Below are 144179 nucleotides of genomic sequence, written 5' to 3' on the forward strand. Positions count from 1 at the left end.
GACCAGAAATCAGCTGGGCATTTCTGCACACCAGCCAATTTTTTTTTTTGATGTGTGAGGAAAAAACACCAGGAAATGTTGCACACTTTTATTAATGGGCAGTTCTACTGAACAACTTGCACAGACATTCTCAGGACCTTTTCAAATGTTCAAAATCACCTGGTCTAATCATGCATCCTTGTTTCATATTTCCAACTATAGTTTGGAGCCAAGGGAAATCCAGGAGACTATTTGCCAGGAGAAAGATTTCACCCCATCAGGGACAACACTATGTTGCAGTAAGTTGTTCATTTGTATTTTATTTTATTTAACCTTTGTTTAACTAGGCAAGTCAGTTAAGAACAAATTCTTATTTACAATGACGGCCTAGGAGCAGTGGGTTAACTGCCTTGTTCAGGGGCAGAACAACAGATTTTTACCTTGTCAGCTCGGGGATTCAATCCAGCAACTTTTTGGATACTGTCCCAACGCTCTAACCACTAGGCTACCTGCTGACCCTAAATCTCTACCCCCTTTAAAACTATAGCAGGAACAATGTACTAAATCATGGTTAGAGGTTGTGAGGACAAACTGTGTGGCTCAGTTGGTATAGCATAGCACTTGCAATGCCAGGGTTATGGGTTTGATTTCCATGGGGGACCAGTATGAAAATGTATGCACTCCCTACTGTAAATTTCTCTAGGTAAGTCTCTGGTAACTGTCAAGGACCAGAACTTTTTAAGTAGAATAATTACTGTAGGAAGAAATTAACCGGAAATTGATCAATCTCAAATGTAATTGTCTGGATATAAACATGAACTACTTCCCTTAGTCATTAACTAACTTTGCAAATCATCTATGGGAATTTTTCCTTATGAGAGTCAGTCGAGAGGCTACTGTGATAGTTGAAATCGTAATAGTGATTTAGCTGTAACTATAATTGGGTAAATTATAGTATTGTAAGGCTGACGGTAAAAATATGGATCCATCGACACTGCGACTTAGACTCAAGGTTTAATCAATGTGTTATAACATCTTTCAGGGGACAAATAAAATAAAAGGTAAAATCATATGAGCAGAGAGCGAGGCACAAGAGGCGTGGCTTCAAATCCCACTGCTGGCACCAAATGTAAGGCAGACTAAAGAATAGATCCATGGACACTGTCACTTCAATATTACACTCATGGGGACAAATAAAATGAAAGAGCGAAACACCTTGCACGAACTCTAAACTGAACAACTCCCAGCAAACCCTGTTCTTTATACTAGAGCCAGAGCATTCACTATCAAAAATCAAAGTCTGACAATACAGACCCCCCAGTAATAATGCCTTGCGATTCAGTATGTATATTATATTTTCTCAATTACTGATATGGGGTGTTCAAACATATTTTTCCCTGTGGGTGATGTTTTAGAAACACAAGCCTGAGCCTGCAGCTCCTGCCCGGCGGTGTGGTCGTCTGATGGAAAGCTGTCTCTATCATACCCCCTGCTGTGACCCCTGCGCCTTTTGCCGCTGTCGCCTCTTCAACACCGTCTGCCACTGCTTGAGACTGGGCCATCACTGTCCCAAAAAGACCTAGACACACACACACAACCATTCACCACATACACACACATACCACTGAACTGTCCCCAAGAAGACCCCCTACAGGCAAACACACATACTACACCCACTCGCACAAACACATACACTGAGTGTACAAACATTAGGAACACCTGCTCCTGCTCTTTCCATGACGTAGACTGACCATGTGAATCCAGGTGAAAGGTATGATCCATTGTTGATGTAGTTTGTTAAATCCACTTCAATCAGTGTAGATGAACGGGGGGAGACGGGTTAAAGAAGGATTTTTAAGCCTTGAGACTGTTGAGACATGGATTGTGTATGCGTGCCATTCAGAGGATGAATGGGCAAGACAAAAGATTTGTGCCTTTGAACAGGGTATGGTAGTAGGACTCAGGCGCACCAGTTTGTGTCAAGAACTGCAACGCTGCTGGGTTTTTTCACTTTCAACAGTTTCCCGTGTGTATCAAGAATGGTCCACCACGCAAAGGACATCCAGCCAACTAGACACAACTGTGGGAAGCATTGGGTTAACATGGGCCAGCATCCCTGTGGGACGCTTGCTACATCTTGTAGAGTCCATGCTCCGACTAATTGAGGCTGTTCTGAGGGCAAAAGGGATGCAACTCAATATTAGGAAGGTGTTCCTAATGTTTTGTACACTCAGTGTATATCTCTCATAGAGACTACTAGAGATCACACAGAGTGACTTACTTCACAGATATTCATGCAAAATACATTTCGACCTCATGAATGACAGATTAAATATTGTAAGGCCCACAATAATTTCCGTGTGTGTATAGACGTTGTATGAATTCATTGTGGACGTGAAACAGTATATGTTTCATGTCCTTTCTTACATAACTATATTAATTCTGTTTTTGTATAACTGTGCACCTCTGCTAGATTCTGGGTCATGTTGATCCAATGCTAACCACAAAAAAAGAAAACATAAACTTGTGACAAACATCCTCTCCATATTTTTTCTGTCGACTATTTGTTAGCCTCACTCATCCTCTTTTCATTGCTATGCTCACCAGTTATCCCTGCTGGCAAGAAATATTTCTCTATGCTCAATAATAGCTTTTGCCGCTGTGGTCACATACATTTTCAAATGGCTAGCAAACTACCCGGTGGATTAAGGTGGATAAGAGGTAGTGAGAGCTCGGGGTGAGGAAAATAACAGTTAAGAATGCAGACAATGAGTAGTAATAAAGGATAACAACCCACAGAAATGTGTTCCAAGTGAACATAACAACAACCACAAACACACCTCAAAAGCACCCTGGAATGGTTCAAGAAGAAATGCTGGACTGTTCTGGAGTGGCCAGCAAAGACACCAAATCTGATTCACATCCATAACATATGGCGAGAGCTGACAACAGCAGTTGGTGAAGGGCACCCTGTAGCAACTGATAATGTAATAACTGCCAATAATGTAATAGTTGCTAATAATGTAATACATTTTGCATTTATAATGTAATAAATGCTAATTATGTAATACATTGCCAATAATGAAATAAGTATGCTGAAAGTATTACGTGATGAAGTTTCTGCACATAACGTAATAATCCAATTATTATGACATTATGCGTTGATTATTACATTGTAAAGTGGTTTTAAAAAAAACTACAATAGTGTAATAACTTAAATAACTTAAACTAAAATCACTCTTTCTTTAATGGCATGCCTATTAAGTGTCACACACTTGAGGAACACTTCGTTTTTAATTTTTTTATTTCCACCAAAGAAAACAAGTGATAGACAACAATACAGATAAAAACAAATTCAAACGGAAAGAAACTGCAGGTGTGGTTGGAAGCCCACGGGCTTATATGAAAGCCACACTTCAGGTTGTTTGCATTTGCATCTAGACTTGCAAGGGGGGGATACTATTGCACTTAAGTATTCACACCCCTGAGTCAATACATGTTAGAATCACCACATTTCTTCCATTAAACTCTGTAACTGTTTTAAAGTCACCATTGGCCTCATGGTGAAACCCATGAGCGGTTTCCTTCCTCTGAGTTTAGAAGGATGCCTGTATCTTTGTAGTGACTGGGTGTCACGTCCTGACCAGTAAAGGGGTCAGAGTGTCCGACGACAGTGCCCCGTCCAGAGTGTCCGACGACAGTGCCCCGTCCAGAGTGTCCGACGACAGTGCCCCGTCCAGAGTGTCCGACGACAGTGCCCCGTCCAGAGTGTCCGGCGGCAGTGCCCCGTCCAGAGTGTCCGGCGGCAGTGCCCCGTCCAGAGCTTCCGGCGACAGTGCCCCGTAGAGAGACGGCCCACAGTCCGGAGCCGAGAGAGACGGCCCACAGTCCGGAGCCGAGAGAGACGGCCCACAGTCCGGAGCAGAGAGAGACGGCCCACAGTCCGGAGCCGAGAGAGACGGCCCACAGTCCGGAGCCGAGAGAGACGGCCCACAGTCCGGAGCCGGCGCAGCGAGAGTCGCCCTACAGTCCAGAGCCGGCGCAGCGAGAGTCGCCCTACAGTCCGGAATCGGCGCAGCGAGAGTCGCCCTACAGTCCGGAATCGGCGCAGTGAGAGTCGCCCTACAGTCCGGAATCGGAGCAGCGAGAGTCACCCTACAGTCCGGAATCGGCGCAACCAGAGTCACCTACAGTCCAGAATCGGCGCAGCCAGAGTCGCCCTTCAGCCCGAGGTCTTCAGCGATGCGCCATAGCCCAGAGACTTCGGGAAGGGTAACATTTAATAAGTATTTAGCGGGGGTGGACAGGTTAGGTTGGGGAGTCAGGCCGGAGCCTAAGCCACCTCCATAGTAGGTGGGTTGGGGAGGGGGGGTGTAGCACAAGAACCGTCGGTGACGGTGGCCACCCTCCCTTCCCTCCCGTTAGTTTGGGATTATTTTTGTTTTGGGGTTATTTTTGTGTTTTTTTGTGTGAGGTGCATCCCGGGTCTGCACCTTTGGGGGGGGGGGGGGGGTACTGTCACATCCTGACCAGTAAAGGGGTTATTTGTTATTGTAGTTTGGTCAGGACGTGGCAGGGAGTGTTTGTTTTATGTGGTTCGGGGTTTGTTTGGATATGTACTTATGTAAGAGGGGTGTTTGCTTTATGTGTTCCGGGGTTTTTTGGTATTGTTCTATGTTTTGTATTTCTATGGTTTTTCTATGTTGTGTATTTCTTTGTTGGCCTGGTATGGCTCTCAATCAGGAACAGCTGTACATCGTTGTTGCTGATTGGGAGTCATACTTAGGTAGCCCTTTTTTCACCTGTCTTTTGTGGGAAGTTGTTTTTGCACTGCTGTGTTTAGCCTGCAAGACTGTTTGTTGTTCGTTTGTTTTCTTGTTTTGTTATTAAGTGTCTCAATAAAAGTAAATATGAGCACTCAACCCGCTGCGCCTTGGTCTACTCCATAAGACGATCATTACACTGGGTGTATTGATACACCATCCAAGTTGTAATTAATAACTTAATTACAACTATGTACTCAAAGGAATATTCAATATCTACTTTTTTTATTTTTACAATCTACCAATAGGTGCCCTTCTTTGCGAGGCAATGGAAAACCTCCCTGGTCTTTGTGGTTGAATCTGTGTTTGAAATTCACTGCTCGACTGAGAGACCTTACAGATAATTGTATGTGTGGGGTACAGAGATGAGTCCATACAACTTATTATGTGACTTCTTAAGTACAGTACTTATACGCAGAACGAGACAGAGCTCAGTTTGTTGTTTTGGAAAGTTAGTCGTTTTGAATGTCTATTGAAAACATTTGGTTACTAGCTACTTTTTGAGTTTGGATCCTGCAACATCGTTGGCATCAGTTGCTGGGACCACTACTATCTGTCCAGGTCTGAGGAGCTGTTTGGCATAGCAGCTAGCCTCTCTGTCACAGGATTGTCATTATTGATTGTCAACAATATTTTTCTCCACATCTCCCACACTAACTTAACAAAATTCAAACTTGTAATGCTTTTCTTTCATTATTTGTTTTTTTTATGCATGAGTACAATGGCTCACTGTTTGGTGTTGGCACTTCCTGCCTAAGTTTACCCACTTTGCGAATGAAGTAATCATTAAAATATTGGCAACATCAAATGTTTTTTTCATGAATAAGCCATCTGAGTTGATGAAAGATAGAGATTTCATTTAAAGTACTCCCTTTTTTTCTATAATTCTTTATATCATATGGATCTTGGCTTCATAATACAGTTTATTCTTATTTTTGTTTCTCATTTCTCAATTTGCAGTAAGTCAGCCAGTAAGATTTGCAGCCAGACTTATTAGTCACTCCTTTTGCCCCATCTCTTTCAACCATCTCGTTTTTCAATTCCTTATCAATCAATCCTTAACAGTTATAACAGTCCGTTTCTTAACAGGTGCATGTTTATCAATATTTGAAAGAAGCAATTTCATAAATGTATAACGTGCAGCGTCTGGATGCTCCTCATTAATCACAACAGACCAACAAATATTTTTAACATCGTCCACATAAGAGTCACCAGCAAAATCTTTTGTATGATCTCTTATACACGATTTTAGGCCCAGCTTTTGGAACTTTGGCTTTCCTGGATATATTGTGATCACTGCATCCAATGGATACGGATACAGCTTTAGAACAAAGTTCTACAGAATTAGTAAAAATGTGATCAATACATGTGGATGATCTTGTCCCTGTATTGTTTGTAAACACCCTGATAAATTGATTAATAACCTGAACCAGATTACAGGCACTGGTTACAGTAAGAAGCTTCTTCTTGAGTGGACAGCTTGATGAAAACCAGTCAATATTCAGGTCCCCAAAAAAGTAGACCTCTCTGTTTACTTCACGTTAGAGGTCGACCGATTAATCGGAATGGCCGATTAATTAGGGCCGATTTCAAGTTTTCATAACAATCGATAATCGGTATTTTTGGCCACCGATTTGCATTTTTTTTTATTACACCTTTATTTAACTACGCAAGTCAGATTAAGAACATATTCTTATTTTCAATGACGTCCTAGGAACGGGGGTTAACTGCCTTGTTCAGGAGCGATTCAGGGATTCGTTTTTGCAACCTTCCGGTTACTAGTCCAACGCTCTAACCACCTGCCTTACATTGCACTCCACGAGGAGCCTGCATGGCAGGCTGACTACCTGTTACACGAGGGCAGCAAGAAGCCAAGGTAAGTTGCTAGCTAGCATTAAACTTATCTTATAAAAAACGTTCAATCTTAACATAATCACTAGTTAACTACACATGGTTGATGATATTACTAGTTTATCTAACGTGTCCTGCGTTGCATATAATCGATGCGGTGCCTGTTAATTTCTCATCAAATTACAGCCTTCTTCGACAAACGGGTGATGATATAACAAGCGCATTTGTGAAAAAAGCACTGTCTTTGCACCAATGTACCTAACCATAAACATCAATGCCATTCTTTAAAATCAATACACAAGTATATATTTTTAAACCTGCATATTTAGTTAATATTGCCTGCTAACATGAAATTCTGTCACATCTCTAGCGTTCATTGCACGCAGAGTCAGGGTATTGTCACGATTCCGTAAGGCAGGAGGAAAAGGCAGAGTCAAACGCAGGAGACGTAGTCCAGTTGTGCCGTAGAACGGTATATTTATTTCACCGAAAAAACCACTCGGCGTAACAAAAGGGCATAGGGTGTGCCCAGAGACCACACGGGAACACAGTTAACCCCGAGAAAACAAAGACACGCACGGAGCGCAGCCCGGCAAATACAACATTCCTCTAGCGAGAATCCGCTGGGAAAAAATGTGCAAAAAACACAAAACGTTCACAGACCTGCCCGCTGATGAATAAACAATCCCGCACAAAACACAAACCACAAGGAACAAACTAAATACCCCCCCTACTAATTACAGAAACGGAAACAGGTGCGGACTTAAACAGACACAACACAACGAACACAGAACATAGATCGGTGGCAGCTAGTAGACCGGCGACGACGACCGCCGAGCGCCGCCCGGCCGAGGAGGGGCACCATTTTCTGTGGATACTGTGACAGGTATATGCAACACTTTGGGCCGCCTGGCTCGTTGAGAACTAATTTGCCAGAATTTTACGTAATTATGACATAACATTGAAGGTTGTGTAATGTAACAGGAATATTTAGACTTAGGGATGTCACCCGTTAGATAACCTATCTGGGCAAGGGGGCAGTATTTTCACAGCCGGATGAAAAACGTACCCAATTTAAAACAGGTTACTACTCTGGCCCAGAAACTAGAATATGCATATTATTAGTAGATTTGGATAGAAAACACTCTGAAGTTTCTAAAACTGTTTGAATGGTGTCTGTGAGTATAACAGAACTCATATGGCAGGCAAAAACCTGAGAAAAAATTCAAGCAGGAAGTGGAAAGTCTGAGAATTGTAGTTCTTCTTTTGATTCTCTATCGAAGCTACAGTGTCTGTGGGGTGACGTTGCACTTCCTAAGGCTTCCATTGGCTGTCTAAAGCCTTCAGAAAGTGGTTTGAGCATTCTCCTGTCACTGGGCAGAGTATAGGAGCTCATTCACTGAGTGGTCTGCCTGGCAACAAAGGGATTGGATATCCGCGGTCATGCGAGCACGCCGTTCCTTCTTTTTCATCTTGAATGAATATGCTTTTGTCTGGTTGGAATATTATCGCAATTTTACGTTAAAAATACCATAAAGATAGATTTTAAACAGCGTTTGACATGCTTCTAAATACGGTAATGGAACATTCTGACTTTTCGTCTCTCGTTCCGCCCTCGCACGTTATGCCTTTGGATAAGTGATCTGTACGCATTAACAAAACAGAGGTATTTGTACATAAATATGGATTATTTGGAACAAAAACAACATTTCTTGTGGAAGTAGCAGTCCTGGGAGTGCATTCTGACGAAGATCAGCAAAGGTAAGAGAATATTTCTAATAATAATTCTGAGTTTAGGTTGCCCCGAACTTGGCGGGTGTCTGAATAGCTCACCGTGATGGCTGAGCTATGTACTCCGAATATTGAAAAATGTGGTTTCTCCGTAAAGCTATTTTAAAATTTGACACAGCGGTTGCATCCAGGAGTAGTCCATCTATAATACTTTAAATAATTGTTATATATTTTGTCAACGTTTATGATGAGTATTTTTGTAAATTGATGTGCACATTCACCGGACGTTTTGGTGGGAATACATTTTCTGAACATCACGCGCCAATGTAAAATGCTGTTTTTGGATATAAATCTGAACTTTATCGAACAAAACATACATGTATTGTGTAACATAATGTCCTAGGAGTGTCATCTGATGAAGATCGTCAAAGGTTAGTGCTTCATTTAGCTGTGTTTTGGGTTTTATTGACACATGTCCTTGCTTGGAAAATGGCTGTGTGATTATTTTTGTCTATGTACTCTCCTAACATAATCTAATGTTTTGCTTTCGCTGTAAAGCCTTTTTGAAATCGGACAATGTGGTTACATCAAGGAGAAGTGTATGTTTGAGAATGTTGAAATATGAGATTTTGTTGTTTTTGAATTTGCCGCCCTGATATTTCACTGGCTGTGTCCCGCAGCCCATAGAAGATAAAATACGAAACGGTTCCGTATTTCACTGAAAGAAAAAAACGTTTCGTTTTCGAGATGATAGTTTCCGGATTCGACCATATTAATGACCTAAGGCTCGTATTTCTGTGTGTTTATTATATTATAATTAAGTCTATGATTTGATAGAGCAGACTGACTGAGCGGTGGTAGGCACCAGCAGACTCGTAAGCATTCATTCAAACAGCACTTTTGTGCGTTTTGCCAGCAGCTCGCTGTTTATGACTTGTTTATGACTCATGACTGTTTATCAACTCCCAAGATTAGGCTGGTGTAACCGATGTGAAATGGCTAGCTAGTTAGCGGGTGCGCGCTAATAGCGTTTCAAACGTCACTCGCTCTGAGACTTGGAGTAGTTGTTCCCCTTGCTCTGCATGGGTAACGCTGCTTCGAGGGTGGCTGTTGTCGATGTGTTCCTGGTTCGAGCCCAGGTAGGAGCGAGGAGAGGGACGGAAGCCATACTGTTATACTGGCAATACTAAAGTGCCTATAAGAACATCCAATAGTCAAAGGTATATGAAATACAAATCGTATAGAGAGAAATAGTCCTATAATTCCTATAATAACTACAACCTAAAACATCTTACCTGAGAATATTGAAGACTCATGTTAAAAGGAACCACCAGCTTTCATATGTTCCCATGTTCTGAGCAAGGCACTTAAACGTTAGCTTTCTTACATGGCACATATTGCACTTTTACTTTCTTCTCCAACACTTTGTTTTTGCATTATTTAAACCAAATTGAACATGTTTCATTATTTATTTGAGGCTAAATAGATTTTATTGATGTATTATATTAAGTTAAAATAAGTGTTCATTCAGTATTGTTGAAATTGTCATTATTACAAATAAATAAACAAACCGTCCGATTAATCGGTATCGGCTTTTTTTGGCCCCCCAATAATCGGTATGGGTATCGGCACTGAAAAATCATAATCAGTCGACCTCTACTTCACGTACACTATAAAAAATTAAAAAAAGCATTGCAAGTTTGATTAGTGTGGTAGAGGTGGATAAAAATATTGTTATCGATCAATAATGACGAACCTGGCATTGACAACTCAGATGGAATGCTACTGAGGATGGTAGCTGACTCTATAGCCACTCCTATCTGTCATATCTTTAATCTGAGCCTAGAGGAAAGGCTTTGTCCTCAGGCCTGGAGGGAAGCCAAAGTCTTTCCGCTACCCAAGAGTGGTAAAGCGGCCTTTACTGGTTCTAACAGCAGACCTATCAGCTTGCTGCCAGCTCTTAGCAAACTTTGGGAAAAATGTATTACAAATTAACAACAGACTTTCAGCATGCTTATAGAGAATGGCACTCAACATGTACTGCACTGACACAAATGACTAATGTGTCACGTCCTGACCATAGTAAGATGTGATTTTCTATGGTAGAGTAGGTCAGGGCGTGACAGGGGGTGTTTTGTGTTTTTCTATGTATTCTATTTCTATGTTCTTAGGTTCTAGTTTTTGTATTTCTAAGTTGGCTTGTTTGGGATGATCTCCAATTGGAGGCAGCTGGTCCTCGTTGTCTCTAATTGGAGATCATATTTAAGTAGTTTTTTTTTCCTGGGTTTTTGTGGGTGATTATATATTTTGAGTAGGGTTTGTTTCTCTCTACGTCACGGTTTGTTGCTTTTGTTTATTCAGTTATTTATGTTTTGCAAAGTTTCACGGATTTAATAAAATGTGGAACTACAACCACGCTGCACTTCGGTCCGCTCCTTTCGACAGCCGTGACACAATGATTGTATTGAAAGCAATTGATAATAAGAAGATTGGAGGAGCTGTACTGTTCATTTTCAGTGCAGCCTTTGATATTATTGACCATTACTTGTTGTTGAGAAAACAAATGTGTTATGGCTTTTCAATCTCTGCCATATCGTGGATTCAGAGCTATCTATCTAATAGAACTCAAAGGTTTTTTTTATGGAAGCTTCTCTAATGTCAAACATGTGAAGTGTGGTGTACTGCAAGGCAGCACTCTAGGCCCTCTTCTATTTTTTACCAATTAACTGCCACTGGCATTAAACAAAGCATGGTTGTCCATGTATGCGGTTGATTCGACCATATATGCATCAGCAACCACAGCTAAGTCACTGAAACCCTTAACAAAGAGTTGCAGTCTGTTTTGGAATGGGTGTCCAGTAACAAACTGGTACTGATCATCTCTAAAACTAAGAGCATTGTATTTGGTACAAATAATTCCCTATATTCTAGACCTCAGCTGAATCTGCTAATGAATGGTGTGGCTGAACAAGTTGAGGAGACTAAATTACTTGGTGTTACCCTAGATGGTTGTAAAGATGGAAAGAGGTCTGTCTGTAATAAAGAGATGCTCTGCTTTTTTGACACCACACTCCACAAGTCCTTCAGAACCGAGTGGCACATCTTGCTCTTCATTGTAATTAGAGGGCTGATATTAATACTATATATGTCAGTCTCTCTTGGCTAAGAGTTGAGGAAAGACTGACTGCGTCACTTCTTGTTTTTGTAAGAAGCATTAATGTGTTGGAAATTCCAAATTGTTTACATAGTCAACTTACTCACAGCACTGACACACACACTTACCCCACCAGACATGCCACCAGAGTTCTTTTCACAGTCTCCAGGACCAGAACAAATTCAAGGAAATGTACAGTATTATACAGAGCCATGAGTGCAGTGCATGGAGCTCCCTTCCATCTTATAAAGCACAAGTGAACAGCAGACCTGGTTTCAAAAAAACAAATAAAGCAACACCTCACGGCACAACGCCGTACTGACATGTATGTGTAACTGATAGATGCACACACGCACGCACACTACATGTTAATGTTTTTACATGTATGTAAATTGTGAAGTATTTTGTCTGTAATGTCTTTTTCCTTATGTGTTGGACTCCAGTAAGACTAGCCTTCAACATTGGCGTCGGCTAATGGGGATCCTAATAAATCAAATCAAATAACAAAGTGATTGAATACTTATTGACTCAAGACATTTCATCTTTACATTTTTTATTCATTTGTAAAAATGTTTAAAAAAATAAAACATAATTCCACTTTGACATTATGGGGTATTTTGTGTTGACCAGTGACAAAACATCTCTATGTATCCATTTTAAATTCAGGCTGTAACACAACAAAATGTGAAAGAAAATTCAAGCGGTGTGAATACCTTCTGAAGACATTGTAGAAAGGTACCATTATTATTAAGAGACAAGCTAACAGCAGAGCTACTGAGGCTAGAGTCCTTAGATAGACAAAGTAGAAGAGCATACTGAGTGGGTCCACTCACACGTAGTAGTTGAGAAGAAAGACGTCTCGCTCAGACTGTGTATGGATCCAAAAGAGCTAAAAAAGTATGTGAAAAGGGAACAGTTTCAGCTACCTACCAGGGGGAGATATTCAGGGACATAGCAGGGGCTAAATTCTTCTCAAGCTAAATTCTCCTCAGGGTTTTGGCAGATCAATCTAGACAAGGAGAGTACTTTGTACTTTCAACACTCCTTTTGGTAGGTACTCATTTAAAAGGCTCCCGTTTGGTCTCACTTCAGCACCAGAAGGCTTTCATAGGACAGTCCAACAGATAGTGTGAGTGTGCCATGCACAAATATGGGGTCAGACCCTTGAATACACAACACAAGGTTGAAAGCAGCATTTGATCTAGCCAGAGCTAATGGGCTAAAGCTAAATGCAGAAAAATGTGAATTCAGAAATAACCTTCTTGGGTGAAAACTAACATGTGAAGGTGTTCAGATAGACCCGAGCAAAGTGACAGCCATCAAGAACATACCACCGTCAACCGACAAAGAGGGTGTACAAAGGTTCTTAGGTATGGTTAACTATGTGGGAAAATGTGTACCTAATCAGGCAACTCACACACTGATGAGAAGACTACTGTGTAAAACTATCGAGCGGTGTTGGAACAGTAGTCACCAGAAAGAGCTCAAGGCATTAATCATGCAGGCTCCAATACTGAGGTTCTACAGTATGATGAAAAGCGCAAAACCAAAATCTCAGCAGATGCCTCTAAAGCAGGTTGAGGGGCAGTGTTGTTACAGAAGTATGACACTTGATGGCGCCCAGTCGCATATGCCTCAAGGGCTCTGCTCAGATTGAGAAAGAGGCATTGTGACTGACATTTGCATGTGAGAAATTCCATTTGTTTATCTATGGTAAGACAGTGTGGGCCGAAACAGATCATAAACCTTTGGTTACTATTGCAAAGAAGGGTCTAGCATACACACCACCAAGGGTACAGACACTGTTTCTGAAACTTCTGAAATATGACAGGCCACAAGCCAGGGAAGGAATTGTTAGTAGCAGACACATTGTCCAGAGCTTTTGACAGCTCAGAACCAACCCAGATATATGAACGGGACGAGACCATACATGTAAACCTTATCAGAAAGAGTTGCTCAGTCTCAGATGAAATGTGGACAGTTATTTCATGTGCTGCTGCAGAAGATGAGTGTTTGCAAAACGTGATTGAAGCCTAACATGCGGGTGGTCTCTACAATCTATACCACACCCTTGTGGTCAATACAGGAATGAGCTATCTGTACTTGATGGAATTCTGTTTAAGGGTCCAAAATTGTGATACCAAGTGTTAAAGAAAAACATGCTGATCAATATACACAAGGGCCATATAGGCATGGAAAAGTCAAAACGACGTGCAAAAAACGGTGTTATTCTGGCCCAAGGTGAATGCTGATATAGAGCAGACAATCGGAGCCTGTGAAACATGCCAGAAATACAGGTCAAAACAGAGCAAAGAGCCAATGTGAGTTGAGGAAAACAAAGTGTTGAAACCATGGGGCAAAGATCTATTTGCGCTTGACGGCAAGAACTGTATGAACTACTGATGGAGTATTACTCTCATTACCCAGAGAGCTTTGCTGAAGGACACTACTGCTAGTCAGGTGATAACTCACATCAGGTCATTCTTTGCTCGCCGTGGAGTCGTAGAGGTAGTCCGTACGGACAACGCCTCACAGTTCAGCTTTCAGTGATTTTGCTAAACTGTACGGGTTCAAGCATGTCACATCCAGCCCACTGTACCCACAGTGCAATGGGTTCGTCGAGAAAGGTGCCAAAACAGTAAAACTACTGCTTAAGAAAGCTCTCAACTGGAGGACAGATCCGAATCTAGCTTTGTTAAATTACAGGGCTACTCCACTAAAACATGGTCTGTCTCATGCCGAGCTGTTGTTCAAACAGGAAACTCAAAACTAGGTTGCCAGTACCCCTAGAAACAGAGAAGGATGACAAGGTCATTCTTAACGAACAGAGAGAAAAGAGTGAACGGAAAAGGTACTATGACAAAGGGTCCAAGGTGATCAGTGCACTCAGTTCAAATGATGGAGTAAAAATGCATGATGGTGAAACCTGAAGCGTTGAGGCTCGTGTGGTGAAAACCGTGACAACCATACAGGAGGAATAGGAGATGCCTGTGACATGTACCTGAGTGTGAGCAAGCAGACAGGCAAGAGAGTGGCATTACAAGTCAGACAATGTTAAGCCCAGACACTTCTGTGTCAGACCCACCAGGGCAGCCTGTTGAAGTGAGACGGACAGGGAGAGAAGTAAAAGCACCTTAGAGGCTGATTGAGGAAGAGTACATTTGTTATTGAAATGCAGTGTTCACTATGCAAAGACTTGTAACCGGGATTTATAGTGATTTGTTATTGTTTTATCTTATACGGAAAAAGCATATCTTGATAAGGGGGATGTGGCATATTGTATCGGAGGTAATACATCAGTTGAAGAGCGGGATATTCCAGCTCAATGCACTATACTGTATGGCTCCGGTTAGCTTGAATAAAGAATAACTTTTAAAGATAAATCGTTTTCTTTAGTATTTCTTAGACAACAAGTTAAAACAGTTGTGCCTTTAGATTGAGAAAATTAACAACTAAGGAAGAGTTTTTCAATTCTCTCATTTACTTATCAAACCCCAAACCCGGCCTGGTCTGGTTGGTTTGTTTCGCCAGCATTCCCGGATGTCTCGTGATGTTGAGCCTCTGGGTTTAGAAAATCTGTGGCTCTATTTTAGGCTGGCTTTAAGGCGGCACTGGTGTCAAACGCACGTTCGTTGCCAATTTTGACCCGTTAAAGCCAACGCTCTGCTATTTTCAAACTTTTGCACATTCGTAATTTACCCGTTTTATATCTGCTCACTTGCGCTCAGACGGGCGGGGTGGAAATATTTGAGTTGTGTCCTTAAAAACGTGACACAAAGTGCTAATTTCAGGCAGCACTGGTAGGCATATTTAAAACCAACCAGAAGCTGGTTGATGCGGTAACATGGTTGATTATGGAATTAATTTTGACAGCAGAAATGCAGCCTATCCAGCCATGACGCACACTGCCCAAAAGCACATGGAACAACAATAATGTGCTTTTGGTGCCTGAATACTTCACATTTAGGAACATAAAATAATGTTTTTCCCATTCCTTTTTATTTGATTAAAAACCAAGCATAGCCTCCCCTCTCAATGAAAACTGTTTTGTTTTTTTTCCTACTCAAGCTTAATCGCCGAAGCTCTATTAAAAGATCAAGTTTGATAGGAGTAAAACAGTGAGCTGACATTCCCTTTTTATCTACGTATTGTAGGCAGGCCTACAATTATTTTAGCCATGCAGCTTCCGTTTTGGACGTGCATAAAAACCCCTCCTTGACGTAAGCTACATGTATCCATGCCCATCGTGATAGGAGAGATGAGAACCTCTGTGAATACCAGTGAACCTCGTATTTATAAGTTATTTTCCTCTAAACAATTACTTGTTTTCCATTTCATATGTTCAAAACCCAAGCCCTCCGCATACAACAGCAATGCGTTCTTTTTTTTATCCTGACAATTTTATGATATCATTACATTTTACATGTATTTCTTTCTGTTGTTGTTTTTAAAAAAAACGGATTGGTTTTAATACAATTAAACGAAAAACCAGCAAACTTATTAGAATTATTCACCGTCCTGGTTTTATGGCGAGAACGTCCGTGGCGTGCCAACAATTCAACTTCTAGAAAAGTGTGAACACGATCTGTAAGATGGTTCCAATGTGTTTATAAAACGTTGTAATTGGCAGCAGTTTAACAGAGTGGACATTCCCCCTTTCCCTTTATATTGGATCTTTATCCAGCTCCTGTGAAACGTTAGGATGTGTGAACAACCCTCCATAGTCTACATGGCCTTGTCTGTATTATACGCCCACGGGGAGCAATTATAGTGCCTGGAGCCTAACTGTTTTGAGACATAGCCTATTTAAAACAATGTGCTGTTTCGTTTTTATTAGAATTTGATTGGAATTATACATCTTTTTAGGCCTCGTCAATAGCCTAGTGAATTTAATCTTGCTTATTGACTACGTTTGGCATGTCCATGTCCAGACTGCAATTACAGCAGGCCCCTATATCAGTGTGAATGCTATAGCCTATGTTTAACAATGTCTTTCTTTCCATACTTAAGCAATGCAACTAGAACAATGTGGACTGCAAAAATGTTCAACATATTTTGCAAATATGGGGCAGGCTATTTAAGGTCGATGTCCACGCCCCTGCAAAATCTAATTAGCACAATAATAATATCCCCACCAAAATCCGTCAGTTTAAGATAGAGATATCTGTTTATTTGCATTGGATGCATCTCAGTCCAGTGCATCCGGCCTATGTCGCACTTCCACATCTGCGGTGAAAGGTGATAGCGCTAGAGCGCTGTTTTGTCAGACCATGCGACATCCCGAAAAAACGGTCTTCTCACAAAGTCGTCTGTAGAGTCCGAACGGTTTGAACTATAAACTATTATGACCCCTCTATGGAAAGATGCGACTCTCACCAACGCATGTTCTCCGTTTTGCTCTACGACCTCCAAAAGCGTCTTGGGACTCATCTGAAGTCGGTACAGCCGATCTGCCAACCTCTGTCTGTAGTGTCCGAACGGTTTGGGCTGGACACTAATTTGACCCCTCTGTGCAAAGGTGAGACTCTCACGAACACGTACATCTTTTTCTCTAGTACGCCCACAGACCTCACAAGACTCATCTGAAGGTCCCCCAGTACCAGTTGAAAAAATGTATGGAAGTATATAAGGACTGTAAGGAATGCCAAAAATAAGATTTAAAAAAAAAAAAAAAAAAATCCTGATCTTTCTTATATCTATAAGTTAAAGGACAGATACTTCAGAACAAACTACCTCTAGATCATTTATTTGGGGACTGTTGTTACATATAGTGAATCTGTTATTCAATGCGTTTGTATGGGCTAACAGCAGTAATGCCAAATCAAATGTTTCATCAAATAATGTTTTTATATATTTTATACTTCAAGGGGTCTTAAAATGCAATATCAAATAGCTAAATGATCCTTGGTATGACCTTCTTAAAACAACACCCCCCCCCACACACACACACACTTAGACAGGGCTTAGACTCTGTTAACGACCTAAGCTGTAACAGACTAACATTCGAATTGGAGTTGATGACAACTCATTGAATACAATACATGAAAGACCTTAAATACACAACTTGAAGCAACCACATATTTAGCCCTGGAGCAGGTTCTGATTGGCCAATGAGAGGCTAAGCCGCGACACACCCACAACTTGTTTATTCATCAAAACTCAGCCCTTTCCGGCCAGCAACTGAGCCCATAATTATGGTTGTGAAAATAGCAACAATATTTCTGACACACCCCTAACCTATAGAGCTACTGCCAGCACTTAGATTTACCATTTGCTTTACGTTTGTTAAAATACAGCCCCAAGTTTAACAAAAGTAAACCTTGAATTTGGAGGTTTTAAATATCACCCTGGTAGCCAAGTTGATCTATTTTAAGAAATGCCATTGGTTGGTGGATATAAAGTCTAAGATCTTTGATAGGCTGATGTAAAATATGTTACAGGAAATTAACACTGCCCCCTTGTCAGGTTAGCATAGAGCTAAATATGCCAGGTTATGTAATGGGAACAGCTAACATGTAGCGTATTGTCACGTGCAACAATGTTGACAATTTTAATTGGCTGATGTGCATTTTGAGATGGAGAAAAACTTTTTCTAACGTTCGCAAGTATAGACCCAAGATGTTCCCCTACTGTTAATGGAATTTCCATCAGACCTTCACACACACACACACACACACACACACACACACACACACACACACACACACACACACACACACACACACACACACACACACACACACACACACACACACACACACACACACACACACACACACACACACACCTTACTTCTGTGGAAAATAAGCAAAGTGTTGTCTGATAGGCATGAGACACACAGTTACACACAGTCACACATGATTAAGTCCCTCAGTTGAGCACCTGATTCCCCTTTTTATTCAAGCTGGTCTGACGTACATTTTGGGTACGCTTTCATTCTATTAGTCACACATCCCTCTCCGAGGCTTCATTCACACTGTGATATATACATTCACAAAGGGGACAGAGACCACAGACTCCACACCATAACTCTAATTTCCCCCATTTATGTTAACGTAAAGATTTATTTACTCAAGATTTGTGGTGTCATCTGCTCCCTCAGGACGAATGCTAACTAGAGAACCCTATGGATCTGTGTGTGTGGTTGGCATTTTGGCACAAAAAAAAATCCCATTGACAATGAAGTCCATGCATGTTTTATGGGACAGGTTTATGAATCTAGAGAAGATGAATAATGTTCTTGTTTCTCCTTTCTGCTGTTGTTTAGCTTTGCGGTCAGAGGCCATTGTATGAGTGCTAATCGGCTGTCTGGTGGTGAAAACAGTGTTTTCCCCTTGATCGACCCCAGAGTTCACACGGGCCATTGGATTTATTTTTTTACTTCAGCACTGTGGATGTTTTTTGTTGTTCAGTTTTCTGGTATTGCAAACCACACGCATCCTTAGTTTTAGGCAAACAATATATTATTATGGGGAGGTGTGTCCCTTTCTGTCCAATGAGGTAATTTATGCGCAAGATTTCTGTCCCTTTTGGGCAACAATTCTCCCAAGCAACATTTCTGTAAAGCATCTTTAAAAACGTCACTCTAACCTTGCTCACATTTTTCTGCAGTTAAAATTAACCTGCATGAACATTTGCAAATAAACAACTTTATTTTTTACAATAGAAAAACAGATTCTCCGGATTACAATTAGTCCAATGATTTGAGTCAGGGAGAATACCCAGATGTTGGATATAGGACAAATAGTCAAAAGCCCCTAGACACAAAAGCCCCTAGACAAATAGTCAAAAGCCATGGAAATTCTTACAAGTGTCAAATAGGAAGGGAAGGATTGTATGAGCATTAGTCATTGATAGAAAAGAGGGAAGTTGGAAGAGAGACAAAGCCAAAGCTGCGGGTAGATCAAGAAGAGAGGGCCTACTAACTAACTTGTCGTTTTGGAGAATGTGGCTGTATCCTGAGCTTAGCTTCAATGTGGACCATGGGTACTTGGAGGGGCTGGTACGAGGACTGAAGGCCGGGATACTGACTCGGTCCGACTATCACAACCTGGCCCAATGTGACACACTAGAGGGTAAGCCGAGGTCTTTGTATCGTGGACAGTTTTGATTACCAATTATAACCCACTGTGGCAGTTGCAGTATTTGGCTTTACGTATAGTTTGCAATTACACAGATATCCATATATTGAGTAAGTCAAGTGCAATGCGATGTTGCACATTGCGGTTTGTTTGAATTCCGGCCTAAACTGTGGCAGAAATGTGTGCGCGCGTGGGTGCGTGTGTACATGGAAGCAAGTGTGTGTGTGTCTCCTCGTTAGTCATCCTCCTCCCCAAACAATGGAAGCGAGTTATGGGCAGTTTGACAGGGGTCAGTAATAGTCTTAAAAATAGAGTGATAATGACCCATAACCTTTAAAGGTTAACTTCCAGTCAACAACTGGAATTGACTGGAATTACAGATTTGGACAAACAAAGTCAATGTGACTTATGAAAGACATAAAACGTCATTTCACAGTTTTACAGACAAATAGAAATGCATACATTTTTTTATGTGTCTCGAAATATTTAGAATTCCGTCTTTGTCGTTGACGAAACGCGTTATCATTCTGCAATATTCACTTTTGGGTTTGTTATCATTCACCAACATTCACTATTGAATTGGCTCTAGAATAGTGAACTGGACCAAAATAGTATTTAACGCTTACGGGGGGGTGCTATAATTAATATTGCTACACCTAGGGGTACTCAGATTGTTATTGGAGTTGCCAGCACCAAAAGGCACCCTCATGGAATCAATAGTTCAATCTCCTGTCCACATATGACCTGTGTCTTTTAACAATATCTCAATGTAGACATGAAGCTGCACCTGCAGAGTACAGACTACGGCAGCCTCCTGACCGCTGGGAACGAGGACCTGACCGTGTCTCTCATTGACCACAGACTGAAGGAGAACATTCTGACTGAGTTCCGCTGCCTACGCGCTCACTCCCTACCGCCCCTCTCCACCTTCCTCGACTACATCACGTAGGAGTGTTCTAATATATCACTTCTGTCTGGCCATCTATCTGTCTATCTCTGTAGGCCTGCCTGTCTGTCTGTCTGCCGGAATCTATACACCTTCCTTGACTGAATACCTTCCTTGTATGCCAGTAATCTTACAGCCCCAAATGTATTACACATTTTTACAAATCTGAAATATGCGAAACAACATAGCATTTGTACGTCTCACATGAAGTATTACTAGGGGTCAAATGTTTTACTTGTTCTATACTTCATCTCACCAAGTTCATTTCCCCCATTTTCCTCTTCTCCTTCCTCTTCCTGCAATCTATTTGGCCGTCACTGAATATTTTCTAGCGATACATTGAAAAACGGAACAAAAATATAAGGTGTTGTTCCAGTGTTTCATGAGCTGAAATAATCGATCCCAGGAATTTTCCATGTGCACAAAAAGCTTATTTCTCTCATATTTCCTGCACAAATTTGTTAACATCCCTGTTGGTGAGCATTTCTCCTTTGCCAAGATAATCCATCCAACTGACTGGTGTGGCATATCAAGAAGCTGATTAAACAGCATGGTCATTACACCACTACAGCTTGTGCTGGGGACAATAAAAGGCCATTCTAAAATGTGCATTTTTGTCATACAACACAATGCCACAGATGTATCAAGTTTTGAGGGAGCGTGCAATTGGCATGTTGACTGCAGAAATGTCCACCAGAGCCGTTGCCAGAGAATTCAATGCTAACTTCTCTACCATAAGCCGCCTCCAACGCGTTTTAGAGACGCAGGCCTCACACCAGACTACAACCGCAGATCACGTGTATGGCTTTGTGTGGGTGAGCAGGTTGCTGATGTCAACGTTGTGAACAGAGTGCTCCATGGTCAATGTGGGTTTATGGTATGGGCAGATATAAGCTACAGACAGAGAACACAATTGCATTTTATTGACGGTAATTTGAATGATCCCGAGGCCCATTGTCATGCCATTCTTCCGCCGGGCAGATTTTATTGGTCACATCCACATGGTTAGCAGATGTTATTTTGAGTGTAGCGAAATGCTTGTTCTTCTAGTTCTGACAGTGCAGCAATATCTAACATGTAATATCTAACAATTCCACAACAAATACCTAATACACACAAATCTAAATAAATAGTCATAAGACGATATAAATATAAATATATGGATGAGCAATGACAGAGCGGCATAGGCTAAGATGTAATAAATAGTATTGAATACATTATATACTGTACATATGAGATGAGTAATGCAAGATATGTAAACATTATTAAAGCAGCAGCATTAAAATGACTAGTGATCCATTTATTAAATTGGCCAATGATTTCAAGTCTGTATGTAGGCAGCAACCTCTCTGTTAGTAGTTTGCCCCTGAAAATGCGTTGTGCAGACCGCGCCACCCTCTGAAGAGCCCTGCGGTTGTGGGCAGTGCAGTTGCCATAACAGGCGGTGATACAGCCCGACAGGATGCTCTCAATTGTGCATCTGTAAAAGTTTGTGAGGATTTTAGGTGACAAGCCAAATTTCTTCAGCCTCCTGAAGTTGAAGAGGCGCTGTTTCGCCTTCTTCACCACACTGTCTGTGTGGGTGGACCATTTCAGTTTGTCAGTGATGTGTACGCCGATGAACTTAAAACTTTCCACCTTCTGCACTGCTGTCCCGTCGATGTAGATAGGGGGTCCCTCCTTCTGCTGATCATCTTCTTTGTTTTGTTGAAGTTGAGTGAGCAGTTATTTTCCTGACACCACACTCCAACAGCCTCACCTCCTCCCTGTAGGCTGTATCGTCATGTTGGTAATCAAGCCTACTACTGTTGTGTCGTCTGCAAACTAGACGATTGAGTTGGAGGCGTGCATGGCCACGCAGTCATGGTTGAACAGGGAGTACAGGAGGGGGCTGAGCACACACCCTTGTGTGGCCCCAGGGTTGAGGATCAGCGAAGTGGAGGTATTGTTTCCTACCTTCACCACCTGGGGGCGGCCCATCGGGAAGTCCAGAACCCAATTGCACAGGGCAAGGTTAGACCCAGGGCCTCAAGCTTGATGATGAGCTTGGAGGGTACTATGGTGTTGAGTGCTGAACAGCATTTTTACATAGTATTCCTCTTGTCCAGATGGGATAGGGCAGTGTGCGGTGTGATGGCAATTGCGTCGTCTGTGGACCTATTGGGGCGGTAAGCAAATTGAAGTGGGTATAGGGTGACAGGTAAGGTGGAGGTGATATGATCCTTGACTAGTCTCTCAAAGCATGTCATTTAGTTCAGTTACCTTTGCATTCTTGGGTACAGGAGCAATGGTGGCCATCTTGAAGCATGTGGGGACAGCAGACTGGGATAGGGAGAGATTGAATATGTCAGTAAACACGCCAGCCAGCTGGTCTGTGCATGCTCTGAGGATGCGGCTAGGGATGCCGTCTGGGCCGGAATGCCTTGCGCGGGTTAACGCGTATAAATGTCTTACTCACATTGGCCACGGAGGAGGAGAGCCCACAGTCCTTGGTAGCGGGCCATGCCTGTGGCACTCTATTATCCTGAAAGTGGGCAAAGAAGGTGTTTAGTTTGTCTGGAAACAAGACGTTGGTGTCCGTGACATTGCTGATTTTCCTTTTGTGATTGTCTGTAGACCCTGCCACATACGTCTCGTGTCTGTAGACCCTGCCACATAAGTCTCGTGTCTGAGTCGTTGAGTTGCGACTCCTCTTTGTCTCTATACTGACATTTTGCTTGTTTGATTGCCTTGCGGAGGGAATAACTACACTGTTTGTATTCGGCCATATTCCCAGTCACGTTTCCATGGTTAAATGCAATGATTCGTGCTTTCAGTCTTGCGCGAATGCCACCAGCCATCCACGGTTTCTGGTTAGGGTAGGTTTTAATAGTCACAGTGGGCACAACATCTCCTATACACTTCCTTATAAACTCACTCACCGAATCAGCTTACACGTCGATATTATTCTCTGAGGCTACCCAGAACATATCCCAGTCCGCGTAATCAAAACAATCTTGAAGCGTGGATTCTGATTGGTCAGACCAGTGTTGAATAGTCCTTAGCACGGGTACTTCCTGTTTGAGTTTCTGCCTATAAAGTCTTTTGGTCCATGAGATGGAATGGGCTGTTCGCAGTATGAATGTACTGCCAATCTGCAGCAACTGCGTGATGCCATCGTGTCAGCATGGACCAACATCCCTGTGGAACGTTTCTGACACCTTGTAGAATGCCACAAAGAATTCATGCTGGTCTTGAGGCAAAGGGGAAGAGACTGCCTTAAATTTCGGCTTATTTTGGCAGGGTGGAGTTTTAGCCTGCTTGGTGACATCACCTGGCGGTAAATTTGTTAACAGACCAATAAGAAAGAGAGTTCCAAACCATTCTAGCAATAACAGCTAGTTTCAGTTTTCTCCTCCCCACTCCCAGACAATCCTAGCAAAATTCTTGCTTGATAAATTGCTCTTTGCTAAGAAGCTATTTTTGTGAATTGTTTACCATTTTAATTGAAAACAATCCTAGTAAGGTACTTAGTTGTTACCCAGAAATGTAATATTTAATATTGAGATAAAAACGGCTGCATTGGACCTTTAAGTAAATCAGGTGATACATAAGGTGAAAAGTGGACTGGAGTGCGAATTTAAAGCTCAGTAGTCATGGGGATATTCGAATAGTACAGTAGCAATGTTTGAATGTTTCTCAAATGTATCCTTACCTTCTCCCTTCATTGAGGTCATCACTGATCTGTATTTGATTGGATAAGTGGAGGTAAATGTCCATCATAACACGTCCACCCATCAAAACTTAGCAGGTTAAAATCAGGGAATTACGAAAGGTTGGATGGAATTACGAAAGGAGGAAAATTAATCATTTGAAAAGAAGTGGAACGAGGTCCACATTCTCTCCCCTGTCTGTCCTTATCTCCTCCATGTTGCAGCTACAGTTACATGATTGACAACGTGGTGATGTTGATCACCGGTGCCCTGAAGCAGAGGGACGTGGCAGAGCTTCTGCCACGGTGCCACCCACTGGGAATGTTTGACCAGATGGCAGCGGTTGGCATTGCCCGCACACCTGCTGAGCTCTACTGTGCCATCCTGGTGGACACACCTCTGGGTAATCACTACAGTGGGCATATTCTGTGGGCATCATTGGGCATCTGTGCCAGTGGGACTGACTAATAAATATCAGATTGACTATCTATAATGTAAATATCTATGAAAACCTACTTTGAATATCTAGTGTAATATGAATATGAAATCCAAAACATGTTTCATGAAAATTATGTTGGTAAAATACATCAAGCTTTTGCTTGTATTTGGATTCTTATCATTATGCTTCATTATTAATAAGCTATAAGTCATTTATTGACCAGAATGTCCATTCACCTAGTTTTCTAGATCTTACCGCAAGCAATGCATTAAAAGGCAACATGCTTGCATTATTTAGAAGTGAGTAGCCTTCCCCTGAAGAGAGTACGTAATAACTCAGAGGATGGCGTAACATTGCCTCCTGCTGCTCACTAGTATCAACTCTGTGGCTGTAACGTCTCCTATTGTTATGAAGGTTTATGGACGTGTCAGTGTTCTGGGGCTGGGTTTATTACCATTCCATCTATACACTCTCCGAAAAAAAGGGTTCTTTGGCTGTCCCCATAGGAGAACCCTTTTGGGTTCTATGTTGAACCCTCTGTGGAAAGGGTTCTACCCGGAAACAAAAGGGTTCTACCTAGTCACAAAAAGGGTTCTACAAAGGGTTCTCCTATGTGGACAGCCGGAGAACCATTTAAGGTTCTAGATGGCACCTTTTTTTCTAAGAGTGTATGTGTGCTACTTTGTCTTTTCAGCTCTGTTCTTCCAGGATGCTGTGTCTGAGGCCAACCTGGATGAGATGGGGGCCGAGATCATGAGAAACAAACTGTACAAGGTGATGTGGCATCAAATCAATTGAATGTAAAAACATCTCTACATTTCCTCACATTTTGAGCACTACCATACACAGGCATGGAATTAATCTGATCTCCAAAATGTCATGTAAATCAAATCAGATCAAATGTTATTTGTTACATGTGCCGAATACAACAATATCTTACAGTGAAATGCTTACTTAACCAACAATGCAGTTTTAAGAAAAACAAATAGAAATAACAAATAATTAAGGAGCAACAATAAAATAACAGAAGCGAGGCTATGTACAGTCGTGGCAAAAAGTTTTGAGAATGACACAAATATTAATTTTCACAAAGTTTGCTGCTTCAGTGTCTTTAGATATTTTTGTCAGATGTTACTATGGAATACTGAAGTATAATTACAAGCATTTCATAAGTGTCAAAGCTTTTATTGACAAGGACATGAAGTTGATAAAAAAAGTCAATATTTGCAGTGTTGACCCTTCTTTTTCAAGACCTCTGCAATCCGCCCTGGCATGCTGTCAATTAACTTCTGGGCCACATCCTGGCTGATGGCAGCCCATTCTTGCATAATCAATGCTTGGAGTTTGTCAGAATTTGTGGGTTTTTGTTTGTCCACCCGCCTCTTGAGGATTGACCACAAGTTCTCAATGGGATTAAGGTCTGGGGAGTTTCCTGGCCATGGACCCAAAATATCGATGTTTTGTTCCCCGAGCCACTTGGTTATCACTTTTGTCTTATGGCAAGGTGCTCCATCATGCTGGAAAAGGCATTGTTCATTTCCTAACTGTTCCTGGATGGTTGGGAGAAGTTGCTCTCGGAGGATGTGTTGGTACCATTCTTTATTCATGGCTGTGTTCTTAGGCAAAATTGTGAGTGAGCCCACTCTCTTGGCTGAGAAGCAACCCCACACATGAATGGTCTCAGGATGCTTTACTGTTGGCATGACACAGGACTGATGGTAGCGCTCACCGTGTCTTCTCCGTACAAGCTTTTTTCCGGATGCCCCAAACAATCGGAAAGGGGATTCATCAGAGAAAATTACTTTACCCCAGTCCTCAGCAGTCCAATCCCTGTACCATTTGCAGAATATCAGTCTGTCCCTGATGTCTTTCCTGGAGAGAAGTGGCTTCTTTGCTGCCCTTCTTGACACCAGGCCATCCTCCAAACGTCTTCGCCTCACTGTGCGTGCAGATGCACTCACACCTGCCTGCTGCCATTCCTGAGCAAGCTCTGTACTGGTGGTTCCCCGATCCAACAGATTAATCAACTTTAGGAGATGGTCCTGGCGCTTGCTGGACTTTCTTGGGCGCCCTGAAGCCTTCTTCACAACAATTGAACCGCTCTCCTTGAAGTTCTTGATGATCCGATAAATGGTTGATTTAGGTGCAATCTTACTGGCAGCAATATCCTTGCCTGTGAAGCCCTTTTTGTGCAAAGCAATGATGACGGCACGTGTTTCCTTGCAGGTAACCATGGTTGACAGAGGAAGAACAATGATTCCAAGCACCACCCTCCTTTTGAAGCTTCCAGTCTATTATTCAAACTCAATCAGCATGACAGAGTGATCTCCAGCCTTGTCCTCGTCAACACTCACACCTGTGTTAACGAGAGAATCACTGACATGATGTCAGCTAGTCCTTTTGTGGCAGGGCTGAAATGCAGTGGCTCTTCCTTGCTGAGCAGCCTTTCAGGTTGTCGATATAGGACTCATTTTACTGTGGATATAGATACTTTTGTACCTGTTTCCTCCAGCATCTTCACTAGGTCCTTTGCTGTTGTTCTGGGATTGATTTGCACTTTTCGCACCAAAGTACGTTCATCTTTAGGAGACCGAATGCGTCTCCTTCCTGAGCGGTATGACAGCTGTATGTTCCCATGGTGTTTATACTTACGTACTATTGTTTGTACAGATGAGCAGCTGTAAAACATTTTGAGGATCTGAGGACCCATGCCAAATCTTTTCAGTCTCCTGAGAGGGAATAGGCGTTGTCGTGCCCTCTTCACGACTGTCTTGGTGTGTTTAGACCATGATAGTTTGTTGGTGATTTGGACACCAAGAACTTGAAGCTCTCAACCTGCTCCACTACAGCTCCGCCGATGAGAATGGGGCGTGCTCGGTCCTCCTTTTTATGTTGTCCACAATCATCTCCTTTGTCTTGATTAGGTTGAGGGAGAGGTTGTTGTCCTGGCACCACACTGCCTACCACTGTTGTGTCGTTGGCGAACTTAATGATGGTGTTGGAGTTGTGCCATGGCCATGCAGTCATGGGTGAACAGGGAGTACAGGAGGGGACTGAGTACCGACCTCTGAGGGGCCCCTGTGTTGAGGATCAGCGTGGCAGATGTGTTGTTACCTACCCTTACCACCTGGGGGCGGCCTGTCAGGAAGTACAGGATCCAGTTGCAGAGGGAGATGTTTAGTCCCAAGGTCCTTAGCTTAGTGATGAGCTTTGAGGGCACTATGGTGTTGAACGCTGAGTTGTAGTCAATGAATAGCATTCTCATGTGGGTGTGCCTTTTGTCCAGGTGGGAAAGGGCAGTGTGGAGTGCAATAGAGATTGCATCATCTGTGGATCTGTTGGGGCAGTATGCAAATTGGAGTGGGTCTAGTGTTTCTGGGATAATGGTGTTGATGTAAGCCATGACCAGCCTTTCAAAGCACTTCATGGCTACAGAAGTGAGTGCTATGGGTCGGTAGTCATTTAGGCAGGTTACCTTGGTGTTCTTCAACTGCCATTGATAGAGAGTAGTGGATCAGTAGCCCCTGCAGTCTCCTAGCCAACCAGGCTTCATCATGGCCATGGTGGGAGGTGGTGGCACAGGCTAGCTCTGTAACGTAAATTAAAAACAATAAAACATTAGAAAATACCCACAACTGGGCGTGCAGTTAAGCTTAACATTAAATAAATGAAATGCCTCCTCCAAAGGTGCACGTTTGTCGACCCATCTGTTGAGAGCTTTCTCCCAGACAATCGGGAGGAGAGATCAATCGGAGTAAGGATCTAATCATCAATAAGGGGATAAAAATGTTTGTGTAACGTAAAGAAGATTCGTCTTGTGTGTCTCTGTTGAATAGTAAGAAATTGTAAAAAACAATCTGATTTTGACAGAAATATGGCTGAGACTCAGAGAAAATTCAAGGAAAGAGGGTACAAAAACGGTCAGATTAATACTGCCATTGAGAAAATTCAAAACAAAACAAGGTCAGTCTCGCAAAAATAAGCGTTCTTGCGTTCTAACTACCCGCTATTCAAAGTGCTCTGAACAAATGAAGGGAATCGTTCACAGACATTGGCACATTCTAAGATCCGATGATAGTATCGGTAATGTGTTTTTCGGACCTGCCCTTGGTCGTATTCTCGCGGGGCAGAAACCTCAGAGATCAATTGGTAAACTCTGATTTACCACCCCAAGATATCCCTGCACAACGTGTATTTGCGTCCCTACTGGATGGAAACTACAAATGTAATGGCTGTGCTCAACGCAATGGCACTTATAAATGTAGATCCTTCAAACACCCCCAAACAGGGAAACAGATCCCAATTAAAGGTGTTATCACGTGCTCCACTAAGGCAGTTATTTATCTTATACCTTGTCCTTGTGGTAACAATTATGTGGGTAAAACAAAGCGCGAATTAAAAGTACGTATCACGGAGTATCGTAGCACCATTAGGTGCAAAAACTCGACTTACCCAGTTGCGGCCCACTTTTTGGAAGAAAACCACTCGATTTCGTCTCTACGTTATATTGGCATCGAACATGTCACCCTCCCTTGGAGAGGGAGCTGCTGCCTGGATCTTTAATTTAAAGACCCTTGCTCCCTTCGGTCTCAACGTAGACTTTGATCTGAAGCCATTCTTGTGATTATGCTATTGTAAATGTTTGTAGGCTTATGTAGCCAAATTGTATCTATGATCGTACGCTATCCATTTATGTTTTTTGTATGCTATTTTAATATATGAGAATTAACCAATGATATCAGGCCACACCCAGCCATGATTACAGACACCTGTGTGTGTCTTTTGACACTATATAAATGAGTCATCCTGCAGTGTTTGTCATTACACCCTGATGAAGACATTTACATTTAAGTCATTTAGCAGACGCTCTTATCCTTATGATATCCAGTGGAACAACCACTTTACAATAGTGCATCTAAATCTTTTAAGGGGGGGGGGGTTAGAAGGATTACTTTATCCTATCCTAGGTATTCCTTAAAGAGGTGGGGTTTCAGGTGTCTCCGGAAGGTGGTGATTGACTCCGCTGTCCTGGCGTCGTGAGGGAGCTTGTTCCACCATTGGGGTGCCAGAGCAGCGAACAGTTTTGACTGGGCTGAGCGGGAACTGTGCTTCCTCAGAGGTAGGGAGGCGAGCAGGCCAGAGGTGGATGAACAGCTTGTCTGTCAAAATGCTGGACATAAATATTTTTGCATCTGAGCTCCTAGAGTGTGCGGCTCTCATTTTTTAAGAAATGGTTCCTTACCTCCTTTTTCTGTTCAAAGACTTAAACTGATCCAGCCTTGAGACTGTTTGCTAGTCAGGGGTGTTGTGGTGGGAAGTCCTGCCACTGACCCACCTTTCCTCCGGCATGGAGAATGTTCCATGGGAAGAAGAGTTGGAGACGGACCCTAAACCAGCCCAGAGAAGGGCACAGCTATGGGGCTCAGAGGAGCCAGCAGGGAGGGGTCAGGCTTGATGGTGGTGGAACCAGCCATGACGTCCATATATCTACTCCTGACACCTGTAACAAAAGCAAACATTTTCAAGCCTTATATTGCTCAGAAATAAACTGACTGAATCATTGTAGCTGACAGAATAAGAAAAGCAGAATTCGCTCAACTCCAAGCACTTACGTTACTTGCTCCCACTTTTATTTAAAAGAATAAAACATGAATCAGCAGAACCACTTCCTCCAGGGGGATCAAAACATTTACATTTACATTTACATTTAAGTCATTTAGCAGACGCTCTTATCCAGAGCGACTTACAAATTGGTGCATTCACCTTATGATATCCAGTGGAACAACCACTTTACAATAGTGCATCTAAATCTTTTAAGGGGGGGGGTTAGAAGGATTACTTTATCCTATCCTAGCTATTCCTTAACGAGGTGGGGTTTCAGGTGTCTCCGGAAGGTGGTGATTGACTCCGCTGTCCTGGCGTCGTGAGGGAGCTTGTTCCACCATTGGGGTGCCAGAGCAGCGAACAGTTTTGACTGGGCTGAGCGGGAACTGTGCTTCCTCAGAGGTAGGGGGGCCAGCAGGCCAGAGGTGGATGAACGCAGTGCCCTTGTTTGGGTGTAGGGCCTGATCAGAGCCTGACGGTATGGAGGTGCCGTTCCCTTCACAGCTCCGTAGGCAATCACCATGGTCTTGTAGCGGATGCGAGCTTCAACTGGAAGCCAGTGGAGAGAGCGGAGGAGCGGGGTGACGTGAGAGAACTTGGGAAGGTTGAACACCAGACGGGCTGCGGCGTTCTGGATGAGTTGTAGGGGTTTAATGGCACAGGCAGGGAGCCCAGCCAACAGCGAGTTGCAGTAATCCAGACGGGAGATGACAAGTGCCTGGATTAGGACCTGCGCCGCTTCCTGTGTGAGGCAGGGTCGTACTCTGCGAATGTTGTAGAGCATGAACCTACAGGATCGGGTCACCGCCTTGATGTTAGTGGAGAACGACAGGGTGTTGTCCAGGATCACGCCAAGGTTCTTAGCACTCTGGGAGGAGGACACAAGGGAGTTGTCAACCGTGATGGCGAGATCATGGAACGGGCAGTCCTTCCCCGGGAGGAAGAGCAGCTCCGTCTTGCCGAGGTTCAGCTTGAGGTGGTGATCCGTCATCCACACTGATATGTCTGACAGACATGCAGAGATGCGATTCGCCGCCTGGTTATCAGAAGGGGGAAAGGAGAAGATTAATTGTGTGTCGTCTGCATAGCAATGATAGGAGAGACCATGTGAGGATATGACGGAGCCAAGTGACTTGGTGTATAGCGAGAATAGGAGAGGGCCTAGAACAGAGCCCTGGGGGACACCAGTGGTGAGAGCGCATGGTGCGGAGACAGATTCTCGCCACGCCACCTGGTAGGAGCGACCTGTCAGGTAGGACGCAATCCAAGCGTGGGCCGCGCCGGAGATGCCCAACTCAAAACAACAGGAACCTGTAGATGTTCTTGGTCCAGAGTCTAACTGGCTGGTCTGGAGTCTGAGTCTTGTTTCCCTGTGGAGATGATTGGTCCAGAGTCCGCTTTTTCTCTACCAGGGTAGACGATTGCTGGCTGTCTTAGCCAGGCTGTCCTAGCTAACTGTAATGAGAGAGCTCAGTATTCCAATTCATTTAAAAAAAAAAAAGGAAACAAAAGAATAGAATAGAAAAACTTTGTTGGAGTGGATCAAAAATAAACAAATGTTGCCAAAGACACAATACTCACACTAATACAGAAATGTTTCACAGAATCTTAACCTTTATATAGGGCTAGGAATGAGTCTGTTCGCTCTAAAAACATGTTGCCAAACAAACTATTTAATAAGGTCCTGTTTTCACATCATAACATTTTCAATCCAAAAACCTACAGTAACCTAGTAGAGAAATCTGTGTGTGTGTACAAAGTCAAAGTTGAAGCAAAGCAAATTTTTTAAGCATACACTCAACTAACAGACGTCACCAACTAGCTTCCACAGTAGATCAAGGATAGTTTAAATCACAGTGTTAAAAATAATTGAGTTAAATTGACTCTACTGGGAGTTATCTTAACCCTCAAGAGAGTGATACGCACCCTGGAGTTAATGTTGATAACTGGAGTTCATTGAGGCGGAATACTTTTTAACCAGAGACAGGGAGTTAAATCTATGGAGTTGTCCACAGATGTGGGAGGGGCCTCAGTGTTTATATTTCCCAGCATGCTTTGTTGCAGGTTGATTTTTAGAATTGTTTCTTTCAATATCTGTGTTTTCGCATTGATTGTTTTTTAGCTTATGCGGCACAAAAATGAAAAACATACATTTTTCTAAACTAATCCAATCTGTAAGTGGTTGGATTTATAACAACCGTTAGTGGGATAGTTGTTTCAGTTAATATTGTATAGGTCAATAATCGCCAACCTTTTCTATGTCAAGATCACTTTTGCAGTCAAAAAGCAAGCTGAGATCTACTGTTCAGATTTTTTTTACCTCACACAAGCAGTTTTATAGGAATGAGGTTTGGTCAGTATGCCTAATACATTATCACAGCATATTGGCTATATGATTGGCCTGACAATATTGTTAATCAGACCATATTATATTTAAAAACTCCAGCTTTGATAACAAAATAGATCAGTTGGTTTAGCACTTGTGAGGCACTGTGGAGCATGAATTGAAGTAATTTGCCTTTTTATTTTACTGGATTGATGGTACCTGCATCTGATGGTCAATGAGGTAAAATCACCACGTTAGTGATCGCTCTGTCATTTCTTGTTTGCAAAAATTATACACTGTTCGCTCAATTTCAGTTTATGTGAGAAAACAAGCACTGAATAGTGTAGGGAATCATTTTACCATCTAAATCGATGTGAAATACTGTATAACAATAATAACAAAATGTACAGCTATTTGATGCTGGTGGGCCAAAAGTAAAAGGCTAGTCTTTGCTATGTTACGGGGAAGTGTTTGCTGTTGCAATTCACCTAGCTTCCACATAGGGGAGAAATTCTAGGTGTAGTACCTTAAACTCATTACCAGAGTAAACACAAAATGGGGGTGGGACCATATAAACCCCAAAATAGTGTTACATTTGAATTAAATTAACTCTTGCGATTTTACTGTGTAGATCCTAAACTTTGATTTGATTTATAGTCAAGCACTGCTAAAATGGTGATTGCTCTTAAGCTTAGTTTCATGACTGTGATCATGTTTATCGTTTACATCATCATTGAGAAAAGTGAATAAAAGGAACAAACTTTTGTTTCTATGGTTTAGATCTGAAAGTGCCTTTTAATTTTAAACAGGCTTATTTGGAGGCATTCTATAAATTCTGTGATGAGAGTGGAGGAGCCACAAAGAACATCATGTGTCCTATCCTGGAGGTATTGTAAACCATTCTTTCCTCTTACCTGAGATATTACCAGTTACAATTCAGTCGTTTTATTGTGTGTGTCTGTGTGTGTTTTGAGAGTGTATATGTACTGTAAACTTATACTGCATGTGTTACCCTCTCTATTTGTCTGTGGTCTATTTGTTTTACCTTTATATGTGACCCTTTATATACTGCTCAAAAGAATAAAGGGAACACTTAAACAACACATCCTAGATCTGAATGAAAGAAATAATCTTATTAAATACTTTTTTCTTTACATAGTTGAATGTGCTGACAACAAAATCACACAAAAATAATCAATGGAAATCCAATTTATCAACCCATGGAGGTCTGGATTTGGAGTCACACTCAAAATTAAAGTGGAAAACCACACAACAGGCTGATCCAACTTTGATGTAATGTCCTTAAAACAAGTCAAAAGGAGGCTCAGTGTGTGTGGCCTCCACGTGCCTGTATGACCTCCCTACAATGCCTGGGCATGCTCCTGATGAGGTGGCGGATGGTCTCCTGAGGGATCTCCTCCCAGACCTGGACTAAAGCATCTGCCAACTCCTGGACAGTCTGTGGTGCAACGTGGCGTTGGTGGATGGAGCGAGACATGATGTCCCAGATGTGCTCAATTGGATTCAGGTCTGGGGAACGGGCGGGCCAGTCCATAGCATCAATGCCTTCCTCTTGCAGGAACTGCTGACACACTCCAGCCACATGAGGTCTAGCATTGTCTTGCATTAGGAGGAACCCAGGGCCAACCGCACCAGCATATGGTCTCACAAGGGGTCTGAGGATCTCATCTCGGTACCTAATGGCAGTCAGGCTACCTCTGGCGAGCACATGGCGAGCGCTGTGCGGCCCCCCAAAGAAATGCCAGCCCACACCATGACTGACCCACCGCCAAACCGGTCATGCTGGAGGATGTTGCAGGCAGCAGAACGTTCTCCACGGCGTCTCCAGACTCTGTCACGTCTGTCATGTGCTCAGTGTGAACCTGCTTTCATCTGTGAAGAGCACAGGGCGCCAGTGGTGAATTTGCCAATCTTGGTGTTCTCTGGCAAATGCCAAACGTCCTGCACGATGTTGGGCTGTAAGCACAACTCCCACCTGTGGACGTCGGGCCCTCATACCACCCTCATGGAGTCTGTTTCTGACCGTTTGAGCAGACACATGCACATTTGTGGTCTGCTGGAGGTCATTTTGCAGGGCTCTGGCAGTGCTTCTCCTGCTCCTCCTTGCTCAAAGGTGGAGGTAGCGGTCCTGCTGCTGGGTTGTTGCCCTCCTACGGCCTCCTCCAGGTCTCCTGATGTACTGGCCTGTCTCCTGGTAGCGCCTCCATGCTCTGGACACAACGCTGACAGACACAGCAAACCTTCTTGCCACAGCTCGCATTGATGTGCCATCCTGGATGAGCTGCACTACCTGAGCCACTTGTGTGGGTTGTAGACTCCGTCTCATGCTATCACTAGAGTGAAAGCACCGCCAGCATTCAAAAGTGACCAAAACATCAGCCAAGAAGCATAGGAACTGAGAAGTGGTCTGTGGTCACCACCTGCAGAACCACTCCTTTATTGGGGGTGTCTTGCTAATTGCCTATAATTTCCACCTGTTGTCGATTCCATTTGCACAACAGCATTTGACATTTATTGTCAATCAGTGTTGCTTCCTAAGTGGACAGTTTGATTTCACAGAAGTGTGATTGACTTGGAGTTACATTGTGTTGTTTAAGTGTTCCCTTTATTTTTTTGAGCAGTGTATTTTCTCTCTCTCTGTCTGTGTTTTATACCTGTGTATGTGTGTGTGTTTGCCAGTGAGCTTCTGTGTTTACCCCTCTGTGGGTATTTGTGGTTTACTTCCTGTGTGTATGTTGCAGTTTGAGGCCGACCGGCGTGCGTTCATCATCACAGTGAACTCGTTCGGGACAGACCTGAGTGGGGGGGGGAGGAGCGCCCTGTACCCCTCCTGTGGGAGACTGTACCCCGAGGGGCTCCGTCTCTTGGCCAGGGCAGAGGACTACGAGCAGGTCAAAGCTGTGGCTGACTACTACCCTGTGAGTTTCAAAGCAATGGAAAAATGTCAATAAAATTACAATGGAAACCCAAACTAGGCATTACATATAGGACAACTCTAGGCAGTCCCTCCCTGTTTCAGGGTTCTTCTGTTCGGTGCCTAATGAACACAACCCTCATCAGTTGGACTACTACTGTACAATTAAAGTCAGATTTATAATGCAGGGTTCAACTTGACTCGAGAATTAGACCGTTTCTGCTTTCATGGACTTATTATAATATTTGTTTTATTTCTATACTCTCTGTGCTACTGCGTTTTGTATGACTACACCCTGTTTATGCAGTGAATCAGACTACTACAGCATGGTTTAATCTGACTACAGTCTGATACTATGTTGTATTAGATATATCATGTCTTATTATAGTTATGTCTTATTAGTTGATATGATTTTGATATCCTCCAGGACTATAAACTCATATTTGATGAACCTGAGGCAGGATCCTCCAGAACCCTGGAGGACAGATTCTTTGAGCGGGAGGTAAGATTAATCTCATTAAGTATTGTATGCAATACATTCAGACTGAGGATGTGGTCTATATGCACATTCTACACTACCGTTCAAAAGTCTGGGGTCACTGAGAAATGTCCTTGTTTTTGTAAGAAAAGCATATTGTCCATTAAAATAACATCAAATTGATCAGAAATACAGTGTAGACATTGTTAATGTTGTAAATGACTATTGTAGCTGGAAACAGCTGATTTTTTATGGAATATCTACATAGTTATACAGAGGCCCATTATCAGGAAGCATCAGTCCTGTGTTCCAATGGCACGTTGTGTTAGCTAATTCAAGTTTATCCTTTTAAAAGGCTAATTGATCATTAGATAACCCTTTTGCCTTCATGTTAGCACAGCTGAAAACTGTAGTCCTGATTAAAGAAGCAATAAAGCAACTAGTCTAAAACTTCTTCAGACTAGTTGAATATCTGGAACATCAGCATTTGTGGGTTCGATTACATGCTCAAAATGGCCAGAAACAAAGACCTTTCTTCTGAAACTCGTCCGTCTATTCTTGTTCTGAGAAATGAAGGCTGTTCCTGCGAGAAATTGCCAAGAAACTGAAGATCTCGTACAACGGGGTGTACTACTCCCTTCACAGAACAGCGCAAACTGGCTCTAACCAAAATAGAAAGAGGAGTGGGAGGCCCCGGTGCACAATTGAGCAAGAGGACAAGTACATTAGAGTGTCTAGTTTGAGAAACAGATGCCTCACAAGTCCTCAACTGGCAGCTTCATTAAATGGTATCCGCAAAACACCAGTCTCACCGTCAACAGTGAAGAGGCGACTCCGGGATGCTGGCCTTCTAGACAGAGTTGCAAAGAAAAAGTAATATCTCAGACTGGTCAATAAAAATAAAAGATTAAGATGGGCAAAATAACACAGACACACAGAGGAAGATTGTAAAAAAGTGTTATGGACAGATGAATCTAAGTTTGAGGTGTTCGGATCTCAAAGAAGAACATCCGTGAGATGCAGAAAAAATGAAAAGATGCTGGAGGAATGCTTGACGCCATCTGTCAAGCATGGTGGAGGCAATGTGATGGTCTGGGGTGCTTTGGTGGTGGTAACGTGGGAGATTTGTACAGGGTAAAAGGGATCTTGAAGAAGGAAGGCTATCGCTCCATTTTGCAACGCCATGCCATACCCTGTGGACGGCGCTTAATTGGAGCCAATTTCCTCCTACAACAGGATAATGACCCAAAGCACAGCTCCAAACTATGCAAGAACTATTTAAGGAAGAAGCAGTCAGCTGGTATTCTGTCTATAATGGAGTGGCCAGCACAGTCACAGGATCTCAACCCTATTGATATGTTGTGGGAGCAGCTTGACCGTATGGTACGTAAGAAGTGCCCATCAAGCCAATCCAACTTGTGGGAGGTGCTTTAGGAAGCATGGGGTGAAAGCTCTCCATATTACCTCAACAAATTGACAACTAGAATGCCAAAGGTCTGTAGGGCTGTAATTGCTGCAAATGGAGGATTCTTTGACGAAAGCAAAGTTTGAAGGACACATTATTATTTCAATTAAAAATCATTATTTATAACCTCGTCAACGTCTTGACTATATTTCCTATTCATTTTGCAACTAATTTCATGTATGTTTTCACGGAAAACAAGGACATTTCTAAGTGACCCCAAACTTTTGAAAGGTTCTAGATTGTTCTCTCTCTCTCTCTCTCTCTCTCTTTCAGGTGCAGCTGAACACGCTGGCCTTCCTGGAGCAGTTCCATTTGGGCGTGTTCTATTCCTACATCAAGCTGAAGGAGCAGGAGGCTCGCAACATCGTCTGGATCGCAGAGTGTGTCACACAGAGACAGAAGTCTAAGATCAACAACTACATCCCCATCTTCTGAAGGACGAACACGCTGTCTGTAGTAGCAGTTACACACCTGTTTGTATTAGTAGTAATATTAGCAACGGTTGTCAAAATTGATAAAAAGTAAAAAAATACAGTTCTGATAAATGTAACAGCTGCATAGATACTCAACTCTTTTTTTTTATAAACAAAAGGCTTCAAATATTGACTCTATTATAGCACATGAACAATTGTATAATGAGAGACAGAACAATCTATGGAATCCAGACATTTTGGTGGGACTTCAGGTATACAATTGAATGTCAAATATATAAAAATAAAACAATTGCAAATCAAATCAAATTGTATTCGTCACGTACACAGTCCTAACTCCCTCAACAATGCAGCACATTAGTCAATATCAATAATAACAAAATGAGTCAAAAGTAACAAGTGATAGAAGTAATAGGAGAGGACTGTATTACACTGTATTTACAAATATAAAGTCTGTAGAATATATAGTATATAATAGAACTGCAGCGTTGACTGTTTATGTGTGTGTGTGTGTAAGGGTTGGATGTGTGGGTAGTCAGTGCCAATAATATTTAGGTGTAGATAGTCTCTAAGGTGTAGGTCTGTCCAGGGAGACAGCTAGGGTTAGCTCGGCAGTCTGATGGCCTGGTGGTAGTAGCTGTCTTGGAGCCTGTTGGTCCGAGACCTGATAATCCGATACCGCTTGCCAGATGGTAACAAAGTGAACAGTCTCGGCTAGCTCGGGTGACTGGAGTCCTTGACGATCTTTCAGGCCTTCCTCAGATACCGTGTAGATGTTAGATGTCTTGGAGGGCAAGGAGCTCACCCCTAGTAATGTATTGGGCTGTCTGCACCATCTTCTGTAGAGCCTTTCGTTTAAAGACAATGCAGGTGCAGTACCAGGCGGTAATGCAGCCGGTCAAGATGATTTCGATTGCGGAGCTGTAGCACTTCTTGAGGACCCCTCGGGTCCATGCCTAATTTCTTCAGTCGCCTGAGGTTGAAAAGGTGCAGTTGCGCCTTATTCACCACGGTGGTGTGATTGGACCATGTCAGGTCATCTGTGATGTGCACGCCAAGGAACTTGAAGTGTTTGACCCGGATGCAGTTGCAGAGGGAGGTGTTCATGTCGAGGGTCTTGAGCTTAGTGTTTTTTTAAATGACATATGCAGTGGTGGAAAAAGAACCCAATTGTCATACTTGAGTAAAAGTACAGATACCTTAATAGAAAGTTACTTAAGTAAAAGTGAAAGTCACCCAGTAAAATACTACTTGAGCAAAAGTCTAAAAGTATTTGCTTGTAAATATACTTAAGTATCAAAAGTAAATGGAATTGGTAAAATATACTTAAGTACCAAAAGTAAAAGTATAAAACATTTCAAATTCCTTATATTAAGCAAAGCAGATGGCACAATTCTTGTTTTTAAAATGTACGGATAGCCAGGGGTACACTCCAATGCTCAGACATCATTTACAAACGATGCATTTGTATTTAGTGAGTCTGCCAGATCAAAGGCAGTAGGGATGACCATGTGTTCTCTTGATAAGTGCGTGAATTGGAACATTTTCCTGTCCTGTTAAGCACTCAATGAGTACTTTTGGGTGTCAGGGGAAATGTATGGTGTAAAAAGTAAAAAAAAATTAGGAATGTGGTGAAGTAAAAGTCAAAGTCAAAAACATAAATAGTAAAGTACAGATGCCCAACAAAACTACTTAAGTAGTACTTTATTTGTATTTATTTTATTTAACCTTTATTTAACCAGGTAGGCAAGTTGAGAACAAGTTCTCATTTACAATTGCGACCTGGCCAAGATAAAGCAAAGTAGTTCGACAACATACAACAACAGTTACACATGGAATAAAACAAACATACAGTCAATAATACAGTAGAAAAATAAGTATATGTACGATGTGAGAAAATGAGGTGAGATAAGGGAGTTAAAGGCAAAAAAGGCCACGGTGGCAAAGTAAATACAATATAGCAAGTAAAACACTGGAATGGTAGATTTGTAGTAGAAGAAAGTGCAAAGTAGAAATAGAGATAATGGGGTGCAAAGGAGCAAAATAAAATGAATAAAATAAATAAATACAGTAGGGGAAGTAGTAGTTGTTTGGGCTAAATTATAGATGGGCTATGTACAGGTGCAGTGATCTGTGAGCTGCTCTGACAGTTGGGGCTTAAAGCTAGTGAGGGAGATAAGTGTTTCCAGTTTCAGAGATTTTTGTAATTCGTTCCAGTCATTGGCAGCAGAGAACTGGAAAGAGAGACGGCCAAAGGAGGAATTGGCTTTGGGGGTGACCAGAGAGATATACCTGCTGGAGCGCTTGCTACAGGTGGGTGCTGCTATGGTGACCAGTGAGCGGAGATAAGGGGGGACTTTACCTAGCAGGGTCTTGTAGATGACCTGGAGCCAGTGGGTTTGGCGACGATTATGAAGCGAAGGCCAGCCAACAAGAGCGTACAGGTTGCAGTGGTGGGTAGTATATGGGGCTTTGGTGACAAAACGGATGGCACTGTGATAGACTGCATCCAGTTTGTTGAGTAGGGTATTGGAGGCTATTTTGTAAATGACATCGCCGAAGTCGAGGATCGGTAGGATGGTCAGTTTTACTAGGGTATATTTGGCAGCACGAGTGAAGGATGCTTTGTTGCGAAATAGGAAGCCAATTCTTGATTTAACTTTGGATTGGAGATGTTTGATGTGAGTCTGGAAGGAGAGTTTACAGTCTAACCAGACACCTAGGTATTTGTAGTTGTCCACATATTCTAAGTCAGAACCGTCCAGAGTAGTGATGCAGGACAGGCGGGCAGGTGCAGGTAGCGATCGGTTGAAGAGCATGTATTTAGTTTTACCTGTATTTAGGAGCAGTTGGAGGCCACGGAAGGAGAGTTGTATGGCATTGAAGCTCGTCTGGAGGGTTAACACAGTGTCCAAAGAAGGGCCAGAAGTATACAGAATGGTGTCGTCTGCGTAGAGGTGGATCAGAGACTCACCAGCAGCAAGAGCGACATCATTGATGTATACAGAGAAAAGAGTTGGCCTAAGAATTGAACCCTGTGGCACCCCCATAGAGACTGCCAGAGGTCCGGACAACAGGCCCTCCGATTTGACACACTGAACTCTATCAGAGAAGTAGTTGGTGAACCAGGCGATGCAATCATTAGAGAAACCAAGGCTATTGAGTCTGCTGATGAGGATGTGGTGATTGACAGAGTCTAAAGCTTTGGCCAGGTCAATGAAAACGGCAGCACAGTATTGTTTCTTATCGATGGCAGTTACGATATCGTTTAGGACCTTGAGCGTGGTTGAGGTGCACCCATGACCAGCTCTGAAACCAGATTGCGTAGCGGAGAAGGTGCGGTGGGATTCGAAATGGTCGGTAATCTGTTTGTTGACTTGGCTTTCGAAGACCTTAGAAAGGCAGGGTAGGATGGATATAGGTCTATAACAATTTGGGTCAAGAGTGTCCCCTCCTTTGAAGAGGGGGATGACAGCAGCTGCTTTCCAATCTATGGGAATCTCAGACGACACGAAAGAGAGGTTGAACAGGCTAGTAATAGGGGTTGCAATAATTTCGGCAGATAATTTTAGAAAGAAAGGGTCCAGATTGTCTAGCCCGGCTGATTTGTAGGGGTCCAGATTTTGCAGCTCTTTCAGAACATCAGCTGAATGGATTTGGGAAGGAGAAATGGGGAAGTCTTGGGCGAGTAGCTGTTGGGGGTGCAGTGCTGTTGACTGCAGTACGGGTAGCCAGGTGGAAAGCATGGCCAGCCGTAGAAAAATGCTTATTGAAATTCTCAATTATAGTGGGTTTATTGGTGGTGACAGAGTTTCCTATCCTCAGTGCAGTGGGCAGTTGGGAGGAGGTGTTCTTATTCTCCATGGACTTTACAATGTCCCAGAACGTTTTTGAATTTGTGTTGCAGGAAGCAAATTTCTGCTTGAAAAAGCTAGCCTTAGCTTTTCTAACTGCCTGTGTATATTGGTTTCTAACTTCCCTGAAAAGTTGCATATCACGGGGGCTGTTTGATGCTAATGCAGAACGCCATAGGATGTTTTTGTGTTGGTCAAGGGCAGTCAGGTCTGGGGAGAACCAAGGGCTATATCTGTTCCTGGTTCTACATTTTTTGAATGGGGCATGCTTATTTAAGATGGTGAGGAAGGCATTTAAAAAAATAAATAACCATAAAGTATTTTTACCTAAGTACTTTACACCACTGCAGATATGGCCCTTTTACATGTTTTGTTTTTATATTGATAGAATAATAACAACTCATTTTCATATACATGTGGGCATAATTTAATAAATCAGTATAAAATTACTCTATCCAACTAGCTCTGAAGTTTATCTCTCCTTCACTTTGAGCAATGAGAGATTTACATGCATATTATTAATGTTACCTCTCCGTGTACATTTGTACATTTAAGGGCCAGCTGTGCTGCTCTGTTCTGAGCTAATTGTAATTTTCAGAGGTCCCTCTTTGTGACCACACGACTGAACAGTAGTCCAGCTGCGACAAAACTAGGGCCTGTAGGACCTGCCTTGTTGATGGTGTTGTTAAGAACGGAGAGCAGTGCTTTATTATGGACCTAATTATTATCATTTGCTATTCCTTTTTCCTCATCCCTCTCAACCATGCAATTTTTCAGTTCCTCGTCAATCCACAGGGATTTAACAGTTTTTACAGTCATTTTCTTAATGGGTGCATGCTTATTAGTAACTGGAATAAGTAAACTTTCCACCTTCTCCACTGCTGTCCCTTCGATGTTGATAGAGGGGTGCTGCCTCTGCTGTTTCCTGAAGTCCATGATCATCTCCTTTGTTTTGCTGATATTGAGTGAGATGTTGTTTTCCTGACACCACACTCCGAGGGCCCTCACCTCCTCCCTGTAGGCTGTCTTGTCGTTGTTGGTAATCAAGCCCACTACTGTTGTGTCGTCTGCAAACTTGATGATTGAGTTGGAGGCTTGCATGGCCACTCAGTCATGGGTGAACAGGGAGTACAGGTGGGGGCTGGGGCACACACCCTTGTGGGGCCCCAGTGTTGAGGGTCAGCGAAGTAGAGATGTTGTTTCCTACCTTCACCACCTGGGCACCGCCCGTCAGAAAGTCCAGGACCCAATTGCACAGGGTGGGGTTGAGACCCAGGGCCTCTAGCTTGATGATGAGTTTGGAGGGTACTATGGTGTTGAGTGCTGAGCTGTAGTCAACGAACAGCATTCTTACATAGGTATTCCTATTGTCCAGATGGGATAGGGCAGTGTGCAGTGTGATGGGGATTGCGTCGTCTGTGGACCTGTTGGGACGGAATGCAAACTGAAATGGGTCAAGGGTGGCCGGTAAGGTGGAGGTGGTATGATCCTTGACCGGTCTCTCAAAGTACTTCATGATGACAGAAGTGAGTGCTACGGGGCGGTAGTCATTTAAATCAGTTATCTTTGCCTTCTTGGGTACAGGAACAATGGTAGCCATCTTGAAGCATGTGGGGACAACAGACTGGGATAGGGACTGATTGAATATGTCCGTAAACACACCAGCCAGCTGGTCTGCACATGCTCTGAGTACACAGCTAGGGATGCCGTCTGGGACGTTTAAATGTTTTACTCACGTCAGCCACGGAGAAGGAGAGGGGGGGTGCAGTTCTTGGTAGTTATCCTCAAAGCGGGCAGTCCGTGATTTCCTGTAGACCCTGCCACATAAGTCTCGTGTCTGAGCCGTTGAATTGCGACTCCACCTTCCCTGTACTGGCATTTCGCTTGTTTGATTGCCTTGCAGAGGGAATAACTACACTGTTTACATTCAGTCATATTCCCAGACCTCTTTCCATGGTTTAATGCGGTAGATCGCGCTTTCAGTTTTGCGCGAATGCCACCATCCATCCATGGTTTCTGGTTAGGGTAGGTTTTAATAGTCACAGTGGGTACAACATCTCCAATGCACTTCTTTATAAAAACGTACTCACCGAGTCAGCGTATAGGTCGTTGTTGTTCTCTGAGGCTGACTGGAAACATATTCCAGTCTGCGTGATCAAAACAGTCTTGAAGCATGGATTCCGATTGGTCGGACCAGCTTTGAATGGTTCTCGTCACTGGTACATCCTGTTTGAGTTTCTGCCTATAAGACGGTAGGAGCGAGATTGTGTCATGGTCGGACTTGCCGAAGGGAGGGCAGGGGAGGGCTTTGTATGCATCGCAAAAATTAGAGTAGCAGTGGTAGAGGTTTATAGCCCATGCGTGTAGCGCAATCAATATGCTGGTAGAATTTAGGTAGCCTTGTTCTCAAATTTGCTTTGTTAAAATCCCCAGCTACAATAAATGCAGACTCAGGATATATGGTTTCCAGTTCACATAAAGTCCAGTGAAGTTCCTTGATGGCCGTCTTGGTGTCTGCTTGAGGGGGAATGTACACAGCTGTGACTATAACTGACGATAATTGTTTTGGTAGGTAAAATGGGCATTTGATTGTAAGCAATTCTAGGTCGGGTGAGCAGAAGGACTTGAGCTCCTGTATGTTGTTATGATTACACCATGAGTCGCTAATCATGAAGCATACACCCCCGCCCTTCCTTTTCCAAGAGGTGTTCATCTCTGTCGGCGCGATGCATGGAGAAGCCCAGTGGCTGAACCGATTCCGACAACATATCCCAAGAGAGCCATGAAACAGGGAATGTTACAATCTCTGATGTCTCACTGGAAGGCAACCCTTGCTCGAATTTCGTCTACCTTGTTGTCAAGAGACTGGACATTGGCTAGTAGTATACTCGGGAGCGGTGTGCGATGTGCACGTCTACAGAGCCTGACCAGGTGGCCGCTTCGTCTGCCCCTTCTGCGATGCCGTAGTTTTGGGTCAACTACTGGAATTAGATCCATTGTCCTGGGTGGTGGTCCGAACAGAGGATCCGCTTCGGGATCGGCTTGTTAAACGTCCCACAAAAAAATATTCTGCCCTCCGCTTTATGAATGCTATTCTACACATTTTTCCCTTGGTAGCAGTTTGTGATTCCGTTGCCGACCTATATTAATTATCTTAATACAATATACTGGAGGATATGTGTGCCGTTTCTGTGTTCTGAAGGGAACAGCTGTAGAGAAAGGTCAATGGCACTCGTGTGTATTCCTACGAGTCAGGTTTTGAACCCAGAACTGAAAGTCAGACAAAGAACTCCTGTAATGGGTGTTAAGGGGCTGTCTGTTTTGTCACTTTTGACATCCTTTGATTTGGTTCAAGCAAGAGTGCCCGATTACATACACTGTTTTTCTTGGGTGGCAAGAACTATGATGTCGTTGTGGGTTAATAGTAAGTACCACAAAATGACTTGGTACATAGAGAATGTGTCATTCAATATCCTTCTCTGCCTTCATCTGGCCCAGAATGTGAGGAACTGAGGCTTATTGGGGATGCCCATGAAAACGTGTAAATCATTTTGGTTGGAGAAGGCACTACCACTTTACAGGAAATAAATGATGGAAAATGTGATGTTTGAATGTAAAGACACCTTTGAGGCTCTGGCGAAACCCAAACGCACTGTAAAACATGTTGCAAGATCTGAGGGTGTGAGTCCTTTAGGAAGACCACTCATCAAAACAGTAGAGGAAGCCGATTTCCTAGCATTGTGTAATGTGACTCTAAAGAGACTAAAAGAGTGCTTTTTTTTTTAATAATGCTTTCGCTGTAAATAGGTTAATTGTAACAGATGTAGGAACTGGTTCCAGTTTAGTTTTTAAAGCACACTTACTTCTCAGCAGTCCCAAACCCAGAATTTCTAACCTGTGGGGTGAAATCCTGGGACATGTTACAGCCATTCCCAGCTTCTGAAATAAAACAAAAGTGTTTTGTTTTTCTGTGCGAAAGTTGCATGTTGACTATATTGTTCGATTTCTCAACCACTGAGGTAATCACATGAATGAGATTTAGGACAAAACGTACAACAGCATATCCATGACGTATGACCCAAACAGCTTGATCAAATGTGAAGCAGAGCTCGAAATTAGACTTGGCTTTTTTTCCATCTCTCTCTACCATTCTTCCAGAATCTTCCCAAAGTAAATTTTCAGCCGTTCCAAACTGTGCATTCTTTTTCAACATGGCTCTAGTACCTAGGTCATTCACAAAGCTTTACAAGTAGGCTAAGTGTAGACCTACAGGCTGAGCTGTTAACTGAGACAGAAATGTACATTGTAATATTTTATGTAACTCATTGTGTGCATTGCGGCCTAATTAGCTCAGTTGATTGCTTCCTATGCTTTTTTGTTTTACTCCTCGTCTTTAGAAGGTCGGATCTCAGCCTCAGAATGTCATAGAGATGAACCAAAGACATCCCCATGTGCATAAGAATCACGTCTTTGTCGTCATGCTTTATATTATCAGGAACCAATTTTTCCTCTTCAAAATCTTAAACTACTAACAAGGGGTATGCTTTTTGCCCTTTTAAGGGGAATTGCATACCCTCCACAAACCCCATCCATTTGAGCCATGGTAGTAACACAATTTCTGAAGTAGCAACACACTTCCTGTAGTATTAGTAACACACTTTTTGTAGTAACTTAATACTTTTATGGTTTATATCTTTGGACATCAACTATTTGGTGCAAACCTTGAAGTGCAAATTTAGATGATGAAAACCTGTCACATTTAAGTGCAAATGACTTGTGTCTGCAACCAACTTTTAATAATTCACAGATGACTATACAACATTTTGGTTTAGAGATACATTCACCATAAAACATTTAATATCCAACAGATTAAGGTTAAAGGGGCAATCTGCGCTGCTATTTGTTGTCGTTATAAATTAATGATAAACCCATTGATTGTTGAAGAATATAACTTAAATGTCTCATGAGCTTAGTTCAACTGTCGTACACCATCAGAACCCAAAATATAAGCTCGTTTTACTCCAATGTTTTGTAAACATTGTCCTTTCATCCATATAGCTCTGTCTATGAATTTGAGAGTGGTTATATTTCTCCAGCCCATCCCTCAGCTTTTTACAGAAAAATAGACGGGTAGAACACTTTGTTTCAACTGATGATTGGCCCTTTAAGGAACAATGTTTAATACTCTTTAGGATTGTCCACTTTATTACCACATTGACGAAGGTTTCATAAATGTTACTATCTAAACAAAAATGACTGTACATAATTATAGAAGGTACACAAAAACATCAGCAGTTTTACAAGACAAAATAACATGGTAAAAAAAACTAACACAATTGCATAAAGGATGTTCAAGTGGGGTGTCCAATCAAAGACATCTTTCGACCGATGGGTAAAATAATGTTTATTGTGTACCAATGGTCCAAACCCCATGTCTCTATCCCAATCCATTCAAAGTTATTGGCGTTTTTACTCTTGTAGGATGGCCCGAACTAGCGACTAAATCAATGGTGCCCAGAGAAAAAGTGGTCAAAAATCTGGAAAATTGCTTTGCGTTAGCTAGGCTGGATTCTGTGCAAGAATTAAGGCTACTGGCTACCTGAAAGGCTCACTTTCACGTTAAACTTGTCATCTTTCTTCTGAAATCCGCAGGACATAAACCAGTATAGAGGTGGCAGGTAACCTAGCGGTTAAGAGTGCTGGGACAGTAACCCAAAGAGCGCTGGTTAGAATCCCAGAGTCGACTGTGAAAAATGTGCACTTGAGCAAGGCACTAAACTTTAACTGCTCCTGTAAGTCACTCAAATAACTAAGATGGATATCTATTTTTGTTCTTTTTTAAAGATTTCTCACAAAAACAAGTGTATCTCGGTGAAATGTCAATAAAGCACTGAGCGTATGCCAAGCTTTTTACTTTCAAAGCCTTTTATAATTTACTTTAGCTCGTGTCATGCAATTATTTTTTTGTGACCTGGGTAAACAACTTTTAAGACGACGCCCACAAAATGTTAAATCCTCAAAAGTTGTTAAGAGAAACGTGCATCACAATGTCAGATGCATTAGGTTACAAAATCGGACTTTTGGGATATAATGATATGTTAGAGAAAGAATCCACTGAACGATTCAGAACATGAATAATCATATTTGTCTTGGTAAAATGCATTTTATGACAAAGAAGTGAAATTTCATCACCAAAGTGCATTTTAACCCACTCTGGACACCCTACAAAAAGCAACAAACATAATTGCAGTACTGTTAAAGATGGATGCCGCAGTAGCGTCACTGTCTGCCCCACCGCCGTTGTTATTATTTTGTTGCCTAAGCGGAGGTGTGGAGCCTCACACATATTCTGGTGTTCTATCGCGCTGCAATGATTCCTAAACTTAATCGTAACTTGGAACATTATGGAAGTGCCTCATACTCGAACTGAAAAAAAGAGAAAAGAAATACAACCTAAGAATAGCATTTCGCAATATAAGGTTATTATGTATTGTCATAAGACCGTGGTTGCCAGGTTATTCCAATCCCTCGTCACTGCAACTATGGAGTTTGCTATACATCATACTTACTGCATTGAACAGGGAGCTCTAACGGGACGTAGTTTCTCTGGCAGAGGTATACAAAAGCAGCAGCTAGCTTACAGGCTGCTCCGGAGCGGCCCGAGACAGAGCCACAATGGCTTCTCTCACACACCGATAAGAACTGGCCTGGGTCCACCTGAGAGAGAGGGCGAAAGAGAGCAAGAGAGGAGAGCGAGAGGTCATGAGCAGATAAGCTCCCGCATTTTTCAGCATGTTTTTTTTTTTTAAAGATCAACTTGGATTATTTGGCAGAGACATATACAGGATGTTACCCTCCACAACATAACCTTCACTCCAAATCAAAACTTCAAACCTACAGCCTGATTTGGACGGAATTACCTGGAAGCTTTCCTACTACGAAGGATTATTATTCCCAAGCTATACAGCAAATGCTCTGGCAAACAAACAGAAACCTGAAAACACCCTCCAGCCTGGAACTGAGTGAGTAATGTTCAGTCTGAAGCTATTTTTTATTTTAAAAAGACAAGAAAAATGGATTACAATGATATATTTTACTTTATAAGTTCTGAATGCTAAGATAAGGCTACCAAGCTTGCTAGGACAAAGAGATACAACTTCAATTAGCACTGACGTGAATTGAGATGTCAAAGCCCTTGAGCCCAACAATGGCAGAAGAGTCACACAGTCTACCCCAACCAAATGCAGAGGCCTTTAAAGCCGCCTCCTGCTGTTCAGAGGTAATTAAAATACAGTACCCTCAAATTGTAAAAAAATAAAAAAATTATAAGGCACGAAAAGAGTACAAAATGAAGCTCCTTATGGAAAATCAAGAGACACTTTTTGCTGACTTATAAAAATGGGAACATCAGCAAATTCATCTTCCACACAGACCATCCCCTGGTATGGCACAGTGCTATATTAACACACTACCCATCTGTTAAGAGGGCGGGTGTTTCCGATGGGTGGAAACTCAGGATACTAGACAACGAGGACTCGGGGTCAAATAATGTGAACGTGTACAAATCTGGAACAGTAATGGTACAGGGAAACCCCAAACATTTTCAGCTGGACTTTCGCATTAACAAAAAGATAGCTCAACAGGATCTCTTGAGAAAGATACCCCGAGCTTGTCAGACCAGACCTCTTCATTAAACAACCCCACAGACGAGCAACCCCAAGCAGAACGTCAACCTCCCAGCACAGAGTACTACTCCCTCATTGAAATTAAGGATAAATTCACCCAGCTGGAGGTAAGGCAGGTGGTCCTGGAACAGGAGGTGAACACACTTCAGTCAGCACAAAAAAATCCTCCAGCTCAACAACACCCCCTCAACCAGACCCGGAGAGAGACATATCTGCACTCTGGACGGTGGTGAGACAACATCAACGGGAGAAAGAGCAGGAGAAGAACAGAGCACTAGATGAAAGGATCAGAGTGCTGGAGGAGAGGGTGAGGGGGATGGTGTGTGACAGAGAACAACCCATTAGAGAGGTGGCCACCACCGCAGAGAAGCCAGCAGAACAGCCCACCTCAGCTCCCGACGAAAGTCTTGACACCACAGCAGGACAGTCCACCCCAGACCCTGACCATAGTGTCAACATCACAGCAGAACAGTCCACACCAGACCCTGACCATAGTGTCGACATCACAGCAGAACAGTCCACACCAGACCCTGACCATAGTGTCGACATCACAGCAGAACAGCCCACCTCAGCTCCCGACGAAAGTCTTGACATCACAGCAGAACAGTCCACCCCAGACCCAGACCATAGTGTCGACATCACAGCAGGACAGTCCACCCCAGACCCTGACCATAGTGTCGACACCACAGCAGGACAGTCCACCCCAGACCCTGACCATAGTGTCGACACCACAGCAGAACAGTCCACCCCAGACCCTGACCATAGTGTCGACACCACAGCAGAACAGTCCACACCAGACCCTGACCATAGTGTCGACACCACAGCAGAACAGTCCACCCCAGACCATAGTGTCGACACCACAGCAGAACAGTCCACCCCAGACCCTGACCATAGTGTCGACACCACAGCAGAACAGTCCACCCCAGACCCTGACCATAGTGTCGACACCACAGCAGAACAGTCCACACCAGACCCTGACCATAGTGTCGACATCACAGCAGGACAGTCCACCCCAGACCCTGACCATAGTGTCGACATCACAGCAGAACAGTCCACACCAGACCCTGACCATAGTGTCGACATCACAGCAGTACAGTCCACCCCAGACCCTGACCATAGTGTCGACATCACAGCAGAACAGTCCACCCCAGACCCTGACCATAGTGTCGACATCACAGCAGGACAGTCCACCCCAGACCCTGACCATAGTGTCGACACCACAGCAGAACAGTCCACCCCAGACCCTGACCATAGCGTCAACATCACAGCAGAACAGTCCACCCCAGACCCTGACCATAGTGTCGACATCACAGCAGAACAGTCCACCCCAGACCATAGTGTCGACACCACAGCAGAACAGTCCACACCAGACCCTGACCATAGTGTCGACATCACAGCAGAACAGTCCACCCCAGACCCTGACCATAGTGTCGACACCACAGCAGGACAGTCCACCCCAGACCCTGACCATAGTGTCGACACCACAGCAGAACAGTCCACCCCAGACCATAGTGTCGACACCACAGCAGAACAGTCCACCCCAGACCCTGACCATAGTGTCGACACCACAGCAGAACAGTCCACCCCAGACCCTGACCATAGTGTCGACACCACAGCAGAACAGTCCACACCAGACCCTGACCATAGTGTCGACACCACAGCAGAACAGTCCACCCCAGACCCTGACCATAGTGTCGACATCACAGCAGAACAGTCCACCCCAGACCCTGACCATAGTGTCGACACCACAGCAGAACAGTCCACCCCAGACCCTGACCATAGTGTCGACATCACAGCAGAACAGTCCACCCCAGACCCTGACCATAGTGTCGACATCACAGCAGGACAGTCCACACCAGACCCTGACCATAGTGTCGACACCACAGCAGGACAGTCCACACCAGACCCTGACCATAGTGTCGACACCACAGCAGAACAGTCCACACCAGACCCTGACCATAGTGTCGACATCACAGCAGGACAGTCCACCATAGTGTCGACATCACAGCAGGACAGTCCACCCCAGACCCTGACCATAGTGTCGACACCACAGCAGAACAGTCCACACAGACCCTGACCATAGTGTCGACATCACAGCAGAACAGTCCACACCAGACCCTGACCATAGTGTCGACATCACAGCAGGACAGTCCAACATAGTGTCGACATCACAGCAGGACAGTCCACCCCAGACCCTGACCATAGTGTCGACACCACAGCAGGACAGACAAATTAAGAACCCCAAGCCCAGGGGATCCAATCCCCGCTCCTGACAACACCCACTGAGGACATACACAAGCCACAGATTGTACTCCTTATGGACTGAAATGGGAAATATATACAAGAAAATAAACAGTGTCTAAACTCTGGTGTCCAAACACCCAGTGCGCCCTAGACCTTCTGGCTGAGGACCAACTAGGGTCACCCAGCCACATAATAATACACACAGGCACAAACGACCTGAGAGCACAGCAGGAAAGGGTGGCCACAGCACTAAAGGGAGTGATTAAAAAAAGCTTCTTCTACTTTCCCCGACGCACAAGTGGTTATCTACACCTTGCTACCACGAAAAGACTTCCACCCTGCTACCATACAGCAGGTAAACTGTGCCTCAAAACCAAATACCTGGCCCACCACTCCATTCTGGACTTGAACAGTCTTTACGACCAGGTCCACCTATACAAGGCAGCAGTGCGCACCTTCGCCCAGACCCTAAATGAAATTGCCCTCAAACCAGCCCCAACACTTCACACAGGAGCAACAGATCAATAGACACCCCGCCCAGACCAGCAAGACACTCCCCCCGGACCTACACCTAGAGGACCCACGCCGAGAAGACCCACCTCAAGACCACAGCACCACCAGCCACATCCATACCCCAAATTTAGGCCCCCTCAGATCAGATCTATGCCCCTCCTGCCCACCCAATTTCCCCCCCACTCCCGCAAAGAGGGCCTCAACATGGAAGTCACACATACGCCCAGGCCGTGAGCAGGCATACAGGCCCAACCCCCACTAGCCCAAGCCAATGGCATGTACCAGATGCTCAGCAGGCTCTTCTCACACTTTCTGGCCTGAGGCCAAACCACACGACCAACAACATTAGACACTTTATGGAACACAAAGCCTTCACCATCTCATCCTGGAATATCCAAGTCCTGAGGTCATCTGCCTTTGGCCTAAAGAGCAGGAACCTGGACTTCATCCTACAAGAAATATGGAGGAGACGGACCCACTGGTTGCCCTATAGGTTACAGAGAGCTGGTAGTCCCATCCACCAAACGTAGAACAGGGAAGGGACTCGCAGTATGCTAATTTGGTATAGAGCAGACCTAACTCACTCTATTAAATCAATCTGTCACGTTTGTTGGAATGATCGGACCAAGGCGCAGCGTGAGTAGCGTTCCACATAATTTATTAGAAAGTGAAAATACAAAACAATAAAGAATAAACGAACCGTGACGACAATGCAACTACACATAAACAATATCCCATAACCCACAAGTGGAAAACAAGCTACTTAAGTATGATCCCCAATTAGAGACAACGATTACCAGCTGCCTCTAATTGGGAGTCATACACAATCACCAACATAGAAAAACAAAACCTAGAACCCCACATAAACTAGACTAACCCCCCAGTCACGCCCTGACCTACTCTACCAGGACGTGACACAATCAAAACAGGAACATTTTACATTTGGCTAGAAATTCAAAAGGAAATGATCTTAACAGAGAAAAATGTCCTCCTTGGTGCTACCTATATCCCCCCACTAGAATCCCCATACTTTAATGAAGACAGCTTCTCCATCCTGGAGGGGGAAATCAATCATTTCCAGGCCCAGGGACATGTACTAGTCTGTAGTGACCTAAATGCCAGAACCGGACAAGAACCTGACACCCTCAGCACACAGGGGGACAAACACCTGCCTGGAGGTGACAGCATTCCCTCCCCCATGTGCCCCCCTAGGCACAACTACGACAACATAACAAAAACGGGTCACAACTCCTGCAGCTCTGTCGCACGCTGGATATGTAAATAGTCAATGGTAGGCTTCGAGGGGACTCCTATGGTAGATACCCCTATAGCTCATCTCTTGGCAGTAGTACTGTAGACTACTTTATCACTGACCTCAACCCAGAGTCTCTCAGAGTGTTCACAGTCAGATCACTGAAACCCCTATCAGATCACAGCAAAATCACTGTCTACTTAAACAGAGCAATACTCAGTAACCGGAAGGTTGCTGGATTGAATCCCTTAGCTGAAAAGGTCAAAATCTGTCATTCTGCCCCTGAGCAAGGCAGTTAACCAACTGTTCCCCGGGCGCCGAAGACATGGATGTCGATTAACCCTCCTGTTGTGTTCGTTTCATGTTAGTTAATTCTGTGTTCCCAGTCCAAAATGACAGCCCAATTATAGCTGATTATAAATCCATAATAAGAGATATCATCACCTAACGTAGTGTTAGATCTTTTTATCAACTTAAGTTCTTGTGAACATTAGACGTTTTGAACTTCTATTTGCTATGGAAGCCAAGAAGGGGAGTGAGGCGCGTGCCTGAACTACATTTTATACACTAATTGGAGTCTCACCCATTCATTTCTAATGACCGGTCATTTTTGACTGGAAACACCATAGGTGTACAAAAGTTAAATAAAACACCCAAAATGTTATGAAAATTATCAAAATGTATTTTGTGTGTTCAGATGCCCTGTGTGGACAAAGTCATGGAACCTTATGACAATCAGATTAAATGAACTACATTTTCCAGAGAGAAAACTTGGAAATCGGTCCAATTCAACCAGAACACAGCAGGAGGGTTAAGTCAGCCCCCTGCACCTCTCTGATTCAGACACATTTCAATTGAATACATTCAGTTGGACAACTGACTAGGTATCCCCCTTTCCCTTGCTCAATCATGAGGCATCAAAGCCAAAGGAACTGAATAATATTAAGAAATGCTATAGACAGAAGGAGTGTAGTGTGGAAACCTACCAACAAATTCAGACAACTTCCTGGACAAAACATTCCACTGTAATAGTGAAGGTGTAAACTTGGCAGTAGAACATCTAAACAGTGTATTTGACCTCTCAGCTTCCCTATCAAATCTAAAAATGTCAAACAGAACACCAAAGAAAATTAACAATAATGACAAATGGTTTGATGAAGAATGCAAAAACTTAAAGAAATTGAGAAACCTATCCAACCAAAAACAGAGACCCAGAAAACCTGAGTCTACTCCTTCACTATGGTGAATCAGTAAAACAATACAGAAATACACTACGGAAAAAGAAGGAACAGCACATCAGAAATCAGCTCAATGTAATTGAAGAATCCATAGACTAACCACTTCTGGGAAAATTGGAAAACACAAAAAAAATAACACAAAGATTTATCTATCCAAAATGAGGATGTATGGGTAAACCACTTTCCAAATCTTTTTGGCCCTATAACAAACAATAAACAGCAAAAACATATACATGATCAAATTAAAATCTTAGAATCAACTATTAAAGACAACCAGAACCCACTGGATTCTCCAATTACATTGAATGAACTACAGGACAAAATACAAACCCTCCAACCCAAAAAGGCCTGTGGTGTTGACGGTATCTTCAATGAAACGATAAAATATTTAGACAACAAATTCCAATTGGCTATACCTAAACTCTTTAACATCATCCTTAGCACTGGCATCTTCCCCAATATTTGGAACCAAGGACTGATCACCCCAATCCACAAGTGGAGACAAATTTGATCCCAATATCTACCATGGGATATGCGTCAACAGCAACCTTGGGAAAGTCCTCTGCATTATCATTAACAGCAGACTCGTACATTTTCTCATTGAAAACAATGTCCTGAGCAAATGTCAAAATGGTTTTTTACAAAATTACCATACTAGAGACAATGTACTCACCTGCACACCCTAATTGACAAACAACCAAACCAAAACAAAGGCAAAGTCTTCTCATGCTTTGTTTTTTATATATATATTTTTTTACCCCTTTTACACCCCAATTTCATGGTATCCAATTGGTAGTTAGTCTTGTCCCGTCGCTGCAACTCCCACATGGACTCGGGAGAGGCGAAGGTCGAGAGCTGTGTGTCCTCCGAAACACGACCCAGCCAAGCCGCACTGCATCTTGACACAATGCCCGCTTAACCCGGAAGCCAGCCGCACCAATGTGTCGGAGGCAACACCGTACACCTAGTGATCGTGTCAGCGTGCATGCGCCTGGCCTGCAACAGGAGTTGCTAGAGCGTGACGGGACAAGGACATCCCGGCCAGCCAAACCCTCCCCTAACCCGGATGACGCTGGACCAATTGTGCACCGCCCCATGGGTCTCCCGGTCGCGGCCGACTGTGACAGAGCCTGGACTCGAACCAGAATCTCTAGTGGCGCAGCTAGCACTGCGATGCTGTGACTTATACCACTGCGCCACTCGGGAGGTCTTCTCATGATTTGTTGATTTTAAAAAGCCTTTGACTCAATTTGGCATGAGGGTCTGCTATACAAATAAATGGAAAGTGGTGTTGGGAGAAAAACATACAACATTATAAAATCCATGTAAACAAACAAGTGTGTGGTTAAAATTGGCAAAAAAACACATTTCTTTCCACAGGGCCGTGGGGTGAGACAGGGATGCAGCTTAAGCCCCACCCTCTTCATCATATATATCAACGAATTGGCGAGGGCACTAGAGCAGTCTGCAGCACCCGGCCTCACCCTACTAGAATCTGAAGACAAATGTATACTGGTTGCTGATGATTTGATGCTTCTGTCACCAACCAAGGAGGGCCTACAGCAGCACCTAGATCTTCTGCACAGATTCTGCCAAACCTGGGCCCTGACAGTAAATCTCAGTAAGACAAAAATAATGGTGTTCCAAAAAAATGTCCAATTGCCAGGCGAACAAATACAAATTCCATCTAGACACTGTTGCCCCAGAGCACTCAAAAAACGATACATACCTCGGCCTAAACATCAGCGCCACAGGTAACGTCCACAAAGCTGTGAACAAGCTGAGAGACAAGGCAAGAAGAGCCTTCCATGCCATCAAAAAAAGATTTTGCTACTGCTTGACTAAAGAAATCTCGGTCGACCAACAGCCTATCGACCAAACAATCGACCAGTGGACTAAACGGGGTCAGCCCTAGTTATGTTATACATTATACACCATTACAATTGTTTCATGAACAAGAGCCTGATTAAAGTGTGTTTGTGTAAAGCTGTCCTCACCACTCGGAAGCAGGAGCCCAGTGGAGAGTCACGGGCAGAGAAGAGAAAGTCACAGCTCAGAGAGTCGGCAGTCGACTTAGAACAAGGCTCTGCTATCTGTGGTTCACTGCCACACTCAGGACTGATCTGTCAGCACAAACACATGAGAATGAAAAGCACATTCATACATTTTATTATTTATGTAGGCTGCTATAACTGTAAAGCCATAATGTGTCAAATGTCTTGTCCTACCTGCCAGCTGTGCATAAAGTCAGCCATGTTGTCAGCCTGGGAGCCATCAGGAAGAGGGAAGTCATTTCCTGCTTCATTGTCATTGGTCCCTAGGACACCAGTGGACACACCTGCATAGACAATCAAAGACAATGAATGACATAGAGACAGTGAAGGGGTCACTAATTACTTCTGCTTGAACTAAATACTAGTACCATACACCGGAATAAATATGACATGGGATTCTTTGAAAACAAAAGCTTTAGGTGGAAGTCTGTACTCAGTAAACCAAAACAGTAATTATTGTTATCAAAAGGTTAATGGTGCGCAAATGTCTTCTTTTGAATCACGTTCATACCATGTAGCCAGCCATCCAGAGTCAGGCTGCACAGGTCGAGCGATAGGTCACATGACACCCGCACTCCATTCCGATTGGAGACCTCGACAACATTCCCCTCTTTCCTGATGACCAGTCCATTATCACTGTAGGATGTCTGTGTGACATGACAATTGAATTTCACCTGCAATAGTAGAAAAATAATACATGTTTTATCAAATCATCCTTTTGAAAATGTAATTATTTGAAATAATGTATAGAGAACAGTTTATTATAAAGTCCTGTACCTCTCCATTGTGGTGGATGGCAACAGTGCTGTTATTCATCCGCACCAACAGAGTGCGCTGTGAGCTGGAGTCTGAACCTAGCAGCACAGTGAAGGATTCATCCTGAGTGACATCGTGGGCTAGGATGACTGGACACGGGCCTGGCAGCTCATATAGGTGGCCGTCGAACGACACCACAAACTGGTTGGCCACCAACAGAGCTTCATCTGGTGGAAGGAGGGAGGGAAGGAGAGAGGGATCAGCCAATATCACCAAGGATGGATGTGACCAAAGATGCATTTTAGAGGTATTATAACAACGGCCCAATAAATACACAAATTCTCAACGAATCTTTCCTCAATCCCTCGCGTCCTGTCTCCTCACCTCCTTCTCAACGCTATTGGAGGAGAAGGTCCAAGGTTGGCAAGAAGATGAGGCGAGAGAACGCAAGGGAACATACATTGAGAAAGAGTCCACAGCTCCAATCCCTATTCAAAATGGCGGCCTAGCTCACGGCAGAAGGGGCTGTCCGTGATCTTCCGTTTCAGGCGGTAGAGCTCGGCGGTGGGCCTGAGGGAGGTGAGGGCCTGCAAGGGCCTGAGGAGCCACTCCTCCAGAAGGACCTCCACCACCCCAACCTTCTCCATCCTGGACCAAGGGCCCCGCGCCAGGGGCAGGGGTATAGTTACGGACACAGAGCAGTCACTGGGGGAGTAGAATAGAATGAAAGAGATACTTTCTTGTCTATTTTTGTAAGAACAGAAATGTGTCTTCTGCCTGTCTCAACAGAAACATGCAACAATCATGTTCCTTGTAGCTCAAGTACATGATAAACCCAGTCCAGGAAATGTTTAAGGGTATTCTTTAATTTAATACAAAAATAATATGGTTAACAAACAGAAACAGTAGCTCGGGTAGAGTTCATACCTTGCAGAGAGTTTGTACACAGAGGCCAATCGTCTTCTGACCCCCGCCAAGGCTACTGCCAACCTCAACTCTGCCCAGTGGCCAGTCTGATGGCTCACCTGGTACAAATATGCAAGCGTAAATTGCCAGAAATAAACTCCTTCGTTACTCCTACAACCACACAGTTTTCTACAAAATGGCTGCCATAGCAATCGAGTATTCCCCTTATCTAGTATTGTGTCTCTCTCCACCATAAACTCACCACATCCAGGACAGTGCTGAGGGTAGTGAGGGTGAACTGGGCTACTGGTCTAAGATGAGGGTTCTCCTGTAGGGAGGGTAGGAGCTCCACCAGTCTGTCAGTCCACATGGACACAGCCTCCCTCCATACAGAGTCTACCTTCTGGCCTGTCACATCATGGTACGCCCCAGCTATAGTGGCCAGAGGTCCTGGGAATGGGCATAATGGAGGTGGCAAAGTTAGAAGATGTAGGTATGTACTGTACACACATATGCACACACACAGACACAGACACAAACACTCATTCACTCATTCACTCACTCACTCACTCACTCACTCACTCACTCACTCACTCACTCACTCACTCACTCACTCACTCACTCACTCACACAGAGACACTGAACCTTCATAAACTTCATAAACAAGTGAGTGACATTACCAGACTGATAGCATAAACCCTAGTGGTTAGGTAAAGATACGTTCATGACAGGGTTAGACTCCTAACAATAGGTCAAAGTTCACTCACTCCTGAGCTCATGCTGTCCAAGCTGAGAGGCGTGCTGTAGGAGGAGGAGGAGGTGTGGCAGACTGTGAGTCAGAGCGTGGCGTAGTCGGCTGGTCCTCCAGGAGCCCCACGCTCCTCCCTCTCTCTGCCCCAGCAGGGCCTCTGTTCGCTGGGTAAAACGTAAGGCTGCGCCGCTCAGCTCCTGAAGCAATTCAATGTCCTTAGACTAGTAGCAGGAGGATGACAGGGCATAATCGTTAGAAAGCTGTTTAGAAACATTTGTGGATTAATCTACGGAGTATTAACATTTGATTTTGACAGATGCTCTTTTCCTGAGCTACTTAATAATACCACTAGGGCATTCAAGTAAAGGGCTGTGTATTTAAGTACTCAAGTAAGTCATATACCACGGAAGTAAATTAATTTCCAAAGCAAACCTGCCGCCCGAATTCTGTCAGGAGATGCTGTAACGTCTGCACTCTCTCTAAGATCTTCTTTCTCATCTGAGAGCCCAAATGGTGGACCTGAGCCTTGAGACGGCATTGAAAGAGTGGGATAATCAAGAAACTGGTTTCAGGAAGTCTGATAGGATGTCTCGTGTTTTCATGAGACAGATCAACGGTCGCTTTCTATTGGGTGTAAATCTCTTACCTCCACTGCCAATAGGCTCTCTGCACATCCCCTGGCCCGTAACAACAGGCTCTGATTGGCTGTGCCCACGGAGACGGATGTGAGTGACTCAAGCAGAGTCCCGTCCTCTCGTCTCAGTACTTCAAGGGTTAGGCCTAACTTCCGCCGGCCCTCCAGACACAGTGCCACTGTGAGGTCCTGATCTGGTCCTATACCTGCACACACACACACACACACACACAAACACACACACCAAACACACACATACACACACACACACACACACACACACACACACACACACCAAAGACACAATTATGAGCACCAAAGTCAAGTAAAATCTTAGATCATGACATGATCTATTGAGATGAAAGCCCAATATTTCCAGCCACAACTTATTTTGTCCTCAATCTTCAAGCCTACTGTATATTACCGTTCCCATATCCAGCTGTGGCGTGTAGACAGCGTCCCTCTAGCGCCCCCCTCAGCCACACCTGCTCACTGTGGTCGAGTCTGACCTGGATCTGCAGCCCAGGACCCAGCAGGGAGGAGAGGGTACTGCCCCCTACCTTCACACTCCAGTTACCCACCTTAGACTACAGCACAGACAGGCAGACAGACGGACAGACACACACACACACAGGTAAAAAGGTAAATACTTTACACGGTGCAGACACAGATGGCTATAACCTCCAATGGTATGAACACATGACCTTGCCCCATGCCCTTGCTATAATACAGTCATGCATATTTAATATAACAAACATACAATGCCCATAATGTACATATTTTGCAATAACGTCAGTGCTCACCTCAGTTACCAGTGATATGTTGGTGCTGTGTGCGGTAGAGGAGTTGGTGAGAGCCAGGGTGAGGCTGCAGTGTGGCTGTCCCGCCAGAGAGAGACGGGTCTTGGTGTACAGCAGCTCTGTCCCTATGTTCACTCTGTGGTACCCAGACCAGCCAAGAGACTGACATATAGGTACAGACACACACACACAAAAGCTAACTGGTTGTACTAAGTGCTTACTCTGTCTCTGTATAACAGTATATTAATTAAGTTAGGTCGACGATGACCTAACACGATGACATACTCACCAGGTGCGGGGGACAGAGGCCCACCTGTATGTGGTGCTCCATCCTGTCTCTGAGGTTGGTGTGGAACTGGGCCAGCAGGGTGTGTGAGGGACAGGGGGCGGGAGACACGTTCTCTGCTCCAGCCTCCAGCTGGAGGGTGTGTAGTCCTGTGGCACTCCACTGCGGAAACACACGACACACACTCTATAGACTACACCATTAACCCTTTAAATGGAACAAGAGGCATCGATGATTTGCGTCCCAAATAACCACTCGTTATGTGATCCAGATTAGCGATTTCTCGGCACTGATCACGTGAAGAAAAAATAAATGGCGTGCCTCTATTTAACCAGGGAAGTCACAGAGAACACTTGATCTTTTACAAGAATGACCTGAATTCAGTACCTGGTAGTTCATGCTTTGTCTGAGGCTCTTGTCGCCCCACTTCAGCTCAGCATTCTGGGAGTAGGAGTTCCCTTCCTTGGCCACTGAGACACATCCCTCAACAGCCACCAGGGAAGGGACCACTTCCTGTAGGTCACACACGCGCATACACTCCAGGTGAGCTCCAGATGAAAGATTAGAAAAAGGAAACACATCTTGGGTGTAGCATTAAAATCCTCTTATGTCGAGTGTTGTTCACCCACTGCCTACCAATCTTAACGTTTTGGGAAATGCATCCCTGTTCAACCTTTATTAACCAGTGGGAACCGTCAACAACAGATGGTACTAGAGTGGGAATTTGTACCCGCGGGCTTAAATGGGACATGACATTGTATGTCTATGGTTGTACCTGCGCAGGAGAGAAGCGGGCACAGGCCTGCCCCCTGCTGAAGCTGTCCAGCCACTGCTGGCTGAGGGTGAGGGAAACATTCACAGGAGACCCACTGTCCCAGGAGACATGGGTCTGAGCTCGCAGAGAGAGAGAGAGAGAGAGAGAGAGAGAGAGAGAGAGAGAGAGAGAGAGAGAGAGAGAGAGAGAGAGAGAGAGAGAGAGAGAGAGAGAGAGAGAGACACACACACGTCAGAAATCAATTATATTGATGCGTGCGTGTGGTGTGTGCACGTGTGCATCTTGCCGGTACCTGATGGTTGCTTCTTTGCTCTGTGGCCGAGGCGTGTGAGATTGTGTGGAGGTAGAGTTGGGAGAGTGTTGGGGTGAATGGCTGTCTCAGCTCCATTGTTGTCTCACTACTCTCCCCCTGACCCCTCCACAAGGAGAGAGCTCGAACCTGAACAAACACAGACACCATCAGGTCCACAATAACACATTCCAGAAAGACAAAACAAAGCACTACAATCATCCTATACAGGCAGATAGGATGAGATTGTCTCCTTCAGGCATCCTCTCTGGGGATTTAAGGTTGCAAAATTCTCAAAAGCTTTCCTAAAAGGCCCTGTTATTTCAAGAATCCCAGTTGGAGGATTCTCCTGCAGCTTGAAAAACCCTACTGGGGATCAAACAGTATACTCATTCATTCATTCACGCATCAATTCATTCCAATGATCCAATACATTGTTGACTCTCAGCTCATAGCTCAGTAGTGTAACCAGTCTCACCTCCTCCTGTCTTCCATGTCTGTTCCAGCCCAGCACAACACTGTCCAGTCTACCATGGAGGGAACGCTCTAACGCCACATCCAGACTGCACCCGTGACGCAGAGACGCAATCTGAACTGAGGACAAGGAAACATGTCACATAGGTAAAGAGCGCAGGTATAATGTTTTCTAAGTTCTTATAAGTATATAAGAGCCTCGATGATGTCTTATAATAAGGCATGATGTTATTATTTATAATGTACATTCCAACAGACTCAAAATGGCTGGTATTTAGTCAAGTATTATTATAACGTGATTATAAGACATTATAATCGGGTTATACACGTCTGGGAAACTGGCCCATAGTGTATAGTACCCTTGAGTGTGCGGTCTCCCAGCTGCGGTCCTGGAGGGGCAGAGTAGAGGCCTGCCATGTTGAACTCCTGACTGCCCCACACGGCCCAATGCCGCAGCTGGTGGCTCCAGTTCCTTGCCTCATACAACACTTTCACCGCAATGTTCCTGGGCAGGGGCTTCAGCTAACAACACAACCAATCGCACGGTCAAAAACATTTCAACGGAGGAACGAAACTGATATTGCAATTTCATCTAATGTTCCAGTGACACTGAGGTACATTTGAATTTCAGTTTAACCTCCTGAATTGACTGAATTGAAATAAAAACTGACCTCGACACGTGGTTTTAATGTGTGAACTCATAACCAGGAGACCGCTAGTACGGTGAATGAGTGCCTACCTGTGGGTAGGTGTGGTTGAGCTCCAGGGCTTGACGGTAGCCGCCCTGAGTTACAGCCAGCTCCCCCAGAGCCCACAGCTTCCTCTTGCCCGACTGCAGCTCCACCATCCCCCTGACACTGGAGCCTGACTGGTTCAACTGAACACAGAAACAGGGGAACTCTGTTAGACTAAGCCACATTTGTCAAACACAAGGCCCGCGGGCCTTCCATTGCCGCCCGCGACACGCTATGCTACAAGTCCCAGCAAGAACGTCCAGCGTGCTGCACACCAAAGGCAGTGCGTTGCCATACACACACACACACACACCCCTCTTCCCAGACCAACCCACCTACGAGCCAGCCAGTGTGCTGTATCATATCGTTACTAAACATTTGCAGCAGCCCAAGTGTTTAAAGACAGTGCTACCCATTTTCCTTGGAACTTTTCTACCCTAAACCCTAAGGCATTTTTATACTGAAACAGGTAAGGGTCTTCCCCAAACTGTTGCTACAAAGTTGAAAGAGCAGAATCGTCTCGAATGTCATTGTATGCTGTAGAGTTAAGATTTCCCTTCACTGGAAGGGGCCTAGCCCGAACCATGAAAAACAGACCCAGACCATTATTTCTCCTCCACCAAACTTTACAGTTGCACTATGCATTGGGGCAGGTAGCGTTCTCCTGGCATCCGCCAAACCCAGATTTGTCTGTCAGACTGCCAGATGGTGAAGTGTGATTCATTACTCCAGAGAACGCGTCTCCACTGCTCCAGAGTCAAATGGTGGAGAGCTTTACACTACTCCAGCCGACGTTTGGCATTGCGCATAGTGATCTTAGGCTTGTGTGTAGCTGCTCGGCCATGGAAATCCATTTCAATAAGCTCTCGACGAACAGTTCTTGTGCTGACATTGCTTTCACAGGCAGTTTGGATCTCGGTAGGGAGTGTTGCAAGCGAGGACAGTCAATTTTTACATGCTACGCACTCAGCACTCCCGTTCTGTGAGATTGTGTGGCCTACCACCTCGTGGCTGAGCCATTGTTGCTCCTAGACGTTTCCACTTCACAATAACAGCACTTACAGTTGACCGGGGCAGCTCTAGCAGGGCAGAAATATGAATCAACTGACTTGTTGGAAAGGTGGCATCCTATGAGGCTGACACGTTGAAAGTCACTAAGCTCTTCAATAAGGCCATCCTGCTGTTAATGTTTGTCTATGGAGATTGCATGGCGGTGTGCTCGATTTTATGTCAGCAATGGGTGTGGCTGAAATAGCCGAATCCACTCATTTGAAGGGGAGTCCACATACTTTTGTGTATATAGTGTTTACTAAGCAGGACGCTAGATACTCTCGTGCATGCAGACAATATCGGAGAGTAAGTATCGAGTGACACACACAGCACTTGATTAAATGTTATCTGCTGGTGATGAGCAGGACTCGCAGGAGGTACAGTATGTTTGTAAATGATTTTGATCGAGCTATGTAGCCTATTGATTCCTTCTTGATGAATAAATAAAATGAAAATGTTTTGTCGTTTCTCTGTAATACTAGCCACCTAGCAATTTTATGAACTTTACTTTAGGTAACCAGCTTTTTAGGTTCCCAATATCGCAACCTCATAACTAACTACCAAGCCAAGTTCAGAAATGAGACACCGCGTAGAAATATGTTGAACCATTTATTAAAGAAAGAATCATGCAAGTCTTGGCAATATAGGCTCTGCTCCTTCAGGGTAGCTCACTGCCCAAGCAAAGCTTCAATATATAAAATGATCTACAAGCAGTGAGTGCGGTAAGCTATACCAATCCCCCAGCAGGAAAACAGAACCTAACAGGTGGAGGCTGGGGTGGTGGTGGGAGCAAAAGAAGCAAACGCATACTAGCAGTAGCAGCAAGCGGCAGAAGGATGTGTGAGCAGAACCGGCCAGCTTAAATGAACCGCCAAATATGGTAGGTGTGATTGCTACTAGCATCGAATTGATGCAATCTCAGCTAATGAGTCTGATCTGGCTTTGCTTTATTGAGAGTAGCTTGTCTAACTATCTCAGCTGGCATGCCTGCTAGCAAGGTTACTAGACTTTAGAAAATACAAAAATTGCTTTAATTCTTGGGTTATGATACTATATACCATTGTGGCAGTTGTACTAAATGCCTAAGGCATAAAAGTTCTTAAAATGACAACTAAACAGGTCAAGAGGTATGCTTAGATAACCTATGCAGAAAATAGACATATTTTTTTACATACAATTAGGCACAATGATTATGACTCTAGATTGCAGGAAAAAGCTGTTTCAGGTGTTTGAAAAATGAAAAATGATCCGGCCAGCCCCCTCCGGAAATGACACTAGGACACACACACACACACGAGTATAAATAAGTCAACAGTTGAGCCTACTTTAGGAAGTGACAAGTATGGTTAAATGCATACTTGGAGTGTGTCTCAAAGTGGGCGTGACGAAAGAAGTGGGTCTAACATCAGCGCTCCGTTATTGGTTAGACAGTTTTGATTGAGTGGTTTGTTTTTTTGCTGTGCAACTAGCGAACCACGAGAGTTAGTTTGGACTTCTGTTTTAAAGCCAGAGAATGAGTCAGTCGTATTTCACTGTTAGTAATAATTGTAGATTTTCACATAGTTAAACAGATTATTATTTATTTTTATTAAAAGTACTGATGCTCGTATGCTTACTGTGACTGTCACCCGGATATTGGCTACACTGGGTAGCTACTTTCCACGCCGTTGTAGAACAACAGTCCTTGGCAAGCGGGAGCAAAGGACACTGTCGGTGTCGTTTCTGTTCATGCCCTCCCCATTGAGTAGACTGTATCAAGGTGACAGCTAGATGGTTATCAATGTTATTTATTTCTTGTGTAGGCTGCTATCCTACTTGAAATAAAATAAAGGGTGGGGGGGAATACATTTTAGCTACCAAAGGCGACACCGTTGCTGCCCAGTAGGAAGAACCTCTATGCAACACCAGTACTTGTCACGGGTATCGTCGGTGAACGAGGACCAAAATGCAGCAGGACTGTGTTTGTTCATTTTGAACATTTATTAAATCAAAATGAAACACAAAAACAAAACGAACGATCCACTGACAGTCTGGCAAGGCACAAGGCTAAACACAGAACAATTTCCCACAAACACACAGACAAACCCACCCAACTAATATAGGACTTCCAATCAAAGGCAACACCACACAGCTGCCTTCAATTGGAAGTCCACCCCAATTAACTCCACATAGAAACACACTTACTAGACTACACATAGAAATACATAAACATAGACCATAAACCAAAAACCCGGAAATACTAAATCAAACACCCTTTTACCAAAACACCACCCCGGACCACATAAAACAAATACCCTCTGCCACGTCCTGACCAAACTACAATAACAATTAACCCTTATACTGGCCAGGACGTGACAGTACTCTAGTTGCCATGTTAGCTAATGTTACCAACGGCAACTCTGTGATAAAGCTGCCCAGTGGGAAACCTCAGGTCGGCAGGCACCTCCATAGAACACCAGTGCTCTGGTTGCCATGTCAGATAATGTTACTGCCAGTGGGAAGGAGCTCAGGTCGGCACTAGTCATTCACACCGGTTTATCGACTTGTCGTGCAACCCAGTCAGTCATGCAAAACGGTCTTCAGTGGCAACAAATCTGCCCAATTAGCTAGTTCGCATTTCATACACCCACTTGTGTTGATCCTCCCACTTCTTTCGCCACGCCAACTTCCACACTCTATGTGCGCAGTTACCCATGACTCTAATTTTACAGCCTGATGCATCGGTGTATTCAACATCAATTGCGCTGCTTACAGGGGTTTTGACGATATAAGCCGGTACTCTCCTAGCTATGCTAGCATCACCCTAATGTGGGTACTAACAAGCTGTCTGCAACACTTGTCCAGCCTGGTGTAGCTGTGGCTCTCCGGCAGACATTTGCCAAAGCAGGCTTGAAAGAGCAAAGAATTACATGTGAATACTGTCCATTTTTAACGTTGATCTACTGTATATAGATTATGTCAACCCTTATTTCTGTGTTTGTATACATCAAATCACAGTTTTGTCCTCCAAATATAATTATGACACCATGTTTTAATGAATAAAGTAGACTGCCTAGTACAACCAGTATGAGGAATCATTCCAGTCTCCCTGCTGATGCCTGGGCTGGGGTCAAAGGCCATTCATTCAGAGTTGGCACTCAAACAGGTATAGAAAAACAGCACATCAAGTAACAATAGCCTGCCGACAGGTGTCATTTGAGCAACTGCTAAACAAATGGTTGGACTGCTTAGGATACGCATTTGAACTGGACATCTATACAAATTGCTCTGTCCATATGATCATACAAATGGATCGTACAAGGGGTCAGGTCATGGGCAAACAGTCATTTCTGGGACTACAAGTGTAGCATCCAACATCTGTGCTTTTCATCTAAAAACAAAAGAAGAAGATTAGGTCTACACCAGCATCCTACCATCAACAACACTCAATAATGATTATTGCCAAATACTATTAATAATTTGACATTGACATTTTAGTCATTCATCAGACGCTCATAACAATGATAAAAAATGGAAAAATCTTACCATTCCATTTCCTGATGCGCCAGCAGGGTATCTCAATGGACAAGTGTCTTCCTCGAGTAAAGGATTTCTGCTGAGGACCCCTCAACTCTATTTAAATCATTAAAGCGGTCTCTGGTGAAATCAACATGACATGGTTTCTGATGAAGAGGTCTCATCCTGGCAAACAAATGTCAACCATCTGCAATGTGCAGCGGGGAGTCGAGACACACTCCGAAACAACCAACTCTTTTACAGTTTCCTCTTTGATCAAACCCTTATTTCTGAGCTTATGCCTTACAGAAAGGTTTTCGATTTTAGCTGGAGTTGCACTACAAAACTGTCTAAACGCAATCTCTCTCTAGCTAGCATGACGGCGGTGAAAATGGCAGCAGCAGGTGTGAGAATGAAAGCTCTCACACAAACACACACACACACACACACACACACACACACACACACACACACACACACACACACACACACACACACACACACACACACACACACATTATACCACACACCTGAGATCTGGTGTTGAGTTGAGTGGGCAGATAAAGCAGCAACTGTGGGATATTCTGGACCACCTTCACCATCAGCTCCTTACTAGACACGAGCACAACCATCAACCAAGCGCATGTTACTTTGTGTTTGTGTGTCCGTGTGTGTGTGTGTCATCATACCTGTCTGGTAGATGATGTCCCTGAATGATGAGAGCCACAGAGGAGCTGAGCTCAGGGTTCACAGCTACAGAGCACCTGAGCTGAGAGTCAGTCAGTCTTCCCCAGGCCTCCACCTGCACACAGACACACAGACACACACGTGTCAGTCTACCTTACCAGTACGTCTGTTAGCGAAGCATTGTGTGTGTGTGTGTGTGTGTGTGTGTGTGTGTGTGTGTGTGTGTGTGTGTGTGTGTGTGTGTGTGTGTGTGTGTGTGTGTGTGTGTGTGTGTGTGTATCAGACAGCCTACCTGTAGAATAGGGCTGGTCTGACCCTGTAAGCTGTGTTGTATTGTGGCTCTGGCCTCCCTGGATCCTCCATAGCTTCTCCAGCCCCTCAAATCCCCAACAAAACGTACCCGTCTCCCCTTACAGTGCAGGTCCACTGACACACTCCTCATGGGCCCTATGGAGGGGAATGAATTAGGGCACTAAGGAGAAGTAGGCTAGTGGAGAAAAGGCATAACTGTGTACATTCTGAACTTCAAGGAGATTCCAGACATGTCACAGATTGGTTATGCCAGAACGTTACATAGGACATGTTTGACCGATAGCGAACGTTACAAATAGGTCCACTTTCTGTCATTCCGTGACGTTAGCTGGGTTAGCGTGCTAACCTGTGAATTGGGCGGTCAGGGCTGTGTCCAGACTATATGGCAAGTCTGTACGCGGTGATGAGAGAGGGGTCAGAGAGAACAGCATGGCTAGATGTCCATCGGCTACACTGACGTTCAGGCCAAGGCCCAGCAACCTGTGACCATCCACAGAGAGGTGAGCCATGGACCTCAGCTGAGACAGCACCCTGTGTGTGGAGCATTGGGCCTGGGAGAGGGAGGAGAGGAAAAGGGGAGGAAAGACAGTGGGGTGGGGAGCAAGTGAAAGGGGGTTTGATTACACCAAGGATAGATCATTAGACCAAGGATCCTTGTCTTCTTTCCTTCTTCTGCACTGTTTTCAGGGCCAAGTTTCCCGAAAATCATTAAGCATGAAGTTCATTGTTTGTTTTTGGGAAACTCACCCCTAATCAGTAAAGATGAAGATAATTGAAATGTACTGCAGGAACACCCACACAGCCAAATACACTCAATTCACCGAAGATATCGGCAGAGATATTCAGACTGGGCGTAACTCTTTACCTCCATCGTCTGTGGAAAGCCTCTCTCTTGAAGCCAAAGCCAACTGTGCCACAGGTTGCCTCTCAGTTCAGTAGCCAATGGACTGTCCTTCAGCTGAAGCCCCAGTCCTGCTAGCTGAGCTCCAAATTGGGACTGAATGTTCAGGTTCCTCACCTGTCCAGAACCAAGCTCTAGCTGGAAGCACAGCAAAGGCATCATACTGAATACTTATCTAATAAGATACAGTAGAAAAACAGATCGATATATAAGCCAAGGAATCTAAACCTCTAACCCACTTTTTACACTAACATGCCAACCTGAACCGTACTGTGCTGGCTTGGATCTAGTTTTTTTTTCTCACATTGTCCTTTCCAGCCCGGTTCCAGCAACTATGGTCAACCCAGTACAGCTCGGCTCAGGTTGGTTTGGCTTGGCTCAGCAATCTGACGTCTCTAACCTGGATACTGTTGTTCTCGGGCAGTCCCCAGTTCTTCAGAAGTTCCATAGTGTGATTGGCAATGCTCTTCACCCTCACCATCCCTTGGCTCCTCTCTACGGTCATCTCCTCAATGAACTAAAAGTAAAAGTGTTTACCATAAAGACGGACATGTACACATACCAAAGACACGTGAAATTGGCTAAAATGAATCTGGTGGATAATCATTATATTGCATTCACTATTACATTCATAATGACTACAAAGAAGGACACATCTTAGGGTACATCTCAAAAGTGGAAAATTGCTCCTTTTGCATTCTTTCCCTGATGTACGCTGGTATAAAAAAAAAAGATGCAATGTGTTTACAGACCAGTGCAGATGAAGGAGAGGAGTCTAGGAAGCGACTTTAGACTATTGGGGATGCACCCCGCCCACCCCCTAGTCTACAACAGGACAGTTTTCTCCGTTGAGATACAATATCATACTTAGGGCCCTGTGTTTTGCGCAATTATGTGCCATGCCTGGATTTAACCTTTATTTCAAGCTTTTTTATCTAACTGTTCCCTTTTCTTTTGGTCCAGTACCATCCTCAGACAATTGCTATATTTTTTGGGTGAAATTCTCATTTTTGGATAAGGCTTAACATGCAGGATAAAATATTGATATGTCACATGATTGCGCAAAACACAGGGCCCTAAATAAGTGTTATATTTAATGATGTGGTTTCCTCTCTAAACAGCCGCTGTTAATCAGGTTACCTGTTGGCTACCCACGATGCAGTGGAGGAGCCAGTGGTAAGAGCCGTTGCCATGGCTCTCTGAGCGCGTCGCCATGGCAGAATTGGCGGGGAGACCCACCCTTTCTAGCAGGGGCACAGAGTGGTTGAGATGGGCTGATGCTTCCTGCCAACCCTGGCAGACACAAACAGAAGTAGACACAGTACTTGGAATGTGTTCATTCATCTCTATGTTTATCAGTCAATGGACATGCATTGTTCGGAAGAGGCCGTTCGGAACACTGAAATGTTTGTAATTGTGAAATGTACGGAAAAAACAGTAGCCTACCTTTGTTGTTTTCAGTGCCATCAAAGCCTGTAGTTTCTTTTCATCCATCGCCATGGAGACATGGGTGTCTAGGAGTGTCTGGGTGATGACGAAGGACCAAGAAACTTCCATCTTAACTGGACTACCCCATTCCTATAAAATATTCGGTATACAACATTATAGACCAACAAATCAAACCTTGGTTGAAAATGTATGAAGAGTTAGTAGTTATTAACATAGCAGTGTGGGATTAAGTTGCACCTAAGAGCTGATCTATGTTCAGGTTCGCACTTTTCACCCAAATAGTTCAGGTTACGACATAGGGACGGGAAGCTGATCCTAAATCTGTGCTTAAGGGAAATCTGTACCCAGTGCGAGACAGTGCCAAAGCTGTTGGTAGTGGAATAGAATAGAATACTTTAATCAAAATGTGCCGGTACCTGTAGTGCAGTGCAGTTGTTGTGGTACACCATTGCCCCCTTCAGGTTGTCCCTTGTCATCACCGTCGCTGAGCCTCTCACAGCACATTCCCCCAGCTGTAGCTCCACCTCTGTATCGTAGCCCTGTGAGTCTGCCCTACCACTACCGGTCACCACTATCCTACTCTGGCCCGGTATCCCCTCAAGGGCCGTGACGTTGTGACTGAGGTGTCCCTCTAGCCTCAGCCCAGACCTGGCCCCTGCGGTCAGCCTCAGGGAACCCCTCTGTTGCCCCTCCACACTGGCATCCAAAATGGCCACCCAGACATTGTGGTCATCTGTTCCCACAGAGCCGTTAAGGTGGACCTGGGAGGGGAGGTCAAGACCCTGGGGAAATAAAAGTTGGATGGGAGTGTGATTTAGTGATTTAACTGCATGGATTTCTTCGGGCATGGCTATTCAGTAAGAGAGTGACTTACTTGCTGTCCCAGATCTATTTGTAGGTGTTGGCTATGCAGCACAAACAGATATGGGACCAGGCTAACTAGATTAGGCTACATACAGTAAGTTGGATATGAAGACTACAAACTTTCAACATGAAATCAAACCAAATGTTATTAGTCACATACACATGGTTTGCAGATGCTAGTGCGGGTGTAGCGAAATGCTTGTGCTTCTAGTTCCAACAGTGCAGTAATATCTAACAAGTAATCTAACAATTCCTCAACAACTACCTAATACACACAAATCTAAAGGGATGGAATAAGAATATGTACATACACACATATGGATAAGCGGCATAGGCAAGGTGCAATAGATGGTATAAGGTACAGTGTATACATATGATTTGAATAATGTAAGACATGTTAACATTCTTAAAGTGTCATTGTTTAAGGTGACTAGAGATCCATTTATTAAAGTGGCCAGCGATAGTCCCTATGTAGATAGCATCCTCAGCCCCTCTGAGTTAGGGACTGCCGTTTAGCAGTCTGATGGCCTTGAGATAGAAGCTGTTTTTCAGTCTCTCGGTTTCACTGTTGAAGTCATAGGCATGCAATGAGGATCCTCTCTGTATAACGTGTTGCATTTCAATATTTGAAAAAAAAAGAGGATAGCCTACCTGTAGCAACGGACAATCTGACTCCGTAGCCCACTGTGTCCGTCCATTAGACCCCATGTCTCCTTTAGCTCTGATATGACACGAGTCAGCTTTAATCAACAGGGCCCCAAACTGTCCGGGGCCCTCAGGGGCCCAAGCCTCTATGCTGGTCTTCAGGGGGAGGCCCCTGGTCCGGAGCCCAGGGAAGGAGTGTGTCAGGGAGCCAGAGAGGTGTGATGCCGGACTGCAGGACTGGCCCAGCTCCAGAGTAAGATCACGGTTGTCCAGCTTTAGAGTACAGTGAACGGCCAGCTGGCAAGGGACCAATGAGAGGAGGCCCTGGAAGGCCAGGGATGCAGGGAGTCCTGTGCTCTGTGGAGAAATGTACATATATGGACATGTGTGGCTCATGCGCATGTAGACACACAGGCATGTTCACGTGCACGCACATACACACCCGCTGTAAAACACACATGTGCAGTTCCTCAAAGTATATACACACAAACCCTATCTCTAACCACACATGCCAACACTATAAAGCACTATCATGAATGCACACTTCCCAAAAACCCCTGCAGTTTTCAATTATTCTAACAAACAAACATTTTACAACACAAAACCTTTCTTCTATCCATACTGTCGACTCAAGGCAACCCCTCTCCCTTCACTCTCACTCCCCCTCTCCCTTTACTTTCACTCCCCCTCTCCCTTCACTTTCACTCCCCCTCTCCCTTCACTCTCACCCCCTCTCTTTCACTTCCCCTCTCCCTTCACTCTCACTCCCCCTCTATCTTCACTCTCACTCCCCCTCTATCTTCACTCTCACTCCCCTTCTCCCTTCACTCTCGCTCCCTCTCTCCCTTCACTTTCACTTCCCCTCTCCCTTCACTTTTACCCCCTCTCTCCCTTCACTTTCACTCCCTCTCTCCCTTCACTCTCACTCCCCCTCTATCTTCACTCTCACTCCCCTCTCTCCTTTCACTCTCACTCCCCCTTTCTCTACCTCTCTTCTCTCCCCCTCTCCCCATCCCTCGACAGTAAACAAAGCAAAGCCCTCTTTCCAGCTGCATCCACAAAGCTCTGTCAATCACACACATACGAACACACACACACGCACACGCACGCACGCACACACACTGCTCACAATTAGAGACAAGGAGCTCCCGCTGCTAGTACAGACACCACGGGCCACTGATCCAGACAGAACACATATGGTCTCGCAAACCATCCTATGGGCTACGTCCCAAATGACAACCTATTCAGGACACTATTGTTAACCAGCATTCCCTATATCGTGCGCAGCTTTTGACCGCGTTAGGGTGCCATTTGGGACGCAGCCTTGGTATTCTATCACAGCGACACCCAGTTAAAAATGAGCCCCCGAGGTTTGCCTTTGATGAAGACTCCTTCTGAAGTTCTTCAAAGGAGACGGGTGTGTTGATAATTTATAGGCACCCCCCTATTATTATCAAAACCATCTCTTAGCTGGGCTTCCAGCTAGCACAATCGAAGTGGTCATAACTCAGATATCAGGCTGTACCATAGTGGTGATTAATAGCTTAGTCAATGTTATTGTAGGGCGTGGTTATAACCGTAATATTTGCGGTAGACAGAGAGAAAGACTTTGTTGATGCATCAGGGTTGGGGTCAATTCCATTGAAATTCCAGTCAATTCCGGAAGTACACTGAAATTCCAATTCCAATTCTCTTCAATGCATTTCAATTGGGAAAATGTGGAATTGGAATTTGGTTTACTTTCTGAATTGACTGGAATTCAAATGGATATTGAACCCAACTCTGCGGTAGGTAGCCTAGTGGTTAAGAATGTTGAGCCAGTAAACAAATGGTTGCTGGTTGAAATACCAGAGCCGGCAAAGTGGAAGAAATCTGCTGTTCTGTCCTTGAGCAATGTAGTTAACCCCCAATATCAACTGGTCCTGGCGTGTGCTGATGATGTCGATTAAGGCAGCCCCCCGCACCTCTCTGATTCAGAGGGGTTGGGTTAAATGCGGAAGACACATTTTGGATGAATGCATTCCGTTGTGCAGCTGACTAGGTTTCCCATTACCCCAAAAGCTGGCCAAGGCAGAAACATGCAGGCACTCACAATGGAACTTAGCCCAGCACTAACACATCAGATTCCACTGATCGGTAAGCGGAATCAGATTTGTTTGTGCTCTCCTAGCCAGTGTGTTCTTTACCTGTAGTTCTGGGCAGTAGTGGGTCACATTGACGACCCAGTTAGCCTTATTCTCCCCAGAATCAGCCCTGATCCGGCACTGCCCCAGCTCCAGCTCCACCCCTACCCCAGGGCGTTCACCAGTCGAGATACCCAGGACCAGGGCACTGCGAGGGGGGAGGCCCAGGGCATGGAGCCCCACCAGGGAGTGACGGATGGAGCTCCTGAGGCTGAGCTGGGGGAGGCAGGAGGATAAGGCCAGGCTGGCGGCCCCCCTCTCCTCTCCCCCGGTGTGGAGGTGTGTGTCCAGACGCGTGGTGCAGCCGGAGCGGACCAAGGAGCCGTTCACCGAGAAGTACGGAGGGAGGAGAGTCTGTGGAGGAGAAACCAAAAGTCAGCAACGACAGCCAAAATATCAAATCAAAGTTTATTTGTCACGTGCTCCGAATACAACAGGTGTAGACCTTACAGTGAAATGCTTACTTACAGGCTCTAACCAATAGTGTGAAAAAGCTATTAGGTGAACAATAGGTAAGTAAAGAAATAAAAACAACAGTAAAAAGACAGTGAAAAATAACAGTAGCGAGGCTATATACAGTAGTGAGGCTATAACAGTAGCGAGGCTATATACAGGCACCGGTTAGTCCGGCTGATTGAGGTAGTATGTACATGTAGATATGGTTAAAGTGACTATGCATATGTGATGAACAGAGAGTAGCAGTAGTGTAAAAGAGGGGTTGGTGGGTGGTGGGTGGCGGGACACAATGCAGATAGCCCGGTTAGCCAATGTGCGGGGCACTGGTTGGTTGGGCCAATTGAGGTAGTATGTACATGAATGTATAGTTAAAGCGACTATGAATATATGATAAACAGAGAGTAGCAGCAGTGTAACAGAGGGGTGGGGGGGGGCACACACACGCTGAGCTGTAGTCAATGAACAGCATTCTCACATAGGTGTTCCTTTTGTCCAGGTGGGAAAGGGCAGTGTGGAGTGCAATAGAGATTGCATCATCTGTGGGTCTGTTTGGGCCGTATGCAAATTGGAGTGGGTCTAGGGTTTCTGGGATAACGGTGTTGATGTGAGCCATGACCAGCCTTTCAAAGCACTTCGTGGCTAAATAAGACAGTCAAATTTGCAATAGTCTTATTTTGTGTGTGTTTTTGTGCTGAATTCAAATCATTCTAAAAGATACATATGAACTGACACATCATCAACAACATCACACACCTATATAGCCTGTGTATATAGCCTCGTTATTGTTATTTTATTGTGTTACTTTTGATTCGATTTTTACTTTAGTTTATTTAGTAAATATTTTCTTAACAATTTCTTGAACTGCATTGTTGGTTAAGGGCTTGTAAGTAAGCATTTCACAGTAAGGTCTACACCTGCTGTATGTGGGCGCATGTGACAAATAAAATGTGATTTGATTTGATTGGTCCTGGGTTCTAAATGTGAGACAGCATTACCCCATGTGTCAGCGATATGTCATGCTGTAAAGGAAAGCGGAGGCTCATCTTTCTGGTGAAGATTCCTCACTTCCTGCTTTCTGTCGCTGGCAAACATGTTTGAGGTCACTTGTAAAATCAATTTGATTGATTGATTTCCTGTTGCCGCCATGTTTCCACCGCTCTACTCATAGAAATAGAATGACTTTGATTAGAATGGGTATGCCCGTTCTAGTAATTATATTTCTATGTCTCTACCTTAAGTAGGTTACAGCGCTGACGGACAACCAGGGTCCATGTCCTTCTGTGTTCCCCTCTATGTAGATTAGTCCCGTGGGTCAGCATGGAACACGTATCACTCTCCAGCTCCACCTGTGCCTGAGTGGGCCCCGCAAACACGCTCAGGGTGGCGTCCTCTGGTATCCCAGCATGCTTTAGGGTGGCAAGGTCATGTTGGAGGACGGCCCTGAGGGCGGTGTTTGGGGATTGGCCGAGGGGCTCCCAAGTCGCCGTGACGTCCAGGTTGGCCGAGTGGGCGTCCAAGGAAACCCGGGCGTTCCCGGAGAGGGAGGCGCGTCGGAGCTGGGCTGACCCGTGCAGGTCAACACTTTCTGGGATGGAGGAGGCGGAGAGAGTGGCCCATTGGTGGTGGAGGGTCCAGCCCAGCTCAGCCCGGCTTTCTCTCAGTAGCAAGGATAACAGGCAGTGGAGAGAATCCTGGTTCTTTTTAAGATCCACAGTACCCCTGAGGCCATCTTTCACAGCACTTCCTATTATGGTCATAGATGTCCTGCCTGGTGCTAGTGCCCCTTCCCCTTCAGTGATCCGCACCCAGGCCACCCGCACCTCTCCCCCGCACTGTGTCGACACCACCAGGCTGGATCTGACCGAGTCACACACCCCGCTCACTTCCACCCATAGGTAACACCACCGCTCTGCCCTAACACGACCTCTAACCTCGGCCTTGTGTGTAACATGAGGAGTCCCATACTCAACCAGGCCGTGCCATGCATAGAGCCCTGCCGCCTCCTGCCTCAGCCCCCCACTAAGGTCCACCCTCCAGGGGCCAACCACCAACCCGAACCCCAGGCCCCATCGCTTTGGCCCAGGCCGGAGCAGAAGCCTGAGGCTAGAGTGGGAGGGTAGCCCCAGGGAGAGCTGCAGTAGCCGGGAGGAGTGGGTGAGGTTAGCCCTGAGCTCGGCCTGGCCCGTGGGGCTGTAGCAGCCTTTGGCCTGTGCGGTGATGCTAGGGTAGGCTAACGCTAGGCCGTAGCAGAGCCTGCTGCTGTGTGGTCTCTCGGAGCGAAAGGCGCGTACCTCCACAGGTCGACCGGCGACGCTTCCGGAGCACTGGGCCGAGAGGCGGTCATTAGCGGCACCGTTGGTGGCGTACCCCGTGCAGCTCATCTGTGAAAACAGAGACCCCGTCGACACAGTTTGTTTATTAAAGGGGGAGCAGTGGGAGAAGATGGAGGAATTTAACAAAGGCAGTATGGCACATGAGTTGGAGCGCACGGTTCCTATTCTTCCTTGGAGTGAAAACAACTCTGATATCAGAGGCTCTTCACTACAGAACTAGTAGCAATTGAGCAAATGCATTTGCCCTTTTCAAGTCAAATTTGCATGGCTTACAAAAGTGGCTACTTGACTACTGTAGAAACACTGTTGGTATGGTACTGAGGGATTATAGAAATGGAATACAATTATGCTAGAAATGGAATACAAGTGTTGTGATATTTGAATTTGTTGCAATGTTGTAAATGTGTTTTTGAGTGATTTTCCAATGTAAAAATGTGTTAGTCACCTGCAATGATGTAGGTATGATTCCTTTGAGTTGCCTCAGGTGGTGAAATAGAGACACAGTCAGGTTGGCAGCGTTGTTCCCCTTGCCAGCTTCCACTAGGACGTCCACCTTCTTGTGCTCTTCAACTGCTATGGCCAACCCTGCACTCAAACGCTCTGTCTCCTCCTACAGTCAGAGGTCATGAAAATACATTTGCTCATTAAATATTCAACTGAAAATACTGTAGTACATAGAAGTAAAGACTGAATTATGAATGTCTTTCATGGCTTGAAACCTCAAAATCAAATGAATTTCTATTCTTATAATTATAAAAGCCTTAGCTTGAAGCATCTTTGATACATCTTCTTCGATATCTTTATAAGTTATCTTCAGGAATATGTCCAAAATCAAGTTCAATGCAGCATTCTTAACAACAATAGAGTAGCGAGAAAAAAGAGAAAGGATGAGGAAGAAGAGGATGAAGCTGCACCTGATAGTGCCCTGTAGCCTGGATGGAGCTGGGCAGGCCTCTTTGGACCAGGGCCTTGCTTTGGTGCTGTACCCTGGTTTGGAGCTCCCATCGTGGGGAGGCCCCGCCAGTCCTGGCCCTCTCAAACTCAGCCTTCAGGCCATGAGCCCCGGTCTGTAGTTCTGCCAGCATTGAGAGCCTGCCCTCCTCCTGGGTCCAGCTCACCTGGGCACTGCTGTTACCTGGTATACCTAAAACATTGGTGACAGACAATGGTACACAATGTATGTGTGCGGATTTCTGTCATTTACCAATACTTGAAAGGGTATGTAAGACTTATGATAAACAGGGCATGTGACACATTCTTTTTTTTACAACAGATTACGGTTTCATATTATCATATTAATTGAGGACATCTAAGGAGACAGAAAGTGTGGAGGTGAAAGGAGCATAGAAGGACATCTGAGGAGAGGGAAGAGGGAATGGGGGAGTAGAGACTTAACGTAACTATAATCTGTGACGGACGGAGGGGGTCACCTGCAGTACGGAGCCAGCGGGAGGAGTGAGAGAGCTGGGCGTTGACTCCACCCCTCGCCTGACTGCCCAATCGGCGGCTCACATTCACACACAGAGACTCCTCCCCTGCCCGAGCGCACAACCAATCACTGGCCGCGTCAGGCTCTTTCCCCAGCATGCCATCCTCTTCCTCCCAGGTGTCTCCTTGGTCCTGTTGATGACTCAGCTCCACACTGTACACAGCCTTACTCACTGTCACTCTCAGCTGCCCTGCAACACACATGTACACTTCATAGTACTGAATAATACATTTCTGTGTGTGTGTGTGTGTGTGTGTGTGTGTGTGTGTGTGTGTGTGTGTGTGTGTGTGTGTGTGTGTGTGTGTGTGTGTGTGTGTGTGTGTGTGTGTGTGTGTGTGTGTGTGTGTGTGTGTGTGTGTGCGCGCGCGTTTCACCATTTATACAGCATTAACATGGAAAATACACAAACCTGGGTTCGCCATGGCACTTCTCGAGACAAGACCAGATGAATGAGTCTCAATCACTTCTTATGTCAAATAGATCCATACCTTCAGTGAGCCAGTCTGACTGCCCCAGGGCTCCTTCCAGACTCAGGGCAGGAGGCAGAGCAGTAAGGCTGGGTAAGGAGTGCCTCAGGCCGCCCGTGACAGCCATCCGGAGCCACGGGGAACCAGGGGAGTGCTCCAATGAGCCAGCCACCTGGGCCTGCAGGACCTCCCCTCCCTGGTCATAGGAACCATGCATGGAGAGTCTGGAAGGAGATAGACAGGGAGAGATGAGAAGGTATGGAGGTACTATGAACGATTACAATTAGGATACAGAGTGAGAAAGCATGGGGAGGGATACAGCAAAACTGTGGTTAAGACAGACAGACCTGTACTAAGTACACACTGTATGTAGCTACTTGATAGACTAGTATTTATATATTCTTAATTCCATTCCTATACTTAGATTTGTGTGTATTGGGTATATATTGTTAGATATTACTGCGCTGTCGGAGCTAGAAGCACATGCATTTCGCTACACCTGCAGTAACATCTGCTCACCATGTGTATGTGGCCAATAACATTTGATTTGATTTAGTGAGAATGCACTCACTTATCTGAGGATATGTTGGCAGACATGTTGAGTTGCAGCTCAGCGGCTGAAGTAGGTAGTAGAGTCTGGAGCAGGGCCAGACGTATACTCAGGGCTCTGGTGTCTCTAAGTAGGGAGTGGGAGAGCTGGGCCTCCAGCAGGGCTCTGTCCTTCCCATCAGCCCTCACACACAGAGAGCTGCTCACTCCGCCGTCCACCATAGACGTGTCTGCAGTGAGCCGGGCCTGGAGAATACAAAACGTAAAGTTACGAATACTAAACCCATTAGAAACCACGAGATACGCTGACCAAAAAACTAAAAAGCAACATATTTTTTTTAATTTATATACCTCGTCAATTAAGGGATTCAATTGTCAACCTTTGAAAAAGCACATTAAGCAACCCACCTCCAATGTTTTAAGGATCTTGGATTGGAAGGGATGTGTGAGCGAGGAATACAGACCAATTCTGTCTGATGAGCCATTCAGATTAACAGAAAACTGATGGAGAAAAAAAACACATTGTTAATGATTGATAAGTGCTGTAATCATAAATAAGCAATATTTATTTATGTAAGTGGTGAATGAATAGTTACTCTTACCTGACACTCCTGCCGGTTGATTCCTACTTTGCCTCTCACTAGGTAATCAAACACACTGTTATTTTTAGGATTCCAGGACACATCTCCTTCCAGAATGGCCGACGAAGGGAGCTTCAACTGAAATAGCTAAGAAAGTCATGGGTCCATCACAATAGTTTTTTCCTCTCCTTGTCTCCCTTCCTTGGAAAGATGAAATCAAATACCCAGTGGACATCCATCATATTCCCCTATTGTTTTTATGATATCACTGCACAAGTGACAAGATGAAGAAGTCTTTTCACACTATTGGGATGAAACTCCACACTTCCTTTCTGGTAATGTCAACACAAACAGTGCATTCGGTAAGTATTCAGACCCCTTCCCTTTTTCCAAATGTTTTACGTTACAGCCTAATTCTAAAATGAATTCAATAAATAAACATCCTTATCCATCTACACACAATAACCCATAATGACAAAGCGAAAACAGATTTTTAGACACTTTTGCAAATGTATTAAAAATGAAAAACAGAAATACCTTATTTATATAAGTATTCAGACCCTTTGCTATGAGACTCAAAATTGAGGTGAGGTGCATCCTGTTTCCATTGATCATCCTTGAGATGTTTCTACAACTTGATTGGAGTCCACCTGTGGTAAATTCAATTGATTGGACATGATTTGGAAAGGCACACACCTGTCTGTCTATATAAGATCCCACAGTTGACAGTGCATGTCAGAGCATAAACTAAGCCATGACGTGGAAGCTCCGAGACAGGATTGTGTCGAGGCACAGATCGGGGGAAGGGTACCAAAAAAATTCTGCAGCATTTAACGTCCCAAGTGTCCCCTTTTATGGTAGAATGGCCAGACGGTAGCCACTCCTCAGTAAAAGGCACATGACAGCCCGATTGGAGTTTGCCAAAAGGCACTTAAAGGACTCTCAGACCATGAGAAAAAAAATTCTCTGGTCGGATGAAACCAAGATTGAACTCATTAGCCTGAATGCCAAATGTCATGTCTGGAGGAAACCTGGCACCATCCCTACGGTGAAGCATGGTGGTGGCAGCAGCATCATGCTGTTGGGAAGTTTTTTAGCAGCAGGGACTGGGAGACAAGTCTGGATCGAGGGAAAGATAAACGGAGTAAAGTACAGAGAGATCATTGATGAAAACTTGCTCCAGAGGGGTGAGGACCTCAAACTGGGGCAAAGATTCACCTTCCAACAGAACAATGACCCAAAGCACACAGCCTAGACAATGCATGAGTGGCTTCGGGACAAGTCTCTGAATGTCCTTTTGTGGCCCAGCCAGAGACCTGAAAAATAGCTGTGCAACGACGCTCCCCATCCAACCTGACAGAACTTGAAAGGATCTGCTGAGAAGATCCTCAGCATCATACCCAAGAAGACTCGAGGCTGTAATCGCTGCCAAAGGTGCTTCAACAAAGTACTGAGTAAAGGGTCTGAATAATGTGATATTTGCTTTTTTTTTTAAATACATTTGCAAAAATGTAATTATAGAGTATTGTGTGTAGATTTTAGAATAGGGCTGTAACGTAACAAAATGTGGAAAAAGTCAAGGGGTCTGAATACTTTCAGAATACACTGTATAGGGCTCTATTTTTGGCTGGTGTTAAGGCGGCACAAGTGTCAAAAGATGTTAGTTTGAAATTTCGTCATGTGAAAACTGGTGGGGCAGAAATATTTGAGGTGGTCGAATTGCTGCAAAGAAACCCCTACTTAAGGACACCAATAAGAAGAAGATACTTGCATTGGCCAGGAAACACGAGCAATGGACATTAGAACGGTGGAAATCTGCCCTTTGGTCTGAGGAGTCCAAATTTTGGATTTTTGGTTCCAACCGCCGTGTCTTTGTGAGACGCAGAGTAGGTAAACGGATGATCTCTGCATGTGTGGTTCCCACTGTGAAGCATGGAGGAGGAGGTGTGATGGTGTGGGTGTGCTTTGCTGGTGACACTGTCTGTGATTTAATTTGAATTTAAGGCACACTTAACCAGCATGGCTACCACAGCGATACGCCATCCCATCTGGTTTGCGCTTAGTGGGACTATCATTTGTTTTTAAACAGGACAATGACCCAACACACCTCCAGGCTGTGTAAGGGCTATTTGACCAAGAAGGAGAGTGATGGAGTGCTGCATCAGATGACCTGGCCTCCACAATCACCGACCTCAACCCAATTGAGATGGTTTGGGATGAGTTGGACCACATGGTGAAGAACAAGCAGCCAACAAGTGCTCAGCATATGTGGGAACTCCTTCAAGACTGTTGGCAAGGCATTCCAGGTGAAGCTGTTTGAGAGAGTGCCAAGCGTGTGCAAAGCTGTCATCAAGGAAAAGGGTGGCTACTTCGAAGAATCTAAAATGTAAAATCTAGTTTGATTTGTTTAACATTTTATTGGTCACTTCATGATTCCATATGTGTTATTTCATAGTTTTGATGTCTTCACTATTATTATACGATGTAGAAAATATTAAAAATAAAGAAAACCCCTTGAATGGTGTGTCCAAACCTTTGACTGGTACTGTATATATATATATTTGTTTATTTTTTTCTTTACAAAAAATATATTGGTGATTGGAAATCTATCTGGAATATTAAAGCTGATCTACCCCCCCCCATATTTTTTTGAAAGAGGGTGTGACATAGCCAAGTTGTTGTTGTTTAGCATTTCATTAGAATTATTCATTCTCTTTTTAGGGCTTATCAATAATTTGTTTAATCTTGCTTATTGACCATGTCCATGCTCAGCCATAATGCAATTTACAGTACATTTTACATTTTAGTCATTTAGCAGACGCTCTTATCCAGAGCGACTTACAGTAGTGAATGCATACATTTCATACATTTTTTCTCCGTAATGGTCCCCCGTGGGAATCGAACCCACAACCCTGGCGTTGCATACACCATGCTCTACCAACTGAGCCACACAGTAGACCTAGACCCTATATCAGTGTGAATGCTATTGAAGCCATGGAATTACTTAGAACAATGTGGACTGCAAATGGGTTCAAGTTAACCTATTCAGCAAAGATAGGTCTACATTTTGTTATTTCGTTTCTGTCAGCTATTTATTAACCTGTTGGGGGTAGTGGGCAGTATTTTCACGGCCGGATAAAAAACGTACCCGATTTAATCTGGTTATTACTACTGCCCAGAAACTAGAATATGCATATAATTATTGGCTTTGGATAGAAAACACCCTAAAGTTTCTAAAACTGTTTGAATGGTGTCTGTGAGTATAACAGAACTCATATGGCAGGCAAAAACCTGAGAAGATTCTGTACAGGAAGCGCCCTCTCTGACCATTCCTTGAGCTTCTTGAAGCTTTATTGAAGACTGAGGATCTTTGCTGTAACGTGACACTTCCTACGGCTCCCATAGGCTCTCAGAAGGCAGGAAAAAGCTGAATGATGTAATTCCAGCCACTGGCTGAAAAACATTAGCACTTTTGGTAAGTGCTCTATCAGAGGACAATGGGCTGAGGCGCGTGCACGAGTCAACCCCATATTTTATTTTCTTTCGTCTTTCAACCTAAACACGCTTTCCCGGTCGGAATATTATCACTTTTTTTACGAGAAAAATTGCATAGAAATTGATTTTAAACAGCGGTTGACATGCTTCGAAGTACGGTAATGGAATATTTTGAAATTTTTTGTCACGAAATGCGTCGTGCGCGTCACCCTTCTTTACCATTCGGATAGTGTCTTGAACGCACGAACAAAACAGAGGATATTTGGATATAACTATGGATTATTTTGAACCAAACCAACATTTGTTATTGAAGTAGAAGTCCTGGGAGTGCATTCTGACGAAGACAGCAAAGGTAATAACATTTTTCTTATAGTAAATCTGATTTTGGTGAGTGCTAAACTTGGTGGGTGTCTAAATAGCTAGCCCTGTGATGCCGGGCTATCTACTGAGAATATTGCAAAATGTGCTTTTTAAAATCGGACATAGCGAGTGCATAGAGGAGTTCTGTATCTATAATTCTTAAAATAATTGTTATGTTTTTTGTGAACGTTTATCGTGAGTAATTTAGTAAATTAACCGGAAGTTTGCGGGGGGTATGCTAGTTCTGAACGTCACATGCTAATGTAAAAAGCTGGTTTTTGATATAAATATGAACTTGATTGAACAAAACATGCATGTATTGTATAACATAATGTCCTAGAGTTGTCATCTGATGAAGATCATCAAAGGTTAGTGCTGCATTTAGCTGTGGTTTGGGTTTATGTGACATTATATGCTAGCTTGAAAAATGGGTGTCTGATTATTTCTGGCTGGGTACTCTGCTGACATAATCTAATGTTTTGCTTTCGTTGTAAAGCCTTTTTGAAATCGGACAGTGTGGTTAGATTAACGAGAGTCTTGTCTTTAAAATGGTGTAAAATAGTCATATGTTTGAGAAATTGAAGTAATAGCATTTCTAAGGTATTTGAATAACGCGCCACGGGATTCAACTGGCTGTTGAGTAGATGGGACGATTTCGTCCCGCCGACCCTAGAGAGGTTAACAAACTATACCGGACTAAAATTGGAATTGGAGTTGATTCCACGGCAATACATAAAAGACCATTGAAGCAACCACATATTTCGCAATGGAGCGTGTTCTGATTGGCCAGCGAGGGGCCAAGCCTGGACACACCAACAACTTCTTTATTCATTAAAACCTAGCCTTTTCGCGCCAACAAGTGCGGCGATAATTGTGATATTGAAAAACCTATAGCACAACCTATAACCTATAGCACAATCGCCTGCACTTAGATTTAGCACTGCTTTAGGTTTGTTAAAATAGAGCCCGTATTAACACTGCTCAATGGAATACAGTACCAGTCAAAAGTTTGGACACACCTACTCATTCAAGGATTTTTCTTTATTTTTTACTATTATCTACATTGTAGAATAATTGTGAAGACATCAACACTTTGAAATAACACATATGGAATCATGCAGTAACCAAGCTGTCATCAAGGCAAAGGGTGGCTACTTTGAAGAATCTAAAATCTAAAATATATTTTGATTTGTTTAACACTTTTTTGGTTACTACATGATTCCATATGTGTTATTTCACAGTGTTGATGTCTTCACTATTATTCTACAATGTAGATAATAGTAAAAAATAAAGAAAACCCCTTGAATGAGTAGGTGTGTCCAAACTTTGACTGGTACTGTATATTATATGATAATTATATATTATACTGTTTATATTATTTAAAGTCCCTCTTATAGAATCTGCGTTACCTGGAGTATATGGGTGAGGTTGGCTCGAACTTTGACCATATGCTGAGGTAAATCTGAGGGGTTCAACTGAATTTGTCCAAGGAAGGTCAGTCTGTCCTTCTTCCCGATCCGAACCCTCCCTCGCACCTCTCTCTGCGTCTGTAGGGAAATATGGCGGCCATAGGATTTTATAGAGAACTTTTTCACCCACAGGATTTCTATGGGTATAGCAGACATAAAATTGGACTCAAGTACAGTGCTACCAACTCATTCTCCACATGTGCTCTGCTACAAGCCTGTTTTGTTAGACTGAAATTCAATTTAGTCATTTAACAATTTAGTCATTGTTTTTATCAAAACAGACTGTATCAGAGGATCTGTGTTGATGTCTTGAAGTGTGATGTGTATCAATCACCCTACCTGATTGCTAAACATTGTGACACACACTTCAGAGTCCGGAGGGATGATGTCATAGCTGAACGGGTGGGTCAAGGAGGAACACACCTGCAGAAGATACAAATAGAAGATACCAATAGAAGACAACATCACTGAGAAAGATTGACTAATGACTGTTGTATTAACCTTTCCTATGGCAATTCAGGGCTTGTATTCAAAGAGCGTCTCAGACTAGGGCTGCTGATCCAGGATCTGTTTAGATTTTTAGATCATAATGAATAAGGGTCGTTCTTGAATTGCGGCGGCATTTTGCGTCCCTTGCCTTTGCAACCATGAAAAAAACACTTTAAAATAGTAAATAATTACACATCATACATGTTTTTGTTTGTATTGAACTGTTTACCAATGACAATAATCCAAGTTGGTTATACTACAACACTTTATGTTTATGCAATGTTAAAATAGTTAAGGTAAGCAAATTGGCTTGTCCCAGTAGTGATGTGTAGAGTCATAGTGATATTTTGGGGATTTAGAGATATCTACAGGCAGTCAGTGAATTATTTGCACCTTTGATAAAGATGAGAAAGAAAGACTGTATAAAATAAATAATACAAATACTGAGCTCCTGTCACGCCTGCTTCCGCTCTCCCTCTCTGGTGCTCGAGGGCACCAGGCTGCCCTTCATTACGCACACCTGTCACCATCATTACGCGCAGCTGCGCTCATTGGACTCACATGGACTCCTTCCCTTTGTCGATTGACCTGTCTATAACTGTCTGCTCCCCCGTTTGTTCCCTGTGTCTGCATTAATGTCGTGTGTTTATGGCCAGACGCTATCCTGTCCTGTTCCATGTCCATTGATAATTAAACGTTCACTCCCTGTACCTGCTTCTCGTCTCTACCAGCGTCGATCCGTACAGCTACATTGTATTCCCCCCAAAAAGAGAAAAGTATATTATTTTATTCTAATACAATTGCTCAGAGAAATATACTGCTCAAAAAAATAAAGGGAACACTTAAACAACACAATGTAACTCCAAGTCAATCACACTTCTGTGAAATCAAACTGTCCACTTAGGAAGCAACACTGATTGACAATACATTTCACATGCTGTTGTGCAAATGGAATAGACAACAGGTGGAAATTATAGGCAATAAGCAAGACACCCCCAATAAAGGAGTGGTTCTGTAGTTGGAGACCACAGATTACTTCTCAGTTCCTATGCTTCCTGGCTGATGTTTTGGTCACTTTTGAATGCTGGCGGTGCTTTCACTCTAGTGGTAGCATGAGATGGAGTCTACAACCCACACAAGTGGCTCAGGTAGTGAAGCTCATCCAGGATGGCACATCAATGCGAGCTGTGGCAAGAAGGTTTGCTGTGTCTGTCAGCGTAGTGTGCAGAGCATGGAGACGCTACCAGGAGACAGGCCAGTACATCAGGAGACGTGGAGGAGGCTGTAGGAGGGCAACAACCCAGCAGCAGGACCGCTACCTCCACCTTTGTGCAAGGAGGAGCAGGAGGAGCACTGCCAGAGCCCTGCAAAATGACCTCCAGCAGGCCACAAATGTGCATGTGTCTGCTCAAACGGTCAGAAACAGACTCAATGAGGGTGGTATGAGGGCCCGACGTCCACAGGTGGGGGTTGTGCTTACAGCCCAACACCGTGCAGGACGTTTGGCATTTGCCAAAGAACACCAAGATTGGCAAATTCGCCACTGGCGCCCTGTGCTCTTCACAGATGAAAGCAGGTTCACACTGAGCACGTGACAGACGTGACAGAGTCTGGAGACGCCGTGGAGAACATTCTGCTGCCTGCAACATCCTCCAGCATGACCGGTTTGGCGGTGGGTCAGTCATGGTGTTGGGTGGCATTTCTTTGGGGGGCCACACAGCCCTCCATGTGCTCGCCAGAGGTAGCCTGACTGCCATTAGGTACCGAGATGAGATCCTCAGACCCCTTGTGAGACCATATGCTGGTGCGGTTGGCCCTGGGTTCCTCCTAATGCAAGACCATGCTAGACCTCATGTGGCTGGAGTGTGTCAGCAGTTCCTGCAAGAGGAAGGCATTGATGCTATGGACTGGCCCGCCCGTTCCCAAGACCTGAATCCAATTGAGCACATCTGGGACATCATGTCTCGCTCCATCCACCAACGCCACGTTGCACCACAGACTGTCCAGGAGTTGGCGGATGCTTTAGTACAGGTCTGGGAGGAGATCCCTCAGGAGACCATCCACCACCTCATCAGGAGCATGCCCAGGCGTTGTAGGGAGGTCATACAGGCACGTGGAGGCCACACACACTACTGAGCCTCATTTTGACTTGTTTTAAGGACATTACATCAAAGTTGGATCAGTCTGTAGTGTGGTTTTCCACTTCAATTTTGAGTGTGACTCCAAATCCAGACCTCCATGGGTTGATAAATTGGATTTCCATTGATTATTTTTGTGTGATTTTGTTGTCAGCACATTCAACTATGTAAAGAGAAAAGTATTTAATAAGATGATTTCTTTCATTCAGATCTAGGATGTGTTGTTTAAGTGTTCCCTTTATTTTTTTGAGCAGTGTATATTTTATTTAACAAGTAATAGAACAAAATTCTCAAAAAGATAGGGGTCAAGATTATTGGCACACCTGTTTCAATATTTTGCGTCCACTAGTCCTGGGCCCTTGTTAAGGTCAACGGCATTATGAACTTTACCCAGTACCAGGACGTTTTAGTTACCTCTGTCAGGAGGCTGAAAGGAGGCTGAAACTAAGCCGCAAGTTAACTGACCACATAATCAACATTTTCTCTGGACATGACCCCCATTGAAAACATGTGGTTTGAATTAAAGAGGGCAGACTGAAAGCACAAATGAAGTATATCAAGGATCTGGGAAAATTCTGTATGGAGGAATTGTACAAGAACCCTCCCAATGTGTCCTCTAACTCTCATAAAACATTTTAGAAAAGGCTCAGTGCTGTTTTCCTCGCAAGTTGAGGTATTGAAAGATACTGAAACAGGGGTGCCAATAATTATGACCCCTATCTTTAAAAATATATTACTTGGTAAACAAAATCTCTTTGTCTGAGCAATTATATTAGTATAATACAATAGAATAAAACTTCATTGTCCATCCAGGAAGGACATACTTCTTTGGCATCACCTTCCATTAAAAGAATCACATACACATACATTCTCACATCATACACATTTAAACCAGTCAGTCCATCATGTTGCATACACTAACAACATAGAGGACATTAATACATTCCCTCACAAGCAACCGCTGTCTCAACTGCACTAGATGGATAAGTACATATACCGATACAATTGACCTTGCATTTAGTAGTCCAACAGCACAAGGAACGAATGAATGTTTGAACACGTTCTTCTTGGCCATGGGCATTCTGAAGCGCTCGGCCAGAGGGAAGCCACTCAAACTGACGGTGTAGAGGGTGGGAGGGGTCGCCAACGACAGCCAGTGCCTTCTTTTTGGTTGCCTCGTGGAACAGAATGCTCAAATGTGCCTGTGGTCGACCAATTACTTTGCTGGCTGTGCTTACTATTCTTGTGAGTTTGCTTCTGCTCCTCACACTCAGATTACCATACCAGACTGTCATATTGAATGTGAGGATGCTCACCACCAAGCTGCTGTACACCCTCTCCAGAACATCCTGGCTGACCCCAAACCCCTTTAATTTCCTGATTAAGAACAGACGTTGCCTTGCTTTTAAAAAAATACACTCTGCAATCTCTGTAAAACTCAGCTTGTTATCAATTTGTGCCCCTAGGTATTTAAAAAACTCAACCACCTCCACTGGTTAGTCGTTCAGAGAGAGTGGTTGGGGACAGTTGTTGCCATTGATGATCAGCTCCTTTGTCTTTTCCACATTGATGTGGAGGAAACTTGACTGGCACCATTCTTGAAGGTTGTTGGTCTGTTTAAAATAGCTGTCCCCATCTGACGTAGCATCTTTTAAAAAGAGTCCTACCAGAGCCATGTCATCTGCGTACTTAAAAAGGCTTACATTGTTTCCTTGGCTCTTCATCTCGTTAGTGCAGATAGAGAACAACAACGGTGAAAGGACACACCCCTGGGGCGCCCCTGTGTTCAGGGTCAGTTCATCAGAGTTGGCCCCATTCATGGGGACCCTCTGTGGGTGGTCAGTTAAAAAGTCCTTGATTCAATTTTCTTTTTTTTGCATACAATATATCTCAGTATTTGTATTATTTATTTTATACAGTCTTTTCTGCTCATCTTTATCATGAGTGCCAATAATTTTGGACCTGACCGTGTTTATTATTTTGAAAGCTAGAAAGTGAACAAAATGATTTAATATATTGTATAAATCAATAAAAATAAAGAAGGCTATTAAAATACTTATTTTTTTACTAGTATGTCTGTCCCTCAGTTTTATGTCATCGGTGTTACCGCCTTGAAAATCACTTATTACAATGATATACAAGTACCTTATGTCACGTCCTGACCAGTAAAAGAGGTTGTTTGTTATTGTAGTTTGGTCAGGGCGTGGCAGAGGGTGTTTGTTTAGAGTGTTTCGGGGTTTGTTGGGCTATGTTCTATGTTAGTCTATTTCTATGTTAGTTCTAGTATGTCTATTTCTATGTGGTGTTTATTGGGTTGACCTTCAATTGGAAGCAGCTGCTCCTCGTTGCTTCTAATTGAAGGTCCTATTTAAGAGGGGTGTTTTTTCTATGGGATTTGTGGGTAGTTGTTTCCTGTTTAGGGTTTGTTGCACCTGACAAGACTGTTTTCAGCATTCTTTTTGTTCAGTGTTCATTTTATTTAATGAAAGAAGATAATGAGCATTCATATTCCCGCTGCATTTTGGTCCAATTCTTACGACACCTTGAGCATTCCCTCCAGTGGAAAACTGTTATTGGGGGAGGGGTATATGTTAAATAAAATTATTAGCTAATCACATCCTTTTAGTATGTCTTCAATTTGAGGATTCCATTGATAATTTGGTGTCCAAATCCAAAGTGTCACTTGCGTGTTGCTCAATTTAAATGAAGGGAAATAACAATGTGAGCAAAATTATGAATCATATCACTTTAGTAAATCATTTTTACAGGGTTAATGACCTTACATTTGACCATCTGTGACCTCCACTTAAGAAAATCCTCAATAACCTAACATTTCTCATGGGTGTTACCATCATTGGTGTTACTACTCCTACTGGTGGCACAATGTTATCATAAAGGTCAAAATTATTTAAAGTCATTAAGCTTCCATATTGGTTGATTTAGAATGGGAAGGTGTACCTAAATACATTTAAATAACTACAAATTCAAGAACGACCATATGATTATATTGACATTAGTAGGACCTGATCCTAGATCAGCACTCCTACTCTGAGACCTTTGTGAATATGGGCCCAGAAACATGAGTGGTCCTGGACTCACAAAAGGGCTGGGTTGCTGGTATCCCAGGGTGAGAGTATGAATGATGTCTCTGTTGCTATAGAGATGGGCTTTGGATTCCAGGATGTAAAGGCCCTTGTGGAGGTCGACAGTGAAAGTCTCCTGGAGAAGGAAGCTCTGGAGAAAGTTCTGGAACGGTTGTCTGTTAGCGGGATGGGAGGGGTAATTCTAACTTTATTTTTGTCAGGATTACAATGCAATTAACCATCATTCTTCATCCTCATCACCATTCTTATCATCATCATCATCATCATCAAGTTATATTCAATCACACTCATAAAGAGCACCAGTAAGTGGATACATACCGAAGGAGTAGCAACGCTCTCTTCTGATAAATCTGTTTGTCCTTCCTGAGCTCCTCCACTCCTCCCTCTAACTCCAACTCCATAGTCGGGCTTTTGGGCTCCGATAAGGTCATCTTCATCATCACCATCCTCTTCCTTAAATTCTGCAATGAGTCATACGCCATGGTGTCAGGCTATGTTAGATATGCAAAGAAAACTGTAGCTGAAAAAAAGATTGTCAAACAATATGACTGGTTGATGACTGTCAATTCTTGCATGACGCTAGTTAACTTAATCCCTGTGGTGTGGTGTTCCTTTTAGGACACCCTGAGCCTCAAGCCTCACCCCTCCTTCAGTGGAGGCTGGTGGGAGGAGCTATAGGAGGACGGGCTCATTGTAAATGCCTGGAATGGAATAGTGGGAGCGGAGTCAAATGGGGTTTCCGTATGGTTGCTGTGTTTGATACCGTTCCATTCATTCCATTCCAGCCATTACAATGAGCCTGTCCTCCTATAGCTCCGCCCACCAGCCTCCTCTGCCCTCCTTAATCGTCAACCATAAATCAACAAATCATTGCCAAAAATATGAACAGTTGATGACTGCCAATTTGTGCATGATGCTAGCTAGCTTACTCACTTACTGTACGTACGGTGTACATTTTAGGACATCCTAATCCTCACACTTCATCCTTCCCGCCTACCTTGTCCAGGGTAGTGAGTCCTGCGGTGAGGCTGAGGTTGTGTTTGCCGTAGCTGGAGGCCAGCTGCAGGGTCCTGCCCTGCTTGGTGTTCTCCAGGGAGAGGTCTCCCCTCAGGGCAGGGCTCCACACAGAGCTGATGGTGCAGGAGGCCTTCAGACCCTGTTTAGCCACCATACCCCAGCCAACTGCCTGGAACACAACAGAACCAGCACAAAATCGCTCTTAGGGTATGGGTTCTACATGGCACCTTTTTCCACAAAAACTGGTGAATACAGGTATGGTCCAAATTTGATGACTGTGTCTAGAGATGTAGCCAGTCCAGTAAGGTATCCCTTGCTTTGAAATAAATGCCATTGTTGAATATGTCAAAGACTAGCAGGAAGCTTCATACTTTGAGGTATGTGACAGCGGGTGCATAGAGGTGTAGGCGGGCCTCTCTGTCCTTGCTTCTGTCTCTATAATAGCCCTCCAGGGCGAGGTTACGGACGGTCAGCCACTTGCGGGCAGTGAGTTCAGAGGTCAACTGGTATGTGTGGCGCTCGGGCTGACTCAGCTTGTGCGTGGTGTACATGTAGAGCCAGGGAGTGTCCATGTTGAACATACCTGGAGACAGCACACTCACAGTTACACACACGGACGGCCACGCATAGAGACACACACACATGACATTGCATAGCACAGTAAATAAAGCCCTTCAATCTTTCATTACCTTCCCAATTTCTGAACATGGCTTTGGAGGTGTCTTTCCAGTGTAGTCCAGCCACCAGAGGCATCTGGTCGTTGTAGTTCACTTTGAGGTGGGTGCTGCTCTCGGCCCCCCTCTGCCTCAGGTGAGAGTGCATGAGCTGGGTCTTGTAGTTCAGCCGCCTGTCAGGGACCTGCAGACTGAACTGGAGGAAAGGTAGGGTGGCGTATTGTATAGTGGTGAATTACATTTTTGTTTTGTTATTGCTGAATGTACATGAGACCTGCCCATGCCCAAGGATAAGCCGCTCATAATCTCAAAGTACAGACAACACACCAAAAACCTGAGGCATTTATCACTCGACTACTCTAGTTGACAGAAACTCTCAATTGTCATTAATTGCGTTAAATTGTCCCCTGATGATTAATATTGGAGGTAGAGAAAAAGAGATGATAGATACGATAGATAGAGATAGCACAGCTTCTATTATCTCTATTTCTATCTCCAGGGCGCAACAATGCAGTATGTTACTTGCTGTATTCATTATGGTAAACCGGATGATTTGCCATGTCACAAGATCATATACCACGGTCATAGAAATAGACGTACTAGATAGTAGATCAATAGAGATAAACCTGTGGTGTGTACCTCCAGGACATAGCTGGTAAGGTTGTGTCTGGACTGGTTCCTGAAGGACTGGCTGAGGAGGAGGCGGTGCTTGTTGTTGATCTCATCCCAGTGTTTCCCATAGCTCACATCCACACTGGACTTGGTGTGGCTGGGACTCTCCTCGTGTCTCAGCTGGACCTGGAAGAACAGAGAGGGATAGGATGAGTGGTGAGAGGAAATTATTATATTCTAGTCTATTCTATTCCTATCCTTTGACAACTTGAGTAACTAGTGAGTAGATGGTGCATGGCTCCAATGGCTCGGTCAGAGCATAATGTTTGCAACACCAATAACAACAGATAGTGAATGAAAGCGCCTAAACATTTGAGTCCTGCCCGACCAGGTACTGTAGGCCTATGAGGTAACAATTCGAACAAACCTAAAACACGGTATGACATTAAACATGTCCTTGCGGTTACCGATGGTTACCTTGTGGTTAATGTGGGCTGTGGTAGAGCAGTAGAACTCGTGTTCAGCCCTCATGCGGTACGTCTGGTTGGGCTCCCTCTCACTCCTCAGGCTTTGGGACGTGTGGCACTCCTGACGCAAGTGTCGGGAGTCCTCTGTGGAAGGTCAAAGTTCAGCAAACCCCAAAGTGACAGATAGTGGCTTCAGAGCGGAGCTCCACGGTGTGCCTTAGAGAGGCTGCATGGCAAAGTACCACTCACCTCGCAGGCCATATTTGAGCCTCAGTGCAGAGCTCCACAGTGGGCCCTTCTGCTCCATCAGCCCTAGAATCCTGCTGCCCACCACTCCAGGCAGTAGGAGCTCCGCCTCCACTGAGTACTGTCTCCGCCCATCATCCAGCCTCCTCTCCAAAACCACTGTGGATAATCAACCAATAATGATGGCTTTACTATTACCTTACAGTAACAGGCTTATAAAACACTCAATAGACAGTATTGGATCAAGTATTCAATAGTCTATAACCTGAGAAGGAGGCAGCTTCTTTGAACACATTCTTCAGAGTGGCAGACAGGCTGGTCTTTCTGCCCAGTCCACGAGTGAGGTTAGCAGAGAGGATCATGGGACGGCTTTCCGCACCCACTTTGGCCTCCAGATGATAACGCAGCCTTTGCTCTGAGAGGAGGGTCTGGGAGTCAATCAGTCCCTGTGGAAACCAAATGCACCATATGTGAAATAAACATTGATAGTGATAACCGCATTGTTTACATTGATACCTGCATTGCTGGGTTTAGAGCTTGCAAGGAATTTCACTGTACTTGCGCCCGTGACATTAAAACTTGAAACTTGAAAAACTGTTAAAGGTTGATTCAGGACACTCCACAAGACAACAAAATCTCCAAACCTCCTCCTTACCATGATGTAATACTGATGAACGTTGTCTATCAGAAGCTCAAGTTGACCGGTCCATATGTTCCTCACTTGGTCAAGTTGCCCTGACAAAACAACACCATTGGTGTCAAGTGTTGCAATCGCAAGTCAGTTTAAGATCATTGTATCTAGTTCAGAACTGGGTTCAAATTGAAATGGAAATGTTTTGCATACTTTAATTGTTTGCTTAAGCCTGCCAGATGGGCATAATTTCACTTTTGGGACCATTCTACGAGTTTGTTTGTGCCAAACAAGCAAAGCTGAAGTACTTGACATTTTTCAAATACTACTTGAACCCGGGTATGAACTAGTTCCCTACGGTTGACCCTGGAAGAGGATGAAACAGCAATAATCCATTTAAATACGCTGAATCTAGTTCTCTACCCTGGATGGTGAGGGTCTTAAGTGGGTGGGTCATCTTGAGGAGCAGCCTGTGGGGGCTGAGGGCCAAGTCCAGAGACATGTCCCTGGGGATGGAGGACTGGGGGGTGGCCAGGAGGAGGTGGAGGGAGGCCTCTCTGGGGAGCCAGGAGCCACTCTGAAACATAGAGGAACAACATGATCATTTATCACTTATATTAATTGCCTTTCCATTACAGATGCTATAATTTGTGGTAATAATGTGTTGCAATAATGTGTTGTAATAATATGTTGTAATAATGTGTTGCACTAATATGTTGTAATAATGTGGTGTAATAATGTATAGTAATTGCAGACCTGGGTTCAAATAATATTTAGCGTTTGAGTGTGCCAGATAGGCAGGGTTTCTACTTTTAGGACTGCTCCATTTGTTCCATTGTGCCAGGCAAGCTCAATAAAGCACAGATTGAAATCTCAAATACTATTTGAACACAGGTCTGTGTAATTTTCATGGCACCTATGCCAAAGGTTAACAAAGTGTTATTAGATAGCCTCTTGTAACAAAGCAGGACAATTAGCAGGACATTTAGCAGGTTAATAGGTTGGATTGACAGTACCTGTGTCAACAAAGAGTATGCTGCCTCTAGTAGGTACTGGTGAAGGCCTCTGTCTAGCTTCAGTAGCCTGAGGGAGAGGTGCACAGGACCGGGAGGGAGGAAGGTAAGCCCCGTAGAGGATAAAGGGTAAGAGACATTGGAGCACAGCTGCCACCCCACCATCTTAGACCCTGGGAGAGAAATACAAAATGGCTGCTCATCCTCTTACTTCAATATACAAAATACTGGACATCTTTAAGATAGAATCTAGGCAAGCATTGGCGATAAATACTGGTCTCAGATCAACTAATAGCGTTTAGTTATTTAATCCGAAAGGAACTTACTTTACTTCCACATACAGCTTGACACTAGAATCTTCGCACAAATAGCCTAATAATTACACACAATTATTTCCAGTAAGGACCTGGACATTTCCAGGCTTGACCTTAGATACCGCCCTTGAGTTTTGCTGGGATGAACTCACAGGTCTTTGGCGTGCAGATGGTCCTCTCTACACGACTCTTGGGGCCTCTCATCTCCTCTCGGTGGTCTCCGTTTACATGGTACATTCTGGAGCTGTGTCACGCAGGGAGACATTGAAAATCAATCAATCATTGAATTGGAATATCAATTGGCTAAATGGAACGTGCTTTTGGCCCCAACCTAGTTACCTAACCAACGAATACAACTAGAAAAGGTACATTTACTGAAGATGATGTGTGTGCTTGTCTAAAAAATGAACATGTAAAATAACAGTTGTGTTCTTTCAGCAAGAACACTAATCACAGCTCCTCTCACCTGAGAGAGACTATATCCATGAGGTCTTCAGGTGTGTTGAGGGCCACTCTCAGGCCGTGGCCCTCCTGGAGATGCACACTCCCATCCAGACTGCTGGAGGTCCTGAGCTCTGTGGCCCACTCCACCCCAGCCCGACCCAGGACCCCGTCCACCCCCATCCGGGCTGACAGGCCCACATAGGCACTGTGAGAAGATAAAAATACCATTATATGAGAAAGAAACTGAGGGACATTCCCACAGTGTGCAAAAGTACAGAGATCTTCACAAAAATTACTTTATTATTTCAAATTCTTAATGTGCCACTAAGTGGTGACCTCTGTTTGGCTGAAACGCAGTCATTGGTGAAACACTAACCAGGGATAAGAAAATTAAGAGGCCGTCAGATCCAAAATGGATACCGACTTACTTGGGCTTGATGTGACCTGCCAGTGAGAAGTGTGACCAGTCTCTGTAGTTGGCACTGCCCTTGAGGTGCAGGGAGAGGAGGGAGGTCATGTTGATGCCCAGTCTAATGGGTAAGCCTGACAGAGAGGGCAGGACCAACTCCTCTGTCATCAACACTGCCCTGTGGTGGAGCTGCACCCCCTGACCCTGATGGAGAGAGAGAGAGAGAGAGAGAGAGAGAGAGAGAGAGAGAGAGAGAGAGAGAGAGAGTCCCACATTAGCCCATCCATTCTTTCTCAATACAATATTATACGAAGAAGAGCAAAACATGAAACTAATGTGTATGAGCATTGCTTAAAGGTAACAGACTAGAAAGGTATTACACAGGATTTCATCAAACTACATTCCTCTGAGATGATCATATGGAGTCATATCCCGTATGAGTCCCACAGCCCCGCTATCGCAGAGGTCAGAGGTCACAGTCGCATACCTTCAGCAGTCTGACGGCAAGCCCTGCCATGCTGAGTGACAGCTCCTTTATCTGAGAGTAGAGGTCAGCACAGGTCACCACGCTCAACTCATTCCCAAACACTTTGACACCAAGCCAACAACGTGGTCTGGCCTCCTCCAGTCTCCCTCCTGAGAACTACAATTAAAAACATCAATCATCATCCATGGTCATTGAAAAGCTATTTACATCTACAATCGAAGTGAAGTGACCCATTATTTAGGCTACACTATGAAACCATCAGATCTAATGTAATTCTCTAACTTAAATGTGCAAAAATAGAATTGGCACATAGGCTAGCTAGGCTTAGATAGGCTAATGAATGTAGCAATGGTCAAATACTGCTGTGAAAGTCTCACCATAGTCCTGACCTGGCTGAGGTAACCGTAGATACTAGGTGAACAACCAGAGCTGTCTCTTTCCCCAGCTTTTCTCCTTCTCCGCTCCTTTATCTGTCCTTTATTTCCTTCCCCTGCTTTTCTTCGTCTTCTCTCCTTCATCGGAGATTTCTTTCCATCCTCCTCTTCATCCCGAGTTGTAGGCTCCTCATCGGGAGAAGTTGATTTGTGGCCAAAAATGTGTTTCAGAAGTGGTTCAATGTTTTCCACACGAAGATCGACCTGTGGAGGAGAGCAGACAATTTGATTTCCCGTTGTCCATTTGATTTGAATCACATACAGCGTCTGTTCCTCAGATATGTTGTTTTACGTCCCTCTCTCGGTAATTCAATGCTTCAGAGCATTGAGGAAGAGCAGAAAATTCCCTCAAAAACGCATTCAGTTGCTCACAGAATGAAAACAATGAGATATGATCTAACTACTCACCTCAAGCAGATTGAAAGCTCTTCCGTGGATGTAGACGGTCAGGTTAGCCATGGCATAGCGCGGCACAAAGGACTCGGAAGAGAAAACCAAGGCTCCCTCCATATTTGCAACTCCAAATCCTGAGACACACAAAAAACACTTACTGTATTCTTTTGCTCTTCAAAGGACAACCAAGTGCAAAATGTAATCACTTCTGAAACAATTATCACTGCAAGTAATTGAAGAGGGTTATCCTAAAAAGACAAAGCTACCCTTTCACAGGTAACCTGCTGTATATTATAACATATGTATGAACCATATTAGCATATTCATCCAATGTTGTTAATGTTACTACACAGGTACAGTGCCTTCAGAAAGTATTCATACCCCTTGACCTAATTCACATTTTGTTGTTTTACAGCCTGAATTCAAAATTGATTAAAAATATATATATTCTCACCTCATAATGACAAAGTCAAATCATGTTTTTAGACATTTTTGCTAATTTATTGAAAATGAAATACAGAAATATCTCATTTATATAAGTATTCACACCCCTGAGGCAATACATGTTAGAATCACCTTTGGCAGTGATTACAGAGTCTTTCTGGGTAAATTTCTAAGGCCTGGATTATACAATATTTTCACATTATTCTTTAAAACATTCTTCAAGCTCTGTCAAGTTGATTGTTGATCGTTGCTAGACAACCATTTTCAAGGCTTGCAAGTTGATTAAAGTCAAAACTGTAACTAGGCCACATTCAATGTCGTCTTGGTAAGCAACTCCAGTGTATTTTTGGCCTTGTGTCTTAGGTTATTGTCTTTCTGAAAGGTGAATTTGTCACCCAGTGTCTGTTGGAAAGCAGACTGAACCAGGTTTTCCCCTAGGATTTTGCCAATGCTTAGCTCTATTTCATTTATTTTTATCCTAAATAACTCCCTAGTCCTTGCCCATGACAAGCATACCCATAACATGATACAGCCACCACCATGTTGAAAATATGAAGATTATTACTCAGTGAAGTATTGTGTTGTACTTGCCCCAAACATAATGTTTTGGATCCAGGACATAAAGTTAATTTGTTTGCCACTTTTTGCAGTTTTACTTTAGTGCCTTATTGCAAACAGGGTGCATGTTTTGGAATATTCTTATTCTGTACAGGCTTCCTTCTTGTCACTCTGCCATTTAGGTTGGTATTGTGGAGTAACTACAATGTTGTTTATCCATCCTCCATTTTCTCCTATCACGGCCATTAAACTCTGTAACTGTTTTTAAAGTCACCATTGACCTCATGGTGAAATCCCTGAGCGGTTTCCTTCCTCTCCGACAACTGATTTAGGAAGGACGCCTATATCTTTTGTAGTGACTGAGTGTATTGATACACCATCCATACACCAAATGTAATGAATAACTTCACCATGCTCAAAGGGATATTCAATGCCTGCCATTTTTTATACCCATCTACCAATAGTTGCCCTTCTTTGTGAGGCATTGGAAAACCTCCCTGGTCTTTGTGGTTGAATCTGTGTTTGAAATTCGCTGCTCAACTGAGGAACCTTACAGATAATTGCATGTGTGGAGTACAGAGATGAGGTAGTCATTCATTATGTTAAATACTACTATTGCACACAGAGTGAGTCCATGCAACTTATTATGTGACTTGTTAAGGCTTGCCATAACAAAGGGGTTGAATACTTATATATACTTATATACTTATAAACAAAATTCCACTTTGACATTATGGGATATTTATTCTGTGTAGGCCAATGACACAAAATCTCAATTTAATACGTTTTAAATTCAGGCTATAACACAACACAATGTTGAAAAAGTCAAGGGTGTGAATACTTTCTGAAGACACTTTATAAGAGGAACTTAATGTAAATTACCTGAGTCTGCAGTGTAGTCTGAATAAGAGGAGTATTTCCAGGGTTCAGCCTCAAAGTCTTTGGTAATGATGTCATCAGGCAGTGCCTCCATCAGGGCCTGCTTCATGGGGTCCTCAGTTCTCAGGACCTGGGTCAGGTGACTCCACACAAAAGAGCCCACTGAGAATGAAATTCAGAGCAATCATCAATATATCAATCAGCATAACTTCTTACTTGTAGGATGTGTAGGTGGAGTCATTTGGAATCTCTCAGAGTAGTGAACCTGTATGGTTGATCCCAATTTGCACGCTGTCTCTGCTCTTTGGCCCTAAACCATCGATATTTGTGGTTCTGAAAGGTCTGGATAGGTATAAGCTGTCACGTCCTGACCAGTAAAGGGGTTATTTGTTATTGTAGTTTGGTCAGGACGTGGCAGGGGGGTGTTTGTTTTATGTGGTTCGGGGTTTGTTGGGTTATGTGTTTATGTAGAGGGGTGTTTGTTTAGAGTATTCCGGGGTTTTTGGTTATGTTCTATGTTTTATATTTCTATGATCTGTCTATGTTGTGTATTTCTTTGTGTTGGCCTGGTATGGCTCTCAATCAGGAACATCGTTGTTGCTGATTGGGAGTCATACTTAGGTAGCCCTGTTTTCACATGTCCCTTGTGGAAAGTTGTTTTTGAATAGCTGTGTGTGTAGCCTGCAATACTGTGCATTTGATTGTTTTCTTTTGTTCAGTGTTCAAATAAAGTTAAGATGAGCACTCAACCCGCTGCGCCTTGGTCCATTACGTACGACGACCGGTACATAAGTGGTGTAGAGGTGGAGCTTTTAACATATTGCTTCCACCTTACAGATCTGCAAAAACTGAAGGGCCAAGACCACACTTTTAGAAAAAAATGTGCTATCCAGTTCTTCATTTGAGCAGCATCCTGCTAGAACAGGATCTGGCACCTCTCAGTTTTGGACTGTTTAGTTCCGGAACCCATTTGCCAGGATCCGGTACCTCTTGTGGCATGAACAATTATTTTCACTTTTTGTCATGTAAAAATTAGAATAAAAGCAATCAGAGTTCATTCAAGTAGACTCCTCTCCTGGCTGCTCCCTAAAAAAACGCAATGTGAAAATGTGCCTGATATTATAAGAATTGATTCGTGTTGGGCCCGCCCAGGGTTTATGGTACGGTCAACAGTGTAGCCCATATACATGTAGACCAACGAGTGGCCATTACTGCGGCGAGAGAGAGAGCGAAGCGGGCCTGTATTTCTCACAGAGCTAGAACGAGTGTTCGCTTTCATTGATCTCTCTCTCTCTCTAACTCTCTCTCTCTCTCTCTCTCTCTCTCTCTCTCTATCTCTCTCTCTCTAACTCTCTCCCTCTCTCTCCCTCTCTCTCTCCCTCTCTCTCTCTCCCTCCCTCTCTCTCTCTCTCTCTCTCCCTCCCTCTCTCTCTCTAACTCTCTCCCTCTCTCTCTCTCCCTCCCTCCCTCTCTCTCTCTCTCTCTAACTCTCTCTCTCTCCCTCCCTCTCTCTCTCTCTCTCTCTCTCCCTCTCTCTCTCTCTAACTCTCTCTCTCTCCCTCTCTCTAACTCTCTCTCTCTCTCTCTCTCTCTCTCTCTCTCTCTCTCCTCTCTCTCTCTCTCTCTCTCTAACTCGCTCTCTCTCTCCAACTCTCTCTCTCTCTCTCTCTCTCTCTCCCTCTCTCTCTCTGCTCTGATAGACATGAGCGTTGCACTTCATCATTTATTTCCTTATAGAATCTTGGCAGCGGGAAGGGTGCTGGTGGTGGCCGCTACACCACTGACCCATTTAAATACATTTGCCAAAGTTAAAGAATTACTGACGTCTGTTCATAAATAAATTAAATGACAATACACCAGGAGTCGGCCTATCATTTAGCAACAGACAATCAATATCTTCAAAAAAGAATAATAAACAGCCTAGCTGTATCATAACACAGCCTACATTGTTGTCACCATATTGTCTAACGTCAGTCAACATAGCTACTAGAACTAACGCATTAGTAAACCCGCTAGCTACTGCCCCAGTGGCAATAAATTAATAAAGCCAAAAGCTTACCTTGACTTGGAAGAGTTCCAGTGTTGGATAGCCAGAGCCAACTAGATAACATAGCATTCACTTATACTGCAGTTTCAAAACTGCAATCTTTTTTGTAATGGAAGTGAAAGTAAAAGTATTTATATATATATTACAAAAAAGACATAGATATACAGTTGAAGTCGGAAGTTTACATACACTTAGGTTGGAGTCATTAAAACTTATTCGTCAACCACTCCACAAATTTCTTGTGAACAAACTATAGTTTTGGCAAGTCGGTTAGGACATCTACTTTGTGCATGACACAAGTAATTTTTCCAACAATTGTTTACAGACAGATTATTTCACTTATAATTCACTGTATCACAATTCCAGTGGGTCAGAAGTTTACATACACTAAGTTGACTGTGCCTTTAAACAGCTTGGAAAATTCCAGAAAATGATGTTATGGCTTTAGAAGCTTCTGATAGGCTAATTGACATCATTTGAGTCAATTGGAGGTGTACCTGTGGATGTATTTCAAGGCCCACCTTCAAACTCAGTGCCTCTTTGCTTGACATCATGGGAAAATCAAAAGAAATCAGCCAAGACCTCAGAAAAAATATTGTAGACCTCCACAACGTTGGTTCATCCTTGTGATCAAATTCCAAATACCTGAAGGTACCGCGTTCATCTGTACAAACAATAGTACGCAAGTATAAACACCATGGGACCATGCAGCTGTCATACCGCTCAGGAAGGAGATGCGTTCTGTCTCCTAGAGATGAACGTACTTTGGTGCGAAAAGTGCGAATAATTCCCAGAACAACGTCAAAGGATCTTGTGAAGATGCTGGAGAAAACAGGTACAAAAATATCTATATCCACAGTAAAACGAGTCCAATATCGACATAACCTGAAAGGCTGCTCAGCAAGGAAGAAGTCACTGCTCCAAAACTGCCATAAAAAAGCCAGACTACGGTTTGCAACTGCACATGGGGACAAAGATCGTACTTTTGGAGAAATGTCCTCTGGTCTGATGAAACAAAAATAGAACTGTTTGGCCATAATGATAATCGTAATGTTTGGAGGAAAAAGGGGGAGGCTTGCAAGCCAAAGAACACCATCCCAACCGTGAAGCACGGAGGTGGCAGCATCATGTTGTGGGGGTGCTTTGCTGCAGGAGGGACTGGTGCGCTTCACAAAAAAGATGGCATCATGAGGAAGAAAAATTATGTGGACATATTGAAGCAACATCTCAAGACATCAGTCAGGAAGTTAAAGCTTGGTCGCAAATGGGTCTTCCAAATGGATAATGACCCCAAGCATACTTCCAAAGTTGTGTCAAAATGGCTTCAAGACAACAAAGTCAAGGTATTGGAGTGGCCATCACAAAGCCCTGACCTCAAACCTATAGAAAATTTGTGGGCAGAACTGAAAAAGCATGTGCGAGCAAGGAGGCCTAAAAACCTGACTCAGTTACACCAGCTCTGTCAGGAGGAATGGGCCAAAATTCACCCAACTTATTGTGGGAAGCTTGTGGAAGGCTACCAGAAATGTTTTACCCAAGTTAAACAATTAAAGGCAATGCTACCAAATACTAATTGAGTGTATGTACACTTCTGACCCACTGAGAATGTGATGAAAGAAATAAAAGCTGAAATAAATCAATCTCTCTACTATTATTCTGACATTCACATTCTTAAAATAAAGTGGTGATCCTAACTGACCTAAGACAGGGAATTTTTACTAGGATTAAATGTCAGGAATTGTGAAAACCTGAGTTTAACTTTATTTGGCTAAGGTGTATGTAAACTTCCGACTTCAACTGTATATATACATTTATATATAGCTAGCACTCTCTCTCTCTCTCTCTCTCTCGCTTCACCTTCATTTTTGAAGAAATTAATTTGTTCAAAACTGTTCAACTATTGTCTTTCTCTCTCTTTGAGTCAACTATTCAACAGATTTTATTCACTGCAGTGCTAGCTAGCTGTAGCTTATGCTTTCAGTACTAGATTAATTATCTGATCTTTTGATTGTGTGGACAACATGTCAGTTCATGCTGCAAGAGCCGTGATACCAGGGGACCTTGCATGAAATGATTTGCATGAAATGCGTTTATAAAAGGCAACAATTTCCCCGGAACCTAGGCTACAAAACATTTTCCTCATGTGTGCCTCTTCTGCAAGCGCCTCTATACTTCTCCTCTATGCTAGTACGCAAACGCGATGATAATGCATGCAGTGCTTTATTTTAAAGATGATTTTTTTTTTATGCTTTCAAGGACCACAGAGCCTCCTAAGTCACCCTCCTCTCTGGCTCACGTTTTGTTCCGGCACCTCGCAATTTACAAATTAGGCACTGGTGTGATTTAGAACCTAAAATAGAATCGTCTGAGGATTCAACATGGAACCCTAAAGGGTTCTACATGGAACCAAAAAGTCCCTATGGGGACAGCTGAAGAACTGTTTTGGAACCCTTTTTTTTCAAACCTTGGCTGGAGGTCTCATGCCTCAGAGTCGTCTTCACTGCTCGAAGCACTTCGGGGTCGGGGCAGTGCATTATCTGCTGGTATGCAGCAATCCTGACCTCCGCCTCCTCCTGGTGGTCACGGTAGAGCCGCAGCACAGACCCCCTCTGGAGAAGCAAAGAGCTGTCAGTCACAGACCCCTCGCCCCAAGGTCACCTCAACATCCCCACAACGTCAGCGTGAATCCACGTGAAGAGAATCAGACTGAACCACAGGAGGCTGCTGAGGGGAGGACGGCTCATAATAATGTCCGGAACGGAGTGAATGGAATGACACCAAACACACAGAAAATGTGTATTTGATACCATTCCACTTACTTCACTCCAGTCATTACCACGGGCCCATCCTCCCAAATTAAGGTGCCACCAACCTCCTGTGGTATGAACAGTATGCCGACTGAATCGTTTTAGTACAACAGGATACTTCACACAGTTCAAGTGAAATTGTATTCAAGTCAAATCATGTTTGAACTGTAACGTTATTGTCCTCTTGGACAATAACGTATTGTCTTGTATCGTATCCCTTCAATGGGACTTCTGCTACTTGAAATGATTAAATCAAGGCTTTATTCAGTGAGAGACGGTTTCTCAGCTTATTCCAATTAAACACAAACCAGGCTTCAGAAGAAAAAAAAAAACTATTTCTATACATTGAACTGAGCAAAACAGTTCTTTGTTCTAAAGTTCAGTTCATTCCCAGAGGTTATGCCTAGAAACTTGACCATTATCTGCCATCCTACTCACGTCAGCATTGCAGGGGATGCGTCTGAAAGCTTGTACGGCAGTGAGTCTCAGCTCCAGAGGGGTGGAGTGGCTCTGTATACAGAGGTTTAGCTGAGGGATGAGAGCTGAAGCAGCCACGCCTGCATTTCCCACTGCTTTCAATGCATAGAGCAGCTGTAGGAGGAATCATCACTTTACATCATCAGCATCATCATCAACCTGCTTGTTGCTGCTATCTTTATCATCATCATCATCATCAGCAGCAGCAACCATTGAGATGCTCAGGTTCAGGAGTCAGGACAAGTATGAACCACGCAATACACACTGTAATATCACATTTTAAATACAGCACAATCACCAGACGGTGATAAAAACTCCAGTACCAGCACACCATCATAATCTGTGTATATGGAGTCGGATCTAATTCTGTGTACCTCTGTTTTGTCTCCTCCACAGCCCTCTCCCAAGGTGTCTTTCAGTGCCTGTATGAAGCTCTGGACCTGGGGGATGAGACTGCAGGGAGACTGGCTCCTCCGACATAGCTGATGGACCAGTGAAGAACCAGTCAACAGGGCCTTGGTCCGCACCTCAGGTGTCTTCAGCAACGCCTGAGAGAAAAGGAGGGGGGAAAAAACAACAGTTTTATATTATGGACCCATTGTATTTGTATGTTTATCTCCGATTATGTGTTTAATGGGTGACGCCAAAGCATGCGTTGTTGGATGTGACCTCAACAACGTTGCGGAGTAAAGGTGTCGGTTGAGTTTCCTGCGACGATTTTGAATCATCTGTGGAGCTATATTGAAAATTCTCAGCCATATAATTCAATTGAGATGGCGAATAAAATAGGCACGGTATACTGTATCTAAACCTCGGTGTTTTGTTCAACCCAAAGTCAATATCCCCATAGAACGTCCCATCAGACCGACGTACGTTGACGGAGCCGACGATGTGTGGTGAGGGGTGAGGGATGAGGGCGATGGTGGTGAGAAAAGAGTGGGCCCGCTGCTGCTCTATCTCCTCGTCCCGGATGAGGTCTGTTAAGAGGGCGATGCATTCCTCTGAGCCACACGCTGGTAGGCCGTCCAAGAGAGGCTGCCTGCAACGACAACACAGTCGACAGAGTAATCAACTGCCGGGAATGGACAGCACCGATTCAGTCGCACCTTCTCACTTCAGGACGGTTCTTATAAAAGCAATGTATAAAAAGCATTATAAATAATTATTCATCAAAAGCATCATTTCATTGATATACACGATATGCATTCTTGTAAAGGACATCTAGTGTCTTTGGGTGTGTTATAACGGAAGCGCTTTGTGACTAATGAACAAAAAAACCTGATCTCAGCTACAGAGAAGAATATGGCAGAGAGGACGCCATTTTGATTTTGCCTGTACTGTAGTTTCAATCAATCTAGGGATGACTAGTAAGTTGTTTCAGGGAGGAGTTATAGATGCAAAGATGGCTGCTATCCCACAGACAGACTCCTCTCTGTCCATACCTTGCCCCAGAGCTGTGTATTTTTCTCATTAGGGAAACCATAAACAAGCGTTCCACTGCCTCTATTGCATTAAAATGCTGGTACAAGGCGTGACAGAGTCAGTCCAGTCAGTATATTTTAGGGTCTTGTTCAGTAGGGAGGAAACGTTTTGAAACAGAATGAAAAAGGGAGCTACTGTCCAATAAGAACACATATGTACATTTTATACGGCAAAGCATTTTTTTTATAGTGTGCCCTACATAACACAACCCAGGATACATTTAGGACAGAACAGTGGCTGAAGGGAACTGACCAGTCGTTACGGCACTTGAAGGAGGCGTCGTGCCACAGTGTTCTGAGCTGAGGCAGGGACAGGGCTCTCAGTTGAAAGGCCAAGTGCAGGAACAGCTCCGACAGCTACATACAGGGAAGACGATACATATGAAATGTCATATAATAATGTTTTTCCTGAAATTAAAGAATTGTCTTTTTAAGGAGCATTATTGACATAAATGTAGCATCCTAATACATTTAAAAAAATCTCTCCTTCATTTAAATTTCTTTGCGCTAAATCTCACGAAAATACAACATTTTGACACTGAATAGCCTAACGACAGGGAACTTCCAATTAACATGCCTAAATTTGGAAAGCTGCAGCCAGGGTTATGATTTCATAAGAGCAGGACAGAGACAGACCCAAAACAGAACCAGACTCATTGATCTTAGCAATCATCTGATAACCAAAAAGAAATTATAATTTCAGAGAGAGAGAGAGAGAGAGAGAGAGAGAGAGAGAGAGAGAGAGAGAGAGAGAGAGAGAGAGAGGGGGACTGACAGGATGCCAGGTTGGCCCCCTATCTAAGGTTGGCCCCCTATCTAAACAGGTCATGATGGTTGCCAGATTGGTTTGACTGAGCTCCTGTGTAAGAGCTGAGGAAAAAAAGGGAAAGGGCCCAGGGAGAGCCAAACCACAGCACACAAACACAAACAAGCCACATTTGGTTTGGCAGGGAACACACTACTGAAGGAAAGACACTCTGACCTTGGGAAGGGGGTTTTCACCTTTATGCAAGTAAATAGAACCTTGGAGTACTTAATTACATGTATTACATTAGGTTAATTACATTGCTACACTGTTGGCATTGCCATCATTTTATGATAAATGTAACCCAAAATGTTAAAGTAAAGAGAGTATTTAATCAATGAAAACAAGTGTATCCTTCTATCTTTGGGAGCAGCTGTCATTCTTGCCTCACCACATATGGCGTAAGCATTAGTGACTTTGTGGTAAATAAATACAGATGTTGGTATGAAACGTTGTATGAAAGGGGAACGGGGGAACGTTTTACTCAATGAAGATATAATGGTATAATAATGATTTATGATGTTGTTTTGTTCTAAATGTTTTTCCTCATAATCCTGGACTATCGTACCATCATCTTATTACGTTTGAAATTGCAACAAATAATCTGCTCAGACCCCAACCAAGGATTATCAAAAGCCGCAAAATAAATTCTCGGACAACCGACTCCTAGATGCCCTGACAGACTCCCTCCACCTGCCCAAGGACTTCAGAGTACAAAAATCAGTTAACCACCTAACCGAGGATCTAAATGTAACCTTGCGTAATACCCTAGATGCAGTCACACCTCTACAAACAAAAAACAAGAAATTAGTTCCCTGGTATACAGAAAATATCCGTAAATTGGAACGTAAATGGCGCTCCACCAAACTGGAAGTCTTCCGATTAGCTTGGAAAGACAGTACCGTGCAAAATCAAAGAGACTTCACGGCTGCTTGGTCAGCCTACTTCCTCAACCTGATTGAGGAGAATAAAACAATCCCCCCAAAATGTATACTGTCGCATAATATGGTCTGATTAACATATAGGCAGACCAATCATATAGGCAATATGCTGTGATAATGTATTAGGCCTACTGCCCAAACCTCATTCCTACAAAACTGTTTGCGTGAGGTTAATGTAAAAAACAAATCTGAGCAGTAGATCTAGGCTTGCTTTTTGACTGCAAAAGTGATCTTGACTCAGAAAAGGTTGGTGACCACTGCTCTACAACCACTGTGATTACTGTGAGACCCTGCTGGTCATCTATGAATGTTTGAACATCTTGAAGAACAATCTAGCCTTAATGACCATCTACTCTTGTAAATCTCCACCCGGCACAGCAAGAAGAGGACTGGCCATCCCTCAGATCCTGGTTCCTCTCTAGGTTTCTTCCTAAGTTCCTGCCTTTTCTAGGATGTTTTTCCTAGCCTAGGGTTTCTCTATAAGCACTTCGTGACATCTGCTGATTTAAAAAGGGCTTTATAAATAAATATGATTGATTGATTATAACGCATTGTAAGACTTGTCATAAGCGTGAATTACTCCCATATGATGTCTTAGAAAATTGGGGTCCTACCTGTTGCTGGTCAGAGGTAAGACCACACAGCTTCCTCACGGTGTCTGTGGCCTCTTGGGGGGAGGACGTCCTGCCTCGGACTTGGCCTTCAGCCCCCTCCTCCACAAACTGGAGGTCACTCAGGACACCTGGACCCAGCGTATCTGAGGGAGGGAGAATATCATTGAAATGAATATCATATTACTGAGAGAGTGGGGTCTAAGGGACCAAGTTAAATTCATTTGAATAAAAGTTTGACCTTCCAGCGTCTCAATTTGAATGGCTGAGATAATTACATTCTCAAAGAATGATTGAGAACGTACTTAAGGTTTGCAACAGCCATAGTGGTACCAGCAGTAGTAGTCGTAGTAGTGTGATGAAAGTAACATCAATATGACTGCTTCCTAGCTAATAGAAGTGTAGTAATAATAGTTTATTTTGGCAGTATTCGCTTTTACACAGACACACACTACAACACCTTGATGTCAGACGGGTACACAGTGGCACAGTCATTCAGGTACACTACAGTATAGCCTATACTCACCCACTCCTGAGGGTGTGCCTTTCTGGGCTCTGAGCAGCGTAAGGGTAGAGATGGTCTGGGTCTTCACCACTCCTGTTGACCCTGACAACGGTACCATGGAGATGATCTCTGTGCAGTTGACCTCCTCCATCACTGTAGTCCCATGCCGCTGGGTACACTGGAGTTTGGAGTCCACTGTCTGAAGAGGACATAAGAGATAAGAACACCCCTTGGAAGTGTTAACTGGCTTGAGGTTACACAAGAAACTAGTGGAAGGTACGGCATTTTGCTTATTTGACACAAATGGTTTAGCCTGAGTCCCATATCTGTTTGTGCTGTCTACTCGATTGCTGTCATTGTCACGCCATGACAGCAATGGAGTTGGCAAGACAGTACAAGACGATCTGGGACTCAGGCTACCAATTTTTAGATCAATCTGAAACCTACTGACACTCTAACAGATCCTTTATGAACCAAACCTGCACTAGAAGGTTTCCAAGTCACAGAAATGGGCATCAGTCCCTAGCACTTCTGGATTTCATTATGCACTGCATGTCCCAATATCAATGCAAGAGAAAGACATCAGTGATTGGTTGTGACTATGGTAACCATAGACTGTTCCATGTTGAGGGGGGGAGAGGATGGTAGAAGATCTCACCGTGTCCTCTCTCAGAGGGGTGGAATTGGGCCAGAAGTAAGCCAGTCGGTCCTGTTGACACTGCCTGAGGTTCCTCGTCTTCACCAGTAAAGGCCCTCTCCTCTCATACTTACTAGCGCAGGTCCCGTACAGATCCGTCTGAAGAATTGACACGGGAAGGAAAAAAGGCAGAGGATTGTCCAATGTACAATATGATATGAAGACCTGGTGTCCAAACTTGACTCTGGAGAGCTACAGAATGTGCAGGCTTTTGTTCCAGCCCAGTTGTGACACACTTGATCCAAATAATGAATAAATCATGGTATTCAATGCAGATGATAATTACTTAGTTAACTGGGTTAGTGCTGGGCTGGAACAAAAGCCTGCACCCGCAGTAGCCGTGCAGAACAGACTTTGGACACCACTGCAATACGTCGTCCTCCTACTGCAAATACTAACCTAGTGTTTCATGCATGGCATATCCTGCTATTACTCATATTGGGAGACGGATCATTCCCTCCTCACCTCCTTCACTACTTCCTGCTTCTCGGCGGTGCGGGAGGTCTGGAGCATGCTCAGTAGAGCTCTCTTGATGTTCAGAGTCCACAGCTGCTCCCCCTCCTGTGGACAGAGGGCCGTGACCTTTCCCCCCTGGAGGGAGAACTTGAGGCGACTCCTCTCCAACGACTCCCTGGGAGAGTAACCAAAACACCAGATGAGACCCCCAGGACCCCAAGACCCCCAGGACCCCTAGACACATGATGGTGTTGTCGGAGCAGAGTATCACATTCTCAGGAATAACAATCTGGAATGATCTGGGACTAGTGTGCTTGTATCATTTCTGCACTATTGTGCTATCAAAATCATGCATTATTGTAGATCATTTGTGCTTTTGTAACTCAAATCATCCATCATAAATCATGATTTAATAGCAGAAACACTTAAGAAATGATCGATGTGCACATTGTAATATGCCAACTTTTTTGTAATATGCCAACTTTAATTTGGTCTGAGACGCAAAAGGTACGAAGAATAAGCAGAACACATGAAATCCGGGGGGAAACCCGCACATGAGCAAGGAAAAGAAAGATCACACACATGTACAAAAATACACACAAAACACACACAAAACGCACAATGCTAGCAATATTGATGCAGTCATTTCAGATTACCTCAAACTCTTTAGGCGTTGCACAGAATGTTCCTTCTGGGGAGAAAGACGCTTTATCTGTGGATTCCTGATCTACAGGGAGCATAGAAAAGAACATCACTAAAAAGTCCCATATGTTTTTTTTTTTTTACATCTTAGTCATTTTAGCAGACGCTCTTATCCAGAGCGACTTACAGTAGTGAATGCATACATTTCATACATTTTTTTCTGTGCTGGCCCCCCGTGGGAATCGAACCCACAACCCTGGCGTTGCAAACACCATGCTCTACCAACTGAGCTACAGGGAAGGCTATAAATTTCCCTTTTTTTTATTATATTCAACGCTGGAAATGGGGAGGAACCAGGGGGAACTGGAGTTCCCAAAGTGACTTTTTCAACAACAACAAAAATCACCATATTGGCGTAGTTTTTCTGAATATCTGACCTGCATCATAAGGTGACACTTGGAAATCACGTCAATATCCACCACACAGTCGAGAGCCAGTCCATTTCGGCCTGAGGTAGAGCCTTGTAGAGTAGTGGCTATCGTAGTGCTGTACCTGTACGTGTACCTCACCCCTCTCTGGTACGAGATGTCAGGGGACGAGGAAGCTGTAGCCAGCAAATAATATACCTATTTTGAATAATCATTATCTGGTAACATTTTATAATAACTTTCATGTATAAAGCCATTATAAATGCTTTATATTATAAAGGTGTACATATCATGACATAATTATTTATTCATAGTTTATTAAGGCTTTTGATCTATTGTCCAATCATGGAAAACAGATACTGAATCTCAACAGAGGTAGCTCTAAAATGTAATTTACAAAATGTAATATGTTTCTGTGAATGCATAAATAAACCCAAGGTAATATTTATCAAGGGGAAAGCATTGTGACTATATCATAAAATATAAATTTACTTCAGCTTAGAATAAGATCATGAATTATCACTAAATGATTTGCTCTCACCAATGCATTCTGGATGGCAGAGTTGTTGATCCATCTGAAGGCAATTACAAACTACAGAAAAAAATAACAATCACAATATCTACACACAAAACCTTGAAAACTCATTGAAAATCTCAGATGTAACTTTTAATTCGCTCCATACCGATGTCTAATTTGCAAATACCGGTAGTCATAATGAATTAGCTCATGTTCTCCTCTTTCAAAAAGTATCATCAGTTATTGTCCACTATTCACTGAAAAGTACAGTCAGTCATCCCTGTCTGAAATGCGAACTAACTATATGAATACGTCAAATCACAAATCCAATCACAAACCATAGAGAACTTACTGTGTAGTAAAATGAGAGCTGTGAAGATAAGAGAGAGCAGTAATCCAAGCTGGGGCATGGCCATAGCAGTCTCAAGTCACTGCAGCAGCCCAGGCTTCCAAGACTCCACATGTAAGTAGTTGGGCTGAAGAACAGTCACTGTTCTCACACAGCCAGTGAATGGCTATGCTTGTGCCTGTTCCTGCTGCCACAGTGACCCGCACTGGTCAAAACATCCAATCAGGAAATACCTTCCAGCCTGGAGCTACAAACATCCACTGAGCCAATCACTTGACATAACATTGGGCCCCCACTCAATGCAAAGCCTCTTTATGGTATATAAACCCCCATATGGCGAAAGAAGTGTTCCAGACAGAAAAGCACAACACACTTTGGGATTTAAAAGTTTTATATCTGTTGTTTTCTAGTGAGAATCAACAACGCTATGGCAACTTGGTTGTCAAAGTGTTGCAAATACGATACAGTAGACTTCTTCTCTGTGACCCAAGTCTTACAGCTATGCATCTTTGTCCTCATAACCCACCCAATTACATTGTAAGTAATGTTTATTATGGGTTTATTAGGATGGGGGGGCTGTACATAAAGGTCTATCCGATTAATCTTATTGCGTATATGCCCTATTATATGTCTATTACAGCATGATATCCACTATTATTGAGGTCAGATTTGCTTTAGTGAGTAATTATTGTGTGACAGATGGCTTCACAAACAGACAGCCAGAGAGCATGTGCTGTGACTGGATGATGTGAAGCTACAGTATATATGGAGGATGTCATTGGCTGAAGTAGAGGGACATCTAGTGTCCTTGTCTTGCCTCATCTCTTACGTAATAGACCTCAAATAGAATAGGGACATTCTCAGATGAATTGAAAGAGGAACCGAAACCATTGATTATTTTTACAGTGTATAAATGATGATCTACTATGGGTGAAATGAAGGGAAAAAAGCATCATACATTTTCATGGTTGTTGAAATATCATACCATTTTTTTTTCATGTACTCTATGTACACTGAACAAAAGTATAAACACAACATGGAACAATTTCAATGATTTTACTGAGTTACAGTTCATAGAAGCAAAACAGTCAATTTAAATAAATTCATTAGGCCCTAATGTATGGATTTCACATGACCAGCCATGGGTGGGCCTGGAAGGGGACAGGCCCACCCATTGGGGAGCCAGCCACAGCCAATCAGATTATATTTTTCCACACAAAAGGGCTTTATTACAGACAGAAATACTCCTCAGCACCCCTCAAACAGAGACAAAGTGGAGTCGCAATTCAACGGCTCAGACATGAGATGTATGTGGCAGGGTCTACAGACAATCACAGATTACAAAGGGAAAACCAGCCAATTTGTGGACTCCGACATCTTGCTCCCAGACAAGCTAAATACCTTCTTCGCCCCGCTTTGAGGATATAACACAGTGTGAACGAGGCAGCCCACTCCCAAAGCATGTGGGCTCTCGTTCTCCGTGGCAGGCATGAGTGAGACATTTAAGCGTGTTAACCCTCGCAAGGCTGTCGGCCAAGATGGCATCCCTAGCCAGAGCATAAGCAGACCAGCTGGCATGTTAACGGACTTGCTTCAAGATGTCCACCATTGTTTCTGTAACCAAGAAAGCAAAGGTAACTGAACAAAATGACTATCGCCCTGTAGCACTCACTTCTGTTATCATGAAATGCTTTGAGAGCATAGTTAAGGATCATATCACCTCTACCTTACCTGACACCCTAGCTTACTTCAATTACCCCCACAATAGATCCACAGACGATGCAATCGCCATCACACTGCCCTATCCCATCTGGACAAGAGGAATAAGAACGTCAGAATGCTGTTCAATGACTATAGCTCTGCCTTCAACACCATAGTACCCTCCAAGCTCATCATTAAGCTCGGGCCCTGGGTCTGAACCCCGCCCTGTGCAACTGGGACCTGGACTTCCTGACGGGCCGCCCCCAGGTGGTGCCAGGGCCCTGGAAGTGTGGTACCAGGAAAATAACCTCTCACTCAATGTCGACAAAACGAAGGAGCTGATTGTAGACTTCAGGAAACAGCAGAGGGAGCACGCCCCTATCCACATTGACAGGACCGCAGTAGAGCACATGGAAAGCTTCAAGTTCGTCTGTGTATTTTTTTATTTTATTTAACCTTTATTTAACTAGGCAAGTCAGTTAAGAACAAATTCTTATTTACAATGACGGCCTACCCCGGCCAAACTCTAACCCGGACGACGCTGGGCTAATTGTGCGCCGCCCTACACTTCACTGACGATCTGAAATGGTCCACTCACACAGACAGTGTGGTGAAGAAGGCACAACAGAGCCTCTTCAACCTCAGGAGGCTGAAGAAATTTGGCTTGGCACCTAAAACCCTCACAAACTTTTACAGATGCACAATTGAGAGCATCTTGTCGGGCTGTATCACCGCCTGGTACGGCAACTGCACCGCCAGCAACCACTGGGCTCTCCAGAGGGTGGTGCAGTCTGCCCAACTCATCACCGGGGGTAAACTGCCTGCCCTCCAGGACACCTACAGCACCCGATGTCACAGGAAGGACAGAAATATAATCAAGGACAACAACCACCCGAGCCACTGCCTGTTCACCCCGCTATCATCCAGAAGGCGAGGTCAGTACAGGTGCATCAAAGCTAGGACAGAGAGACTGAAAAACAGCTTCTATCTTAAGGCCATCAGACTGTTAAATAGCCATCACTAGCCGGCTACCACCCGGTTACTCAACCCTGCACCTTAGAGGCTGCTGCCCTATATACATAGACTTGAAATCACTGGCCACTTTAATAATGGAACACAAGTCACTTAAATGTTTACATATTTTTGCTTTACTCATCTCATAGGTATATACTGGTTTCTATTCTACTGTATTTTTGTCAATGCCACTCTGACATTGCTCATCCTAATATTTATATATTCCTTAATTCCATTATTTTAGTTTTAGATTTGTGTGTATTGTGTGTACTATTGTGAATTGTTAGATATTACTTCACTGTTGGAGCTAGAGACACAAGCATTTCGCTACACCCGCAATAACACCTGCTAAACATGTAATGTGACCAATAAAATTTGATTTGAACACCTAGGGTAGGTGATGATTCAGGGGAATATGACAAGCCCTAATTTGCAATATAGCCTAAGTCATTATGTTGGATTTTATAATGTACACCTGACGGTAGGGGTGAGTTGGCGGTGTGCCCAATGATGTGGGCTGGTGTACATAAAATGCCAGGGCCGAATTCTTGTTCCAGTCCGACACTGGCTATGGCTCCCCATCAACTAAACCACCACACCACGCTGTTTGTATCGGTCGTTTGCTTCAACCACGCCCGCAGTTCACGTCAGTCCGTAACGTAAGTTTGTGCGTGGTGCTCTGTACAGGGGGGCGTAGGTTTGACCGGCTTTTCAGAGGCAGACACAATGAACCGTCGGACGATGTAAAGTACGCATGTAGGCTGAAGGCACGGGCAAGTTTTGGCAGTATATATTATTATTTTGTTTGATATAATTGGATGTTTTCGAGCATACTTCTCAGACTTTTTGACGGTTTGGGGATAGCTAGAAAGGTCGGTCCAACGAGTTAGTCTGCTAAAACGAGGTCGACATCTCTGGCTCGTCCGCTTCGAAAACGACTGAAAACAAGACGGAATTTTACAAGATAAAGGACTTGCTAAAGTCAAAGGTAAAACATTATGTCGATGATGGACTATTCCGATTACTTCGCCGCCGAATGTCTGGTGTCGATATCTAGCGGTCCCGTCCTACACCGACCCACCCCAGTTGCAGCCCAGGCCCTTCTTCCTGGGGAGCCTGAAGGGTCGAACGAGGACAGGGAGGTGCGTGAGACAATGAGACTCGAGGGGGCCAACATGATGAAGGTGGCCGGGATCCTCACGGACCTCCACAGCAAGTTCCGGCCCATGTCGGCCTACTCGGAAAGCAGCAACTCCTCGTGTGGGGAGAGCGGCTACACCACGTTGTCTGACTCAACTACCCCTACCATGACCCCCTCTGCTACTCCAATTCCTGGACAGTACAATGCCACTCAGCAACAGTGGGGAGGAGGAGCGCCTCGGTCCCCAGTAAAACGACACCAGTGCACTTTCGACGGCTGTGACAGAGTTTATGGGAAATCGTCTCATCTGAAAGCCCATATCAGAACCCATACAGGTACAATTATGTAGCTAGCTCTAACTGTAAAAAAAAAAACGTTTTTGGCATGTAATCTGAACAAACAACCCTTTATTATCCAAGTTGTTCCAGAACTTCTAGTTTGGCCATACTCAGTAAACACTCCTCCTTTTTGTGTCACTCTCCTCTCTACAAATATCCTTTTTTTTTGTTGGTCTCCTGAAGAAAGGTGTTTTTTCTTCACGGGGATATACTGTACATTGGGGTGGTTGTCGTTTACCCGCGAGTTTGTACAATACTCCCCGAAAGAGGGGAAAAACTCCCAAACCAGAGGGCTCATAACAAAGAAGTAAAGGAACAAAAGAATGGGGCTGGACGAAAAAGCATAGTGACTAGTGACGAACATGTTACATCTAGGCTCGATTTGCATACGACGAGTGAGTTCGAGAGGAAAAAACGTTGCGTTCGGGGGCGTTTGCGCAGGCACCGCGGTTCTTTTAGCTTGAGCTGCCAAATCGTTTAATCCCCACTTCGCATCAATGTGGCCATTAGGTGAGAGTTCAGGTCTTTTGTAGAAAAAACACAGTGTTCTTTGTTGAAATCATCCACGTCTGTCATCGTTTTTCCCACGTCAAATGTGTATGTTTAGCGCTGTTACTTTGTGTACATGCATCAGGTGTCCGCGCAGTCTTGAGGTTCAGGGTCAGTGACATGAACAGGCGCAGATGGATTAGAAGAGGGAACCGTACTGAATAGAATAAGTCGTCAGGGAACGCCCCCAAAACGGGAGTTTTTTTGGGGGGGGGATCCCGCCTAGCACAGACGAGTTGGGCGTGTTGCAAAACGCTGGTCCGCTTTGCGGTCTTGAATATAGCCCCTGGCACCCCCTCGTTTGACTCCTATTACTCGATTAAGGCACTGTTCAAGGGCCACGAAATAGCCTTACAGATTTCACATTGAGGTTATCATCTTATATAACGTTAATAGTCAACGTAAAGTGTCCTCACCCCTCCTCAAACCATTTTACTGTAGGTTATTAGCCTGGCTATTACCCATTTGTGGAAAATGGTAGTTTGGGAATGCCTGCTTTAAATTAACATTTTCACACTTTGCACACTTTTTTAATGTGGATAATTCAAAGGTATTTCACAACTTTTGTGTCAAGTTAATCACTTTCGAAACAAGGCAGCCCTTTGAAGGTTTCACATGTCTGAGCCCAGTTAGAGCCTTTCCTAGGAGACATGTGGAGGTGTCGAGGGAGGCCTCTTCTAGGGCCGCCCACCATATGTTGGAGGTAGCCTACCATGTGAGTGTCAATATCTATTGCAGTCTACATTTTGCATTCACTTTTCTAAATGTCACTCTTCACTACCCATATGAACCATGACCAGATAGATTCAAGTTTTTCTTTTCAAAATAGGTTGATTTCCTTGCATTAAAAAAATGGTGCTGATAATATTGTAAACTTTTTTTTAAACTAAATTGATGGGTATATAAGGGTCTCCCAAGAATTGACCTTACTACCAACCGCTATATGTATTTCTAACTTAATGGCTTGTGTTAGTGATTGGCATAAGCAGGGCAATGCTTGACCCCCAGTCTGACTGGGCTCAGTATTTGAATTCAAAAGTTTGGTGTAGACCTAGACTCTTTCTGTCTACCTTCACCAGGTGAACGACCCTTTCCCTGCACCTGGTCCGACTGTGAGAAGAAATTTGCCCGCTCCGACGAGCTGGCTCGCCACATGCGCACCCACACGGGCGAGAAGCGCTTCCTGTGCCCGCTGTGCGACAAGCGCTTCATGCGAAGCGACCACCTCATCAAGCACGCCCGCCGCCACCCCGACTTCCAGCCGTCCATGCTGGGCCGTAAGAGCTCGTCCTCCGGGGGCCCGGGGGTGTCCAGCCCCGCCATGGGCCAGTAGTGTGGAGGGGTCAGTGGGTTCACTCCCACATCTAGGGCTGGGATCAGCAAGGGTCACAGGGCAATCAGATCCACGAGCCAGGCCCCAGCCTGTCCACCACTCACCACAAACAGGACCTGGATGGGGGGCGCATTCACCACCACCCACCTCGACGGGCGAAGGCGACACTACTCTCAATGCTCAACACAACCTCAATTCTCTCCAACCCTTTCCCTGAAAAATCACGCATGCAGGGAATTCTCAATGTCTTCAGTCCGCAGTCTCAGCACGCAGCAGCCAAATGTTTTCCTCCTTTCTCTGCTTATTTTAAAGAGATGGCGCTACACACTTTTTTTACTGTGCCCGTTTCCCTTTTCTGTTAGCGCCATTTTAGTGATATTTAGCTAGAGGCGTAGCAAGGCAGAGGTCGAGTATAAGGGGAGAAGCTTTGCTGATCCCATATCCACAGTTTTAGAGGTTGCACATTCCATGTGTTTTTGTCGTATGGGTTTGTTTGTCGTTGAAATGAATTTAGCTGGCTTAGGTATGTCATGTTTTTTGCAATATTGTATTTACTGCATTATTATCATTTAAATTTGCAGGCCAGCTTCACTTTCATAGTACTGATGATGAATGGTTTAAACCGCTCAAGACTAGCAGTTTGCAGGCCATCCTTATTAGTTCTAGATCAACTTTTACACTTTTTTTTTTTATTACCATCCATGAAATGTTGACACATGATACACGTCGTATTATGTAGGATATTGACGCAAATGCTTTAAGCTTCTATTGTAGAGAATATCCTTAAATTCTATTAGAGGAAGTAATACTTGTGATGAATTGTAGTCCTTATATTAGGGGTGACGGAGTATACGCTTGGATAGGATAGCGCTGCTTGCGAGTGTGTAAGAGAGTTAGTGTCTGTCTCTATTTCCGTTTTGTTATAGAAAGACACTTTCTACTATTTCCACTGTCTGTCCAGCAAATGGACATTCTTACTTTATTGTCTCAGTGAACAACACTTCAGGAAACTCAGAAAGCCTTAAACAATTTCATCCTTTTTTTTCTTCTCTCTTTTCTTTTTTTGAACCATGTTTACAGTCTGAATCAATTCTACAGGTTTACTCCGACTCGTCGACACATTACAAATACACAGATGCAATATGACACTTTTTTTCTTACACGTATTTTGAACGCTACTTGGCTAATTTATGTGATAGGTATTCACTGTATTAATATGCTTCTACAATTGAACACTGTGGAATTTGATAAAGATACAAGTTATCTCATTATATTTATTATAACCAATGGTTAGTAAGCCACATTTGTCCGAGTGCTTTAGGAGGTGCTACAAAGGATAGATTGGGGTTATTACATGTCTTTTTGTTTTGTTTATTTTCTGGTCATTCAGGTCCTTCTCTCTCATCATTATGACTTGATTCTATATATCTGGCTTTTCTCAGACACAATAACACTGTACTCTGCTCTCGTAGCCTTGTCAAAACTGTCATTTCTTCCACAGGAAGATTGAATTGCATGACTAAGGCACCTCCTCACAGAGTCCCCCCCCCGATGTCTTCCTTCTCTCACGTCTCCACTAAACAGACTGACTTTAATTGTTCATTTTTTTGCCGCATTATTTGAACACCGTTCATTCTATTGTAATGGGATGTATTCAACTTTTTAGTTGAAGCGCTTTTTGCCATTTGTACACATTTTCACAATCTGACAGCTGTTGGTAACTGCTGGCAGTTATCTCAAAACAAACATGGACTATATAACTTCAAAAGGCACAATATTGCTTAGCAAATACTTTTACAATGTTTTCGAATGAATTGTGAATGTCTCCATGGATCTCATCATTTTCCAAATGTTTATGTTTCATTTTCTGACATGGTGACTAAGCAAGTCTGCCTCGTCAAAATGCCGACTTACTTCACAAAGAGTAACAATAACTTACCTCACAGTTTTGTTTTGTGTAATATTTGTCTTCCCTTGGAAAGTAGTCGGATCAGAATGCTTCTAAAGCCAATCGAGCCTTAGGTTTGAACAACTTCTGTTCTTCAATTGAAAACTATGCTCCGCCAGAGAAAAGGTCTCTTTAGTTTGTCTTGTCTATGTTCTCATGTATGCTGTGTGTACAGAGTTTTTGACTGTGCTTTAACACTTTTTGTTTTTCATAGTATTTTTACTCGCCCCTGGGTGTTCAGTAGTGCTGATCATCAGTTTTGGCACGCGTCTTATACAAATGTGCTGTTATGTATCACCACCCTGCACAATATTGAAGATTTAAATTTGGACCTACTGCGTTTAGGTGTGTTAATAGATGAATTCTGTAACCTACTTCATAACACGCCCGTAACCCATACATTTCATCAACTCTTAACGTCAACAACCACAAGTTGATATCTGTTATGTCACTATTTGCCGTTTTAACATAGGCATTTATTAAATGCTCATTAACCGCTTACAAATGTGTAATGTATGGGTTATGAAGTCCTGATGTAGATGCCCTTCAGATTAAAGTTACCAATTAATCGATAGAGATTTGACAAACCACTTTAACTGGCTTTGGGGGACACACAACCATATCTCAAACTATTTAATTCACTTCGCTGAACACCCTAGTGCAAACAATGCCTATTGTTTCCCACCGTACACTAATACAAAATAATAGGCGCAGCTGCATTGTGCATACAAAACCAATATTATAATTTTTTTTATTTTTAAGCTACATTATTCATGTCATTATTTAAGAAACTTCTTATTACAGCTTTGCTTTACGTCGATGAGAGGAACTGTGGAAATAATTGAATACAGCCGCGACATTGCTCTCTGATATTTATACTCTCAGGTGTCTTCTAAGAATTGAGCGCTGGAACTTCCATATTTCCTCAGTAACACCCAAGTGTAAGCATGTGTTTCTATTATTTCGCTGATTAATTTATTATGACTTATCATTTGTGTGGTTTAATGATTTTTTTTCTTCATAGCTCATTATTTTGGTGATATGGAACAATGCTAATAATTTGGTTCCATTGTTTGCTTGATACAAAACTGCCAGTGCTTTTTTAAAATAATAAATACGAACCTTAAGTTGAATGTTTTGGTCGTGTGGGTCATGTTCTTCTTAATAGGTGACTTAACAGATACTATTAACTTGAAACTGTATTTAAATGTTCAGTTATACTTAACAATATTGACAATTAAGTGTATATGTGAACATTAAAGGGAAGGTTGTCTGAGATGGTTTTTAAAGTAAGGAACATTTGATCAATCCCTTTTTTTAAATGGATAATTCACCCAAATGACAATATTACATTAGACTGCTTACAGGGTAAGAAACCCATAGACAAAGTATGATATGAACGTTTACTTGGTTGTTTACTTGGCCAGTGCTAATTTATTTGCATCTGTGGCACAATCCAATGCAAATCAATGGTACCTATATTAGCATTGTTTACGCTTTGTCCAAATCATGTAAGTAATGCCGAGCGATTAACCGAAATGTAAGTTATTTTTCGTTTTGTAAACAACTAATTTGTGAACATTGGTTCAATTATTAGTATTCCATTTCTTTGTTCGTTTCTGTGAGCGCAATGCGCACATTGCACTGCGGTTTCTCGAAAAATATCAGATCATGCCTGTACTGTGCAATGTAGTAGGGAGTTGTAGTTTCCAACAGGCCAATGTGGACATAGTTTAGAACAGCACATGTGATAATTAACTACATTGACCATAATCCACTGCACGGCTACATGTCCGGTCTGTGTTGAGGAGATGCATAGAGAGCAGTTGCTTCGTAAGATATTGGTATTCAGCCGTCATAAAAGTATGCCTTATTTACTCCGAAGAACTACTAAAATAGTGTTTTTGAGATGACTTGGAATTAAATAATAGTCATCAAATAAAACAAATGTAATATACACAACTGAAATATTTTATTAAAGTGATAAGCAGTCATGGGCAGTCACTACCATCATGGGACATTTATGAATTGTTTTATTCTGTGTTGTTACAGCATTCAACCCACATGATGCATTTAATGTTTCAAAAAAAATCATCGAAAATCGTAATTCTTTTTTAATAATCGCACCGACCTCAAAAAGCACTAATTGCTCAGGACCATCTATAAGTAACTTCAATGAGTTACACAATACATTTCGGGATGATTGTTTGTGACCTTAACCTTGTCGTCAGGCTCAAATTGCCGGGGGCATAGAGCCTGGTAACAATGTGGGACTGTTTGGAACTTTTGACAAAGCCAATTTTGACTTTGTGGCTGTGGAATCTGACTTTGGCTATGGAAGCGAGTGGAAATGGAGAGGGATCGAGCCGGCAACAGTTGCATTAGATGAGACTTCACAATATATTATTTTGGGGAAGCGCAATTTGATTCTGAGTTCGGGCATATCATGTTTATTTGTGTGAACTATTTCTAAGATGCGTAAACCTACTTTCAGATTTTCCAAATTCACTTCCTCGTTTAAATCACTTGCGCTTTGAAGTCCACAATGTATGGGGGAGGTCGCGCTAGATGGTGATGCTCTGAGAGATCAGCCAATTACATTCTTTTCTGAATGCTTAAACACTAACAGTGATTCTTGAAGCACTATCTCTGAAACCATTAACACTTGTAGCCAATGCATTTACCAAGTGTGCCAAACTGAATGCACGTTCTCTGCGTGGGTAATTTTATAACACACGTTTTTCAAAACTGTAAACGCAACTCACTGCTTTACTCTCAGTTTGCAATTTAATAACACACCTCTAGCAAAACTGTAAACATTGGTCTCGACATTGCTACACTATTTCGCCAATTGCCTTTCCACATTGACACACATGTGAAAACACTTTTAGATAATGAGTTCACTCACAAATCAGAGGTTGAACACTATAAATAAGCCACAGGTAAACATAAGGTTTGGACAACAATGGAGGCCAATATTGGACAGAGAGTAAGAGGGGTGAAAACAATTAGAGGAGGACGAGGAGGAGGAAGAAATAAGAGGTGGAGTAGGACGGCGAAGAGGAAGGGGAGTCAGGAACACAAACTGATGACATCAGAGCGACTGTGGTTGACCATGTTGTCAACCATGGGATGAGCATGAGGGAGGCTGGGCAACGGGTTCAACCAAATCTGAGCCGCTATACTGTTGCAGGTATCATCCGGATATTTTGAAATGAGAACCGGTAAGTAACTAAGTGCTGTAGTCTTACTGGTACAGTAATATGTACTGTGCTTTCATAATGAGAAGGATCTATCACTGAAACCGTTCAACTGTTTTTACAGAACTGCAAGAAAACCAGTATCTGGTGGAAGAGGTCGACTGTTCACCCCAGAGCAGGAGACCCACATTGTAAATATGGTCATTGCAAATAACTGCATCAGACTCAGAGAACTGCAGGACCACATAATGGCAGATAACACCATGTTCCAAAACGTCAACACAGTGAGTCTCTCTGCACTGTCTCGTCTACTGAAACGCAATAGAATTAGGATGAAGCAGCTGTACAGAGAGAGTCCCCTTTTGAAAGAAACTCAGACCGTGTAAAACAACTGAGATATGAATATGTGCAGGTAAGTTATACTATCCTATCATTGGTACTGGATCTGGAAGTGTATGGTGCTACATCATATTGACTGATCCCTGTCTTTTCCTACTGTGCTACACTGTTTTGTCTTGTCTCTTTCAGAGAGTCATGGAGCTAGAAGCAGATGCTGTGCATCATGAGCTAATATATGTGGACGAGGCAGGTTTCAACCTTGCAAAAAACAAGGGGCTGCGGCAGAAATATCATCGGACACCGTGACATCATCAACGTCCCGGGACAACGTGGTGGCAACATAACAATGTGTGCGGCTATTAGTCAAAACGGCGTCCTTCACCATCATGCAATCCCAGGCCCATACAACACTGCACGACACTCCACGCGATACTTTCCACGCTGCCTAGCTCAAGACAGCATCGCATGTGATGCGGATGAAGTCTTATGGTCAGACCCACAAAGAAGGCCATTTTTTGTCGTTTTTTTTTCTAGCACAAATGTTTTGGTTTTCTTCTACTGCACTTTTGTTGTTTGAGGAGTGTTAGAACATTTGGAGAGAAAAAAAGATATACTTTTGCCCCTTATTTCTATTGATAGTGTGTTATGTTCGGAATACACATCCATACTTTACACATTTGGATACCTGCGTTTGTGTGTTTACTACATGTATGACAAACCTTTATTGCAAACTGCTATGCCCTGCACACAGAAAAAGCAAAAGCCACAAGTGTTTTTCATTTATACTATCAGTGCCTAGTTGGTGCTTCGTGTGCTTATTCAAATGATGGTTTGTGTGTACTGTATTGACGCAATAACACCATTTTTTTAAAGAGTTTGAAGTGTTTTGCAAGAATTGTTTACTTTTGCAAGAGATGTATACTGTTTTGCTGGTTCGGTGTAAGGTTTTGTGGTTAGTGCGTCGAGTTATGAAAAAATTGCCTATAGTTTCAAAGATAGTGCCTACGCAATCAGAAAAAACTGTAAAACCGGCGGCTGTTTTTTGCAGCAGAATACTTTCCGAATGCACTGTAGCTGAGGGAGAGAGGGAGAACCTTGTTCCATTCGTTTTATTTAGCATTCCTAGAAAAAGAAGCCATTTTAGACTATTGAGCTGCGCTGCCTGTCTATCTGGGTGTGTTCGCGTGTGTGTGTGCGCGCAGCCAATCAGCCCTCACATCAGATCCCAATCCAGTCCCACTTGGTCCACGTTCTCCATGATGGTCACCAGTCTGCTGCGGAACCACTGCTCAAACCTCACATCGTACTCCAGCACCAGCACACGCTGCAGTCCCTGTTTCAACACCCAGAGGGTGACATTCACCACAGGACGGCCACTGAGCCAGGGTTCGAATCTCCAAATGCTTGATATATTAAAACAATTTACATCGCCTTCTACACTATATATACACACGTATGTGGACACCCCTTCAAATTAGTGGATGCGGCTATTTCAGCCACACCCGTTGCTGACAGGTGTATAAAATCAAGCACACAGTCTGCAATCTCCATAGGGAAACATTGACAGTAGAATGGCCTTACTGAAGAGCTCAGTGACTATCAACGTTGACCCGTCATAGGATGCCACCTTTCAAACAAGTCAGTTCATCAAATTTCTGCCCTGCTAGAGCTGCCCCGGTCAACTGTAAGTGCTGTTATTGTGAAGTGGAAGCGTCTTTGAGCAAAGTGGTAGACCACAGAACGGGACCGCCGAGTGCTGAAGTGCGTGACGCGTAAAAATCATCTGTCCTCGGTTGCAACACTCACTACCGAGTTCCAAACTGCCTCTGGAAGCAACATCAGCACAATAACTGTTTGTTGGGAGCTTCATGAAATGGGTTTCCATGGCCGAGCAGCCGCACACAAGCCTAAGATAACCATGCACAATGCCAAGCGTCTGCTGGAGTGGTGGAAACGTGTTCTCTGGTTAATCACGCTTCACCATCTGGCAGTCCGACGGACAAATCTGAATTTGTCAGATGGCAGGAGAACACTAACTGGCCTAATGCATAGTGCCAACTGTAAAGTTTGGTGGAGGAGGAATAATGGTCTGGGGCTGTTTTTCATGGTTCGGGCTAGGCCCCTTAGTTCCAGTAAAGGACAATCTTAATGCTACAGCATACAATTACATTCTAGACGATTCTGTGCTTCCAACTTTGTGACAACAGTTTGGGGAAGGCCCTTTCCTGTTTCAGCGTGACAATGCCCCCGTGCACAAAGCGAGGTCCATACAGAAATGGTTTGTCGAGATTAGTGTGGAAGAACTTGACTGGTCTGCACAGAGCCCTGACCTCAACCCCATCGAACACCTTTGGGATGAATTGGAAAGCCAACTGTGAGCTAGGCCTAATCGCCCAATATCAGTGCCCGACCTCCCCAATGCTCTTGTGGCTGTGGAAAGCATTCCAAAAAGAATGGAGGCTGTTATAGCAGCAAAGGGGGGGACCAACTCCATATTAATGCTCTTGTAATGAGATGTTCGACGAGCAGGTGTCCACATACCTTTGGTCGTGTAGTGTATCCTGTATCTTTCCATCTATCAAGTAACAAACTAATTGTAGTAAAGTAGTTTGAGCACTGTTACAGATCCTTAACACAATCAATAAAAGTAGCAGCTATCAATGTTTATTAGGGTTTTTATGCAATGTTTTGCAGGTGTATAGAATCGATTTGCATGTATAGACTAGATTTGCACCTGTTTCCAGATGTTGTAGTGACTGAGGAAGCAGCCGGGTCAGGACACGCCCCGAATACGCGTCTTTGTACTCAGGCAACATGTCTATGCCCATTGCCTGCAGCTGGGAGGTGTTCAGAGCTCTGAACAAAAGAGAAGAAAATAAAAGATTAGTAAACATCATTCCAAATGTTCAAACCCAGCCCAGATGCTTAGGGCTAGATTTACTTCAGGTTTGCACCTGTGCAGCATTGGCACCTGTTCTTTATCAGACAAAATGTAGCACAAACGTTCAAAGAAAAGATCAAAGGAAGATTACGATATAGATAATAAATCGAAGTTTCACGGTTTTTATGAATCCATGCTTCACTAATTGGAGCAACAGTGGAGTGAGGATTCGGTATGGATAGCAGGCAATGTCTTTTATTCCCTTCTGAAGTAACAGGTGCAGGCATTACGTAATGTGCTTTTTGGTTGTGGTGTCGTACTTGCCATCCACCACCTCTGTCAGTGTAATATGGATGCCCAGAACGGAGAGGGTGCTCAGCATTCGATCCCGCCGCTCAAAGCGCCACTTCAGATGAATCCGAAAGATATAGAATGAAGGTGGGGAGAATAGGTCACGGAAATCAGACAGTTCCATCCTTTATCCCCTTTCTCATGATTTGTATGAAATGAATAACAGTGGATGACTTAAGACACAGTACACAGTGGATGTACTGTAAGGGCATTCTCAGAACCTCATCAAATCCCAGCTTTTCCAGGTTTAGGTGTATGGTGCATGCATTTGTACGGCTTCATGATCAACCTTTGAATGATCGGCTATGAAATGTCAACTGACATTTACTCCTGAGGTACTGACCTGTTGCACCCTCTACAACCACTGTGATTATTATTTGACCCTGCCGGTCATATATGAACTTTTGAACATCATGAAGAACTATATAGCCATGTACTCTTATAATCACCACCCGGCACAGCCAGAAGAGGACTAGCCACCCCTCAGAGCCTGGTTCCTGTCTAGGTTTCTTCCTAGGCTCCTGCCTTTCTAGGGAGTTTTTCCTAGCCACCGTGCTTCTACACCTGCATTGCTTGCTGTTTGGGGTTTTAGTCTGGGTTTCTGTATAAGCACTTTGTGACATCTGCTGATGTAAAAATGGCTTTATAAATACATTTGATTTGAATTTGATTTGACAATCGACTGAAGAAAAATATCTGTATTAGACTCTTATTATTAAATAAAAGCAGCTCACACTGTGTTAAGACATTGGCCATCTATGATTTCCAAAGAAATTCCTCAGTCTCTCATTAATGACCATTTTGGGGATTCTCTCAAGAGAGGGGGTGTGATGAAGGAGAGAAAGAGATAGCTAGTTAGCTATAACGGAGGAGTGGGCATTCTGACAAGGCTGTTAGACTCCCTTCACTTTAACAGCTTCACAGGGACTGGTCTGTAGGCGTGGGGAAAGCACGAAAGAAAGTAGATGGCAAGCGTGGAGGGATATATTTATAGACAGTGAGGGTGGTGTGTGTGTGAGAGAGAGAGAGAGAATATCCTAAACTAAATCAGAATGCTCAGACTTTGCTCGAACGTTCATGGTATCATGCATTAATGTCATTCCAAGATTTGTGCAGAAACGTAAGAAAGGATTCGTCTCACTCAGAGCCTCAGTCACGGTGTGGCTAAATCTCTCCACCTCCTCCTGACCTTGCTGTTGCGTCGGGGGCCGCGGCAGATACCCATAGTGCTCTCTGTTGCATATGTACATCTGCACGGAATCACAGGGTCATAATATAACATAATACATTAGACACATACACGTTACATGTATTGCATGTTTGATTGAGTCTGCCTGGAGTGGCAGATACTGTAGGTGGCGTGTGCACTTTTGGGACTATTCTATTGTGTGTATTGCACCAGAAAGAAAGCAGAAAGAAATGCTATTTAAACCCAGATCTGCCCCCCATTCAATATGCAGTAATGAACGGTGCATTTCAACACAATTCATTACGACTCCATGTCTGACCTGCCCGCCGCGCAGAGAAGGCGAAGACCATGATGTCATCCAGGGGAAAGGTGTAATCGTGGTGTGGTAGGGTGCAAGGCCAGCGCACGGGCGGCGCCCTGCCTCAAGACCACCAGGAAGGTAGAGTGCACCATGGGAACACCGAAGCAGCCCTGGTTCTTCCAGTTTCTGATGGGGATGTACTCTGGGGTGCACTTGTAGTAACCCTGAGAGGGCAAGCAGAGATGCAGTAGACTAAACTGAGCATTAAGTAGCAGCCCAAGGGCCAAATCAGGCCTGTCTATGACATTTTATGTAGCCCTTGAAATGAAAAAAACTTCAATAATATCCTCCCTGGTCATTTGCATATTTCAAGTCTTCAAATACAATGGTGGGCACTGAGCACACATGAAAGAACATGATGTAATACAATGAATCAAAAAGGAAACACATTTAATTAGCATTAATTGTATAAATTATCATGCGTTACAAACATTGTTGACGTCTACATAAAAAAAAAAGACACACTCGCTAATTGAATTGAATATTAATGTCATAGATAGAAAACTGAATGCAAATCACACTGAAGTGGCAAACAAACCAGCAAAACTAAAATGAAATTGGGAAAGGACAGAAGAGCTAGCCATACGGTCACATAACACTGAGGGACAGTGCCAAGGGAGTGGTGGTGTGAAGCAAGATGGCAGAAGGCAAATCATCAAATGGCTCCATCTGTTTCCCTGCCCTCTAACAATACCCTTACTCATCATGCCACTAACAGAGCCAGGCAAGACAGACAGAGACAAGTGCAATGCTTCAGATTGAATTAACATTCGGATGTTCGGGCGGCGTTCGGCGGTCGACGTCACCGGCTTACTAGTTGCCACCGATCGATGTTTCACTGTTCGTTTGGTTTTGTCTTTATTGTGTACACCTGTTTTTGATTTTCCCTAATTATGTTCATTATTTAAACCTCTGCATTTCCTGTTTGTCTTGTCGGTGATTGTTTGTCTGTTTTGTGTAGTTGGAGGTGTTTCTCCAAACTATGTATTTTTCGATGAGAAGATTTATTGATAATTTTAGTAAACACGTTTTTTTACCTTTATCCCTGTGTCCTGCGCCTGACTCCTCCACTTCTCTAAGAAAATCATTACAGAATCACCGACCACGCAATGGAGTCAGCAGGAGCAGCCAGTTCTCCTATTCATATAGAAGAGCGCGTTCAGCAGCAGGCGAATATGATCCAGAATCTTATGACTGCCATGGATTGCGTGCTGCTGACCATGGAGAGAGTGGAGAGGAAAGGATGTCCCGTCGACCCAGCCACACCACCGCCCGGCACACCTCTGGATCATATCCAACCTCCGTCTAGATCCGTTGGGATTCGGCTCTCGCTCCCGGGAGTGTATGACGGAGCAGCTGCCAGGTGTCAGGGGTTCCTACTCCAGCTGGAGCTCTACCTGGCGGCTGTCCAGCCGCCGCCCTCGGGACGCGAGAGAGTGAGCGCCCTCATCTCCTGTTTGACTGGTAAAGCCCTAGAGTGGGCCAACGCCATCTGGGAAGTGGAAGACCCGACTCGGGATAACTACGAGGACTTCTCCCGCCGCTTTCGGGCAGTATTTGATCATCCACCAGAAGGAAAAGCGTAGGGAGAGCGCTTGTTCCATTTAAGACAGGATATGAGGAGCGCTCGGGAGTTTGCACTGGATTTTAGAACTCTGGCGGCTGGTGCAGGATGGAATGAGCGGGCCCTGATCGATCACTACAGGTGTGGTTTGCGAGAGGACGTTCGTAGGGAGCTAGCCTGTAGGGACACCACCCTCCACCTGGACCAGCTGGTGGACTTATCTATCCAGCTGGATAACCTGCTGGCCTCCCGCAGATGTCCGGATCGGGGTCCGTTGGTTCCATCCTCCAGTCCCTTAGACCCAACACCAATGGAGTTGGGCGGGGCTGGTACTAGGGAGACCGGAGGGGAAACCGTTCCATGCACCAGAGGTGACCGCAGAGGACACACTGCTGGTCGGTGCTGGGGAGGTTTTCCAGGTAGTCGAGGTGGTAGGCGGAACACTGGTGGTTCATCTCAGGTGAGTAGGCACACGACTCACCCAGACCCCCCTGTTGCTCACATGTGGTTATCTATAAGATTTCCGGGGTTTTCCCCGCATTCCCAGCATAAGGCGCTAGTAGATTCAGGCGCAGCTGGGAACTTTATTGATCGGTCTTTGGCCAATAGATTAGGGATTCCTACTGTTCCCGTTGATGTTCCCTTCCCTATACATGCCCTAGATAGTCGTCCTTTGGGGTCTGGGCTGATTAGGGAGGTCACAGTTCCCATTACTATGGTGACGCAGGAGAGTCATGAAGAGAGTATTAGTCTTTTTCTGATTGACGCTCCTGCGTTTCCCGTTGTGTTGGGGCTTCCCTGGTTGGCTTCTCATGATCCTATTATTTCGTGGCAACAGAGGGTTCTCAAGGGATGGTCCTGTCAGTGTTCAGGGAGGTGTTTAGGTGTTTCCTTAGGTGCCACTACGGTGGAAAGTCCAAACCAGGTTTCCACCATGCACATTCCTCCCAAATATGCCGATTTGGCAATCGCCTTCTGTAAAAGGAAGGCGACTCAATTACCACCCCATCGTCCGGGGGATTGTGCGATAAATCTCCTGGAGGGTGCTGCACTTCCCAGGAGTCACGTGTATCCTCTGTCACAGGAGGAGACAGCGGCTATGGAAACATATGTCGCTGAATCTCTGGGACAGGGATACATTCGGCCCTCCATTTCACCTGTCTCCTCGAGCTTCTTTTTTGTGAAGAAGAAGGATGGAGGTTTACGCCCGTGCATTGACTATCGAGGTTTGAACCAGATTACTGTGAAATACAGTTACCCGCTACCTCTGATCGCCAGTATGACAGAGTCATTGCTCGGGGCGCGCTTCTTCACAAAATTGGACCTCAGGAGCGCGTACAACCTGGTGCGTATCAGGGGAGGGGATGAGTGGAAGACGGCATTTAGCACTACTTCTGGGCACTATGAGTACCTCGTCATGCCGTATGGGTTAATGAATGCTCCTTCCGTCTTCCAATCATTTTTGGATGAGATCTTCAGGGACCTGCACGGGCGGGGTGTAGTGGTGTATATAGATGATATTCTCATATACTCCACCACCAGCGCTGAGCATGTGTCCCTTGTGCGTACGGTGCTTGGTCGACTGTTGGAGCATGACCTTTACGTCAAGGCGGAGAAATGTCTGTTCTTTCACCAGTCCGTCTCCTTCCTTGGGTACCGTTTGTTCGCGTCAGGGATGGAGATGGAGACTGACCGCATTTCAGCCGTGCATAATTGGCCGACTCCAACCACGGTAAAGGAGGTGCAGCAGTTTTTAGGGTTTGCCAACTACTACCGGAGGTTTATCCGGGGCTTTGGCCAGGTGGCGGCTCCCATTACCTCCTTACTGAAGGGGGGACCGGTGCGGTTGCGGTGGTCGGCTGGGGCGGACAGAGCTTTTGGCAACCTGAAGGCTCTGTTTACCACGGCTCCAGTGCTGGCGCATCCTGATCCCTCCTTAGCGTTCATAGTTGAGGTGGATGCATCCGAGGCTGGAATAGGGGCTGTGCTATCTCAGCGCTCGGGTAAACCACCAAAACTCCGCCCCTGTACTTTCTTTTCGAAGAAGCTCAGCCCGGCGGAGTGAAACTATGACGTGGGGGATAGGGAGTTGTTAGCTGTTGTCGGGGCTCTGAAAGCGTGGAGACATTGGCTTGAGGGGGCTAGACACCCTTTCCTCATTTGGACTGACCACCGAAATCTGGAGTATATTCGGGCAGCGAGGCGACTGAACCCTCGCCAGGCTAGGTGGGCTATGTTTTTCACACGCTTTTCTTTCACTCTTTCCTATAAACCAGGTTCCCAGAACGTCAAGGCAGACGCACTGTCCCGGCTGTATGATACAGAGGAGCGGTCCACAGAGCCCACTCCCATAATTCCAGCCTCATGCCTGGTGGCACCGGTGGTATGGGAGGTGGACGCGGACATCGAACGGGCGTCACGTGCAGAACCCACTCCCTCCCAGTGTCCCGTTGGGCGCATGTACGTGCCGTTTGATGTTCGCGATCATTTGATCTGTTGGGCCCACACATCACCCTCATCTGGTCATCCTGGTATAGGTCGGACGGTGCGCTGCCTTACGGGGAAGTACTGGTGGCCCACGTTAGCCAAGGACGTGAGGGTTTATGTCTCCTTCTGTTCGGTATGCGCACAGTGCAAGGCACCTAAACATCTGCCCAGAGGGAAATTACAACCCCTTCCCGTTCCGCAACGACCGTGGTCACACCTATCGGTGGATTTCGTGACAGATCTTCCCCCGTCACGGGGTAACACCACGATCCTGGTCGTTGTGGATCGGTTTTCTAAGTCCTGCCGTCTCCTTCCTTTGCCCGGTCTCCCTACGGCCCTACAGACTGCGGAGGCCCTATTCACCCATGTATTCCGGCACTACGGGGTGCCTGAGGATATAGTCTCTGATCGGGGTCCCCAATTTACGTCTAGAGTCTGGAGGGTGTTTATGGAACGCCTGGGGGTCTCGGTCAGCCTTACCTCAGGGTTCCACCCCGAGAGTAACGGGCAGGTGGAAAGAGTCAACCAAGAGGTGGGTAGGTTTCTGCGGTCCTATTGCCAGGACCGGCCGGGAGAATGGGCATCATTTATCCCTTGGGCGGAGATGGCCCAAAATTCCCTACGCCACTCTTCCACTAACCTTACCCCTTTTCAGTGTGTGCTAGGGTATCAGCCGGTCCTGGCACCATGGCATCAGAGCCAGATCGAGGCTCCTGCGGTGGATGAATGGTTTCGGCACTCGGAGGAGACATGGAACGCTGCCCATGTACGTCTTCAACGAGCCATCAGGCGGCAAAAGGCGAGTGCCGACAGCCACCGCAGTGAGGCCCCGGTTTATGCACCAGGGGATCGGGTCTGGCTCTCGACCCGAAACCTGCCCCTTCACCTGCCCTGCCGGAAGCTGTGTCCGCGGTTTGTGGGGCCATTTAAAGTCCTGAGGAGATTGAACGAGGTTTGTTATAGGTTACAACTTCCCCCTGATTATCATATTAACCCCTCGTTCCATGTGTCTCTCCTCAGGCCGGTGGTGACTGGTCCGCTCCAGCAGTCGGAGGTACGGGAGGTTCCTCCGCCCCCTCTGGACATCGAGGGGGCCCCGGCATATACCGTACGAGCCATTATGGACTCCAGACGTCGGGCGAGGGGCCTTCAGTACATCGTGGAGTGGGAGGGGTATGGCCCGGAGGAGCGAAGCTGGGTACCGGCGGAAGACATCCTGGATCCGTCGTTAATCCAGGATTTTCACCGCTTCCGTCCGGATCGCCCTGCTCCCCGTCCTCCGGGTCGTCCCCGAGGCCGGTGTCAGCGCGCTGCTGGAGCCGTGCGTCGGGGGGGGTACTGTCACGACTCCCGCCGAAGTCGGCCCCTCTTCTTGTTCGGGCGGCGTTCGGCAGTCGACGTCACCGGCTTACTAGTTGCCACCGATCGATGTTTCACTGTTCGTTTGATTTTGTCTTTATTGTGTACACCTGTTTTTGATTTTCCCTAATTATGTTCATTATTTAAACCTCTGCATTTCCTGTTTGTCTTGTCGGTGATTGTTTGTCTGTTTTGTGTAGTTGGAGGTGTTTCTCCAAACTATGTATTTTTCGATGAGAAGATTTATTGATAATTTTAGTAAACACGTTTGTTTACCTTTATCCCTGTGTCCTGCGCCTGACTCCTCCACTTCTCTAAGAAAATCATTACAATGAACTCCAGCTCAGTAATGTAACTGAGGATTTTTTTCAGTTCAAAACTCAAATTTACCAAAAAATACGTATTGTGGTGTCATCTGGAACTGATGGGCACCAATGAGACAATATTATGTGACTGCTTTACCCTACATCACTCCATGCATTATCCATACTCTAGCTAACCATGGATGTGAGAGATCATTTTAAGGGTTTTGAAAAAGGGTTCAACTTGTAAATTAAAAAGCAATATGGAACAACAGGTTCAAATTCATGCGTTTTACCAGATGGCAATACGATCCATAGGATACTCTAACCTGTCAACGTAGCCCAAGAAGTAGGGAAGACTGTGCTCTGCAATGTGCACCAGGATAGGCTACTGATCAGAACTTTGGGCTTCAGCAACAAAAACTTGTGCAGGACAGGTTCAAGCATAGCCGCTGGAAGTAGGGGTGCTGAGGGTGCTGCATTTTATGGAAAATTTCGCAAAAGTAGTGCATTGGGCCTTTACCAGTCCTGTATTAGCGGTTCATATAGCCACTTGTAGCGTGCCCCCCCCAAAAAAAGATTTTTGTCTACTTTTTTGTTGTTGTTAACCTTGTAAGCCTTGTTGTAATCTGATAGGCAGGTGTTGTTAATTTAATTGGATATTGGGAGGTGGGGAGCACTCCTTTTTGTTGACCATTTGAAACCAAAAGCTATTTTATTGCTATTAACATATACAGTGCAATCGGAAGGTATTCAGACCCCTCTACATTTTGTTAAGTTACAGCATTATTCAAAAAAAAAAAAAGATTGATTTCATCAATCTACACACAATACCCCATAATGTCACAGTATCCACAGAAGGTGGCGCCCCTCCTCGGTCGGGCGGCGCTCGGCGGTCGTCGTCGCCGGCCTACTAGCTGCCACCGATCCATGTTTCTGTGTCTTTTGGTTTTGTCTGTCTGATCCGCACCTGTTCCTTGTCTGTCATTAGTGGGGGGGTGTATTTAGTGTGTCTTTTCAGTTCAGGATTTCGTGCGGGATGTCTATTCAGGACAGACGTTAGTGAGCGCTGCTCCCTATTCTAGTTTAGCCGGGCTGCGCCCCCGTGCGTCATTTGTTTTGGGAACGTGTTCCCTCTTTGAGTATTGTGTGCGCCCTGTGCCTTTCGGCTTCTTGCGTTGTTTTCGGGTTGTTATTAAACGCTATCGCACTACCGGACCTCTGTCTCCTGCAATTGACTCTGCCTCTCTACTGCTCCTGGTAAATCGTGACAGAATCCCGCACCACTACGATGGAGTCAGCAGGAGCAGAAGCGCCGTCCATGGCTGAGCAGGTGTCGCAACACGCCAGCCTCCTCCACCGCCTGGGCTCGGCCATGGACCAGGTGCTAGCCCGGTTGGAGAACTGGGAGAGAGGTGCTTCCCCAGCCAGACCAGCTCCGGTTCCTCATCCTTCGCCCCTACCAACACCCACTGAAGTGGGCTCAGGTGGAATCCGGATTACACCTCCCAGGGAATTCGATGGGACGGCCGCTGGGTGCAAGGGGTTTTTGCTCCAGTTAGAACTGTACCTGGCGACCGTCCGGCCCCCACCCTCTGACGAAGAGAAAGTGAGCGTCCTCGTCTCGTGTCTCACGGGTCGAGCCCTGGAATGGGCCAACGCGGTCTGGGATGGCCCAGACTCGGCTCGGGGCGACTACCCAGAGTTCACCCGCCGCTTCCGGGCGGTATTCGATCATCCCCCGGAGGGCAGGGCAGCGGGGGAGCGGTTATTCCACTTGAGCTCCGGATTTCGCGCTGGAATTCCGGACTCTCGCCGCTGGATCGGGGTGGAATGAGTGGGCCCTGATAGATCACTATAGGTGCAGTCTCCGTGAGGACGTCCGCCGAGAGCTGGCTTGTAGGGACAACTCCACCACCCTAGACCAGCTGGTGGATTTGTCCATCAGACTGGACAACCTACTGGCTGCCCGGGGACGTTCCAGTCGGGGCCTGTTCGTTCCACCTCCCAGCCCTCCTGCTCCACTGCCCATGGAGATAGGAGGAGCTGCCTCGAGGAGGACCAGAGGGGGGGCCTCTCCTGCACCCACTGTGGGCGCAGAGGACACACTACCGGTGCTGGAGAGGTCCACCCGGGAGTTCGGATGGCAGGCAGAGCACTATATCGACCCCCCAGGTGAGTCAGCACCAGCCACACCCAGAGCCCCCTGTCGACCACATGTACACCTCAGTTTGTTTTCCTGATTTTTCCCCTCACTTCCAGTATAAGGCACTAGTCGATTCAGGTGCAGCTGGGAGTTTTATGGACCGTGGGTTAGCCAAGAAGTTAGGGATTCCCTGGTTCAGCTGGACCACCCCTTCCCTGTGCACGCCCTAGATAGTCGACCGCTAGGGTCCGGCCAAGTAGGGGAGGTCACCGTGCCACTGGTTATGCTGACGTGGGGGGGCCATGAGGAATGTATCAGCTTATTCCTCATTGACTCCCCGGCATTTCCAGTGGTACTGGGAATCCCCTGGCTAGCCACTCACAACCCTCAGATTTCGTGGAGGCAGAGGGCTCTTAAGGGGTGGTCGAGGGAGTGCTCAGGTAGGTGCATAGGAGTTTTCCATCGGTGCAACCACGGTGGAAATTCCAGACCAAGTCTCCACCGTGCACATTCCCTCAGAATATGCCGATTTGGCTATCGCCTTCAGTAAAACGAAGGCGACTCAATTACCACCCCATCGACAGGTGGATTGTGCGATAAACCTCCAGGCCGACGCGGCCCTTCCTAGGAGTCACGTGTATCCTCTGTCTCAGGAGGAGACAGCGGCTATGGAGACATACGTCGCTGAGTCCTTGAGACAGGGATACATTCAAGTCACCCGTCTCCCCGAGCTTCTTTTTTGTGAAGAAGAAGGAGGGAGGTCTGCGCCCGTGCATTGACTATAGAGGTCTAAATTCTATCACAGTGGGTTTCAGTTACCCGCTACCTCTCATTGCTACGGCAGTGGAGTCATTTCACGGGGCGCGCTTCTTCACAAAATTAGATCTCAGGAGCGAGTATAACCTGGTGCATATCCGAGATGGAGACGAGTGGAAAACCGCATTTAGTACCACATCGGGCCATTATGAGTACCTCGTCATGCCGTATGGGTTGAAAAATGCTCCCGCCGTCTTCCAATCCTTTGTGGACGAGGTTCTCAGAGACATGCTCGGACAGGGTGTGGTGGTGTACATCGATGACATCCTGATCTACTCCGCCACACGCGCCGAGCATGTGGCTCTGGTGCGTAGAGTGCTTGGGCGGCTGCTGGAGCATAACCTATACGTCAAGGCTGAGAAATGTGAGTTCTCCAAACGAGCCGTCTCTTTTCTGGGATATCGCATTTCCACCACGGGGGTGGTGATGGAATGTGACCGCGTTACGGCTGTGCGTAATTGGCCAACCCCAACCACTGTGAAGGAGGTGCAGCGGTTCTTGGGGTTCGCCAATTATTACCGGAGGTTTATCCAGGGTTTTGGCCAGGTGGCAGCTCCCATTACCTCACTGATGAAGGGGGGTCCGGTGCGGCTACGGTGGTTGGCAGAGGCAGACAGAGCCTTCCATCGTCTGAAGGCTCTGTTAACCAACGCTCCTGTGCTGGCGCATCCAGACCCCTCTTTGCCATTCATAGTGGAGGTGGACACGTCCGAGGCTGGGGTAGGAGCAGTGCTGTCGCAGCGTTCGGGCGCTCCTCCGAAGCTCCGCCCCTGTGCATTCTTTTCTAAGAAGCTGAGCCCGGCGGAGCGCAACTATGATGTGGGGGACAGGGAGCTGTTAGCCGTGCTAAAGGCTTTGACGGTGTGGAGACATTGGCTTGAGGGGGCACGTCACCCTTTTCTCATCTGGACCGACCACCGTAACCTGGAGTATATCCGGGCAGCGAGGAGACTTAATCCTCGTCAAGCCAGGTGGGCCATGTTCTTTACGAGGTTTCAATTTACCCTCTCATACATTCCAGGTTCCCAGAACCGGAAGGCTGACGCACTGTCGCGTCTCTACGACACCGAGGAGCGGACCATCGATCCCACTCCCATACTCCCCGCCTCCTGTCTGGTGGCGCCGGTGGTATGGGAGGTGGATACGGACATCGAGCGGACGGGTCAGTCAGAACCCACTCCACCTCAATGTCCCGCGGGTCTGAAATACGTTCCGCTTGGTGTTCGCGATCGCCTGATCCGATGGTCCCACACTCTACCCTCCTCGGGTCATCCTGGGGTAGAAGGGACAGTGCGGGGCCTGAAGGGGAGGTACTGGTGGCCCACCTTGGTTGAAGATGTTCGTCATTATGTCTCTTCCTGTTCGGTGTGCGCCCAGTGCAAGGCTCCTAGGCACCTGCCTCGAGGGAAACTACAGCCCCTCCCCGTTCCACAACGACCTTGGTCTCACCTCTCGGTGGATTTCTTCACGGATCTCCCACCGTCTCAGGGGAACACCACGATCCTGGTCATTGTGGATCGGTTCTCGAAGTCCTGCCGTCTGCTCCCTTTGCCCGGTCTTCCTACGGCCCTACAGACCGCGGAGGCCCTATTCACCCATGTCTTCCGGCACTATGGGGTGCCCGAGGACATCGTATCTGATCGGGGTCCCCAGTTCACGTCCAGGGTGTGGAGGTCGTTTATGGAGAGGCTGGGGGTCTCGGTCAGCCTGACCTCGGGTTTCCACCCTGAGAGTAATGGGCAGGTAGAACGCATTAACCAGGATGTGGGCAGGTTTCTGCGGTCGTATTGCCAGGACCGGCCAGGGGAGTGGGCGCGGTTCGTGCCATGGGCCGAGATGGCCCAGAACTCTCAGCGCCACTCCTCTACTAACCTGTCACCTTTCCAGGTTGTATTAGGTTATCAGCCAGTCCTGGTGCCATGGCAGCAGAGCCAGACAGAGGCTCCTGCGGTGGAGGAATGGGTGAAGTGCTCGAAAGAAACCTGGAATGCTGTCCAGGAGTGTCTAAAGCGGGCTGTAGAACAACACAAGGAGAGCGCTGACTGCCACCACAGTGAGGCCCCCGTGTTTAACCCGGGGGACAGAGTCTGGCTCTTGACCCGGAACTTGCCCCTCCGCCTGCCCTGCCGGAAGCTGGGTCCGCGATTTGTGGGGCCGTTCAAAGTCCTGAGGAGAATAAACGAGGTGTGTTATAGGTTACAACTTCCTACATATTACCGCATTAACCCCTCGTTTCATTTGTCTCTCCTCAGGCCGGTGGTAGCTGGTCCGCTGCAGGACGCTGAGGTGCGGGAGGTCCCTCCGCCCCCCCTGGACATCGGGGCGGCCCCGGCGTACACAGTCCGGGCCATCCTGGACTCCCAACGTCAGGTAGGGGGCCTGCAGTACCTTGTGGACTGGGAGGGGTACGGCCCGGAGGAGAGGTGCTGGGTTCCGGCGGGGGGGACGTTCTGGATCCAGCTATGCTGCAGGAATTCCACCGTCTCCGCCCGGATCGACCGGCCCCTCGCCCTCCGGGTCGTCCCCGAGGCCGGCGTCGGCGCGCGGCCAGGGGGTTACTGTCAGAGTATCCACAGAAGGTGGCGCCCCTCCTCGGTCGGGCGGCGCTCGGCGGTCGTCGTCGCCGGCCTACTAGCTGCCACCGATCCATGTTTCTGTGTCTTTTGGTTTTGTCTGTCTGATCCGCACCTGTTCCTTGTCTGTCATTAGTGGGGGGGTGTATTTAGTGTGTCTTTTCAGTTCAGGATTTCGTGCGGGATGTCTATTCAGGACAGACGTTAGTGAGCGCTGCTCCCTATTCTAGTTTAGCCGGGCTGCGCCCCATGCGTCATTTGTTTTGGGAACGTGTTCCCTCTTTGAGTATTGTGTGCGCCCTGTGCCTTTCGGCTTCTTGTGTTGTTTTCGGGTTGTTATTAAACGCTATCGCACTACCGGACCTCTGTCTCCTGCAATTGACTCTGCCTCTCTACTGCTCCTGGTAAATTGTGACACATAATGACAAAGCATAAACAGATTTTTAGAAATGTTTGCAAATTTATTACAAATAAAAAACTGAAATACCTTATTTACATAACTATTCAGACCCTATGCTATGAGACTCGAAATTGAGCTGATATTCATCCAGTTTCCATTGATCATTCTTGAGATGTTTCTACAACTTGATTGGAGTCCAATTGATTGGACATGATTTGGAAAGGTGGTCAAAGCAACTGTCCGTAGAGCTCTGAGACAGGATTGTGTCAAGGCACAGATCTGGGGAAGGGTACCAAAAAATGTCTGCAACATTGAAGGTCCCCACGAACACAGTGGTCTCCATAATTCTTAAATGGAAGTTTGGAACCACTATTTAATCAACCAACTATTTAATCAATTTTACAATAAGGCTGTAACATAACAAAATGTGGAAAAAGTCAAGGGGTCTTACTTTCCGAATATACTGTAGGTTGTGATAGCTGTAAGCCTAATTGTTATTTTAATTTATTCGCCCAGTAGACTAGTGCAATTTTGGTTTCATGTAGCCTTATTGGTATGAAAATAAACAACTGAACAACTTGCTATTTAGAGCATTTCCCCAAAATACGTCTTGTTTTTGGCTTCAAAGACAATAACAATTGTAGGCTATAACAAATGTGCACTGTCATGCAGTGGCAGAATGATAATTGAGATAATGTAAATAATTAATGATTACCTAGTTGGGCTAACTTTTTTAACTTCTTACTGTAGGCTTACATCATCATCGTCTGCCTTCATCCTTACCTGTAGCCTAGCTGCCTCTGGTATAATGCATTTCCACCTCTCACTCTTATTCGTCTTGCTTTTCCATCTTCCTGAATTAAAATGAGATATTCTAACAGATCAATCTTGCTGGCAAAACGTCATTAAATATTGCTACGTTAATTAGCTATAGTGTGAATGTAGGGCTGTTTTTTTTGCAAATAATGAGCACCCAGATGCTGCGTAAGCAACACAAAAATATCAGACAAGCTGGCCGGGAGAAACATTTCGCAGGCCGCCTCCGCGTTGGCTACTATGTTGCAAAATTACTAGTCTTCGAGCAGTCTTGTTTATACAAAATGTTTCAACATTCTCCGAGAAACACCTTGTTGATGCAATGCTTCAATATTCGCAGAATGTTTCCCTTCCCTGACAAATAATGCAGACGGGCAAATTTAAAAATTAGCTGGGTGTACACATTATAAGGAACATCTCTGAATGCAGGGCAACAATTTTGGAGGGGAGCGAACGAGACAATGACACTGTCATAGTACACGTATGCACAGCTCCACAAGGATGACTTCATGTAGCCTATAGCAGGGGTCGGCCTTTTTCATATGAGTGGCAATTTACAATTGATCCTACAATTTCTAAAGACTGCGTGCCACTTATGATTTTCATATAAGCATTATAGTCGACTCAACTGTGCCCAGAAAAGGTCTAACGGCCCACTAAGTGGAAAGCCTAATTTTAGCTGTCTACACTGTAAAACCGAATACGTTCTGGCTACTCAAACATTTTGAGGAAACCGATTACCTAAAAAAAATAAATGTTTTTTTTTAACTTGAGCAGTAATACCTTCATATTAGTAGTACAAATGCAGTTTTTTTTTGTAAGGTATACTTCAATTTAATGCCCCCACTAAGCCACGCCTCCAATAATTTCCCAGTGTGCCTTGCCTTTTCAAATCAAAATCAAATCAGATCAAATCGAATGTTATTGGTCACATACACATATTTAGCAGATTTTATTGTGGGTGTAGTGAAATGCTTGTGTTCCTAGCTCCAACAGTGCAGTATTATGTCACAATTCACAACAATACACACATCTAAGAGTAAAATAATGGAATTAAGAAATGTATAAATATTAGGACGAGCAAGGTCGGAGTGGCATTGCCTAAAATACAGTATAGACATATGAAATGAGTAAAGCAGTATGTAAACATTATTAAAGTGATACACCAAGACAGTCGTGAAGAGGGAACTACAAAACCTTTTTCCCCACAGGATACTGAAAAGATTTGGCATGGGTCCCCAGATCCTCAAAACGTTCTACAGCTGCACCATCGAGAGCATCCTGACCGGTTGATTCACCGCCTGGTATGGCAACTGCTCGGCATCTGACTGTAAGGGGCTACAGAGGGTGGTGCGTACGGCCCAGTACATCACTGGGGCCAAGCTTCCTGAAATCCAGGACCTATATAATAGGCGGTGTCAGAGGAAAGCCCATAAAATTGTCAGAGACTCCAGTCAACCAAGTCATAGACTGTTTTCTCTGCTACCGCACAGCAAGTGGTGCCGGAGCGCCAAGTCTAGGACCAAAAGGCTCCTTAACAGCTTCTACCCCCAAGCCATAAGAATGCTGAATAATTAATCAAATGGCCATCGGACTATTTACATTGATCCCCCCACATTTGTTTTGTACACTGTTGCTACTCGTTGTTTACTATCTATGTATAGTCACTTCACCCCTACCTACATGTAAAAATTACCTCAACTAACCTGTACCCCCGCACACTGACTCGGTACCGGTACCCTCTGTATATAGTCTTGTTATTGTTGTGTTATTGTGTTACTTTTATTAATATTTTTTTTATTTTAATTTTAGTTTATTTGGTAAATATTTTATTAACTCTTCTTGAACTTTACTGTTAGTTAAGGGCTTATAAGTAAGCATTTCACAGTA

General features: G+C 44.5%; 3 protein-coding genes and 1 long non-coding RNA gene across 5 annotated transcripts; 3 read left to right on the top strand and 1 right to left on the bottom strand.

The window, feature by feature from the left end:
* Window positions 1–154: 154 nt before the first annotated feature.
* LOC106568755 (agouti-signaling protein) lies at window positions 155–1865 on the top strand. The gene is made up of 2 exons (XR_006758679.1): window positions 155–275; window positions 1395–1865. It is a non-coding gene; the product is annotated as an agouti-signaling protein (long non-coding RNA).
* A 17502-nt stretch (window positions 1866–19367) lies between these two features.
* Window positions 19368–38229, top strand: LOC106568806 (V-type proton ATPase subunit d 1). Its single transcript, XM_014139470.2, has 8 exons — window positions 19368–19613; window positions 20393–20564; window positions 24482–24660; window positions 25391–25470; window positions 33436–33513; window positions 35389–35565; window positions 35989–36063; window positions 37778–38229. The coding sequence occupies exons 1-8, from the start codon at window positions 19484–19486 to the stop codon at window positions 37937–37939; spliced, it is 1053 nt and encodes a 350-aa protein (XP_013994945.1). The 5' UTR covers window positions 19368–19483; the 3' UTR covers window positions 37940–38229.
* Window positions 38230–46542: 8313 nt separating this feature from the next.
* On the bottom strand, window positions 46543–113636 carry LOC106568756 (uncharacterized). 2 transcript variants are annotated; one of them, XM_014139386.2, is made up of 74 exons: window positions 113485–113636; window positions 113157–113207; window positions 112625–112791; window positions 112202–112272; window positions 111555–111720; window positions 111051–111188; window positions 110414–110591; window positions 109891–110033; window positions 107784–107887; window positions 106923–107088; window positions 106424–106597; window positions 106011–106163; window positions 105230–105374; window positions 100722–100880; window positions 98853–98971; window positions 98388–98648; window positions 98011–98166; window positions 97543–97727; window positions 97137–97319; window positions 96823–96914; window positions 96360–96529; window positions 95767–95920; window positions 95368–95447; window positions 94978–95158; window positions 94716–94871; window positions 94477–94610; window positions 94027–94185; window positions 93403–93583; window positions 93085–93296; window positions 92694–92882; window positions 92015–92157; window positions 91692–91851; window positions 86305–86388; window positions 85906–86043; window positions 80663–80779; window positions 80469–80561; window positions 80083–80306; window positions 79533–79735; window positions 78986–79234; window positions 78470–78699; window positions 78001–78165; window positions 77514–77603; window positions 74770–75120; window positions 72590–72940; window positions 71491–71856; window positions 71072–71203; window positions 70766–70918; window positions 70026–70142; window positions 69590–69763; window positions 69071–69275; window positions 68705–68859; window positions 68415–68527; window positions 68256–68337; window positions 63186–63323; window positions 62806–62968; window positions 62451–62566; window positions 61976–62122; window positions 61684–61797; window positions 61296–61421; window positions 60912–61070; window positions 60626–60784; window positions 60247–60409; window positions 59835–60028; window positions 59621–59713; window positions 59205–59409; window positions 58700–58887; window positions 58459–58556; window positions 58046–58236; window positions 57553–57758; window positions 57287–57449; window positions 56950–57059; window positions 56719–56844; window positions 48359–48506; window positions 46543–48215 (listed from the first exon to the last, which is right to left on the bottom strand). In XM_014139386.2, the coding sequence occupies exons 1-74, from the start codon at window positions 113546–113548 to the stop codon at window positions 48205–48207; spliced, it is 11604 nt and encodes a 3867-aa protein (XP_013994861.2). In that variant the 5' UTR covers window positions 113549–113636; the 3' UTR covers window positions 46543–48204. The 2 variants fall into 2 exon arrangements, with proteins under 2 accessions (XP_013994861.2, XP_013994860.2); XM_014139385.2 differs by having other exon boundaries at window positions 80663–80788.
* Window positions 113637–116868: 3232 nt separating this feature from the next.
* LOC106568757 (Krueppel-like factor 9) lies at window positions 116869–122638 on the top strand. Its single transcript, XM_014139389.2, has 2 exons — window positions 116869–117672; window positions 119304–122638. Exons 1-2 carry the CDS (start codon window positions 117195–117197, stop codon window positions 119555–119557), a joined length of 732 nt encoding a protein of 243 aa, XP_013994864.1. The 5' UTR covers window positions 116869–117194; the 3' UTR covers window positions 119558–122638.
* Window positions 122639–144179: the final 21541 nt, after the last annotated feature.

This window comes from Salmo salar, chromosome ssa14 (genome assembly GCF_905237065.1).
Source record: "Salmo salar chromosome ssa14, Ssal_v3.1, whole genome shotgun sequence".
Classification (NCBI taxonomy): domain Eukaryota; kingdom Metazoa; phylum Chordata; class Actinopteri; order Salmoniformes; family Salmonidae; genus Salmo; species Salmo salar.

What these genes read in the sequence shown, in the direction of transcription:
- LOC106568806 (XM_014139470.2), top strand. Translation starts at nt 19,484, where the DNA reads ATGTGGCTGTATCCTGAGCTTAGCTTCAATGTGGACCATGGGTACTTG. An exon ending in ACCTTCCTCGACTACATCAC is followed by an intron (nt 20,565 to 24,481) that starts GTAGGAGTGTTC and finishes TCCATGTTGCAG; the next exon opens with CTACAGTTACATGATTGACA. An exon ending in TGAGAAACAAACTGTACAAG is followed by an intron (nt 25,471 to 33,435) that starts GTGATGTGGCAT and finishes AATTTTAAACAG; the next exon opens with GCTTATTTGGAGGCATTCTA.
- LOC106568756 (XM_014139385.2), bottom strand. Translation starts at nt 113,548, where the DNA reads ATGGCCATGCCCCAGCTTGGATTACTGCTCTCTCTTATCTTCACAGCT. An exon ending in TAAGACCCTCACCATCCAGG is followed by an intron (nt 95,448 to 95,766) that starts GTAGAGAACTAG and finishes TTGTTTTGTCAG; the next exon opens with GGCAACTTGACCAAGTGAGG. An exon ending in TGGGCTCCTGCTTCCGAGTG is followed by an intron (nt 48,507 to 56,718) that starts GTGAGGACAGCT and finishes CCTCTCTCTCAG; the next exon opens with GTGGACCCAGGCCAGTTCTT.
- LOC106568757 (XM_014139389.2), top strand. Translation starts at nt 117,195, where the DNA reads ATGTCGATGATGGACTATTCCGATTACTTCGCCGCCGAATGTCTGGTG. An exon ending in CCATATCAGAACCCATACAG is followed by an intron (nt 117,673 to 119,303) that starts GTACAATTATGT and finishes TACCTTCACCAG; the next exon opens with GTGAACGACCCTTTCCCTGC.